Consider the following 127556-nt stretch of genomic DNA (forward strand, 5'->3'; position numbering starts at 1 on the left):
TATTAAGTAGCTAATACCCTCCTGTCTAGCTCATGCTGTTCCCAGGCACACAGTTCCAGTTGGAGTTCCAAGCAACCACATGAGCCAATATAATAATAATAATAATAATAATAATAATAATAATTATTATTATTATTATTATTATTATTATTATTATTATTATTAATTATTATTATGTCATTTACTGGAAGCTTTCAGAATTTTCAAAGATCCTACTATTTCATTCAGAGGTGGGATGACCAACAAGGTTTTAGCATTTATTAAAGCAATTAAATGAGAATCATGTCGACAGCTTGTGAGACCCAGAATGGGAATTGGCCCAGGGCACTGGGGAACCCCCTACACTTTGGAACACATGCCAATGGGACACTGGCATGTGGCAATGACTGCATTGAGCCAGAGTGTCGAGGGACAGCTCAATCTTCCCATTACTGGTGCATGCTGTGTTTTTTAAATTTTATCTAGAGGTAAGAATGCCCCCTACTGACTTACCAACTCCACTTACAACCGCAATTTGTTTCCCTGACCAATACCCACTGAGCTTCACCTATTTGGCATATGGAAATGTTACAGTGCATTTGCTGCAGAATGAAAAACCTTGGCTTTTTTGTTAGATTGATTCCCTCCTGTTCACATTTGAATTCAACAACTTGGTAAATTGCTTTGATGTTTAATGTTTATTTTGTTGTTGGCATCATGCATTATATTTACATTACACTATATTAAGGCATTGCAACTTGTTTGGATTTTGTTTTGTTTTGGCTGAATAACTTGTCTATATTTTAAAAAGATAAAACTTTGGGAATATTTATGTAGAATAGAGGTGTGCCTTAAGGGTTTGAAACCAAGCCATGACAGTCTATGCTTACTGCTTACTTACTTCCTTCCTGGAAGATTAATATTTGGCCATGTTTGTCACCCAGGGAAGAGTCCATCAGGATAACCTCGGGCACTTTAATCAATGGTGATTCATTTTTCGCACCATTCTCTGCAAACACTAGAGACTGTTGCGAGATACTCAAACCAACAATCATTCCGTGGTCAAAGTCACTTAGATCATATTTCTTCCCCATTCTGACATGTGGTCTGAAAAACAGCTGAACCTCTTCAGCACGACTGCATGCTTTTATGCATTTAGTTGCTTGATTGGCACATGATTGGTTGATTAAATATTTGCATTAACAAGTTGATATACTGGTCTGCCTTATAAAGTGCGCAGTGAGTGTATGTGTTGCAGTGAGACCGTCTTAAATTATGAGGGCAGATGCATCCATGCGACAGGCCTACAGTTGCATTTGGGTTTTTTTACAAATTGTTTTGAAACATAAAGAAATGAAGAATGAAACTAATTAAGATAATAATGCACTTCATCTGTCCTGTTGTCTTGTTGAGCCAGTACTTGCAGCTCTTATTTTGTAGGGAACACAGGGGTGTGATCTGTCCCTACTCTCAGGTGTGTTCACACCGCCCCAACAGTCACCTCGTCTTTTATTTTCCATCTATTTGTATTCTTTGCCTCAGCAAACGCCTACAGCACATATATTGGGTTCGGAGGGAGTCCCATATCTGGAAATGATGAGTGGCCCGTCTCACTTGGTGGCTAGCCAGGATGTGATGGACCATGTACACTGGGTAACACTTGATAATGTGAGGAGGAGGTGGTACTGGGGTGGGATAAACTAGGGGACTGCATACCTCCGGATAGCACTGGGGACAAATAAGCAGTTATTGCCCCTCCCCCCATAATCAGTTTCATGACAATGCGCCTCCCTTTCCAGTGTCTCAATGTCCCAAGTGACAGGGACCACAATAAGGGAGTTGGGGATGATGGGTTCAGGACATTCTCCTCTCTAGACTCGTCAATCTGATTTGAGAGGGCCTCAGGCTTATGATTGGTAGAACATGGGTGAAAAGCTTCAGTCAATTTGAATCCATTAAAAAACCAGGCATGCTGGGCCTGGGGGGGGAGTTGAGCCCCTGAATGTATGCCAGGTTTTTAGGATCAGACCACAAAGGTATGCTCAGCCCCCTCTAGCCAGTGTCAGCATTTTGCGAAAGCCGGTTTGATAGCCAGCAGCTCACGAATACTCGTGTCATAATTCTTTTCAGCAGGGCTGAAATGTCTGGAAAAGAAGGCAGTAGGATGTCATATCTGGTCTTTAGAGTGCACTGTGATGGGAGCGCCCTGAGCCCAACTTTGGAGGTATTCTCCTTGAGATTGAAGGCCTGCGGCTGGCTCCTGGAGAGTAAGTACAGGTGCAGTGGGAAAGTGGTGTTTCAGGTCCTTGAACACACTCTGTTTTAGGGGTCTGTGTGAGGAGGAAACCCCTTTTGTGAGGGCTTTCAGGGGAGCTGCCAGAGCACTAAAGTTCCTGATGGTGAAAATGGTGAAAATGGGCAAACCTCATCTTTTTTCCCAACAAAAAAATAACCCTGCACCAGCTAGAGAGGAAGGATGGACATGCCCTGCATACATCTTACATCTTTGATGTACTCTTCCATGGCAGCTATTTCTGGAGCAGATAAGGAACGGCGTCTACCCTGGGGAGGGGTGGTTCCAGGTGACAGCTCAGTCGCCCAGTCATAGGACCTGTACAGAGGCACTTCCTGATCCAGTGTCTTACTGAAAACAGACCCAAGGTCCCAGTACTCAGAGGGCACTTGGGATGGTTCTGCATCCTTCTTAAGTGCTTGAAATAAATGGGAGGCAGAAAGTAGGAGTTCATGAGCACTAGAATGAGCGATGAAACAGTTAGTTGCAAAAGTTAAATGCCCTATTACGCTCATTATGTCATTGTTTGCTAATGTGAATAAGAACCTATTTTACTATTTTGTGCCTAGACATTTGGTATAGTCATTAGATTAAACAGAAACTAGAAACACTCATTAAAACCTAATATGTGTACCATATAGGCTACCATTGTTTTAAGCCACCCACAGTCCTTTATATTGTGGCTATCCAGCTTAATCAGCAAACCAATACAAGTGGGCTTACAACTTTGTCTTGCAATCTGATTGGAGGGTCAGAACAGTAGACATACAGGATACGGAATGAGATGAAGCTGTTCCTTTCTTCCTTCTGTTTGTCTTTTCTAGGAAGAGGGCACAGTTTCTCGCAGGTGTGCAGGTGTTTACATTTCCACATGAAGGCAAGGCTTCCCAACCAACATACTTGAGGAAGATGTGGAATGCCATATCATAACAATAAAGCAAAAAAACAAAGAGTAAAGACCCACAGGAGCTTTGCCACTGCTCCACTGTGAGATTAAATTGTTTTCAACTGAGTTGTATTAAAATGTGTTTGCTCAAGAGTACATGCCTATGCAAGCCTACTGCAAAATTAAATGTACTTTGTTTTTTTAAGGGTTGATATGTTTGAATATATGAAGCAATGAAAAGCAACCATCTTCTTTCAGAATGGCACACAAAGACAAAACAAATTGTGTTTGCTCTATTGACCTAGATTTGTAGTCATCAGAATCGCCCGTTATCACTCGCTGTTAAATCTCCTTTGAGCCTTGAGTTTGTCATGGATTATCTCAGACAGTCTGGGATTTGTAGACTGTGTTCTTTCGTGTATCCTTGTCTTGCACCTGGAAGCGTTGTTTATCATCTTGTCTCTGAACAACATCAAACTTACTTATCCTTCCTGTGATGGATTAAAAAACCGGAATCCACAAATAATGTAATAGAGAGATATGGCACCCAACCCCCATTCCTGCCAGCTGCCTTCTTTTGCTCAATGGATTTTTACTGATGCCTGAGAGCCCTGGAAGAGCTGTTTCTGTGGTATAGTAGCAATAACAATGATGCTATTATAGATGATTGAGATCACTAGCACACTGTATAACATGGCAGAGATAGTCATGTTTCTCTCCATATACTTTTTATTGACATGTGAAATGTGGCTGTAGCTGCTGCTGACCCCAGTCTTTTATGTGTGTGTCAACAAATCTCTTCCCATATTTATATTTCAGGATGAGAATTACATTAGAGTCACAGTTTTGTTGAGAAGAGTATTTACCATCAACAACCATTGATAACATGCCCTAAAAAAGAGGGGTTTAATCTAACACTCATATATAACATGACATTTCCATTGCTTCTCATTACCATACTATGCAGTACAGTACCCTACTGTACGTATATCACAGTGATCACTGCACATGTATTCCCAAATACTGTAGGTTATCTGTGGCATGTAAGGGATGAGCTGGAGCTGGATGCTCTGACACCATTAAAACCTCTGAATAACAACATAAGGGATTATTTGCACTCTTGACCTTCAGCCCCGCCTTGCGGAAACAAAATGCCGAAGCAGGAGTGCTGCAGGGAAATATTTCAGCAGGGAAAGGTCTATGGCAAACCCCGACAGACTTAAACACATTCACATACACCCCATTCTATAACAAATTATCTGCGCACAATGTCATTTTTTTGCTTTCTCTGATCTGTAGTTACATGTAATTCATAATTTGCATTGCCTCTCTGTTAAGTGGTCTACACCACTCAATATAAAGTGGCATATAGCAATCTGAAAAAGTCTTCCTGGACCATTAAAAATATTCAGTGAGTGTAATTTAAATGTTATCAACATATGTTATTTTATCTTTTTATTTGGTGTTTCTTGCCATTATGTACCATTATGTAGATTTTTTTTGTATACTGTTTTTATAACTGTGTGTGTGTGCGATAACGTGTGAATGTGTACATGGATAAACCATATATACATTTAAATAAATTAACATACATAAATTAATTAATATTTAAACCTAAAAAACATTCATTCAATTTTACATTTTAAATGTGAAATAAAATGCATGTTATGGTGAAATGTAGCTATTGAAAGAAAGTTGGAATGTTTTATTCCCTCATTCAAAAGCAGAACATATGATATCCAACTCAAGCTTTATCTAATTACGTAGTAATTACATTATAATGCAGATAAGCAATTCATCCATTAAAATGATAGCCTATTTGCATTTATTATTTATGATTCTCATTTCATATGAAAATGCCATTTCACATGATGACGCTTATAATCATTGACGGGTTTGCTAGAAAGCTGTAGATTGAAATACAAATGTTATTCTGTGTTTTGATAACGTTACGTTATATAGCCTGTAGTCAGAGCAAAACATCGTTGTACCTAATAATTCGCACATGACATCATGTAATTGCATGGCATAGCACAAAACACGTTGTCCTAGCAATTGACAGCACTTTGGTCGACGTCCACTCAGAAGATGCCGTGCCGTTCGCTGCCTTTATTCTTCTAAGCGAATACGATTTGTGTTTACATATTTCATTTTTCCGCCCATGGTCCAATCAGCGTTGACATTGTATCCATTCTTGTCAACACGGAACGAAGAAACCTGGTAGAGTTAAGATGGCGGAGTGTGGGTGAGGAGGTAGCACATCAAAGCTCTGGTTTACTTTCCCCGTAGCAGAATTCTGTGAAAGCACACTGTCATAGATAACTAACATTTTAGAAATTACGAAAACATTTCATCCTCCTTCACACATATTTGTCCAATTTGGATTTGAACACATGACGTCTATTCACTTCGTGGTTCACCCGCTGCCCGGGACCGAGGACCAGCTCAATGACAGGTATTTGTTGCGGGCGGGGGAAAGAGGGTTTTAAATCAATATTAATGTGTAGGGTGTGGTACGACCCCTCTTTCCATCATGTCGCTGTTGCGATCGATCAATTGTTGTATGAATTCCAAACAAGAAAATCGAGTCTTTATTTTTTACAGAAGTGTAATGAGGCCCGGCATCTTCTAGCATAACTTGATGGCTAGCTAGATAGCTAGAGTGATTGGTGGAGGAATAGGCAAAGTTGAGGCGGACAATGCGGGTTGGGGGATGGGGAAAGAAAAAGAGAGGGAACGTCAATTGAAACAGTTTGTTTTGGAAAAGGTTTTTCGTTTAATTTGTTGTTCGTGGCTTTGTATATTGCTCTGCGTACAATTTAAAGGTTTTATAGAAACGATTATTGTCAATTATGCTCTTTATTCAAAGGGAAACGGCTTAAAAGTATAAGGCATCTATGCTTCCTACCGATAGCAAGCTAGCTAAGTTAGCAAGCCCCGTTGGCTGCCGTTGGCTTGTTTGGTAACTGAATCGGTGGAGTTGGGGGACGTTAACCAAAATTTTGCCAAATGTTATACTGTATACTAAGTTATGCAAGTTTAGCTGGCTGATATAGCTAATGCATTTGAGTCATTTCCGGTTTAGTTATTAGCTGGTGAAGAAAGTTAACTTTAATTCTTTGAGAGACAGACTAGATTAGGTGACTTAGGTTAATTAACAAGTAAAACTATTTGTTATTTTTTTGATCATGTCAAAATGTGTTTCAGCCAGCCAGCAAGACAAACAACACTGCAGTGTCCTTTTGACCGGTTATTTTGGTCGCTAATGCTACTGAGTCAATGTCGTAGCTAACGTAACGTTAACGTATCTGGACACGCAATCGATCGTCTTTCAACAGCACTAAATTTAGGTAATTTAACTGGTAAACGTTAAATCGCTAATTGTATCTATTTACATAAATATGCCAAGAATGTTTACACTTTTAATTTTATACGTTGAAATGTGAGCACAACTGCTAACGAACTGATGTTATCGTTCAACAGCGCCCAGGGTTCTTATAGTTGTAACGTACCCGACACTTCTAGTTCAAACTGTACCTTGTGGTTTCAGAAAAGGTGATATGATCTAATATGACCAGCTGGTACAAAACTTGGTGTCGTGCTGCACATCGATTGTTTTTTTCCGCTCACAAACCAGCTACATTCCTTTTTTTGCTAGTTGTTGACGAATGCATTCACACGTACCCTGTCTTGAATCACCATGTTGGCCAGCAGTTCAGCTGTTTTTAACCAAAGGTCTGAGGGGAAAACTGAGATCAAAACCGTGCGATCTACTGAGGGATTAATTACAGGCAAATTGGACTCGTACAAATGTTCAAAATCACAAAGGGTTAAGCAGAGCTTCATAAAATGAGGGGACCTCATCTCCCGCGAGCTACCATTACATCTGTGCCCTGAGGGATCTTCCGTGCTGACAATTGTAACCTGCATGCGAAATAAGGTTATTTATAATAAGCCTGTTTATATCTTCCACTGAAATTATATTAGTAATAAATGGGTTATTATTGTACTGCTGGAACCTGAACAGTGAAATTACAGAATTTAGGATATTTTTAGACCATCAATTTCTCTTTAAACATAGTTAAAACAGTAAGCCAATTGGAAATCTCCCCTCAAAGGCAAATATACGTAACTTTATGGAATTATTTGTATTCAATAGACAGTGACTAATGTTGGTAGTAGTTCAACAGCATACTACAGAAAGAAGCTATGCTTTTTAGGTGCGCAGCACTTTGACAGATACAAGTCATTCAGTGACATACGTGGGGATGGCATAGCTTCTTAAATCTACCTTTTAACATAGTCGTTAACAAATACTTCGTACAGAGCATGTCTTCTGCAATTCCCTCATGTTAACCTTCATAGGGTTGACCTGAAGCTGCTGATAATTTAGGCCAGTGTTTTTTTAATTCTCTGCAGTGTCCTGGTCACGTTAGTCAGGGTGTAGTTCAGGGAGCACACGTGCATGCTCACTCACGCTCACAGCATGGTCAACATGTGGAGCCATTTCTGACCGTTCACTGCGTTTGCATTTTGTAGGTTGTTTTAAAGGTCAAAGAAATGATTACAGCTGGAGTATGAATATAAACCACTGTCAGATAAGACCCAATGGCAAGAATGATTGGAACAGCTCAATATTACTGTCAGCAATAGATAGAAGTGTTCACCTCTTTATTTTAGGAAATAATCCAATAGGAATGGTGATGGGTTCACACTGTCTCCCACATTTTAAAGATAGGAGTATCATACTGACATGTATGTATATGAATGTTATAGTGCCGAAGATAATGACAAGTCACTGAGAGTCTGAACGAGACGCAAAATACTTATTGGACTGAACACGAGAGGAGTTTTTCCCAAACTACAGAATTGGATTTGTCAAACGTTTGCACCATTGTCAAAGCAGGGCATTGCAGTGTTATTGTCATCTGTACATCAAACGTTTTTTTTGGTGGAATCTTTAATTCCTCGCCTTTGAGTAGGCTATGTTTTGCCTGATTGTTGAAGTGTGGCACAAAGCACACCACATATGAGACCGGGTACAACTGTACATATACCCCTAGCGCCAGACGTTTTGCATGATGGAGCAACGGCATTTGCTGTTAATTATCTGTGGCAATGTTAACGTGCATAAGTCATCGGTGCCAGCGCGGTGTTTCGTTCTTTGCCGATTTGCTTGTGAGACCACACCTGGCAGAGCGAGGTGAATTGTGAGCTTAGCTCGTGTGCCGGCTTATCATGGATCGACTGGGGGAAAGCCCTGTGCCATACAGCAGAGGGGAGCCTGTCTGCATGGGGGCCAATGACAACAGTCAGCACACGGGCTTTCCATTTGTTAGATGTCATGATATACATCGGTCCTATACCCACTCCAGTTGCTGACCTTTCCCTGCAGTTTTAGTCTGGATTCCAGTCTTACGCCGCACTGATGATCCATCCCTCCTGCATAATATGCGAGAGGGCACCCAGAACAAACTGAGCCACACAATGGCACTGATCCATTTGGCTCCAGCTCTAGGCATGAGAAGCAATGGGTTCGTCCCCTGGTTTTTAGCAGACGTAGCTATGAAAGTTATTTGCTCATATTTGATTTCAGACCAGTGCAGTGCTGGAAAACATTGCTGTGCGGGAAATGGGGATTTAACAATGTCATTACCAGACCACATGCCCTGCGATGGACTGGCGACCTGTCCAGGGTGTATTCCTGCCTTTCGCCCAATGTATGCTGGGATAGGCTCCAGCCCCCCTGTGACCCTGATCGGGATAAGCAGGTTCAGATAATGGATGGATGGATGGATTACCAGACCACAAAGACATGTGACATTCAGAATAGCGTTGCTTTAATAGAATTGTCAGATGTCCTGTGACGGTGTGGTATTTTAGTTCTCACAGTTACTTGTTACCTGAAATTAATGCAGTAATTCTTAAAAAAAAATTAAAAATTAAAAAAGTTTGGTAATAATTGCATTACTACCATCACAATAAGACAGTTATATGTTAGTTTTAAGAATCAGTGTGGTAGTCTAATTGCTGTTGCATGCTTTACTCTAACATTGAGAGCTTAATTTAACTTTAAATGAAGGCTAATTGTTTTTCACTATCAGAAAGTTTTATTTTCATTGTGTATGTGAAGCATACATTTTTATCATTTTTTGCATTTCTTTATTGTGGTCCCATCTTGCCCATGTCTCCCTTTTAAAATGGGTTCTATATTGCAGTGGGATTTCCTGGTTAAATAAAGGTTAAATAAAAAATGAAATGAATAATGTATTTTTTCTGGCAATTATTCCATGTGAAGTCCATTATCTGTCCATTATCTGTTCCCTTCTGTGTTTCTGAATGCAGTTTGTTTTATTGGACCCAGTCGTTAGCTTGTAATTCCCTGATTATAGTTGTTCCCTGCCTGATTAGCTGCTATTTAATGGTCATGGTCAACTGTGGTTGCGCTTAGGATTTTTAAGAATGCCTGGCACTGCCTCTACTGTGATATTGCCTTTGAAGTAAGGACCCTCCCTCACCAGATTTTCACATGGCTGCCTCACCTGGCAGGGTCCCTGGGCACCTCTCCCCTGTGCTGTGCTACTGTTCAGTGCTCTGGCCGGCGGTTTGTCCACACCTCCAGCTGCTGAGTGTGGGCTGAGAGCTGGCATTCTTTCTGCAGAGGAACGGAGTGCTACTCTCCCCAGCCTCAGGGGAAAGCTACCGCTGAGTCCTTTTAAAACGACCTTCTGCTGAAGTCTGTTGCCATTTTCTTTAGGCCTTTTTCTTTTTTTGAGCTGTCTGCCGATAAGCACCTCTAAAAGTTCTTCTCTCCATCTGAATGTGCGCAAGTAGGCTATTTGTGGTACTGGTAAAGTGCCTAAAATGGAATTGTGCAAGTGTGTGAATTGTGTGCTTATGAGTGTCTGTCACACTTTAAAACCAAATGGACCTGGCATTGCCTTCTTTTGCCACACATCCTGTGTTTCATAAATTGTCTGTACAGTCTGTACAAGTTAAATAGGCTGTGAATATGACTTAAGTTGATAATACATTTAACAATGTGAGTACATGGGCTTTGTTTGAACAGTTGTCAAAACTCCTACTCCTACTCCTACTGCAGCAATAAAGCTACCCAGATTATGTTTGTTAGAAATGAAAAGATGCATTTCAGTGTGACTAATAATGCTAGCAAACCTGAAGCCGTGACATTTTAGGTGTAGAGTAAGCTTGCTTACTTTTGGTAGGCTAACCGCAATTTGAATGTCTGAAAGGCATACTATGCTGGATTTTCACCTTGAAAATATGAAACGGCCATGCTCAGTCATTATTATGATGCACTCTTCCGCCCTGTCCTTGCTTTTCTGCCACTAGTTGTTATCCTAAAAAGTGTTTGGGATTTTTCTGGGCATGAGCCTTTTCTTTATGGGCTGTAACTGCAAAGCAGTGTCCAATAGAAAAAGAAGAGGAGGAAATGTAGAATGTATGATTCAGTCTGCAATACGATGTTATGAAGTTGTATTGTGATATGTTATATTGCCAGAGAAAAATATCTAGTTGTTTTGTTTGTACATGAGCTTTGGTGTTGGTGGGGTTGAGAATGGAGCAGGAGACGTTTTTGATTATAAACACAGGAGCGAGGTGAGGAAAGTAATCCTGCACAGTAATGTAATGTAATGTTGGATGTGTAATGTGTAATGTGTAATGTTGGATGTGTTTCATTCGCATTTTACATACTGTCCAGTTAACAAAGTAAATATACCGTGATGTGATGGGTCTCCAAAATTAACTTTTGTTCACCTAATAGTTGGTGTTCAAGAGTTGATTTTACATTTACAGTGAGTTCTGGCATAAAGTTAATATTTGCCCTTGCCCTTGCAATAGTGGAGTTTCATTTAGTTTTTTATAATAATTCATAATCATTTAAATACAATGATCGAAATAGGTCAACTGAGAAGTCTGATTTGCATGAATGACCTTTGTGAGTGATAAGCACGGGGTCTTGAACAGTTGTGGTTTAAATGTGTAGCAACTATTGAATTTAAGCAAATTGCAGAGCTTAGATGCAGAATACAGAAGAAACTTGGTCTTGTCTCTCTGCTCGCAACTAAAGGAAATAGTGATTTGTAATTGCGATCTACAAAAGGCAGGCTCACATGGACATATGCACTTTGCTGCTGTTATCTCAACAATTTTAATATTAGTCATCAACGATCAAGACCACACAAGCTACTCTCAATTTAAGTTATCTATTGACAGCTCAAAGTCCAGCATGTCTAAATCATAGGATTTGTAGTTATGCTGAAATGAGTCTTGTTTTCGAGTAGTCTGCCAAAGTACAGTCATTTTTGTACAACCCCCGAGAGGAGGATTTCAATATGTTTAAAATGTTTTTTTCTATTTATAAATGTTAAAAAATATAGGTTAATATATGCATCAGCATCTTAATTAATTTAAACACAGTTAAAAAAACACCAAATGATTGTGCAGTGAAGAAATGTTTGTCAGCCGTTGTTATTTGTGGTTTTGTAGCCCCAGGTTTTTGCCTCCTTGTTAGTTTATGGTGAGGCATTTCAGGCATCAATATCTCCTATTCAGATTTAGCCTCTTCATATTCAAAGTGTTGTCAAAGGGAATGGAGGATTCAGTAGCAGAACTGGATGAAACCGACAGCGCTGCTCTGCTGTGTGGGCTCAATTCACCACGTTTCTTTTTCTGAAGAGCATCGGGAAAATGTCACCTAATTAAACACATTCAGCAGGCTTATTCTCACCAACAGCAGGAAACATGACTTTGAGCTGGTTCTGCAAGATCTGCTGAAGAAAAGAGACTCGCGCTGGACTGAAAGAGCTGCAGAGTACAGCCATTCATAATGTCCCGACGGTGCCTTTATCATGTCTGTGAGAACTTTCTAAACGCAGAGAACGCCAGGCTTGCAGTTTAGGTTTCCAGTACTTACATCAGGCCAAACCTGCAGTCCTCGACCCAGGCCTGTCTAAGGGTGGGAGCAGGAGGTGCGAAACGGTTTGGACATAGTACTCCTACCTGAATTTTACTATGTGAAACGATGCATCAAATTATACCTCTTCTGGGATTGATATGTTTTCATAGCTGAAGGGGTTGCGTCCCCTAGTATTAATTATTGCTCTCTGTGTTGTGATATAGGCCTAGAAAGTCATTTAGATCTGGACTTTCTTTTCTGCAGAGAATCGCAAATTGCAGTCAGAGTGGAAATGGTCTTTTCCAGATTAATTGATCCTTCAGCAGAACTACGAGCAGGACCCTTCAGGCTAAGAAGGCTGTTTGTGCTGCATGTTGCTTTATGCTGCTCTAGTTAATTCTAGATGCCATTCTATGTGTATGACTTATTTGTGCATCTTTGTGACAGTGTCTCTGTAAAACGTGCCCTGCAAATAACAGTTGTGCATGTATCCTCTCATGCTGTTGAAGTACCATTAGTATAACCGACAGTAAAGATGTTTTTTAAAGCTAGGTATGCACCGAGCCTCTTTGTGTAATGGGCTATTGCCTTCAGTACATCATTGAATTTTTCCCACTTCATTTGGGCATGCTTTTTTATCCATTTTATATAAAAATTTGGTATCTGTTGTGAGATTGTTTGTTAAATTGGCACGGTCAGGTTGGATGCTCAGGACCGTGACAGATATTTGCTGTGATGATTTGTAGAAGTCCTTTGCTCTGAACGACAGCCCTGCTCCTCTCCCCCATATTTGATGGTCTGCTCAAGGATAATGGTAGAAATGACTCCATAGTCAATTCGCTCCTTGGCAGTAAAGGAGGCCATGCTCTGGCCCAGTTAAACCAAACGCTGCCTCCTCCCTTTGACTTGATACATGACTCTCCTACTGCTCGCCCCAGTCAAAGTAAGCAAAGACGACTGCAGCTTTGGCCAGCCCGGAGAGGAAGTGACCCATTTGAAATGGGAGCCAGGCTGCATCCTGCTTGTCGCTAAATTTAATAAATCTGAGTTCTAAACTTTGAAAGTGAAAGTGTGTTTTGTTAGTGATCATATGCGGCTAGACAGTATGATGCTGCCAGGTAGGTTAATCTCCGAATTGATAAGCAGTAGTCTGTGTTCGCCATTTGTTTGATGTTTTTGCGTCAGTATTTTGGCCCATGTTGGTGAAGATTATGTAAATAAGGCACTGGATTTTGGGAAAGTCGCAGGGTTTGGGTCTGTTTAATGTTAGCCTGCTGGAACCACCTTGGCCATTGAAGTGGACGTTGTATTTTTATGCAATTTACTTAGGACTGTGACTGAATGTTGATGCTTTTGCAGCATTAGGCTCAGCCTACATAAGTGGTTGTTGAGGGAGGAAATGACACTAGGGCAGGGGTGCACAACTCCAGTCTTGGAGGGCCAGTCCGAGTACTGGTTTTTGTTCTAACCAGTTACCTTCTCTTTATAAACTATGCTGGTTCATTCCTGTACTTACAGTAAAAACTTTATGATACTGACTGTGGCTGGTGCTTGTACAAATGTCAGATCAATATATGATTGAGATAATGAAATAGTTAAGAGGAGAAGTTGGCACAAAATCCTGAAACAGATCGGCACTTGTTGTGCACCCCTGCACTAGGGTGACCCGATGAGAAAGGGGGGTTGAAGATAGCGATTGTCGACCACACATAGAGCTTATGAAAAGAAGCGGCAGCCTTGAAAAAGTGGTGTTACCCATATGAGCTATACGCACAAATCCCAGTTCTGCTCCAGCCCACATCAAGCATTGCTTACAACAGGAATGACATGCGAGTCCTTCCAACATACACCTGGGGTGCTTTTCATCTGATTTGTGAGAATGAATTACTGGTTGGAAATGCACGTTTGTTTTACACCTGTTTCTTTCAACAGATTGCGTGAGGTCTCTGAAAAACTCAACAAATACAACTGTAACAGGTAAGCGGGGGGTGGTGTTAAAGGTTTAGGGAATTAACTCCACAGGTGTTCTTTAATGCTCAACCATGGCTTTGTATATGGTTAAACCTAAAAAATACTCAGGGAAAAATACCCTGGATAATCATAACAAAGCATTTAATTGTATTTATTTGACTGCTTCCCTCTTACTGATGTTTTCTTCTCCTCCTCCAGTCACCCCCCTCTCAGTGTGTTGGAACAGGCCACGATTAAGCAATGTGTGGTTGGGCCAAACCATGCTGGCTTTCTCCTAGAGGTAACAGATTAGAACCTTTCGCATATTAATGTATATACTCTATATTTAGCCTGCATATAGAATGTCAGAAACATTATAAAGTGACGGTACATTTGTCTCAAGAGGGGGGAACTAATTTGTTTCTCCATATATGATTAAAGCAACAGCATTTTAAAATTAATTTTAGGTTTCTGTAATGACTCGGTTTCAGATGTAAAGTAGGTTTTTATTCTTGAGGGAGAAACCTGGCTGTTGAAGAGTCCTTGTAGAATAAAGCTAGCAAAGTTTTAACAAAACTAGTTTTAACATATTTCTCTTAATATTTATTTGTGTGTTTGTACCTCTACTTGAATGGAAGGCCAACAAAGCCAAAGAGCTGTCTGTCTGTAGCTGGGAGTTCATAATCCAGGGTGTCTGAAAGCTCTTGCTAAGCAGCTGGTTGTTAAAGGAATCCTCCTTTGGAAATTTCTGTGGAACGTTCACGTTCCTTTCTGTGTGTGTGAGACATGACACCCGCTCCTTTTCCCATCAGGATGGGCGGATCTGCAGGATCGGATTTGCGGTGCAGCCGGACAGACTGGAGCTGGGAAAACCGGACAGCAGTGATGGGTGAGCATCGCGTGTCCCGCCTCCTTTCAGAAAGTGCCGGAAATTAAACCCTAAATTTAATTAGGAGGAGGAAATGTGCCGTGCTTAGCCGTGGCCACGCTCATTCCTATCCCCCCTCAGTCCCTTTGTTTCTTCTGAGGCACTTGGATGTGAAAAGGGAGGAAAGTTCTAGCACAATCCCTGTCAGTTACTGCTCGGGGAAAGTTAACACTGCTTTTGATGGACGTTTAATATCATTTAAAGTCTTGAACAAGTGTTACCCGTTTTAGCTCCTTGACGCATTTCTATAAAACTGTTCTGAGTGTATTTCACACAGCATCTTAAGAGTCTGTCTTTCCTTTTTAATTGGAAATTTGCTGTTTGTCTGCTTCAATCTGAATGAGAGTACTCTTAATTCCTCTGTTCTTTGCAAGTATAGACCAATCTCCCTTTTGTAAATAACTTTTGGAAAAAGTGGCTTTTAAAAGGGTACATTTCTTTCTCGACCGAAACGGTATTTATGAGGAGTTTTTGTGTCTGGCTTTCATGCTAATCAGTATGAAACTGCTTTAGTTAAGATTGAAAAAGTCTCAGTTCTTGTCCTTCTAGTTTTCATTGTAGCTTTTAGTACAGTAAAGATTTGAATGTTGGCTTGAACTTTGGGTAGGTAACAGTACTGCTATGCAATGCACTGGTATGGTCTTTTGTTATACAGAAGATGTATTGTTGCTCTTGGGTAGATAAAATGCTGACTTTTCTTGTGGGGTGCCCAAGGATCAATACTAGGTCCCCTGCAGTTGTCATTGTGTACGTAAGCATGCTAGTTTATATATTGTCGTAGCTGTGCTAATGCCACAGTTGTAAGCCTCTCTATTACCTGAGGATGAACGCACAAATAGCAACTTTTTCCTAAGGTAAATCAAGATAAGACTGATGTCATGGCAACAGATTCAATCAAACATAATTTGCCTTGTTTAAGAGCATTTGCAATGTAATCATTTGTTTCATTTGATCACAAAATGGCCAGGACCAGGTCAGATCTGCTCATGTTTGTTACATAGTCATGTTTAAATCTACCATGGCTGAAAGATACAAATGTTTGTATTTGGATTCCATTGCTTATTCACTGTTATAATTATTTAATTTGCTACCTGTAAGCTCACAACATAATTTTACCAGCACCCAAGCGAGTGAGGTTGTTCATTTGGAGAAATATTATACACATATTAAAAACACCTTGTAGATAATTTGGTTACGTTCATCTTTCCTGTTGCAGTAGCTGCCATCATTTTCAAGAGGCACAGTATTTTTAATCTTTTTAATCTTTATCTTGCTGAATTTACATGCTGCGGCTTCCATTTCCTCCCTATGAAATGGTGTCTTGAGGGTTTCCTATTGCTGTGGTATAATGATTAGGATTATACCCGAGAACAAAGTTTGGCATTGTGTTTATCGGTTTCCACTGCATTGATTTATGCAGAATCAGTGGACCACAGCCAGAACAAACACTAGTCAGAATGTAGAGTTGTGGAGCGGTCAGTGTGTGTCATCTCCAGGAAGTCAGTGTACTGTGGCAGTCCCTTTTTACCAGGCACAAGCGTGGTTGTATGTTTTATGTGGGATGTTGGCTAAAGAGCCGATCATCATTCAGATCATCAGAACTCCACTAAATGCCTGCTGCTGTATTAATTTATTGAATTGAATACTGTGACCCAATAACATTTGGATACAAAACTACAGAGGGCTGGCTTCATTTAACCGCATATGCCCTTAAACTGCCTATGTCCATTTGATTGAGTCAAGTGCCATAATTATTGCCCAAACACTCCTCCTGAAATAAGTGGAAAAAATTATTCCTCTTGAAATAAGTGGGTTTTTTTAAGATGCTGATTTGTGCTGTGAAGGTAACCAATGTGGAATTTTGCCATCTAAAATGTATTTCACAAGATGCAGAAAGGTTAATATATGGTTGTGGTACTAGTATGCTGTTCACTGCAGTGCACTTTTCAGCTGTATCTAAAAAGTATGACCGCAGTTGGTTCAAATTATTATTATTCTTAATCGTAAAAGTAATGTGTAGCGGTTTCAGGCAGTCCAGGTTTTACTGGAAGCAGCATCGCTCACAGACCTAAAACTGCTTTTGGCTGAAAATGCTATGTTAGGAGTGCTAAAATGAAACAGTTAATCTGTATGCCAAGTATATTTGAGGTGTAGGGAAGTGGTCTGGCACTGAATATTCTGTGTTCTGTGTCAGACAGGCATAATTAGGCCGACTGTGGTGTTTATTTTAGATTATGGTACAGCCCTTGTGCCCTTGTCTTGCGTTTTGCTTGCAAAAGAATTTGGTGACACATTGGAGCATTTATTCACTCTGCTAGGAACACCAAGGTCTGCTGCTTACAAATCAAACCAGATGTCTGTGTTGATCAGTTCAAGGAAAGAAACGCATAGCAATTCATCTTGTGAGTTATGAGTCAGGCCTCATTCTGTTACGATTTAAAAAAGGGCATTGTTCTGCCCAATTCCATTTTAAAGAAAATGTTTACTTGCGTCTTTGTTTAATTTTTTTTTTATGACTTTGGAAGTTCCCTTTTTCAGTGGATTACCTCAACCTTGCATGCATAGGCCCTTTGCTGCAGTGTCCTCTCATCAGTTTGGAAGAGCTCAGATGTGCAGCAGCACGTACTGTCCCTACTTTACCCCCTGCAGTTCAGCAGCTGACGTGCACCGCCATACAACTGCACCGCCATACAACTGCACGGTCAGACAGCTGCGCGGTCAGACAACTGCGCGGTCAGACAACTGCATGGTCAGACAACTGCACGGTCAGACAGCTGCACAGTCAGACAACTGCGCGGTCAGACAGCTGCACAGTCAGACAACTGCGCGGTCAGACAGCTGCACGGTCAGACAACTGCGCGGTCATACAGCTGCACAGTCAGGTCAGACAGCTGCACTGTGTTAGGGGAAAATGCCCTTTTTAGAAAATTACCTGCGCCTTGTGTGCATACACTATTTTTCCACTTAGTACTTTTCAATTTTCTGGAGCAAATTCAACTAAAAACAGAGCAGTGTTAGAGCCCTGAATTGGCAATGGCAGGGCTGGGATTCAACACCAGACCACACACCATATCTATACACCGGGACCCAGTGTGAGCCTGCTGGAACATCATGAATTTCTCTTCATTACTGTTCTAATCTTCCTGATTTGTCTTCATCCTAATAATATTCCAAAAACTGCAGCAGTGGGTTTTCTGCAGCAATCAAAATGTGCTCTTTTAATTTTTTAGAAAGTTTATCCCGACAGTTCAGCCGAGGGTGTCAGATACGACAGCCGTTGATTGACAGCTGAGTGGGACGTCCATGTCATGGCATGCACACACATGCAGCATAAGCCGGTGGTATGGAGCCGCTCCACAATGCAGTGCATTCTGTACTCAGCTTTGTCCTGGCCTGAATTCCTTCAGCTGTTGCTAGGTTTTGTGAAGGCTGAGCACATACATTTGTGTTCATTCACTAACGCCTCATACATCCTGCCAGCAGAAGGATGAGTGGGGGTGGGCAGGGGTCACTTAAAATGAGGTGAGAGCAGTGATATAAAACTGTCTTTGTTATTGTAAACATTTAAATTGGTCTGAAAAAGATCACTGTCATGTTTTTTTCTCCTCTCAGTTTTCTGTATTTTTTATTTTTATTTTCACCGGGCAGTACAAAATAAGCAAAATTTTCCAAAAGAAAATGAGATGGTTTCAGATGTTAATGCAGTCAGCAGCATTGTGGGCAGACTGAGAGGCTTCAGGCTGGAGAACTGTGGGCTCTCAGACGGCGGAACGGGCGCTGAACATCACGGGCCGTGTGTGCCAAACCCGTCTGACTCCATCATGTTCGATTTGTCCTGAAATCTCATTTCATGCTGCGGGAAACTCATTTCGCTCGGCGGCTTTCAACAAATTCTATTTCTGTTCCGGTCACTGTGTGAAATGAACATCTCAGAATGCACGTTATTTACCTTCAAGGGGGATTTCATTCGTAAAAGCCCACGTAAAAGCAACTGCGTTAGTGTACCACTGTGTGCTGGAGTCCCTGTAAATGACCTGTATCGCTTAAGCTACTGTTTCACAAATCTTCCTCCCCTCCATTTTGTGTTATTTGGTGGCCGTAATCACATTCCCGCCTCCAGCCGGTCAGCAGAGGTTTGCAACAGACGGCTGAATCGGAGGTGCAGCGTGGTGATTGGCACAGTCGTGGGCTCTCTGATCTGACAGGGGTGTAATTTGTCATCTTTACCCCCTTTCTCCATCTGCAGTTATATCTAATGACTTTTCTCATTGTCTGAATTGAAAAGATCATTCATATCAAACTGCTGTCTCTTAGTAACGTTGTCCCTAATTACACCATTACACCGAGGGTGCAGAAATGACGCACGCTACATTATGAATTGCTGCTCATAAATGTTTTTTTTTTCTTTTTTCGGTAAAAGCACCCCAGGGAAAACATGGGGCTGCTGTGTTTTAATGGCAGTGTTATTTCGCAGTTCCTTTTATGGAGTCATTTTTCATTTGCATCATCTCGATTGGCTACTTTCGTTTTACAGTACGTGTCAAACATAAAGGAGGAAACGAGAAGTTAAAGCGAAATTGTCTTCCATTGACCTTTTTATGGTGGAAAAAATTCCGCACAGATGTTGCACTTCAACTACATTTCTTTTTGTTTTACTGTTATTGCAAGAGGTGTAGAAAAAGCTTCTGTTGTCCTCCTGTCATTGGGCAGTAATGTGGCAGTAGACTGAGGTCATGTAGTGGGTTACAAGATGCCACTGTTGTGGCCTTCAGCATTGGAGATGGCAACGTGTAGCTACTCTAGTGGAATTACACATAGTGTTGGAGATTAAGGAGAAAGGCCCTCACGCATACATTTCTCCAAGGGCTGGGAAAAAACACGTTTTGAGAGGAATGGTATGCAGCCAACTTCAGTTACCAAGGGTGTTGCCCGCTAGTCACCAGCACTTTCGTGTTTGGATATAGGACCCGGGACCTTCCGGCTGTGCCCAGTAACGTTGTGTGGGGAGAAGGATGGGTGGGGGGCTGTAGGGTTTGTAACTGATCTCCCATCTTTTGTTTCCAGTTCAAAGTTGAGCAGTGGTTCAGGGACAGGAAGGACCCCCAGGCCAGGCAGGACTAGTGATCCGCCCTGGTTCCTGTCTGGTTCTGACACACTGGGCAGACTGGCAGGCAGCACCCTTGGGTAAGTTTCGGCAGGGTCGCCAATGACGTAGACCTCAGGTAAAGGTGTCGAGTGCTTCAAAATCCACCGCTATTGTGGGAGTGGGGGTGTGCGCTTCTGTTGGGTTTGTTCAGACGGACGCACAAAGCAATGTGTGTTGCAGGGAATGGACAATCGAGCGTTAACTGTTTTCCTGGCCTCTTGGCAATGAGCTGTGGGTTGTGACTAGGGTTGGGTACCGAAAACCCGGTATCACTATGGCAGCAGTTCCAATAAGACCGTTGCGTACCGGGCCGAATCGCAATACCGATTTTGGTGCCTCACTGTTGCTCGCTAATGTGTTACATTAACGAACGATACCCGTCCCTTGCTGTGAAGTACCACAGAAAGGTGCAAAGATAAGTACACCCCCTAAGGTTGTTATGGAAACCTTTTACATTACTGCAGTGCACCGTTCTCCCTTCAACTACCACATCTCTCAACCAAAGCTTGCAGCGAAATCGGCTTCCAAATCCAGGAACCAATTCCTCTGCCAACAGAAATGTATCGGTCTCCAAAAGCGTAGCGGCTTGCTGGGCCCGGCCTTGGGAGATCTGCAGTGCACTTTGCGTCCTTCCCTCCCCTCCCACAATTCCATTAGCAGGCTTTTTTTAGAGCAGCTGAAGGTGTTCTCTGATTGGAGGGCTGGAGTTGGAGGGCTGTTGAAAGGTGCGGTCCGGGCCCGGTTCCCACCGCAGGGCCTCGTGTTGACGAGCGTGTGCCCCTCCGCACCTCCGCCCCCGCCCTGAGCCCCCGGCCTTCTGTTCCCGCAGGAGTCGCTGGAGCTCTGGAGCGAACGGAGCGGGAGGAACGGGAGGAGGAGGAGGAGGAGGAGGAGGAGGAGGTGGCGGCAGCAGCAGTGGAGGCGCCGGTGGGGCAGCAGGAGGAGGAGGAGGCAGTGGGGGTGCGGGCAGTGGAGGAGGAGGAGGCGGGAGGTCCTCCACCGCAGCGCGAGACTCCAGGAGGCAGACCAGAGTGATCCGGACGGGGAGGGAGAGGGGCACGGGGCTCCTGGGAAGCCAGCCCCAACCCGTCATCCCCGCCTCCGTCATCCCAGAGGAGCTCATCTCTCAGGTCAGCCTTGTACACTGACCTGTAATGTCCTCACACGCATGTACAGACACTCACACACACGCTTTGCATCTAAATGAGCAGTGTATACGGAGCACGTGTATTCACACTTATGCAAGTTCATCAGTACTGTCACAGTGTTGTTTCTCACAGTGAGTGGTCAATGTGTGGAATAGCTTGCCAGTACATGTAATGGAGGCAGAAACACAGGGGGTTTTCAAGACTTGATACGGTGTTTGCTGTTATTTAGCTTTTAGGCAAACTTAGGTGTAGGAAAAGGCGAGCATTGCTGGGCTGAATGGCCTGTTCTCACCATAACCTTATGTTATGTCACTCTATGCAATAAACACTCCTGAATTAGAGTGCACTTTACTCCACTAAGAGTATATATCATACCTCTTGAACTCATAAACTAGAGTAGAGAGTTAGAGTTAAATGAACACTGTTATTTTACTGTATACAAGCCAGTATGTCGTGGCTAAAGAGTTCAGATGAAGGCCGTAATCCTGCCCCTTGTCTGGGCCCCTCTCCAGGCTCAGGTGGTTCTTCAGGGGAAGTCGAGGAGCGTCATCATCCGTGAACTCCAGCGCACCAACCTGGACGTGAACCTGGCCGTCAACAACCTGCTGAGCAGGGACGACGAGGACGGGGACGACGGGGACGACACGGCCAGCGAGTCCTACCTGCCGGGAGGTGGGTGTGCCCCGGGCCCGCTCCGACCAATCAGCATCCTTCTCTGTGTGTCCCTCTGACTTTGCTCTCGCGGACAGCCTTTAGTACACTTGAGTAATGCCAGAGATTCCGTGCTGTAATTCTGTTCAGCTTCCTGTGACACGGGATGTTCCTGGATAGAGACTAGGCCACCACCAAAGCAGAAACATGAAAAGACAATTGATTAAAACTACGGTTAGAATATTAATTTGAATATTGTTTCCCTCACGAAATGGCATATTTTGGGAAGCAATAAACTCTGTCCTAGCTTTATTAGTAGACGATATGCCACAAGTAAACCAGATGCGCAGTTTCTGTGTGCCTCCATTGTTCTGTAGTTTGGCCAGTTACCAAGCACCCCCTGCCTGGTCTCATCTGCAGTTAGCGTGACACATTGCACAATAGAGTTGTTCTGACTGTTCATAAAAATATTATTTCCCCGCCAAAAATGTGTATAGCAACAAAATAAACCAAAAATAGCTTGAATGTATTCCAATACGGTGATGAAAATTGCCTTTCACTGAATGGAAATATAAACATGGAATTCTTGAGGAATTATTATATTACCACATAATTCTAACAATATCTGTGACTAAATGTGGAATGACTATACAATCCTACCATTGGTTTTACACGCAGAGATGTCTCTTTCAATATTCAATGGTCATTTATTGTCTTGAACAGTCCGCTTGACAAATAAACATGCAAATGCAAAGTGAGAGTAGGCATCAGCTATGCATAGCACCCCAGTTATATTCGCATTAGCCTTTGCTAATAATGCTAGGCATGTTTGTGTTGGGGCCCACGTAGCTGTTAGTCTATGAGCACTGTAGCATACCTTGGGCAGTCTTCACAATTGTCCTGACTCATAGTGGAATGCTTTGTTAGAATTGTTACCACTCACAATGAAGTTGAAAGTTGAAAATGTACAAGAATGAACGATTAGATATTTAGGTATGTGTGCCCAATGAATAGGCATCACGAAAGACCATTTTCATACCATTCTAAGCCTTTCTCAGATCCCTAACTGGCTCCATAATAGTGCCCTGCTGAATGCAAGAAATTGTCAGTAAGCCCATCACTTCACTAGAAAGGGACGGTGTTCCTGTTGGGATGGATTCTGGGGTAAATCATTCGCATCCGCATGTTAACTGAATGTTCATTTCTGTCTGTCACGTGCAGAGGACTTGATGTCCCTGCTGGATGCCGACATCCACTCCGCCCACCCCAGCGTTATCATCGATGCGGACGCCATGTTCTCAGAGGACATCAGCTATTTCGGATACCCCTCCTTCCGTCGCTCCTCCCTGTCCCGCCTGGGCTCCTCGCGAGGTAACTCCACGCCCTCTCCTCTGCAGTCTGCATGTGCAGGTCTTCCTGCTTCCTCCTGTGCCCTGTCCCTCCTCCCCGCACCTTCTCGAGCGACGCTCCTTTATGACATCACCAGACCTAATATTGCAGTGTTGTGTGATGTCATTCACCGGTTTAGTTTAGGGTTTAGTTGCCCAGCTTTTGAGGCAATGTAAAGGCCTGTCAAACTGGCTAGATTTACTAGCTAAACAAACAAACCACCGTTGTCTCATTTGGTATTGGCCTTCCCATCTACCATAAGCACAACATTTCCAAAACCTTTTCCAACCAACATTTCCAAACATTGCTTGTGGGTCCATGCATTGATAGTATTAGCATGTTATAAGCTAATAATTAAGGTTAATTGGATTGGGTTATAACCATCCTTCCACCACTTCACCCAGAAAGTTAAATTGAAATTAAAGTATTTGTGGGTCTTTTTGCTTTTATGTGTGGGGAGAGTGCAGACTCCATCCACAGCGATGCATTGTGGGTGTCTTTGTGTAGGTCAGTGTGGTCTCATGCAGAGAGCATACACGATCCCCGCAGTGTCTTCCACAGTCTGACTGGACGGTTTAAGTTTGCCAGACCCTGCACTGAACCTCACACCCCAAACGCTCCTTATTCCGCCAGCCTCTCCCTTCTCCTTCACGGCCTTGTGACTCGCGTTGTTGATATAGCCGCCATTCTCTAGCCGCTTTACTTTCCCCCTGCAGCTTTTGTTTTAGTTATGTGTTTAAATATTTATAAAGTACATTTTGCGCCGGGTCTTTCCCAGAGAGTGGCTTACTTTTATCCCACTGGTGTGACCCCATTGCATACCAGTTCTCCTTCTTCCCCTAGAGCGCGACTCGGAGCTGTTGCGTGAGCGCGAGTCTGTGTTGAGGTTGCGTGAGCGCCGCTGGCTCGACGGGGCCTCTTTTGACACGGAGCGCGGCTCCACCAGCAGGGACGGAGAGCCCGGCCTGGACCGCAAGACCTCCCCCACACAGAGCCCCGTCTGCCTGGGAGAGGAGCTGCAGTGGTGGCCCGATAAGGTGTGTGCGTGTGCGTGTGCGTGTGCGTGCGCGTGCGTGCGCGCGTGCGTGTGTGTGTGTGTGTGTGCATGTGTGTGTGTGCATGTATGCGTGTGTGTGCGTGTGTGCGTGTGTGCGTGTGTGCGTGTGTGCGTGTGTGCGTGTGTGCGTGTGTGCGTGTGTGAGTGTGTGAGTGTGAGTGTGTGAGTGAGTGTCTGATTGTGTGTGTGTGTGTATCTGTCTGTCTGATTGTGTGTGTGAGAGTGTGTGTGTGAGTGTGTGTGTGACTGTCTGTCTGTCTGTCTGTGTGTCTATGAGTGTGAATGTGTTTGCGAGGGGATGAGTGCGCATATGTACATGCGTATGAGTGAGACAGACAGAGAGGGATGATATTTGTTTTCAGTGTGACCGTGAACAGTGACTTTTGCTGGAAGCCGAGTCTACTGTTTGTACGTGTACCTGCAGCTTTGGGCCCGTTCACCAGGTGTACAAACAGTTCTGTATTTTTGTGGTGAATTTTGTGCACTCAAGGCTACATTCATGATGGCATGATAAATTAATCTCCCGATGAAATGACCAGTATTTGGTTTCGAGCACTTCCATTAATAGCCACACGACAGTCATCCCCTTGTGTTGTGGCTATTTATGGAAGTGTGAGCCTCACCAAACCTCATTCATCCTTTGTTAAATACATCACGTCCTTGCGAATGTGCCCGTTCAAGCAAAATGTTGCCTGGCTTGGCACTTTCACAGATGAGAAATGAAATTCTGTGTGTGTAATCAGAAAGTCTGCCAGAGTGAAAATGAGGTGTGAGTAGTCGAATCTACAGTATTAGGCTGTCTTCTGCCTTGAGTGCTTGCTGATTCAGTTTGCTCAAACTTTCGTTGAAAAACGGGGAAAATGGGAGCGACGGTTTTGGCATTTCCTCCCCTGTATCAGAGGCTGTGGCAGTATATTGGACTACGGTCTCCCACAAAGCCCTCGCAGGTAAACATAGCTAGGAGTGGGGAGCGTAGCTAACCCCTGTAGCTTAGACAGTGCAGGCTCCCGTCTTTGGTGTTGACACATGACCAGGTACCCCCAGCAGTGGGACGCAGCCAGGGGTAGGCTGGGGTTAAGGTCAACTGGGATTTCTCAGCTTATGTTTATATTATTTCCTCCTGAGAACTCAGCAGGCGCCCATAGACTACTGATGAGAGATGCTCCTTTTCCCCAAACTGGCTAGTTCTGTATGTGGCTGGTAAATGGACTGCATTTGTATATCCCTTTTTCCAGCAACTGCGGCTACATAATGAATGCCTCTCATTCACCCTTTCCCACACTGTTCGCACCTACAGCGAAAGGCTGCCGTGCAAGGCACCAACCAGCTCGTCTGGAGCAATTGGGAGTTGGGAGTCATGGGCAGAGTGTCTCGGGGACACTTCGACACACAGGGCAGGGGATCAAACCGACAGCTCTCTAACTGCCAGACAACTGCTCTTGCCTCCTGAGCTAATGTCGCCCCCGGAGTGCATTTTCTGTGGGAGAGCACACTGTGGGGGGTGGGGGGGGGCAGCAGAGCAATTCCTGGGATTTTAAAGAAGAGAAAACATTTTGGGAAGAAAAACCCAGCCTGGCACCGCACTGTACTGCATAATCACTGCAGCAATGCCGAGTAGCACTTTATGGAAGCCGCAATGATGTCTTCAGCTGGTGAGCTGCTGGTTTGTTGGCCTAAAAAGTGGCTGCCGACTTTAGGATCGTCTTGAGAATATGCCAGTCACCTTGCGTCAAAAAGGAGGAATGACAATTATGAAACGTCCTCGTGCCTGAGTTGCGTTTCTGACCTGCTGTAGTATATTCCAACTTTTTTGTATGTTCTTGGTCTTATCATGAGGTCACATTTTCCAGTTGCTGAAGTTGTTTTTTTGCTTTCCGTTTGGCTCCTGCAGGACGGCACCAAGTTTGTGAGCATTGGCGCTCTGTTCTCCGAGCTGGTGGCAGTCAGCTCCAGAGGGGAGCTCTATCAGTGGAAGTGGAATGAGCCGGAACCCTACAGAAACGCACAGGTATTGGGGTGATTATGGGTCGAAATCAGCTTGCACTAGCACACCATCGCTAGGCTGCGTGTGTCCAGGGGTTGGCGGCTGTGTGACATTAATCCAGGGTCTGGTGATGAGCGGTCTGTAATAATCCCTCTCTTCTCTCCTGCAGAACCCTACCCTTCACCACCCGCGGACCGCCTTCCTGGGACTGGCCAACGAGAAGATCACCCTCCTGTCCGCCAATAGCATCAGAGCCACCGTCGCCACGGAGACCAACAAGGTCAGTGGGTCACCACCCCCTTCCGAGACCTTCTACAGGGGGAAAGACAACAGTGGTCGCTAAACGTGCACGGGTGGACAAGGTTTACTCCTGCCTGATTCACCTCTCTCTTTGATTAGCTTTGCTCTCGTCTCGACCCACACTCTCAAGGTCTAAGCTGCTTTCAGGCGATACACCGCTTTTCTCGAACCCCAAAATGCACGTGTGTGCGCTTGTAAAGTTTTTAACGCCTCGGGCCGTCTTTCCCCCGTGCTCCTGCAGGTGGCGACGTGGGTGGACGACACCCTGAACACGGTGGCGTCGAAGCTGGAGCACGGGGCCCAGGCGTTTGCCGAGCTGCAGGGGGAGCGGGTGGTGTCCCTGCACTGCTGCGCGCTGTACACCTGCGCTCAGCTGGAGAGCGGCCTCTACTGGTGGTGAGCGGGAGGGCGGGGCAGTGCACTTCACCCCTCGAGGGGTTCTACTGCACTTCAGTTCCTGGTCTAAGCCCTTGTGTTTTTAGGTTGCTGTGCATAAGAACACCTGTTACAGTGGTCCTCACTCCTGGGGCTGGAGAGCTCGCTGGCTTTTGTTGTAACTCCGCGCTTAACTGTAATTAACTGCTTTAATTGATCGTTTTGACTCCCCTTCACCTGGTCTGAATTGGTCGCTGATATTATAACAAAAAAGCTCTCCAGAAGTGAGGACCACCGGTCTATCACATGCCTGGAATGTATTCCCATTACCCGTGGCTCAGTCACCTCAGCCAGTCGTATTGTTGTGCACTTTAGAGCAAAGTAATTTGGGTTGTAGACATCGGTGATTGACAGCTTAATATCACACACTGAATCTTTGTGAATCTAAAATTGGTGGAGCCATCATGTATCACCAATGATTCACTGATTCAAACCAATCACGTTGTCTTGGTAATGAAAGCAGAGGCACTTTGAGTCATGCTCTTCAGCAACTAGCAGTATGTAGGGGGCAGCCTGTAGCCTAGTGGCTTAGGTACATGACTGAGACCTGGAAGGTTGGTGGTTCAAGCCCCGGTGTAGCCACAATAAGATCTGTGCAGCTGTTAAGCCCTTGAGCAAGGCCCTTAAATCCACATTGCTCTAGCGGGGGATTGTCCCCTGCTTTGTCTAATCAACTGTGAGTCTTTTTGGATAAAAGCGTCAGCTAAAGAACAGGTTTATCATTATGTATTCACATTCACTCAGCCCTGTTATGGTTGTGGTGCGCTGTGAGGCGTTCAGCTGCTGAATGCAGTGCTGTGGTTCTTCAGGGGCGTGGTGCCTTTCAGTCTGCGGAAGAAGATGCTGGAGAAAGCCAGAGCCAAGAGCAAGAAGCCAAAGTCCAACGGCAGCGTCTCGTCCGTCCCCAACATCACGGTGGGGACCCAGGTGAGTCTCATGCCTTCTGCAGTAAAGTCTTCACTTTAGATGTTTATACATCATAACTTAAACATTTATAATAATAATAACTATTGCACAAGCACTCAACAGTATGAGCAATTACCTCACCTGCTATCATCTATTTATTAACATTTATTTATACAGGGTAGGGTTGACTGAGCAGGCATGCTCTTTTGCAGCAATGCTCTGTTAATGCCCACCCTAAGACATGCCCTAATCTGCAATCTTTGTATTGTGGGAGTGCCTTCTTGTTCCGAGGTGGCAGTGCTATCTGCCACCATACTACTCATAAACTCACTATTTAACTCACTTTAAGCCAAAGTACAACAGTGTGGCCACATTAACTTCTCCTTTATTTCCTGATTTTTCCAGATTAAATATTGAATAAACATTTGGTGTTGAGATTTTACATAAATTATTACATTGGCTATTCTTAGACGGGGTCAGTCTCTCAATGAGCTGGTTAAAAAAAAAAACACTGAGGGTTAAACGTTCAAGCAGATGTTCTTGGGCGCAGTCTTTCCTTAGGGGTCTGTTAGTGCCTGAGCTTCTTTACGGATATTATTTTCTTGGACGGTGGCTTCCGCTCTTCTCTTGTTATAAGTCACGTTTCCTCCCCCCCGGTCAGGTGTGCCTGAGGAACAACCCCCTGTACCACGCCGGCGCGGTGGCCTTCTCCGTCAGCGCGGGAATCCCCAAAGTGGGCACGCTCCTGGACTCTGTGTGGAACATGAACGACAGCTGCAGGTTCCAGCTGCGTTCGCTGGACAGCCTGAAGAGCCTGGACAAGAACGGCAAGACCCAGGAGATAAAGTAAGAGAGACAGGGCCCTACCGCGGAGCTGAAGTAACAGACTGAGCCCCACCACGGAGCTCTACTTTAAACAAACCCCGTGGGGGAAGGAGGGAGAACGTCACTTGAACGGACTTCTTTTCTCGCTTTGTGATTATTATTGATGTTGGTTTGACGTGTTCCCAGTAACTCAGTACTCGGACTTGCCAGACACACGTATCATGATTTCATTCTGTAAAGTCTGGTTTTCTTCTTTGCCTGTTCTCCAGAGAAGAACCGTTTTTATTTTATTGAACCCTCTATCGTAGGTGTGTAGTGTGAAAGCTCCCAGACAACAAACCATTCTGCCCAAACCTGGTGGTTCAATCCCCAGTGCAGCTGTTGTGCCCTTGAACAAGGCCCTTAATCCCACATTGGTCCAGGGGGGATTGTTTCCTGCTTAGTCTAATCAACTGTAAGTCGCTTTGGAAAAAAGCGTCAGCCAAATAACATGTAATGTAATGGTTCTTCTATGGAATTACAGGGTTCCTTTTGAGAGTGTAAGAGAAAGCTGTTTCTGTCCCACCTGTTGATGAGATTGGGCTCTCACTCATCCCCCGTGCCCTTTAGGACGGAGAGCAAGCCCGAACTTGTGAAAACTGAGATGGGGCCCCCACCCTCTCCCGCCTCCACCTGCAGCGACACGTCCTCCATCGCCAGCAGTGCCTCTCTGCCTTACAGTACGTCAGTCTGTAGCCCCAGCCGAGCCCCAGCCTCTGTGGAGCCGTGCATCTACTCAGCCGCACTATACTGATATATGCTTAAATCTCCTCTACTTACTGCCTTTTATATCGGTTAAACTGTTCATACAGCTTTTAGTAATCTCTTTAATGCACTATTATTGCATTCACAAGTATGCAAACATTGTCAAAGTAATTGTATGTCGAGCAGGTTAGCTTGTTGACAGGTTTGCTGGAGGCCACAGACGTGCAGGCGTTCTTAGACAGTTTGTGTTGAAGTGTAATGTGTGAGTGGGCTGTGTGGGGGCTGGAGAGTGAGTGTGCGGGTTGCTGCGTGGTTGAAAGTGGGCACATTGAGGATGAGTGTGCTGTTTGCTGCGTGGTTGAAAGTGGGCACATTGAGGATGAGTCTGCTGGTTGCTGCGTGGTTGAAAGTGGGCACATTGAGGATGAGTCTGCTGGTTGCTGCGTGGTTGAAAGTGGGCACATTGAGGATGAGTCTGCTGGTTGCTGCGTGATTGAAAGTGGGCACACTGAGGATGAGTTTGCGGTGGTTGGTAAAGGAGACTGTGAGCACAGTTTGTCTGAGATCGTGGTTCTGGGAATGTGTGCTGAAAGTTTAGGATGCATGTCCTACAGGGAATGCTGGGGCCACTGCTCTTCCTCATTTACCATAAATGACCTTGACATGGGCATTGAAAATAATTTAGTTAAATTTGTGGATGATTGAAAACTAGGAGATTTAGATACCAGTATGCAATCTACTAAAGTAATGCAGGAAGACTTAAACAGAACCCAGAAGTGGGTGGAAACCTGGCAAATTAAATTCACTACAACTAAATGTTCTACATGAAAATATAAGCAGGATTACTTTATGGGGGTACAAAATTGGATATAGTGCCCAAGTTGAAAAAGACTTGGGGGTCATAGTTGACCAAAGCCTTTTGGGTTCTAGTCAATGTGTGGTAGCAGTAAAAAAAGGCCAGTAGGATGCTAGGATACATAGCCAGGAGTATTGAGTAAGTTCAAGGAAGTTATACTCCCCTTATAAAATATTCTTGTTAGACCACACTTGGAGTACCGTTTGCAATTCTGGGGACCGCACTATAAGAAAGAAATAGAGGCACTGGAAAAGGTTCAGAGAAGGGCAACCAGATTGATTCCATGTATATATGGGCGACATGGCTCAGGCAGTAAGCGCAGTCGTCTGGCAGTCGGAGGGTTGCCGGTTTGATCCACCGCCCGGGCTGTGTCGAAGCCAGACACCTAACCCCTAGATGCTCCTGACAAGCTGGTCGGCACCTTGCATGGCAGCCAATCGCTGTTGGTGTGAGTGTGTGTATGAATGGGTGAATGAGAAGCATCAATAGTACAGCGCTTTGGATAAAGGCGCTATATAAATGCCAACCATAAACCATAAATGCCAACCATATAAAAGATAAGAGTTACAAGGATAGACAACAAGGATGCTTAATCTCTTTAAGCTTAGTAAACGGAGGCTTAGGGGGAATTTGATTGAGGATGAGGATGAGCTTGGTCAGCAGAAAGAGAGGGCACAAATGGATATTGGCAAAGGAGAAATTCCGTTAGGACATATTTTTTCACACAGCGAGGCAAAAACACCGGGGGCTTTCAAGACCAGCCGTTTAGGCATACTAGGCAGTTGATACACTTAGGGGTAAGAAAAGGTGGGCATTGCAGGGCTGAATGGCCTGTTCTTGCCATTACCTTATGTTATGTTATGTGTTGTGAGAGTGCTGTCTGTGTGTTGTGTGTGTGGGTGTGGGGTGTGTGTTATGGGCGTGCGTGCGTGCGTGTGTGCTTGTGAAAACGCGCGTGTGTGTATCTGAGAGCGTGCGGGTGTGTGTGCATATGACAGTGTGTGTGTGTCTGTGCGCTTGTGAAAATGCGTGGGTGTGTATTTGAGAGCGTGTGTGTGTGTGCATTTGACTGTGTGTGTGTGCGCTTGTGAAAACGCGTGGGTGTGTATTTGAGAGCGTGTGTGTGTGTGCATTTGACTGTGTGTGTGTGTGTGTGTGTGCGCTTGTGAAAACGCGTGGGTGTGTATTTGAGAGCGTGTGTGTGTGTGTGTGTGTGTGTGTGTGTGCGCTTGTGAAAACGCGTGGGTGTGTATTTGAGAGTGTGTGTGTGTGTGTGTGCATTTGACTGTGTGTGTGTGTGTGTGTGTGTGTGTGTGCGCGCTTGTGAAAGCGCGTGGGTGTGTATCTGAGAGCGCGTGTGTGTGCATTTGACTGTGTGTGTGTGTGTGTGCGCGTGTTTGTGAAAACGCGTGGGTGTGTATTTGAGAGTGTGTGTGTGTGTGTGTGTGTGTGCGCGTGCTTGTGAAAGCGCGTGGGTGCGTATCTGAGAGCGCGTGGGTGTGTGCATTTGACTGTGTGTGTGTGTGTGTGTCTGTGTGTGCGCTTGTGAAAGCGCGTGGGTGTGTATCTGAGAGCGCGTGTGTGTGTGCATTTGACTGTGTGTGTGTGTGTGTGCGCTTGTGAAAGCGCGTGGGTGTGTATCTGAGAGCGCGTGGGAGATGAATGTCCTAACAGAGGTGTGCTGTGCCGCAGAGCGTCGGCGCTCTACCCCTGCCCCCAAAGAAGAGGAGAAAGTGAATGAAGAGCAGTGGCCTCTTCGGGAAGTGGTGTTTGTGGAGGACATTAAAAATGTCCCTGTGGGAAAGGTGGGTGTGCCCACAGTCCTGGCCCAGCCCAACTCTTCTGGGAGGGTCCGGGGACTGTCCATTTAAGGCAACAATTCTAAGCGTTTGCTCTTTTTTTAACCTTATTTGACCATTTGCTAGAGCAATGTTATTGCTACTTATGTCATGACTGCCTCTGCATAGGTGTAGGGGTGGTGTTGATAGTAGTTATTAATATTTATTTATTTATTTTATTATTTGATTGAATTAATGTTAATATAATTAACGTTTTTAGTTGAGCTAAGACTATAATGTGGCTTCTAAAGTCATTTCAATAACTTCAGTTACACTTTTTTGGACACAAAATTATGTTTGTAATTAATTTTTTAAAAGCAATTAATAGCCACACACTAAGTTATGTAGAATAACTACTGTGAAGTGTCTGCCATGTCTCTGTGTTGTGTCACCGTTGTCCTCGTCTGTCGTGTCTGTGTGTGGTGCCTTTGACCAGACAGCGTTTGCAACAGCTCTCTCTTTTGAACTCAAGGTGCTAAAAGTCGATGGTGCGTATGTTGCTGTGAAATTTCCAGGGACGTCGAGCAGCGTGAGCAGCCAGAGCGCAGCTCCCTCTGACTCTGACCCGTCCTCACTGCTGCAGGACTGCAGGCTGCTCAGAATAGACGAGCTGCAGGTAGGGCCTCCCGCGTTTAACGCTAACGCTAACGCGCCGCCCGGGTAGGGCCCGGGCACTGCCTGTGCGCCAAGCCAGGCTGTACACGCCGAACCTACGGACACAGCTGCCAAGAGCGCACTTTTACACACGGAAGCTACGGAAAGGCCTGCAAAAACCCACTTTAGAGAGAGAACCTACAAACTAAATGACTAAATACCCACTTTTGCCCAGCATATCTGCAGAAAAACCATGAAAAACACACTTTAGAGAGTGAAACTATGGGCAAACCTGCTAAAAACTCACTTTGACATGACGAATCTACAAAAAAAGCATGCAAAAACACACTTTGGACAGCAACCTAGAAACTAAATGACTGAAAACACAATGACTAAAAACACTCGACAGTCGACAGTCAGCTTCTGGAAGTTAATGCTCATTCCGAAGTTTTTTTTAAATACATAATTGGATTTGATCATTTACATTTGATGTTAAATGTGCACCCGTGTTCAGAAGTTGCAGTGTTGTCTTTGCATCTGAGCTCCTCAGTAACTTGCTGCGCCTCTTCTCTTCTTTGTGCCAACAGGTTGTAAAAACAGGTGGAACTCCCAAAGTTCCCGATTGCTTCCAACGCACACCTAAAAAACTCTGTATCCCAGAAAAAGCTGAGATATTGGCTGTGAACGTTGACTCCAAAGGTACTTAGTCTCGAGTTTGTGTACACTCCTTTCCTTCCGGTCCTTTGCAGAGAGGATGGTGTTGATTGTGTACGCTCTGTCCTCTGCAGGAGTTCATGCAGTGCTTAAGACGGGAAGCTGGGTCAGGTACTGTGTCTTTGACCTGGCAGCCGGCAAAGCCGAACAGGAGAATAACTTCCCCACCAGTAGCCTGGCCTTTCTGGGCCAGAGCGAGCACAATGTGGCCATCTTCACTGCTGGACAGGTGAGTGCGCTCAGCCCACTCACAGGTTAGTAACCTGTACTAACCTGTAACACTACCAGACCTGGGTCAAATGTGTCATTGTTTTGGATTGAAATACTTTTCTGTGATCGATTGATCTTGCCTTGATCCGACCAAGAGGACCAGAAGGCAGGATTTGCACTTTTTGAGAGTATTTAAGGTTCAAATACTTTTGTGTCTTTAAGAGTTTGCACGCATGACTCTGGAAAGGAACGCACACCTTTCTCTGAAGCCGTTTGAAACTTTGTCTGGTCTTGGTTGTGTTTCCCAGGAATCCCCTGTGGTCCTACGGGATGGTAACGGGACGATATATCCAATGGCGAAAGACTGCATGGGTGGGATTAGGGACCCTGACTGGTTGGATCTGCCCCCTATCTCCAGTCTGGGCATGGGAGTGCACTCTCTCGCCAACCTGTCCAGCAGCTCCACCATCAAAAAGAAGGCTGCCGTTATCATCATGGCGGTCGAGGTAAGAACTCCTGGACGCTTATCGTGCTTTTTCATAATCCTTGACACGGCTTGTGTTAAGTTGAAATGGAAAGAATTAAAATGTTCAATGAAGAGGAGCGCGGGTTAATGTCGTGTGATGCTGAGCGGTGGTGTTGATGGTGCGTTTGATGGGTGGGCGGGGTTGCTCAGCGAGGCCGTGTCTCTCAGCAGAAGCAGACGCTCATGCAGCAGGTGCTGCGGTGTGACTACGAGGCGTGCCGGCTGCACCTGGGCGGCCTGGAGCAGGCTGTGCTGCTGGAGCAGAGCCCCCTCGCCCTCGCCGCCCTGCTGGGCCACCGCTGCGACGGCAACCGCAACATCCTGCACGCCGCCGTCTCCGTCTGCTTCCCCGTCAACAACAAGGAGACCAAGGAGGAGGAGGGTGAGCTGGGGGCAGGGCTCGCACCTCAGAGCCAGAATGGCTGCTGAATGGAGGCAATGCAGTGTGTATGAGAGAAATGGCATGTAATGCGGCGGACAGTGCAGTACAAGGTGGAGAATAGAATGCCAATTAGGGAGTCTGGAATGCAAGTTGGAGGAGAATGCAGAGTAGGGGGAATTAGACTGTATATTTTAGTAGAATATAAAGTAGGGAGAATTAAGAAATTTTTTTTGTAGAATGTAGAGTAGGGAGAATTAAGACTAGATTTGTGTAGAATGTAGAGTAGGGAGAATTAAGACTAGATTTCAGTAGAATGCAGAGTAGGGAGATTAAGACTAGATTTCAGTAGAATGCAAAGTAGGGGGAAGCAAGATGAAAATATAAAGTAGGCAGAATCGAATGTAAGTTAGAGGAGAGAAAATAATTGGAGGTAGAGTGTAGAACGGAAAGGTTACTCTTACAGTAAAGTGGAAGGTCTTGAAAGCAGAGTGTGAGGAAGATACAATGGAGAGTAGAATGCTTGAGGGAGATCGCAGAATGACAGATGAGTTTGGGGGGCCCTGCAGTCCGGTTCTGAGTGTTGTTCTTTTCCCCTGTCTTCCCGCCCGTCTTCGTCGCCGTGGTTTCACCCGCGCGTTCCAGAAGCCGAGCGGTCCGAGCGGAACACGTTTGCGGAGCGGCTGTCGGCCGTGGAGGCCATCGCCAACGCCATCTCTGTGGTCTCCAGCAACAGCTCCGGGAACAGGACGGGCTCCTCCAGTAGCCGGGGGTGCGTGTGCCTTTCACAGACTTCACTCTGACTGCGTGTCACACTGAGCCTAATCTCGCCAAAGGCTTGCAAATGTGAATCTGACGAGGTTTACTTTATTTAAAAGTTTACTGGCCCACATGCATCAGCTTTCTCTTCCTGGTATCTAAAACGCCCACAAATGACGTTCGCAATGGCCCCCCGAAACGTATATCATGTCACAAGAGAAATCGTTTTACCAACAGCTCAGAATCTGTTTTTTGAATCAGTATGGAACACAAATCAAAAGCTCCAAGATGATAGGAAAGCTCCGAAACACAAACTATCCATATGGGCCTTTGAAGTATGACATTCCTGTAATGTAGACATATTATTTAGATCTGTATTTCTTAAATATTTCTGGTAAGGTAAGGTAAGATGCTCTTCTCCAGTTACTCCAGTTTGGGGGCCCCTGTGCTAACGTTTGTGTGCTTTCCTTAGTCTCCGCCTCCGGGAAATGATGCGGCGGTCCCTCAGGGCAGCTGGCCTGGGCCGCCACGAGTCAGGCCCCGCCTCCAGTGACCACCAGGACCCCGTGTCCCCGCCCATCGCCCCGCCCAGCTGGGTGCCGGACCCCCCACCCATGGATCCAGGTAAGCGCACTCAAACGCCAAGGCCTCGGGTCGCAGTGCCTGCTACGTCTGTAAGTAACGTCACATTTCCTGCCTCTTGTTTCTGGGTAGACGGTGATATTGATTTCATCCTGGCCCCTGCTGTGGGCTCCCTCACCACTGCGTCTCCAGGGACCGGCCAGGGGCCCAGCACCTCCACCATTCCAGGTGAGCCAATAGGCACAGCTTTCACTACCAGTTGAGCCAATTGACACAGTGTTCCTTTCCATGTGAGCCAATAGGCACAGTGTTCATTACTAGGTGTTCCTGTAAGCACAGTGTTTCCATGTGAGCCAATAGGCATAGATTTCACTATGAGCTGAGCCAGTTGGCACCGCCTTCACTTCCAGGTGCGCCGATAGGCACAGCGTTCACTACGTAACTGAAATTCCAAGCCTTGACCCATTTGCTATGCGAAGTTGTGGTGGGCTGTGAAATAACGATGATGAAAGGTATTTTTCTCAGTTACATGGACTTAAGGGAGGCTCATCCGGTTAAGGCATTAGTCGATGGGGCACATGTTCCTGATTCGAATCCTGACCATGCCAGTGGCTGGTAGGCCCACAGGGCGATGCATAATTGGCAGTAGTGTTGTCCGGAGTTAGGGAACTTTCAGACTGTGGGTATCCGCATTTTGTTGCCCTCTCGTGACGCCATGTGGTCAGTTGGGTGCACCTGTTAAACTGCAGATAAAGTGTCCTCTGACTCATCTCTATGTGGGCCAGACTTGTGAGCTGGGGTGTGAGAAGAGGTGCTTGGCAACATATGCTTTGGAGGAAAGGACATGCCTGTATGCCCTCTCCCAAATAGATGGCAGAGCTTCCAGCAAGTGCTCATATATAAGATTTTTTTATGTAAGTGTAATTAGTTTAATGCATTATACTTTAATCCTTTTCTGAACTTGAAAACTGTTTAAAAGTAAACATTGGCAACCGATATCATCTGTGCTTATGAAGCCAGTCCTGGGCTCAGATGGTTTGTGAACCGCCGGTCTAGGAAACGCGTCTCCCCTCGGCTAAAGATTCGCTCCCTTCCCTCTGGTTAACCTGGTTTCCTCCTCCCCAGGCCCTTCGACTGAACCGTCGGTGGTGGAATCCAAAGACCGGAAAGCCAACGCCCACCTGATCCTGAAGCTGATGTGCGACAGCGTCATCCTCCGGCCCTACCTGCGGGAGCTGCTGTCCGCCAAGTACGCCCCCGGCCTTCTCTCCCGCCTGGTGATGTTTCTGCAGCGCTCTCTGCTGCACTGTGTGCTCTCTGCTGCGCGCTCTCTGCTCCACTACGTGCTCTCTGCTGCACTGCCTGCTCTCTGCTCCACTGCCTGCTCTCTGCTGCACTGCCTGCTCTCTGCTCCACTGCCTGCTCTCTGCTGCACTGCCTGCTCTCTGCTCCACTGCCTGCTCTCTGCTGAGCGCTCTCTGCTCCACTGTCTGCTCTCTGCTCCACTGTCTGCTCTCTGCTCCACTGTCTGCTCTCTGCTCCACTGAGCGCTCTCTGCTGCACTGTCTGCTCTCTGCTCCACTGTCTGCTCTCTGCTGCACTGCCTGCTCTCTGCTCCACTGAGCGCTCTCTGCTCCACTGTCTGCTCTCTGCTCCACTGTGTGCTCTCTGCTCCACTGTCTGCTCTCTGCTCCACTGTCTGCTCTCTGCTGCACTGTGCACTCACGCCTGCGTTCTCCTCCACAGGGACGCGCGCGGGATGACCCCCTTCATGCTGGCCGTCAGCGGGAGGGCCTACCCCGCCGCCATCACCGTGCTGGACGCCGCTCAGAAAATAGCCAAAGGTAAAAACCGTAAGCGCACCATAGCTGTTCTTCCTCCCCCCACAGAATGAGCATTGTGTTGGGTTTGCGTCTTAGACTGTTACCCGAGGAATTGGTTATTTTCTCGCATTAGGAAGTGTCTGCAAATCTGTCAGACGTTTATTCTTGGGTCGTTCAGTCTGCCCGCTTGAGTCGCGTGTTTCGGTTTAATTTCAGTTCCAATAAGCCTTATGGGCACATTAATGAACGGGTCTGTTCTTCTGAAGGCGGCTTTACTGTGGTCTTGCTGTAATTTAGGTTCCTTTTCCTGTCTCTTTACACCCCGGGCTGCTGGCTGCATAGACATGCATGTATAACTAGACAGGGACAGGAAAGCATGCCCTCTGCCACTGGAAACACCCAGAGATATGGCTGCTGAGTGCCCATTGACTTCAATGTAAAAACCAAAACCGACTTAACCAAAGAAAACCTGATTGGTCAATTTTATTCTGCAATAAGCATGAAATCCCAGATTAGAGGGCAGACATTCATGGTAAATGGCAGGCATTTATATAGCGCCTTTATCCAAAGCGCTGTACAATTGATGCTTCTCCATTCATTCATTCATACACACACTCACACACTGACGGCTGCCATGCAAGGCCCCGACCAGCTCGTCAGGAGCATTTGGGGGTTAGGTGTCTTGCTCAGGGACACTTCGACACAGCCCGGTCGGGGGATCGAACCGGCAACCCTCCGACTGCCAGACGACTGCTCTTACTGCCTGAGCCATTCTTCCAGGTGCTTCACTGCCTGGACCCTCCCACCCTCTCCTGTTGTATTGACGCTCTATGGCTGTGTGTTGCAGGGGACCCGGGCATCAGTGAGAAAGAGGGACCTGACTCCGTCTTCATGGAAATGATCTGCCCCCCGGGGACCAACCCCGACGACTCTCCCCTCTACGTCCTCTGCTGCAACGACACCTGCAGCTTCACCTGGACCGGGGCCGAGCACATCAACCAGGTCAGCCTTTCCGGAGGGTTCCGTCAGGGCCGAGGGGCGCTGCCCTGCGCGTTTGAAGCCGCTGACCGACGCTCTCGTTCCCCTTTCAGGACATCTTCGAGTGCCGGACGTGCGGCTTGCTGGAGTCGCTGTGCTGCTGCACGGAGTGCGCCCGGGTCTGCCACAAGGGTCACGACTGCAAGTACGCGATTCTGTCCGCTGTTCACCGCTTCCCTTCCAAGTCATGGGTCACGTACTGACTGGGTTGTGTTGAATACGAATGTGAATTAGTGCCGTTTACTGCTACAGCATTAAACCCGTGCGAACAGACCTTCAATCCTGTGTTGTGTGCAGGCTGAAGAGAACGTCTCCCACGGCTTACTGCGATTGCTGGGAGAAGTGCAAGTGCAAGACCCTGATCGCCGGGCAGAAGTCTGCTCGTCTGGACCTGCTCTACAGGCTGCTGACCACCACCAATCTGGTCACAACGCCCAATAGCAGGCAAGTGCGCAGAAACAGGACGCTAGAGCGGGTTCAGCGGCTTTTAAATGTGTTGCTCAGGTCTCATGCGCTGCTTCTCTCCCGCCACAGGGGGGAGCACATCCTGCTTTTTCTGGTCCAGACTGTTGCCAGGCAGAGCGTGGAGCACTGCCAGTACCGGCCACCGCGGATTCGTGAGGACAGGAACCGCAAGGCTGCTAATGCGGAAGGTGTGTGTGTGTGTGTGTGTGTGTGTGCTTGTGTGTGCTTGTGTGTGTGTGTGCGTGCTTGTGTGTGTGTGTGTGTGTGTGTGTGAGCTCTCTGTTTCTGTTTCAGTAAACTCTCAGAAAGTGGAAACTTTCCATGCTTCAGTTTATTTGTACAGTTAATCTGTTGCAGCATGTTTTGGAAGCGCAATCTGTCCAAAATCCTTGTTTTGTCTGTCTCTGTGTTACTGTTATTGCCTAATCATGCTAATAGCTGCATAGCATTCAAGTTTTTTATAATGGTGGGAAGGACAGGAAGTCCTAAAAACCTCATAATGTGTGGGGGTGAGGTTGGAGTGTGAGGCTTATTTGAGTGGGGAATACATTGGTACTAGCTGCATGACAGCGCTTTGCTGCATCAGAGTTTTTCATAATGAGGGGAAGGGACCAAAAAACCTTAGTGTTTGGGTGTGAGGTTGGAGAGTGAGGTGTATTTCAGTGGTGAAGGGCCTATCCCCCCTGCCCCACCCAGACTCGGACATGCCGGACCACGACCTGGAGCCCCCCCGTTTCGGCCAGCTGGCCCTGGAGCGCGTGCTGCAGGACTGGAACGCCCTCAGGTCCATGATCACGTTCGGCTCGCAGGAGAACAAAGACCCGTGAGTGCTTTAGAGACTGCTTTACATAAACCTCTGCTTTGGTTCCTGTCCTTCATTTCCTGATAATCTGTGAAACTGAAAAGATTTTAAAAGGCAAAAATGCAGTTTCTTGAACACCTTGTGCACAATATCTTTTGAAAAATCTGCTGCATTTGTGGTAAAAAATGCTGTGTGCTGAAATTTTTATTAATAGGGAATCATTGTCTTGGATGTTGTCCCACATATGTATATAAAATACCTGTGTCAGATGTTTTTAATTCTTTAGATGCAAGTAAAATGTAGAGCATTCATACCTCTGAGAATTTTCAATGAAACATATAATGAACACTACATATGGATGGCAGTACTTATTTCTCCTAAAATTGTCTGTAATCTCCTGGTTTCTAAATGGTAAAAATGTGTTTCATGTAAACATATGAACATATGTTTGAAGTGATTGTTTGAGCCGGTCTGGTGTGTGTGTGGGTCGCGCCTCCCGCTGGTGCAGTCAGTGACGGTGCACCTCCTGCTGGTGCAGTCAGTGACGGTGCACCTCCTGCTGGTGCAGTCAGTGACGGTGCACCTCCTGCTGGTGCAGTCAGTGACGGTGCACCTCCCGCTGGTGCAGTCAGTGACGGTGCACCTCCTGCTGGTGCAGTCAGTGACGGTGCACCTCCCGCTGGTGCAGTTAGTGACGGAGCACCTCCTCTCTGTGGCTCCCTCAGGCTGAGTGCCAGCAGCCGGACCGGGCACCTCCTCCCCGAGGAGCAGGTGTACCTCAGCCAGCAGAGCGGCGCCATCCGCCTGGACTGCTTCACCCACTGCCTCATCGTCAAGTGCGCGCCCGACATCACGGTGGGTCGCTTTCCCTAGTCGGGTTCTCTGAGGAGCAGTTTCCACAGTGGGTGAATGCAAAGGGATTAGAATGCAGAGGGCGCGTTGAGTGGAGGAGGGTGGAATGCAGGATGGAGGGGAGAGGAATGCAGGATGGAGGGGAGAGGAATGCAGGATGGAGGAGAGAGGAATGCAGGGTGGAGGAGTCTGGAGACTATACGCACTAAGGGGGGGAGGGGCAGTCTGTTGAGTTTTTGATGTGACAGTTCATTGACACACTGCTGTTGATGTGACAGTTCATTGACACACTGCTGTTGATGTGACAGTTCATTGACACACTCCTGTTGATGTGACAGTTCATTGACACACTGCTGTTGATGTGACAGTTCATTGACACACTGCTGTTGATGTGACAGTTCATTGACACACTCCTGTTGATGTGACAGTTCATTGACACACTGCTGTTGATGTGACAGTTCATTGACACACTCCTGTTGATGTGACAGTTCATTGACACACTGCTGGGGACGCTGGTGAAGGAGCTGCAGAATAAGTACACACCAGGACGGAGAGAGGAGGCCATCAACGTCACCATGAGGTTCCTCCGCTCTGTGGCCCGTGTCTTCGTCATCCTCAGTGTGGAGATGGCCTCATCCAAGAAGAAAAAGTAGGCTTGCTGAACTTGGTTTTTAGAGAAAGTACCCACGCTGAGTGAATTCTCCATGTACTGAATTCTGTGAGATGCAACCAAACACATACTGGAATGTAAAATGGTGCATATATCCAGCCAAGGTGCCAAGATTAACTTATACAAGCTAGTACTTAGTGTGACTTGATATGCTTTAAATAATAGTAAATTCTGTTGGCATATACAGCCAAAATGTTAGTGGATTGCTGGGTGAGTTTAGGTCTGAGTGTATGAGGTCTCTTGTCTGCATACAAGCACCATATGTCTCAACGTATAGCAGTGATTGTCTGTCCCTGGGGTTGTTGGTGATGAATGTCTCTGTCTGTCCCTGGGGTTGTTGGTGATGTGTGTCTCTGTCTGTTGCAGTAACTTCATCCCCCAGCCCATAGGTAAGTGCCGGCGGGTGTTCCAGGCCCTGTTGCCGTACGCGGTGGAGGAGCTGTGCAACGTGGCCGAGTCGCTCATCGTGCCCGTGCGCATGGGCGTGGCCCGCCCCACCGCCCCCTTCACGCTGGCCAGCACCAGCATCGACGCCGTGCAGGGCAGCGAGGAGCTCTTCTCCGTCGAGCCCCTGCCCCCGCGGCCCTCCCCCGACCAATCCAGCAGGTACTTCAACACCGGCCAAAGAGTCTTTACACTCACCCCATACTCAGCTCTGTATAGCTCTTTGTTTCTTTCTAAAATTTCTCCCCGCCGTTGAAGCATAAACTGGAAGCAGGTTTCCACCGTCCTATGGCTGGTCTGGTGGATTGGAACCTATGAAATGCCTATGAAATTGTCTGGTGTATTGGAACAACAAAGTGCAAAGCCTGAATTCTGGTTCTCTCGGTTGGCTCAGTTGCACCCGGCAAGATCAGTCGAGCAAAGTATTCGAATCCTGAACAATGACATATTTGAGCCAGGCCTGTTATGGAGACTTCAGTTTGACTGTGTGGCAGATGCTCGTCTCTGCGCTTGAACCTGTGGCACAGCCAGTGACATCTGTGCCGTGCCTGTGTTGCCCCGCCCAGCTCCAGCCAGTCCACCTTTTCCTACATGATGAGGAGCCCACCGCCGCGCCACAGCAGCCAGTCACAGCCCGCCCGCGGGAGGGACGAGGAGCAGGACGACATCGTCTCCGCTGACGTTGAGGAGGTCGGGAACCCTGCTTGCCTGTGCTCTCTCCCTCCAAAACCTGCGTGGTTATTCTTTTGTCTCCAATGTCATTTTGAACATTGTCTCCCTTAATGTCCAGAATTACACTCCTGAGGTGCGGCGGACTTACAGTTTTTAGCCTACAGGCTACGTGGATAGCATGACCTCTTCCTGAACTTCGTCTGGCTACCTAAGAGTGTACCCTCCAGACAAAACAATAACATGGCTTGTTGTTTATCACTCTCTTTTTGATAACAAAAAACAACCTCTAATTGTATTTACATCAGTCGTTTTGGCAACAAAAAATAGCATTTACACCAGGCAGCCGCAGGTAAAAAAAGCTGAATAGCACTCAGACATCGTAGGAGAAGGAAACCTGTAGAGGTTTCCTGTCAGACCTCACGGCTACAGAAACAATAGGATGGATAGCAATCACGTTGGACTTAGACGCTAACAGTCAGCATTTATGCCAGATGTCATTCGCCCTGTGGTCTTCAGTTTGAGGGTGAGGTCCTGGCTTAGGGTGTAGCCTTCAGTAGCCCCCTGTACTGTACTGTGCTTTGACCAGCACTGTGTCCGCCCCAGGTGGAGGTAGTGGAGGGTGTGACCGGGGAGGAGGATCACCATGACGACCACGAGGAGCCGGGAGAGGAGCACGTGGAGACGGAGGGCCAGCACGATGAGCATGATGAGGATGGTGAGACCTCCTTTACTCCCCAACTGCACGGAACCGTCACATCTGTTTGGCTACACAGTCCATTTCCATCTACAAAAAACACTTCAAAAAATAAACAGTATGGTTACTACTGTACTTTTTTAATGTTTCAGTGGAACCAACCAAAATAAAATAATAGTCAGTGATGTTTTCATTCCAGAGGTCCAGGGGCTCAGGTTAAAGGCAATGGTAAAATGGATTCCACCTCGTATCAATTTTGGCTGACAGTCTGGTTGCCTCTGCCACAAGGCTGAGACTTGGCTGCGGGTGGACTTTCCAGCAAGGCAATGACCCAAAGCATACCTGGAATTGGTTCTGTGACAGCAAAATGTTCTGCGCAAACCAATCGTAAACCTGTGGGCTGAACCGAAGAGAGCAGTTTATAAGTGCAATATTGCCATATTTATAATAGATCTGGCTTGTCTGAAGGGAACTGGTGAAAGTATCATGAAGACAATGTACTCATTTTGTTTCCCAGCAGGTTGGAAGTGCACACGCACATACCATTTTCAGTCCTGTTGATTTGTTTTCGCTACTGAATGCCACCTATTGAGTACTGCAGTCTTTAGCTGCATAAGTCATAGGGAATGGAACTTCCAGCTAAAAATAAAATTAAACCCATTTAAAAAAAAAAACCCATCAGACATTCTCCCTGTCGAGTTGCCCTTCACACACAATGACACGGCGGTTCTGGGGCTCTTGTGAAAGCGGGAGTCGTGATTGGCCCTCTCTCCCTCAGGCAGTGACATGGAGCTGGACCTGCTGGCGGCCGCTGAGACTGAGAGCGACAGCGAGAGTAACCATAGCAACCAGGACAATGCCAGCGGCCGGAGGAGCGTCGTTACTGCGGCAACCGCTGGCTCTGAAGCAGGTACACACCCTTTTTTTCCTCATTGAGGATTGAGTTGCAAATGGAAACTGTACATTTTGTTCTTCTTTTTTTTTCTTTTTTTTTTTTTAATCTTTGGAAATGTTTTAAACCCTTTAGATGCCCTTGTTCTGAACTCTTACTTGCTGAGTTTCACACATGAGAAATGCCTTTTTTTTCACCTAATAAGTTCCCAAAAGGGGAAGTAGGTTTTGCTTTAAACAAAGTACAAATTTTGTATTTAATTTTCCCCTTTACGATGAGGTCTAATTTAAGATATTTAACATGCAACTGAAGTAAAAAAACTGTTGGTGAATGAAGCCCAGTGTTTTCAAGGAAAGGGACAGTATAGTTCCACTGGATATTTCCAGGGCATTTTAGAAGTATGATTTGCGTGTGTTGTGTAATTCCTACACAGGGCGTGTTGCATTGCACAAGCCCGCTAGGGAAACCGCACAGCAGTGTTGCGAGTGCTCGGTTGCTGTTGAAATGATGATACGTGCTAGTCTCTGGCTGAAAACAGCATTTATCTCATTTGCAGGAAGTAGGGTCTCCCTGGCCTTTCCTTTGTTTGGTATGGGCTCCCCTTTATTTCCTTACGTGCACATACACCAGGACAAGGGTGAAGAGAAACTACAGCTGTAGTTCCCCGAATCTCACCTGCCCCACACGTACACTCCACTTGTGTTATTAATGTTAACTGTTCATGCTTGGACTCTAACGTTAAGTTTGGGGTTGTTTATTTATTCTTGCTTTGGTTTTCATATGCTAAATAACAAACTAAGGTGTGTCTGGCTAACCAGGGTGGCTTTATTTTGGTAATTCACTAATGCTTCTCTTTATAGGCCTCAGAAGTCGTGTCGTCATTCCCTTCAGAAATATCTATTGTTTGTTCGCATTTTCCAGACTTCCGGATCAGAAAATTGACGGTCAATGGGAGAATTCTTTTTGGAGAATGAGTTTTTCAAAATTCTGTAAAATATGTGATGAAATTTGGACGTTTGTGTATTTTCATCCAAATTTTATAGTCAACTCGTCGCACAATAGCCGCACGCTCAAGATGCTGTACCTCGCACTGTTGTATATATCACTGTAAATATCTTTTATTGTTATTTTTGGTGTTTTCGTTAGTAATTTCTGAAAAAAGTAATTTGAATGGTTGCTTAAATATTTTTGATATTTTAAATATTTATCCAGTAGCTTTGGGGTGGCCTGTAGGGTCGTGGTTAAGGTAAAGGACTGGGACCCGCAAGGTTGGGGGTTCGAATCCCAGTGTAGCCACAATAAGATCCGCACAGCCCTTGAGCAAGGCCCTTAACCCTGCATTGCTCCAGGGGAGGATTGTCTCCTGCTTAGTCTAATCAACTGTACATTGCTCTGGATAAGAGCATCTACCAAATGGCAATAATGTAATGTATGACTAGCCTGCGATCCCTGAGGTATATAAGATAGGCAGCAGTGTTAGCTTTTTGTTAGCAAAAAAAAAAACAATTTTGTTGGCATCAGAATTCAGCGCACCCAGTGCCACTTAGAAAGCAATGTGTCCAGATAAAAACATCCAAGTATTAAATTCCAGCTTTTATCCCAGACTGTGACAGACAGTTGTGTGAAACTCCCATTCATTTTTTCCATAGAAAAATTATGCTTTGATCTGGAAATCCGTATATGGACAAAGGTTTTGGGTTACGTCAGACTTCCGAGGCCTATGACTTTAATATGCAGCTCGCACGTCACGTATGAAGCCCCGCACCCAGGGTAAAGCAGACGGCGGTAGAGCTGCATAGCATGCTTTATGGCGATGCGTCCAAGCTGGCCGGTCGGGTGTGGCTTGAGTGGTGTGGTGTGGCTGGTGGTTTACACGGTGGCTGTGGCGGTGTTGGGGCTGTGTAATGGCGGCGTTGAGCACTAACGCACACTGCAGGGGGCGGGTGCTGAGGGGCGGGGGCCCGCACTGAACCCTTATTCTGTTCTGAATCCCCCCCTCCCTCCTGAAGGTGCCAGCAGTGTCCCTGCCTTCTTTTCAGAGGACGACTCCCAGTCCAACGACTCGAGCGACTCGGACAGCAGCAGCAGCCAGAGCGAGGACGTGGACCAGGAGACGGTGCTGCTGGACGAGCCCCTGGAGCGCGCCTCGGGGGCCTCCCAGGCCGGAGGGGCCGCCCAGGCCCCGCGCTCCATGCAGTGGGCCGTGCGCTCCACCCCCAGCCACAGGGCCCCTGGGGCCGCGCCCTCCAGCTCCTCCACCCCCGTGGGTGAGTGCCGCCCCGTTTCATACGCGTTTCATACAGTTAAAATGTGTAGGGCCAGTTTCACTAACACAGATTAACCCTTTCAGTCCCACATATCAAGTGGATCCACCCAAATCCTTAAGGATTTTGGCTCGTTTGAGAGAACTGAGAAAGTTTAGGAGGTTTTAATAGGGACTCTAAACAATCATTTTAATTGGTGTAAAGGCTATAAGGTTGAGAGTGCCATATGGCACTCTGCGGCTTTTAAGGTAGTTACACTTCAGTGCCATATGGCACTCTTGGGACTGAAAGGGTAAGCCTTATTCCTTCACCAAATTTTAATTCTGAATGGAGGTTCTCATATTTGACTGTGTTGTGTAACCGTTATGGTATTGCTGCACATTCGTTTCAGTTTTCATGGCGACCAACGGCTTCCCTGCGCAGCACTCAGCTGGTCACAGCTTCACTTAGTGAGGGAGGGTTTTAGTTGGTGGGATTGTGAGCCTGGTTGGGATTATGCAGCAGTGACTGCCAGTGAAACGGGCGGCTCAGCAGCTGGGTTACAGAGTGAAAACTGCAGCTGGCAGCACGTTTCCAGGGAGATGTGCTTCTCTGCGTGTTCCCGGATTGATCGAGAATGTTGGTGTGAAGAATCTGGCCTATAAATGTAAATGGACACAATACAGATGCTTGTTAATATTTGTTTAGCCCGGCAGTCAGGCCATAATGTCCTGTAGCATCCTTGTGTCAATATAAGTACGGTTTGGCTTATTTTGTTATGCTGAGTTGCTGCTGTAAGTGATTTTAAGTGGCACGCCAAAAAAAAAATACAGTCCTCCAGCGATGGCTGTGGAAGATACTGTCCTTCAGATGAAGAGAGAATAAAGTTCCTGAAAGAGAAGAGTCCAGTTCAGTCCAGTCCAGTCCAGTCCAGTTCAGTTCAGTCCAGTTCAGTTCAGTTCCTTTAGTGCAGTCAGTAGCAGAGTGCACCGCACCCAACTGATCAAGGGGAATGAGGGTCTTGACTTTTTCATTTGTAGTTCTGATGAACAGCCGCAGGAGTATGGTTCTTGTCTGCACCAGTAATTCTGAATTTAGAGGGCAGAAAAATAAAGACTAATTATTTTATATGCTTCTGTCTGTCTGTCTGTCTGTCTGTCTGTCTGTCTGTCTGTCTGTGTGTGTGTGTTCGTGTGCATGCATGCTTTCATGTGTATCTGTGTACTGTATTTGTGTGTATATGTGTGTCTATCTATGTACTGTATTTGTGTGTGTATGTACGTATGTCTACTGTATTTGTGTGTATGTTTACTGTATTTGTGTGTGTATGCATGTGTGTACTGTATTTGTGGATGTGTGTGTGTGTGCGCGTGCCTGCGTTTCCTGCATGTCTGTTGGCGTGCCCCTCTCCAGCGAGCTCCACAGGGCTGATCTACATCGACCCGTCTAACATGCGGCGCAGCGGGGCCATCAGCAGCAGTGCAGCAGCGGCGGCCGCGGCCCTGGAGGCCAGCAACTCCAGCAGCTACCTGACCTCGGCCAGCAGCCTGGCCCGCGCCTACAGCATCGTCATCCGCCAGATCTCCGACCTCATGGGCCTCATCCCCAAATACAACCACCTGGTGTACTCCCAGTACCCCGCCGCTGTCAAGCTCAGCTACCAGGACGCCGTCAACCTGCAGGTGAGGAGCCTTCTGCTCGCTGGCGTGGAGCAGTGCTGTTGTGTGTGTGTGTGTGTGTGTGTGTGTGTGTGTGTGTGTGTGTGTGTGTGTGTGTGTGTGTGTGTGTGTTAAAGCCAGGCTGTGGTCCAGTGAGTGCTGCTCGATTGAAATGGCAGAATTGTTATCTTTTGCTTAAAAATTTATAAAAGTATTAACGCACTCCAGTCGACCCAGAGTATAACCCAGATGACGATCCATTTCACATCGTCACTCGCATTGATGCTCTGTAGCTGGAGTCTAAACTGCCATTATGGAATAGGGCTGCATGATATTACTGCCAACATGGGGAGGTCCTGATTGGCTGTCTTATCAACCCCAGTAAATATCTGTGATGTCTTACTACAGCACCAGGTACGATTAAAGAAAAAGACGACCCATAGCAGTGATTAACACTTATTATGACTTGATATATTGTGTAGCGTTAGTAAGGAAGGAGCAGTAGGTGTCTGTTTGTGAGTGTGAAAGGTTGAGAGGTTGAGAGGTTGAGAGGTTGAGAGGTTGAGAGTGTGTGAGTGTGTGAGTGTGTGAGTGTGTGAGAGTGTGAGAGTGTGAGAGTGTGAGAGTGTGAGAGTGTGAGAGTGTGTGAGGATCAGATTGTATGTGTGTGTGTGTGTGTGTGTGTGTGTGTGTGTGTGTGTGAGAGGAGATCAGATGCATTAAGTGTGTGTGTGTGTGTGTGTGTGTTTTCAGAACTTTGTTGAGGAGAAGCTGATCCCCACCTGGAACTGGATGGTGTCCATCATGGACTCCACCGAGGCCCAGCTGCGGTACGGCTCGGCCCTGTCCTCCGCCGGAGACCCGGGGCACCCCAGCCACCCGCTCCACGCCTCACAGCACTCGGGCCGGAGAGAGCGCGTCCCCGCCCGGGAGGAGGCCAGCCTGCGCAACCTGGAGGGGCGAAGGTAAGGCTGAGAGAACCGCTGAGGGCACCCTCGGCCCCCATGAGTACATAGTCCTCACTTTCCTGTGATTAAACCAGCATCAGTGCATTCCTGTGATTTATGAAACTTTCCCGCCTTGTCTATAATCAGTTACTTAGTGCCATGCTAAATGTGGTCTACGTGTGTATTTTCATTTACACAGGACGATATGGGGACTCTCCCTACCTACACGTCCCCATAAGGCACCAGCTTCTGAAATATGGTGGATTTACACACTCACACACCTAGTTTTGCTTCATTTCTGATGTTCCGTAGCTAGTGCGTGCATGTCAGAGAAGATTGTGTGTTTCACTGTAAGTAGTGTGTGTTTGTGTGTGTGTGTGTGTGTGTATGTGTGCGTGCAACAGAGTAAGAAGCGTGTGTGTGTGTGTGTGTGTCAGTGTAAGTGTGTGTGCCTCAAAGTAAGAAGCGCGCGTGTGTGTGTGTGTGTGTGTGCCTCAGAGTAAGAAGCGTGTGGGCGTTTGGGAGTAAGAAGTGCGTTTGTGTGTGTGTGTGTGTGTGTGTGTTTCAGGCGTGCCGCCACGTTGCTGAGCGCGCGGCAGGGAATGCTGTCGGCCCGCGGGGACTTCCTGAACTACGCCCTCTCGCTGATGCGCTCTCACAACGACGAGCACTCGGACGTGCTGCCCGTGCTGGACGTGTGCTCGCTCAAACACGTGGCCTACGTCTTCCAGGCCCTCATCTACTGGATCAAGGCCATGAACCAGCAGACCACCCTGGAGACGCCGCAGCTGGACAGGAAGAGGTGCCGTGCACTCGCGCCCTCCCAGTTACTCACAGCACCTTTAGGCATTTCCCAGGGTGCACTATGCTAATCCAAACTGAACATCCATTACAATGAGAAGTTATCCATACACCGTTTCGGTAGAAGAATGAGAAATGAGTAATTCCCTGAATGTCATTTGAGAAATAATGGGCGAATCCTCACTTGCGCATGTTCACACTCGCTCAAGTGTCTCCGGTTAATGCACAATTAGCTAGTTCATTTGTTAAAGGGTTCCAGTTTCAAAAGCAAAAAAGAAAGAAGATTTATATGCAAGAAAATGAAGACGAAGCCGATTAATGCATTGAAAAGCGGCTCCGTTGCAGTGGCTCACGCTTGCTTTGGGGTGTGAGGAACAGCAGGGAGGCGTAGTGAAGGGTGAGGGATGACTGCTGCCACGCTCGCCTTGCATCCTGTAACCTTCTCGCTCTCTTCCTCTTTCCTGCTCTCTCTCTCCCTCCCCCGCTCTCAGACCTCGGGAGATTCTGGACCTCGGTCTGGACAACAACGAAGATTCTGAGCATGAGAACGACGAGGACACCAATCAGAGTGAGTCAGGCTTCTGCCGAACTAGCAGCTGTAGTGGATTACGGCCCTTTAAAACACAGCTTTGTGTGACTGTGCTGCTCTGAGCAGTCTGACTGTGCTGCTGTGTGCGGTTTGACTGTGCTGCTGTGTGCGGTTTGACTGTGCTGCTGTGTGCGGTTTGACTGTGCGGTTGTATGCGGTTTGACTGTGCGGTTGTGCTAACGATGCGTCTGTGTGATGACCTGTGACGCACCGCTAGGCTCTCTGGAAGGCAGAATCAGGAGGAGAGGATTTAGGCAGAAATGTGGCAGGAAGAAGAGGGAGTTTCATAAAGGTACAGTTCAGATCAGAGTGCTGTTCTTCAGGTCCATGTTAGTGCTAATACAGCATAGAAATAATAGTGCAAACACAGTGAGGTTTGCTAATGTTGTTCCATCTTGCCAGTAAGCTGTTATTGAGCAATGGCTTGGACATTTAATTAAACCCACTATGGAAATGTGGTGCTTCATTTTAAAAAGTATGCGGTTCTTGATTTGATCTATTTGATCACAGGTATATGAATTTCATTACACACAGGCTATTTTTAAAAGGAGAACAGACATTTTTGTAATTAATGAAATTATTCGTAGTTCATGTAGCTTTACATTCCATTAATCTTGGCAGACGCTCTTACCCAGATGCGCATGCAGAATCTTGTCCAGGTCGACATGGAGTAGTCGAGTATGTCAATGTTACCCTCAGGAATATATGGATCAAAATTGTAAATACTTTTGGGCCTTGGGGAACAGTAGATTTTAGGGCTTTAGACCAGGGCCTTGGGGAACAGTAGATTTTAGGGCTTTAGACCAGGGCCTTGGGGAACAGTAGATTTTAGGGCTTGAGACCAGGGCCTTGGGGAACAGTAGATTTCAGGGCTTTAGACCAGGGCCTTGGGGAACAGTAGATTTTAGGGCTTTAGACCAGGGCCTTGGGGAACAGTAGATTTTAGGGCTTGAGACCAGGGCCTTGGGGAACAGTAGATTTCAGGGCTTTAGACCAGGGCCTTGGGGAACAGTAGATTTTAGGGCTTTAGACCAGGGCCTTGGGGAACAGTAGATTTTAGGACTTTCGACTGGGGCCTTGGGGAGCAGTGGAAGAGGACAGTGCTTGTTGAATGGAAGAGGCTAAACAGCGAGCATAGTCTGGTTGAAGGTCTTGTCTGACACGGTTCTTCTCCCCCTCAGGCTCCACTCTCCAGGACAAGGACGAGGAGCCCATGTCTGCAGAGGCAGGGCAGAACCATCCCTTCTTCCGCCGCTCCGACTCCATGACCTTCCTGGGCTGCATCCCCCCAAACCCCTTCGAGGTGCCCCTCGCTGAGGCCATCCCCCTGGCTGACCAGCCACACCTGTTACAGGTGAATATACTCCAGCCTCTGCCTGCACTTTGATTTAGGGTGCCTGAGGTTTTCAGTTTTTATTAAACCAGTGGTTATTCCAATTGTTCTGTGCTCAGCGAGATACAAATAGTGCTGGTCATGAGCTGACTAGGTACAAAAAAGGAAGTCGTATGACATAAATACAAGACATACAACAAAAATTGTTTCACTGTCCCAACACTTTTGCATTGAACTGTGGCTGATTTTTCTTTCCTGGACATGTTTCCAGATATTTACATAAAATTTTATGGACAACTGTTTGCAGTGTGACTGAAAGGTGATCTACTAAACCTGCACGGTGTAACTTAAACTAACTGTAACTGTAAACTAAACTTGTAAATGTCTTCTGTAAAAGTAATTTACAAGCAATATTTCTTTTGCAGCCAAATGCGAGGAAGGAGGATCTGTTTGGAAGGCCCAGTCAGGGCCTGTACTCATCTACGTTCACCGCCAGCAAAGGCCTGACTGAGGTGACTGTGGACAGGAACTGCCTGGAGGTAACCATGGATACCAATCTGCTACAGAGCATCACCAATCTGATCTTTCATTCTGCCCTGCTGGGGGACTCATTATAGTGTGTGGATGGGATCCACAGTCTGGTACATGTAAATGGTCTCATGATTAAAAATTGTATTGTAAATTAGCAGATTAATCTACAATACAGTATTTTTCTGGCCTGAATAGCTACAGTGCCCTCCCAAATTATTCACACATTTGCGAAAGATGACGAAAGAAGGCTGTAAAAAGGCTAGTCAAATTTGAAAATCATCCTCTTAAATTTGTAATGTTGGTTGCTCAGACAAAGATTGAGATTCATGTTTTTCCCCCAAAAGTCACAATTACTCACACCTGTAATATGTCTTTGAAATGAACTCTAACCAAAGTCTGACATTAACTTGCTACTTCAATTAAATGTCTGCTTTAGTTTACTTTATTGTGGCCTCCCTGGGCTATAAAGAAATGAAGTCAGGAGACTGTTCCAAATACATAAATAAGAAGTAGATAAGGCTCTTTCCCCTATTAGTTCAGTAATTAAGAAGATGAAACCACTGCAACAGTGGTAAACCTGCCTGGTGGATGATGTGACTGTATCTTGTCCCGAAACATAGTGAGCCAGTTTGGGAGGCAAATAAAAATGGCAGCGGTTGGAGAGCTATCAATCTTGGTTACACTATATGGTTGTTTGGGGACATAACGTCTCCACATCTACCGTCAGATACCTCTGCCTTTTTGGAAGGGTTGCCAGAAAAAACTGTTGGGGAAAATCAATAAAAAATAAGCATCTGGAATTGCTTCTGGAGAGTGCCAAATGGCATTAGAATTTTGTTTTGGCATTACAACAACTCAAACCAGGTGTTATTTTTAAATGAGTCAACACTGAGTGTGTTAGTTACTCAAATCAGAAAGCAGGTTTTGGCATTGGAAGAAGGGTGCATGTGCTAAAAAAACTAAAAATGGCATACCTTCATTGTTATATAGTGTAATAGGCTGTAATCTTTAATGTTAAGGTCAATGGAAACAGGAACTCCATCTCAAATATCTCGCATGACAAGACCTTTTGGTCAAAGTGCTAGTTCTCTTTGCCAGGAGGCTCGAACTTGAACTCTCGTTCAACGAGCCCATGATCCCAATCCCATACTTCAAAAGCAACCACGAAATGGTGAACTGCCCATGAATGACTAGTGTCGTCCTTGCCAAGAGCGTGAATTGTGAATATCCTGGAGGATTAAGATGAAGGTGTTGGTGGACAGTAAAGTTCACCGTGTACTTTGTGACCCTCCTGCTGGCTCAGATCCTGCCCACCAAGATGTCATTCTCGGCCAACATGAGGAACGTGATGAGCGTGCGGTCGCGGAGCGCCGGGGAGGATGAGGCCGTAGCCGAGCCGGAGCCTGAGGTGCCCCGGGCCCCGCCCTCCGCCCACGACCTGGCGGCCCAGCTGAAGAGCAGCCTGCTGGCCGAGATCGGGCTGGCTGAGAGCGAGGGGCCCCCGCTCCCCACCTTCAGGTGCCCGCTCCTGTCCTCCCTTTTACCTCCTTTTTAAAGCTCCCTGTCCCGCTGCACATTAATAACAACGATAATGAGAATAATTCCTTGCGTTTATATCATGCTTTTCTCGTACTCAGAGCGCTTTACAGTGACCACCACTAATGTGTAGCCCCCATCTGGGTGATGCAATGGCAGCATTCCTCTCCCTGATGCTTGTGCCTGTGAGCCACTAAAGTTGTCCTTTATTTTACTGCAAAGCCAGGTAGTTCACTGCAAGTGAATTAACACTGATTGGACATCGCGAGTTCCAAAGTGTGGCATTATGTGGCTAACTGGGTCCCACCACATTGGGCAGCCTGTAGCGTAGTGGTTAAGGTAAATGACTGGGACCCGCAAGGTCGGTGGTTCTAATCCCGGTGTAGCCACAATAAGATCTGCACAGCCGTTGGGCCCTTGAGCAAAGCCCTTAACCCTGCATTGCTCCAGGGGAGGATTGTCTCCTGCTTAGTCTAATCAACTGTGCGTCGCTATGGATAAGAGCGTCTGCCAAATGTCAATAATGTAATGTAATGCAATAATGCATAGCCTAGTCTAGGACTCGCCCTGTACTTGTAGTGATTGTGTTTAGTGACCAAGCCACTCCCAAACCTCCATCACTTCTCCATTTCTTTTCTGTTTTTCCCTCTGCTGAAACCAGCTTGTTGTGCAACAGTGCGTGTAGGAGCATAGTTGTCTGTCCGTAGACGGTGACATGGTTTCCACCCCTCCTCTCCCTCTCTTGGTACAGGCCTCACTGCAGTTTCATGGGCATGGTGATCTCCCACGACATGCTGCTGGGGCGCTGGCGCCTCTCTCTGGAGCTGTTCGGACGCGTGTTCATGGAGGACGTGGGGGCTGAGCCGGGATCTGTGAGTACACTAATGTTAGGTCTGAAAGGAACATACCCCTCACACTAGAGGAGGGGTGCCAGTCGCTTTCCATGGAGGACCGAGAGTAGGCAGGTTTTCATTCCAGCCAATCACTACGCCAGCTAATTTCCCCAATTAGTCCCCCCCCCCCCCTCTGGTTGAAAGTGTGTTAATTAGTGAAATCAGTGGTCTAGTGATAGTTGTGATAGAATGAAAACCTGCATACACTTGACCCTCATTGGCACTTGATTGGGCACCCCTGCACTAGGGCCAATGGACAATGGAGGTTCAAAGGAATGGCATGATACAGAAACTGACATTTTTGTATATAATAGTAAAAATGCTGTAAAATGACTGTTTGTCCCTGTTCCTTGCGCTCCGGCCAGATCCTGACGGAGCTGGGCGGCTTCGAGGTGAAGGAGTCCAAGTTCCGGCGGGAGATGGAGAAGCTGCGTAACCAGCAGTCGCGGGACCTGGCCCTAGAGGTGGAGCGGGAGCGGGAGCAGCTGGTCCAGCAGACCATGCGGCAGCTCAACGCGCACTTCGGCCGCCGCTGCGCCACCACGCCCATGGCCGTGCACCGCGTCAAGGTCACCTTCAAGGACGAGCCGGGAGAGGGCAGCGGCGTGGCCCGCAGCTTCTACACCGCCATCGCCCAGGCCTTCCTCTCCGGCGACAAGCTGCCCAACCTGGACTGTGTGCAGAGTGCCACCAAGGGCATGCAGGCCAGCAGTACGTACCCACGCCCAGAGAACACGGCAGGCATGCGTTCAAGCTGGCTAACATTAGCTAATGTTCACCAACATATTATTGTTGTTTTATTTTTTTCTGTTCACCACATACATTAGCTCACAGCTTGAAGGTAGTGTGCAGCAAACAAAAATGTCAGAAGTTGACGATTATTTGACTGCTATAAATACACATTAATCGATGTAATATTTGTTCTTACCTTAAAAATAAATCACAGGTAAGCAATGAATCAGCTAGCTGGCCTTGTTTGCCTTAAGTCGCATCCATTTGTATTAAAAATGCATTGGTGGCAAACTAAATGAAAATAATTTAAAATCGTTCAACAGTAATCATTTGCTGCAAACATAGTTCATAAATATGTTGATAGGTAATTCTAACTACATTCACAGTGTACTTCTCGGGTGTCTGTCATTTTGATCTGTGTCGGATGTGAGAGCTTTGAAGCTTAATATCTGAAAACTACTAATTGTGCGCCATCATCACGCCTTTCATGAAGCTGTTGAATGGCAGTGATTTTAGTGAATGTGGTGTGATGAAAGCTGATTGGCTCTTTCCTGCGTGCAGATCTGATGCAGCGCCTGAGGAACAGAGACCGGGAGAGAGAGCGGAGGAGCGGAGGCCTGAGGGCGGGGTCTCGGAGAGACAGGGACAGGTGAGCCAATCGCACGCCGCCAACACCGCCCGGCGTCCTTTCGACCAACCGGCCTGCTGGCCTTGGAGACAGAAGCTGCCCTTCTCACCCCACTGTGTGCATCTGTCTTAGGGATTCGAGGAGACAGCTGTCCGTCGACACCCGGCCCTTCAGGCCCGCCTCGGAGGGGAACCCCAGCGAGGAGCCGGACCCCCTGCCGGCGCACAGGCAGGCCCTGGGAGAGAGGCTGTACCCCCGGGTTCACGCCATGCAGCCGGTACCAGCCCACCGCTCCGCTCCACACAGCACTGTTTGAGCTCAATGCAGAATGAGAGTGGATCTGTTTATGAAGTATCATTTATATCGGGCCCTTGTGTGTGCCGCTTTTCATTCCAACTGCAGTTGCAGTTCTTGAAGCATGTTCTTAATTATATACTTAATTATATTGTTTTTAATTATACACTCACTGTTTAATGAGGGGTGACAGTGCCTGCCTCTTATTTCAGAAACAAATGCTTGTGTTACAAATTATATTTACTCAGGCAACTATAGCTTCAATTTCTCGATTTATGCACGTACCGAAATCAATTCTGAAAGTGTGGACACCCGCTCAGTGAAACAAAACCATTTGTGGAAAATTGAAGCATTCAGAGGGAACACAACTGGCTACGAGCCAAACCTGCATTGTGTCCAAATCTGTTTAAGCACATAATTGTTGAATCATTTAAATTTGTTTTTGGTAAGCTTTAACTGCTTGAGAGATTAGTTGGCTGGGAACCCCCTGATTTATATGATCCGGCTCACATTATGTACAAAGTGTGTCACAGTTAATATGCTACTTGGCACATATAGTGCATAGCTTAAAGAAATGCTGGAAAATGTGGCCGTAGGGAAAATACAGAACCTGAATATCAGCGTTAATGTGCGTCTGAGCGTTGCTGTGTGTCTGAGCGTTGCTGTGTGTCTGAGTGTTGCTGTGTGTCTGAGCGTTGCTGTGTGTCTGAGCGTTGCTGTGTGTCTGAGCGTTGCTGTGTGTCTGAGCGTTGCTGTGCGTCTGAGCGTTGCTGTGTGTCTGAGCGTTGCTCTGCGTCTGAGCGTTGCTGTGCGTCTGAGCGTTGCTCTGCGTCTCAGCGTTGCTCTGCGTCTGAGCGTTGCTGTGCGTTGCTGTGCGTCTGAGCGTTGCTCTGTGTCTGAGCGTTGCTGTGCGTGTCTGAGCGTTGCTGTGTGTCTGCATCCTCAGGCCTTTGCCAGTAAGATCACAGGGATGCTGCTGGAGCTGTCCCCCGCCCAGCTGCTGCTGCTCCTGGCCAGCGAGGACTCCCTGAGGGCCCGGGTGGAGGAGGCCATGGAGCTCATCATCGCACACGGAAGGTGGAGCACCCTGCACTCTGTACACTGCACTCTGTACACTCACGCCCTGCACCTTATGTTTGATACAGTGCTGGATAATCTCTAGGCATGGGGGAAAATGACAAATGACATGGCCCTTCCTGTCATTAACACACTAATGTTCTGATGTCCATTTCTCTTTCCAGGGAAAATGGGGCAAATAGTATACTAGACCTTGGCTTGCTGGACTCTTCTGATAAATCGCAGGTGAGCAAACATTCATTTCACAGCATCTGAGTGATGTGTGTTTGTGTGTCTGTGTGTGTGCATGAGCGATTGCGCATGTCCGTGCGTTTGTGTGTGCGTGCGTGCATATGTACGTACGTATGGGTAAATGTTTGTTCATGTATGTGAGTCCCTGTGCATGTTCGGTACCTGTGTTGGGGTATGTGTGTGCCTGTGTGTGTTGGGTATGTGTGTGTATGCCTGTGTGTGTGTGGGTGTGTGTGTGTGTGTGTGCACACTGCGTGTATGACACCGTGCGCGCTGTCTCAGCAGCAGGAGAACCGTAAGCGTCACGGCTCCACCCGCAGCGTGGTGGACATGGAGCTGGACGACCCCGACGACGGAGACGACAACGCCCCGCTCTTCTACCAGCCGGGCAAGAGGGGCTTCTACTCCCCCCGCCCCGGCAAAAACACAGAGGCCCGGCTCAACTGCTTCCGCAACATCGGCAGGTACTGCCACCTCGTCTCTTTAGCCATACTTACAAACTCAAACCCTCAGTGAAAAGCAGCGAATAAAAATGCATGGATGTTCCTCTTCACAGGATACTGGGGTTATGCCTGCTTCAGAATGAACTGTGTCCCATAACCTTGAACAGACACGTAATCAAGGTTCTACTCGGAAGAAAGGTAAGAATACCTTCATGAAAAAAATTACTTTCTGTCCCCCCCCTCTCCCTCCCTCTGTCTCTCACTTTCTCACTCCCTCTCTCTTTCATAGCACCAGTGATCACTAAAAGTATTAATAATCTCAATTTTTCAAAGGGTGTTGCTTTTGAGAAATAAGATCACTGTTGGGTCTGCTAAATCTGTGACAGTCACCAAGATGGCAACACTGCTCGTCACAGCTTAAAATCTGATATGTCAGACTTATGTTTGATTTTATGCCTACTGGCATGACAGCAACTGCAACTGATAGGCTAGCTGGGCCGACATAATCAGATCTTGGTTCGCTCCCACCATAAAATTGAAAATGATCAGAAAATGCTCACTGCAGTGCTGTGGGCTATAAGAGCCAATACAGGAGCATGTACATTTTGGGAAACAATTTTTAGCTAAGCATGTGTTTTGAGGTGCGAGTATGGCCCATATTAGACCTGGCAGTATTAAAAAGTGTGTTTGTGTTTGTGTATGGGTTTGTGTGTCACTGACATTGTCTTTGTGCGCAGGTTAACTGGCACGACTTTGCCTTCTTTGACCCGGTGACGTACGAGAGTCTGCGGCAGCTTTTCCGCCACGCCCAGACCGGCGAGGCCGAGGCGGTCTTCGCCCAGATGGAGCTGGCCTTCGCCATCGACCTCTGTAAAGAGGAGGGCTCCGGGCAGGTGAGAGGGCCCTCGTCACAGTCCGCTTGAGAGCTACATGGCATGGAAAGTCAAACATGTTTATTTTTGGCGATTTATATCTAGGAAAGGCTTCTAGTCAAGCTACTCAACTTGAAAAGCAAAATGGATGTCCCTTCAAAAAAAAAAACAAGACAGAAAAGATTTGCCATCAAGGAGCAGGAAACTCACCCCACACTTTAATCTTCAGTGTAGCCCAGCCTAGTAATAATAATAATAATAAACTTTATAGAACTTTTCATACATGGAATGCAGCACAAATTGCGTCACATTGTAGCATTGAATTAAAAAGCAGAGATAGATGTAGGATTCGTATCAAGTTTTTCACTGGAAATCTAATAAAAGTCGGGTGGAGTTTTTCAGCTCTGTAATATTTTGTGTTTGTGACAGGTGGAGCTCTTGTCTGGTGGTGTGAATATGCCAGTGACGCCTCTGAATGTATACGAGTATGTGAGGAAGTATGCAGAGCACCGCATGCTGGTAGTTGCCGAACAGCCTCTGCACGTAAGTGTACTTAACAGGGTTCAGCTTCTAGTGCTTAGTGTAATCTCACAGGGGTGCTTGTCTAATCTACTTAAAAAAACTAAGGATTTAAAGCCAGCAATGATTGACTGAGCTGAGAAGAACACGTGAAGGGACATTTACATTGCTGATTTTCTGTGCACTTTGTGATGTCAGTCATGTTACTGTTACATTGTGTTGATTAGGTAGATATACAAAACAGTGCATATGTGCATTGAATAAAAAGCGAACTATAGTGGAAAAAAGATTGGTAACACTACAGTAGATAGCTCAACATAGTTCTTGAGTTGCTTTATCTTCTTTCATGGTAATCGTAGTCAACTGTCAGGATAAACAACATGTTACCATGTTTGTTTTATGTACTGGCAAAATAAAATTTGGGAAAGTGTGTGTGCTGGTGCACAGTGCTGAAGATGTCTCCTCGTTAGGCCATGAGGAAGGGTCTATTGGATGTGCTTCCCAAGAATTCTCTAGAGGACCTGACAGCAGAGGACTTCAGGCTGCTGGTCAATGGCTGTGGAGAGGTCAATGTGCAGATGCTCATCAGCTTTACCTCCTTCAATGACGAATCAGGTACAGGATTTGCTTGCTGATGTTTGCTCTGGGGGCCACTGTAACTCACTCACAGTAGTTCTGTATGGGGGGAAAATAAAAATAGAATTTATTAAAGATGGCTTGTTCACCTGCTGCATGTGTGCCTTTTCCATCGGATCTCTTCAGGGGAAAACGCAGAGAAGCTGCTTCAGTTCAAGCGCTGGTTCTGGTCCATCGTCGAGAAGATGAGCATGACTGAGAGACAAGATCTGGTAAGAGCATCTCCAAACACGCTCTATTCGCTTCCCATAAGAGACAGACTTGCTAAGTGTCTTATTGGAGCATTCTGGAAGTCAGCTTGTTCCTCAGTTTACGGGACCTCTCTTTCATTTCCCCCGCAGGTCTACTTCTGGACTTCCAGCCCGTCTTTGCCAGCCAGTGAGGAGGGCTTCCAGCCCATGCCCTCCATTACTATTCGGCCTCCGGACGACCAGCACCTCCCCACCGCCAACACCTGCATCTCCCGCCTCTACGTGCCACTCTACTCTTCCAAACAGATTCTCAAGCAGAAACTCTTACTAGCCATTAAGACCAAGAACTTTGGTTTTGTGTAGAGGTTGACGGGGAGGGGGGGGAAACCAACGTGTTTACTGTTGTGTAATATTGCTAGTTCCATTTTTTTGTAGATTTATTTTTTGTCTATACAGTTTTATTAAATTAAAAAAATGCTTTGTTATCCCTGGTGGTAATTTGTGTCTGCGTTGTAAATGCAGGCAATTTGTTCTAATTTTATTTTCTGTTTTCTGAGGAGAGATACATTCCTACATTGGGTTTGTAATGTTGAACCCCCACAGCTCTGAGCTTGAACTGTAACTTCCCAGGAATTTGGCTAGACGGTAAACTGTCAGCCAAACCCCAGCCAAAGATGACAGCAGAGATAACAGTAATAAATTGCTACACTGTGAGTATGTTTTTTTTGTTTTGTTTTGTTTTTTTTGCCCAAAAACAGAATACTTAATATCACCGAAAGTTCACTGCTGCCTTTGTGGAAAGTCATTTTTCTTGAATGGGGGGTAGGGGGGTAATTTCAAAAATAAACTTGGATGCAAAATATGAATTTGGGCTCTTTGGTCTCTTGTAGTTGAAAATGCAAAGGATGAAGGACTTTGCATTTTTAACCATAATTCTGATGTGGAAATTTGTTTTCTAATTCTAATTCTAAAAGTGAACCCTTAAAGGGAACAGAGGTGTGTGGAAATGTCCAGGTTGCTGGTTTGGATGAAAATGTGTATTTTGTACTCTTAGTATACAGTTCGAAATAAATGCACATATTTGTGTATTTGGCTGCCAACTTCTTTTCAAATACTCCCTCTTCCAAGTTAAATCCAGATGATTTTTATAGCACTTAAATGTGTAAATCCAAATGATTTAAATGCAGTTCAATATACACTCAGTGAGCACTTTATTAGGTCTTTTGCTGCTGTAGCCTATCCACTTAGAGGTTTGTGTTTGTGTTCAGAGATGCTCTTCTGCATACCACTGTTGTAATGTGTGGTTATTTGTGTTACTGTCACCTTCCTGTCAGCTTTCACCAGTGTGGCCCATCTATTCTGACCTCTCTCATTAACAAGGTGATTGTGCCCACAGAACTGCTGCTCACTGGATGTTTTTAGTTTTTCGCACCATTCTGAGTAAACTCTAGAGACTAAGAGAATCATTCCACATTCTCTTAGTCACTTAGGTCACATTTCTTCCCCATCTGTTGAAGTGAACATTAACTGAAGCTCCTGACCTGTATCTGCATGGTTTTGGTGTTCCTAATAAAGTGCTCAGTGAGTGTATGTTCTCACAAAAATATCAGATGACTGGATTTTTCAAATTTTATTTGAAAGTCATCTTGGACTTGCATTAGATAGGTGTTTTTCACCCACCTAGTGCAAGTCTAGTGGTTTGATATAAATCATGGTCTTAAAATAGGACATTATGAAACCTCCATAAGAAATTAAGAAAACGTTTGAGTGCAGTTTTGCCTCTGTCACGGTTTACTCATTTTCTGCATAAATACATCAGTAGGCTATATTGATTCAATGAATAGATACAGGATCGTCACCAAAGGCTTGCTCCTCGGCTATATGAGGTGATCAACTGCCTGGCAGACCTAAGTGAGAGAGTGTATCTGTAAATATGTATGAGCCAGATTATAATATAGTACACTGCATCTCAGAATTAATTGGGGGAAAAAAATATTCAGGGGTGGGTTTCATAACTATTGTCCACAACTAACACACCTGTCACCAAATGGTAGTTTTCAACAAAATATTATGCCGAATTTGATAAACACTGCCTTTTCTACCAGTTCTGAAAGCAGGTAGTTGGTGTGCCACTGGCACACACTACAGCAGTGGAACCCAAGGGATGTCTGGTCTGATGGCTCACAATTAGTTTCAGCTTTCATTTCCAGGGTAGGATCCCTATCTGTAAGGTAGGATGACTATATATTGGATTTCAAAAAAAGGGGACAGGCAGGGCTGGTCTTCCGAACATAATACCTAGGCGATTTGTTTTTGTGGCCTATGGAAAAGGCAAAACCCAACTGGGCACATTTGAGAATTTGGAAACCTGCCTGGAATGATACTTTCGGTCCCAAAAAGTAGTCAGGTCAGCCTAAGTAAGGAAAATTAAAATATATATATACTTTCAGGCACTGGAGACACCTTTTTTTCCAAATGTCAGTTTAGAACATTTCCCAGTCCCTTATGCCATATACTACACTTTAGCAACATATTTGAAGCAAAATATTGCGAAAGGGGAGAGTCTAAAGAGGAGTCTGAGGGGGAAATGTATCAATAATATGAAACCAAGATTTTATTACAAGGGAATCACAAGCGTTTGCTAATGCATTTCTTGAGACCAAAAAGGACTCTGAGGGGAAAAGTTATCACTGAACCCAGGCCCATAATTTCAATTGAGGACACTGAGGTCATGACCTCAGTATTTTAATAATATATTTTTCATATAAGCAAATCTTTCCATTTTCACTTCAGAGAATGCCAGATTGATGCATTTCAAAAATCTTCTGGGGGACCATTCCCCCGAACTCCCGTAGAGGGGGAGTTAAGTCTGCTCACTGCCCTGACTGAACGAAATGACGATAAACTAAACCATAAATGTCATTATTTCAACCAACTACTCTACATCCTCTTCTCAGTCCAAACAGCAGAACAATACCAACCATATGTGTTGAATTGAAAGAAACGTGGATGAGATGGTAAAAGTGACAGTTAACATTAGCTAACACGATATGACCTGTGGTAGTTAGTGTTTATAGCGTTCAGATTAGACCATAGCTTTTAGCCCACTATTCACCTCATTGCCCTTGTGAGCCTGTTTTTAAACGTATTGACTCCGTCGATAAATGTGGAAAGGGAACCACCCCTTTAAAATAAATAAATAAATAAATAAAAAACTTGGTTTGATTAACATTACAGCTGCTGTTACAAACAACACATTTAAGTTATAACGTAGCATTTAAGTTATAAAGTAGCTATACAAATAATTGCCCGTACTGATGATTATTTGGTATAGTATGTATGGCCTGTTCAGCTGGGTAACATTAATGTAACGTTTCTACCAACCAAGATATCTTGCTTGTGCGCGTTTAGCTAGCCTAGTATCAAGCTCGCAACAGTATCAACCTAACGTTACATCCCATTTTAATGGTGACGTTGCACTAATCTTCAAGCAGACGTCTTTCGGTTTGCAGGTATTTCGATTCGCTGTTCTTGTTGCGTGAGGTTAATGTCGACGAGGATTCTATCTTTGTCTTCATACATTTAGATTTTCTGGGTACCTAATATTACAGAACAACTTTTGAAAAACGTTTGAAAGAGAGAATATCGGCGGCATTCATGGAAAGTACTAATTTAGCTTCCTAGCTATATCCAAGGTTTGAATTTCGTAGCCTGTGAGCTAGCCATAGCTAGCTAGCTGCGGTATTTATTCCCTTGTTGTAGAAGATGATACTGTCAATTTGAACCACCTCCGCTGGGTTCCTTCTAACGTTACTAAGGTGCTAGGCTGTAACGTTAGCTGTGTGTTCACTAGTGGCTCAGTGTAAAGATGGCAGCGGACTGGCAGGACGTAGCAACTCAACAGGCCGAATTACTATCGGGTCGTCTGAGGGAGCTGCTGTCTACCGGCCTAGGCCTGCTCCGCTCCGAGCTTGGGGTGGATATTGGTCTGAAGCCCGAGCTTTACCCGACATGGGTTATCCTCTCAACGGCCTTCCTTGGGCTGCTTGTCATCGTGGTGTTTTCGGCCGCGGTCTGCGCTGGGATATTCGGTGGAAAGAAGCAAGCGGTCAGAACTACTGAGGAGAGCAATGGAAGCACGAAGGCCTCTACGACCAAAGCTGTCAAAACCGAAGAACAGAAGAAAAAGAACAAAAAGAAACCCGCGGAGAAGGTGAATGTCTGACTTTAGCAAGCTTACTAACTAATTTGGCTATTCGGGTAGCTAACGTGCCAAATACATAAGACGAGTTGCTTTTCATTTAGCTAACAGTTTGCAAATGTAAGTTGGATAGTCGGTTAGTGCTATATAACTAGCTCATTTCGACCGCTCACGAATTAATATTTAGTTTTTCAACTTAAGAAATACTGAAGTAGCTTATTATCCATAAACTTTCACTGTCGCAATTAAGTTTTCATTTACAAGTAACTTTGCTAATGTAATGGCTTAATAGAGCGAGTTGCGAGAATTGCGAGTTGGGAAAGCCCGATGACTAGATCGCTATCGCTAGCTGGAACCATCGATATGAGACCGAATTTGTTATTTAGATAAATTTGCCAGCATAACAGGAACAAACGGTAACGTGGCGGGGGGGGGGGAGGGGGGGTTGCTAACGTTAGGTAGACTACCTATACTTACTAATCATATGAGTAACTTACTATGTGTCAAGATAAAAACGATGGTAGTGTAACGTTAGATTGCTGTGACATAAATAATATTTATGAGGTTATGACTTACATTTTACTGCCTGCAGATGAAAGGGTAGCTCTACGTGTGCTTAGCTAGATAACTTGGCATGCTCTTGGATAACTTGGTAATCCTAGTAAACTCGAACGTTAACAAAATATTACAAATAATGTTACAAAAGAGCTAACATTAGTTAAGTTAACGTAAGCTACTGCTAACTATGTTGATAAAGTTGCATGACCGAATCGGTATACATCTGACGTGGTTACAAGAGGCTGCACGACTTTTGCGTAAACCTTCGTAGCTATATTCGTGGCTATAGTAGCTAGCTATATTTGGGTAAATCTTCAGCTATGATGTAGGCTAGGTGCTATCATTTACTTGGATAACTAGCTAAGCCTAAATGGTAGTAATGCCGGTGGAAGTTAGGGGGGCTAACTTGGCATTAGTTCTAAGCTGAACCTTTCACGGGTGCGTGAACCAACTAACCAACTAAATTTACTCACTATAATTCGATACGTTGGTTTCGCTGGTGTCGTTGGAACATAGCCTAATCATTAAATCATGGCATGTTACATAGTAAGGGCAATTCAGTATGCTCCTTCTTGAATGATGGAAGTCTATATTTTGAAATTACGTAAATATTTCTGTCCATTATTTTACATTTTGTCCTTTCAAATACACCAGAGGTACTTATGGCTGCAGTAGTAATCCATGGTAATAAATGTTGTATTGTAATTTCATCCAAACCTTCTTCAATCGTCCAACAGAAAGCACAACCTAACGGCCGCACTGTGGTGGACCTGCAGGAAGACAACAAGGTTACCGAAGAAAATCTGAAACCATTTACAGCTGATGTCAAGACTGAAAAGGTTTGAGTTCTACACAGTTGAAGACCAGTACTAACCAGGTGGTGCTAGCCGTGTAGGTTATTCCTCAGTGAATTTTATATTTTATTTCACTCTGGGAGAGCTTGGAGACTATGACCCGTAGTGATAACTCCATCCCACAATTCCCCTGAAGGGACAGTGATTTGGAAGGGCCAGCTGGCAGTGTCAGGTTGCCATCCAGGCATGCAGATCAGCCAGTCCAGGCCCCACGCTGCCACCGTGAAGGGGGTTCCCTGCTTGGACTAGTGTCTGCTGTGGTTTCCCCTCTGCATTTAGTGCCAACTTCCCCAGTCCAAATTTACTTTTGGCACTGGCACCACTATAATAACCATGATTCCACATTTAACTACGAGTTGCGAAGCCCCAGTTTCTGGGTGATGTTATACATGGAGCTGTGTATTCTCATATAGCACATTAAGTGTTTTCTTAGTTTTTATGTCAGGGCCTTGAACAGTCATTAGGGAATACACAATGATTTCTTGGCATTTCAAATAAGTAGTGTACATCGGAAATGAAGCTTTGTGTTTTAACGCAAACTGTCTCCCCAGACCAAAAAGAACAAGAAGAAACCCAAAGCAGAGGTGAAGCCAGCAAAGACTGTCGCCTCTTCTGATGGCAAAGAGCCCGATGAAGGTACTATATCAGCTTTAAACGCATTGCAGAATTTTATTTTGTTCATGGCATTTAGCTCACCTTTTACAATGCCAAAGTTCTTTACTGGCTTAATCACCATTGTGTATCATCTTGGTGCTGCATGGCATGGCATGACATTTCTGGACCAGTCTTGCTGACCTTCATTGCTTACGTGTGCCACGGTCTGTTGTCGAACTGTAAAACATGCGGCCGGTTGTCCCATCTAATCCCCCATGTTGTATCTCAGGCACCTGGGAAACAAAGATCAGCAACCGGGAGAAGCGGCAGCAGCGAAAGAAGGACAAGCAGGATGATTCGGGGAGCCAAGGAGGTGGGGACCCCCCCGCCAGCGCCCCTGTGGAGCAGTCCAGGCCCACAGCTGCCATGCCGACGGGACCGAGGAAGAGCAAAGGTAAGGGTGTCATAGGGTCCGCTTCGAAAGTCAATGTCATTAGAAGTATCTCAAACATTTGGTTACTAGCATTTGACCGCCTCTTACACATGCACACACACGCATGTGCTTTAGTGCTGGGCCATGGGAGTGGGCAGTGTGTTCAGGTTACACGCTGAAGTGCAGTTGATGGGTAATGGCAGTTCTTTTGATGGAGGTCACTGGCTGACTATACATGGCTATACGTGTACTCTGGCAGACGTGCTTGGCTGAGGCCTCTGAAATGAATGTATAGCACTCAGCCTTGGAATGGGCCAGAAAAAATGATTGGGCATTCCAAATTTGCAGTAACGTACAATAAGCAGTAAATGTATTTGTGAAACAAATAAGTAAAAATTGATATCATGAGCGTTTCAAAGTCATACATGCCGAGGCATTCTTTGAGTGATCTGACACATCTCAGCGTGTGCTGGACTGTCACTGTCGCCGGTTGTGGAGACTCTCGTAAGCGTGGGTACTCGAGTTTCAGGGAAGAGCGCTCTGTGACCATGCCAGCCTCGTGCTTCTCCCAGTGCTCCCACTGTTTGCTCAAACTGCCGCCCTCGTGCTTCGGCTCATCGCCATGGCAGCGGAGCCAGAACACCCTGTTCCAGCTGATTATCCCTTTCTCTTCTCGTTAAGGTTTATGTTTGCATTCATATTTGCCACACTGTCCCGTTCGCCCATAACGGGAGAGCAGATTGCTAATTTGGCACAAAGCAGTAGAGTGCTCTCCAGAAGGTGCGCTCCCAGTCCCTCTTGTTGTCTGGCTGCTATAAATACTAGCACCTGAGACCATGTGACCTTGGCAGGGCGGTCCTGTTGCCATACACAACTCAATCCCTGGGGTAACCCTGCCAGGCTCTGCTAGCTACTGAGAAGCTGAAATGGCTAGTGATAAAAATGCCCTTTAATGCGCTAAAATACTGCATTAAACACTTAATAAAAAGTAAAAATGAAACCCAGATCATCTACTTTCATTTCCACAGGGGGCTTCATGAAGGTTGGCTTTGTGTGCTTGTGTTGCACTTCCTGTTTTTCTCCATTATGCTCTAATTGTGTACAGTGTTTTAGCGCTGCTCACATTTGAGCTTAGATAGAACCATCTGGACATGCAACAACTGTAGACTGCTTCTGCTTACTGGTTTCATTCATCCCTATGGGAGCTGCTCAATGGCGCATGAAGCCGGTTCATGGAGACTGCCATGAACAGTGTGATATGTTTGGCTTTTTTGGCCTATGCACACTGGGTGCCTAAACGTGATGGGATGAATAGGAATGGGAAGAAATCTTTTCTTCTGTGTGGTGCAATGATAAAAACCTCCATTCCCTGGAGAGTAATTGGTTCAGTGTGGAGAAATTTTGAAATGTTAAAGTACTGTTTATTTCGGCATGGTAAATTCATTAGGTTTGAATGGACTTCAGTGGGGGAATTTACTAGAGGCTTAATAAGCTGCCGTCCCTCAGTAACCACTGGAGCTGGCAAGCCCTGCTGGTTCCCAGGTCCCATGGATGGATGTGTAATTGTTACTGTATGTGCGGCGCATTCTTTAATTCTTGATTTTGTTTGGTAATTCTTGAGTTCTCTTGTGTAGCCCAGCCCAGTGCAGTGGTTTTGAGTCGTGACAAAAGTGGGGAAAGTTCCAAAAGACCAGGCCTATTCTCATAAATAGTCCCAAATAGGAGTTGTGATCGAGAATCAGGTTTCCCCTCCCACATATTAACCTCAGCCATTGTGAGATAACATGTGAAACTGATCCAAGATCAACACTTACTGTAATTTACTTGCTTATAAGGATATTTAGATCCTTTGTCAGTGTGGTCCCAGGAGTATTAAACTGCACCTGTGCTGTTTCTCTTACTGTTTCGCTCTCTCTCCCATCTCCCCCCAGGAGAAGGCCAGCGCGCTAAAGCCGGGAAGGGGGAAGCCGTCATATCCCAAGGTAACATTCCTCAGAAACACCAGAGATGAAGCGTGGTGTTTAAATGCAAGGTGTTCAATGGAAAATAACCAGTGACTTTGGGTTCCATTTCAATTCAGTGATTCAGTGATCAATTCAGAAAATGTACAATGAATCATTTGAACAGTCTTTCAGCTTTATTGACACTGTTTAAGTGCAGTCGACACCAAGAACTGTAGTGATAATGAACTATATAACTATAAATATATCATTTTAAAAAACTGAAATGAATGGCGAGGTCCACACCACAACTATAATGGCAACGGCACTGACAGTGTCAAACTATATAGTCTGGATAGTTTTTCTCCAGCTGCACAAACAATGAAACGCTGACAGCCAATCAAAGTCGTTCCGAATTTACAGGCCGGCACATTGAAAATGGCAGTCAGTGCGGATGCTCAGGTCTTTGTTATAGCTATAGCTATAGCTGTAGCTGTAGTTGTAGTTGGAGGTGTGGGCAGGGCGTTGCGGAAGCAGCGGGTGAAGCGTTCTGTGTGTTGAAGCCTGGGGAAGCCTGTGACGCGGGCCGTGTGCTTGTGTTGTCCCGCCGGGTCTCCCTCAGTGTCGGCCAGCTGGAGCGAGTCTTCGGCGCTGAACGGCGGAGGCTGGAACGACATGGCCATGAAGCTGCCGGCCCAGACGCTGCTGCCCGACGCGGAGAGCTGGAGCGCCAACCACCGGAGCCCCGAGACCCCCGCCTGGGGCCAGGAGACCGACGGTACGGCAGCCATTCTGGCTCTGCCCGGACTCGCACTGTTCCTTATGACTGATTTAGGAAACAATGTTGCGATGGTTTAACCAACCGTTCCTCTCCAACCCTGGTCCTGGGCGGCCTGTACGTAGTGGTTAAGGTACATGACCGGGACCCGCAAGGTCAGTGGTTCGATCCCCAGTGTAGCCACCGTAAGATCCACACAGCCGTTGGGCCCTTGAGCAAGGCCCTTAACCCTGCATTGCTCCAGGGGAGGATTCTCTCCTGCTTAGTCAAATCAACTGTCTGCCTAATGCCATTAATGTAATGTAATGTAATAGAAGGGTAAAAAAAGAGCAGTTGATTACAGTTAACTTACCTCGTGTCAAAAGAGTGTTGATTTTAAGGTGAAAACAAAAACCACCAGACCCAGTCGCTCTCCAGGACCAGGGCTGGAGACCGCTGCTTTAACCCTTTCAGTCCCTGGCCCAGTATGGCTCCTCCCAAATCCCAAGGGGTTTTGGCATTGGATGAGAAAGTTGAGGAAAATGTAGTAGGGTTTAAATAGGGGCTGAAAGCAATACTATAGCATTCATTTTGATTGGTTGAAAAGGTGTAAGGTTGAGAAAAGGCTTAATGCATGTTAGTTTGAGTTTCCATACTGATTCTGATGGCAGTGTAGTCAGAAGCCCAACCTGTAACAGAAGGCCTTCCTTTTGTCTTCCGCCATACGGTCTGTGACTAATGCGTTCCCCGAGCAGTCGATACAGCAGAGTGTTGGCAGGGAGCCCAGACGCAAACCCGCAGCCCGTGCTCGTTTCCAATTGCAGCTCCGCACAGATGCGTGTCGCTGAAATATCTGCCGGCCAGGGGGCGGGAACAATGCTAACATCAGCAGTCAAAATGGCAGCTGCTGCCTTTTTAGCTAGTGGTGTTTCGCCGTGGGGGCGCCATGGTAACGGGGTTGATCTGTGTTAGGGTCGTGGAGTGGGGGAGACAGGAGGATGAAGACTGACCTGAAGCCGACCTCCTTCACCCGGCTGGGGTTAAACACCACAGGTAAATTCTGTTTCTTTCATCTCAGCATTTACACAGGTGATTAAATCTTCGATTTTAAAAATAGCTTGGGAGGGTGCTTGCTGAAATACTGGTTGGTTAACCAAGATGATAGTCAAAAGACAGCCAAGGTTGCCAAGGTTATATTGTGGCACCGGCATTGTTCGCTTGTACAAGTTGCCGAACTTGAATTGCCTGAGCAAATAAGCAGCCAAGTGGAAAACAGTCAATACTGAATGTGGGCATTTGCTTAGCAACCGAGTGTTGTCGATTTGAGATTTGTAGTGTTGCTTCTCACCACAAGAGGGCAATGTTTAACCAGAATGAAAAACAGCCTGACTGAATGTCTTTGAGTGGATGTTTAAAAATTTTTAAATCTTGGATGCCTGGAGAGTGTTAAATGATTAGTATTTTGGTAAATACGCCACTTTTGACAGTGCGTTGCCCAAGTCTAATTTGGTGCTCTGTTGAGAATTGGGATGTGTGTTTTGGTTCAGGAGAGCAGCAGCCTGTATCTGACCTGCAGCGGGACAGTCTGCCCCAGGTGGATGACGTATGGTCTGGCCTGAGTAAGACTTTTACCCATATACCCATATACCCATATAGATATCAAACCCCTTTGTTCTAACCCTGGAACTGACTGTTGGTTGGGTCCTTGCGACTGCTGAATCCCGCCAATAGGGGGCAGCGTTTATGATGAACTGTGCTCTTGTAGATGGGATGCCGGCGGACCCTGGCTGTGACTGGAACGCCCCCTCGGAGGAGTGGGGGAACTTCACAGAGCCCAAGCCAGAGCACCCCTCCCCACCTGAGGACCCTGCTCCCGAGGCCAAGGTCAGTCACTCTACACCGGGGATCTGTTTCTGTTTCAGCCAGACTTCTGCTCTTAATCATTTAATTAGTCCATGCATGGCATGTCATTTCTAGCCACATATCGTGATATAAACAGCAGCTGATATATGGTCTTTTCTTTTAGCGTTTTATTGCGGTCTAATTTGAGTGAATCGGTCACAGTGCATAATACTAATTAGCTGATTGAGCCGGGTAACTGGTGGCAGCAAAATCCTGCATAAACAACCAGGACTGGAGTTGGCCGTCCTTGCTCTAGACGATGGGCACGGCCATCAGTTCATCACTGACCTTCAGGGATTTAAACTTGTGTTTCAATCGTTATGCTCCTGGGGCCGGTTGTACCAGTTGGACGCAAAAAAAAAAAGTGAACTTAAGTCAGTTGTAGCTGTTTTTGACGTGGTGTTCAATATTGTGTAATATGTCGCAAAACGGGTTTACTGGCTGGATAATTTTATATTTTTTTAATTTTTTTTGTAATATGTACTGAAGTAAAAAAGGCTACTCTGTGAACTTAAACAGAGAACTCCGTAATCCTGCTTTGTGATATACTCTGACCCCAGTTGGAGACGTGCTCTCGTTGATGAATTCAAATAGCTCAACCCTGCTGAAGCAAAAGCATTGAATTAACTCACTATCAGCATACATGTTGAGTGGATTTGTGCGGGCTCTTAACATTCCCTCACGCCAGAAAGCACTCTGGTTGTGCAATCTATAAATGAGAGGCGCCATATTCAGAAGTGGTTTTCTTTAATTTAGCTAAGAGCGGCATGCCCAAACAGTCAGTGTGGTGGCAATTGCAATTGTGAGTGCGGTTTCAGTCAAGCCGCCTCTAACAACGCAGTCCCTCAATGTCTGCATCACCTGGAGAACTTTCTCAAAGTAGTATTTGGATATCTTATCCTTTCGAACACGGCGGATGCGGTTCGAGTGCGGTTCTGGGTGTGTGTGGTCAGCACTGCGGTGCTTCTGTGGGACTGGGTCACAGGGGAGGTGCGGTTTTGGTCTGACGGGTTGTGACCGCTCTTCAGGGGTCTGAGGACGAGAAGGAGAAGGGTGACGGTGGAGCAGGGGGGAAACCCAAGAAGAAGAAAAAGAAGAAGAAGAAGCAAGATGACCCCAGCACCGGTCCCCAAGTAAGAACACCCCCTGTGAACTGATCTCAGACCTGCAGCTCTACCCTTGCATGTTAACAGCACAGAACCGCTGTAGTAAACACACACTCCTATGAACTGATCTCAGATCAGCGCAATCATGTTAAGCTACGTGGACGTTGCAGAACTGCTTGCAGACCAACCCTGCAAGATCTTTCAAAAGGGTAGAACTTATACTTTCAGTTACTGATTTACTCCCATCATAAGCAATTTGCTATGCAGAGCACATACTTTTTATTGATCCTTACGAGTCAATGTTATGAGTGCACAGTAGCTCTACTCCTTTTGAAGTTCATGAAGCCTTTCCAGGGGTGGACAGACTGGCTATCCAACCTTGCTTTGGACAAGATGGTGGGGCATGCCTTTTAATGTGGGGTGTCTTTGTGGTAATGGTTATAACTTTGTTGGCATGCTGAGATTATCTCCTGGCAAAGCTAGTTGGCATGCTGAGAGAAGCTGCCAGGATACATCTAGATAGATGCATCTAAATAGTACCCAGTGCTTCGCTCCCGCCTACCAGTATTACGGAATAAGGAACGGAAGTTCACCTTACAGAATTCACTTGTCTCCGATCCAATTTGCATCCCTGTGCAAACTGCACAGGGCCAGTCGACTTTACATGCTTTCCCCCGGGCTTTGTGGAATGTAGCAGCCTGGGGCAGAAGGGTAACCCCAGCACTCTGGGCAGCCCAGCTCTGTGTCCCATCCGCTCCGTGTCCCATCCGCTCCGTGTCCCATCCGCTCCGTGTCCCATCCGCTCCGTGTCCCATCCGCTCTGTCCTGAGCCCAGCATGGCGTGACTGCAGTATGTGCTGCTGCCTCCCCCCTAACACTCCCTCTGCCCTGCTCTTACTGAAGGACACTGGGGAGCCGGAGAAGGAGCCTTTGGCTCGGGCTGAGGAGCCCAGTCCACCGCTGAAGGAGAAGGCCCGGTCTGTCCAGGCTGGAGCTCCCTCTGCCGAGGTCAGTGCGGTCGGCTGATACCCCGTCCCCCCCCAACCCACCTGTGCGTATTGTCCCTCTGTGCTACCCGTAGCCGTAGGGTCACAGTTGAGACTGCACCATGCATCAAATTGTGGGTGTTTTTGTTTTTGTTTCTCAAATGTAATGAGAATGACTGCCACTCTGGGGCGTATAGGTGATCTTTTGTCTTTTTTTTTTTCTGTAAGCATAGCTGATGGAGTAGTAAATGGCCTACTGGCCATGTGTAACATTTATACATCCATGATTTCTACTGGCTGTAGATATCGTGATCGTGTGATCATCGTAATCATGTGATCCAGTGCAGTAGGAGATTGACAGAGATTGCTTTTGCGCAGGCGAAGCCGGAGCGACCGACTGGGGCACCGGACACCATATCCCAGAAGCCCCACACACAAGTGCCACAGAGGCTAGCGGAGCCAGAGATGACTGCCAAGCAGAACAGCGCGCCCGCCCCTGCACAGAGTGAGTAACGCAGCACAAAGATGTGTAGCCATAGGCCATAACCATGGCTACACTCTACCCCCCCCCCCTTCTCCCTCCAAACGGGGAAACCAGGCAGATGTTTACTTTTGTGTCTGCAGTGTACGTTGTAAACTCTGAGAATTGCTCTTCTGAGAGGCCTGAATGGGAAATATCCTTTTCAAGAGCACTTCTGCCAACAGTTGTAGTCCGCTTTCAATCCCCCTTCTTTTCTGCTGTGCGATTGGCTAGTGAACAGCCACTCCTACAGCCCTGTTGGCCAGTGTCCTAGCCCTTCCTGCAGTGTGATTGGCCAGCGTTGTGAGTGAATTGGAGGGCCTTGACTCTATTCATGAACTTGTTCCACATACCAGTTGTCTTCGGGCAGTGGGCTGTGTTTTAATGATTTATCAGAGGAAGATGTGGCTGCAATCCCAGTGATCATTTCCACATATGGGCTCTGGCGCTGTCATCAGTGAGCGCTGTAATGGATCCAGCACACTTCCCTGCCCTGTCCCCTATTCTATAAACATCTTCTCTTGTGCTGCTTCACGCCTGGATAAATGGTATCACATTTTCATGGTCATCATCATAGTGCTTAACTGGAAGGCAGATGGTTGTGGAAAAAAAAATAAGTTCAGTTATTATTTATTCAATTTGCATCTTCGTTATGTAACTAGCTGGCTATAAAACTAAGATATGATAGTCTACCACAAACGATGCACCTGTAACTTACAGTTTGAGAGAAATCGAGGTTTAGCTAAACACAGATGATTGAGCACGTAAAGAGGTAAAAGGAACGTGTAGCTTCCCAAATTTCACTCCAGACAAGCGATCACTGAAACTCTGTATACTATTGCTTATCTAGTTAGAAAACAGTACCAGTTTGCTATCAGTAACAAGCAAATTACTAGTTAGCTTCCCGAATGTACAAATATCCACCTGAACAACAATGCTTGTGCAATCGCTACTATGTTTGTATTGCCTATATTTGATCGTATTCTTCCTCAGGCTGACTATAGCCAATTTGCTTGTTCCTACCGATAACAAACTGGTATTGTTTTATAACTTGATATGTAGTTATCCCTTGGATAAATAATTAATTTCAGTGATTGCTTGCCTGGAGTGCAATTTCGGAATAAGAATAAGCCCCCACACCATTGACTGTGGCAGTTGGAGCCTTTTTCAATGATAGGAAGGGATTTAGAATGGACTTGGACATGGACATGGTTTAACAGAAATATCTTACCTATCGTACCTTCAAAGTTCATTTTTGCTTCTTCTGGTTGTGTTGTGTTGTGTTATCGACGTTCTCTTTGTTTTCACTATAGTTTAGTTAGATTTTTAGTTAGACCGAAAGGCAGCTTTTCCTGAGACTCTTACTTATAAGATGGTTTTCTTGGAGTCTCTTTCTCTATTACTAAACAGTCTGAACCATATGTCTGGTTTCCTTTTAGAAAAATCTGAGGACAACTGGGAGTCTCCAAAACAAGTCAAAAAGAAGAAGGCAAGGAGAGAAACATGAGTTTGACCTGGGGTCCAGATGAATTATATGCAAAAGGATTTTCAAGAAAAATTCGTGTTTATGCAATAATTTGAGTGTACAGAATTTTATACAAATTATGACCGTACTTTTTTAACATTGAAAAAGCAGAAATAAAAAGCCCTAGAGTCTGACCTGTGTTCCAGTGGGAGTAGGTCAGGTTCCCCAGATGGCACTGATCGATGTGCACTGTACGCCTCGCTACGCTCCACATTTCAAACTCGTATGAAGACCGGCACAAGATTCTAAATTATTATTAATATTATTGATATTTTTGTTTGATTTTTCTTATTCCAATGAAAATGGTTTGTTTGCTAACCGAATGTGGTGAATTTAATTGTATGGATAGTGTGAGATTTAAAACCACAAGGCTGAGCCAGCTCATGTGTGGCAGCTTGGGACCCTTTTGCATTTTTGGGTGACTGGCTAGTTACCGAAAATGCTGTGATTGGGAAATGTCTCATTTTAGAGATTTGTTTTCATAAATCACACCTTCCCCTCTCCCTTTGAGTATTCCCGCCCGCCCCCACCCCCCCTTCTGGATATATTTTTATTACTGTATTACTATATGACTTGACCTTTTTTGATGTTAACATTTCTAGCTGGTTCTGTCCTGGTACTCTCGTTGGATGACTTACAGCTTTTCTTTGATGTAACCTCTTCGTAATAGAAAAAGCCAAGCCATATGTAAAGAAATAAAGGCCTTTTCTCTGTCTGAAGTTTTCTGAGTGCACTGTGCTGCAGGTCATGATTTCCGTCCCGCTGAACTTCAGACCGATTCATTCCTGGTTTATTCCTCGTTGCCGACAGTCAAGAAACCAATGACTTAAGTGCAATATATGGCGGGTAGTAGGCGTCTAAACAGCTTTAAAACATGTCTGAGTCATTAATACTATCAGGAATGAAATTCTATTGCCTTAACCTGTAGTATGTGCGGTGTGCTTTAGATGTATTTGTACGTTGGGATGAGTGCATTTCTCTCTGAAGTCTTTTCAGGGCAAAGGGAGGGAGACCTTTACAGTCTGAGCTTAATGTCAGACCGTTTATATTGCTGATACAACTCGTTACTGAACCTGGTAGACATGATTTGCACTGTCATGAAACAAAGTCGGTGGGCAGGTCGTTTTTATTTTTAACTTAATTTGTAGGCCTTCGTGGCGTGAGGCCTACGGCGCACTGTAAATACACGAGTGTGAACCGGACCGCAGACAATGATGGGAGCGGGGATAAAAACCCTCACAAGACCTCGTTGGAGGAAGGCCTAATGCGTCTTTCACAATCTGGATCTGCCGCGACCTGTCGCAGTTATTCCAGTACATCCATGTGTATATCTTCAATATGGGTCTGCCTTACCGGATAACACCCTTTGCTTCCTTTCCCCCGTCCAACAGCAATGGCTATATTTCCAATCCATGTATTTTTTTATTTTTTATTTTCTGGAATGTGCAACGCAAGAATGATCATGGGTTTTAAAAGGATTGTTAAATGCAATGATGTTGGTTAGTTTGTTTAAATAAATTGAAATTAAATTAATCTGCAAATTGTTTTTCTTTTTCTGTAAAAAGCAAGGCTGCATGGCAGACTTGGTAATGTTTGTACATTAAGAGGTGATTTGAGAGAAAATAAAATTGAAGTGCATTTGGTCTCGGTGTCGTGCATGCCAAAGCTTATTCCACTTACTTCATGCAGAATGTCATGTCCAAGAAAAGGTGATGCAAGACATTCAAACAAATACACAATTCTCAAGTCAGATAAGTACACAATTCCTCCTGACATGCATCCATGTGGAACTAATCCAAATGTTAATTGTTTGATAATACCATTCACAGCTATTATTATAAAATCTCATTTGGGCCCAGGGGAAAGTGCCAGTCCTGGCTGTATGGTTGACCTTGTATGCGATTCTTAACCCTTTCCATCATGTATACATTCTCATTGAGTTCCTCTGGCAACTAATCTGTTTATCCTGTGTTGCACTGGATCAGATTTTGCCTTATTAATCCCTTATTGAATCTGATTCTGTCATGGAATAGATTAGCCCAGGGGTCTGCTCTCATGGAATAGATTAGCCCAGGGGTCTGCTGTCATGGAATGGATTAGCCCAGGGGTCTGCTGTCATGGTGCCGGAGAGACGCAGACTCTTTTGTTGTTACTCTTCATATTGTTAATCGATTGGAGCACTTGATTACAGTTAACTCGCATCACCAGATAACTGAATTCAATGCAGATTTTAAGGTAAAAGACAAAACCCAGCCAAGCTTCTGGCTCTTCAGCGCTCTCCAGGATAGGGTTGCAGACCCCTAGGGCTGTATATATCAAGCCACTCAAAGTAAGAAATTAGTTTTAAGTGTAACAAGTGTCAGAATTGTTGACTTTTATTCCTACGCATATTTAAGAATATAAGAATATTTAAGATTCATCAAATTTCTCTGACTTAAAAAAAAAAAAAACTCTTAACCAGACAGGTACTTTAGAGAGCTGGTCAAGGAGCAGGGTCTCAATGCTCGCTGTTGGAGAGGCAATGCCAGATGGGCCTTGAAGCAGTGGTGTTGAGTTCCTCTACAGGCAGATCAACATGAAGGGACTATATAGTCTTGTCTGCCTTATCTGCATTGCTGGAAAGCCTACATTTGTTAAGTTTGTTTTTGGGATTATGCAGCAATAAAATAATTTTTTTTTTAAAGATATTTTTTAGGCCTTTTTCAGCTTTATTGGACAGTATATAGTATAGAGAGACAGGAAGAATGGGAGCGAGAGAGAGGGGAAGACATGCAACAAATGTCGGACGGTCGGATTCGAACCACCGACGTTGCGGCTCGCAATGAGCATGCGGTCAGTGCGCTACAGGCTGCGCCACCGAGACACCCCAGCCATAAAATAATTTTGTATTGAGTAAATACTCAACAATTTCGAGTGAGCTTTTTTGGCATAATTATTTTATAATTGAATATGAACGTTAATATGATCTACAGTTTGAGTAATTCAGTGTCCTGAAAGTCACCAACTCCACTGATTGTGGCATAGTTTTCTCCCAGGATGGATGTGGAGCACTACCTCTGCCACCGCCCTTCGAGTTGTAGACGCAGAACTTCCATCTGAATATAAAGTATAACTGCTGTCTTTTGCCAGGCGTCATGTTTCATTGAAGATTTGTCAGTAATTTCTCTCCCACCCAAGCTTTTCAGAGCTTTCCCCAGTGATTCCTCAGTATCCACAACACTGCTGAAGTATTTCTCTGTTTATATTACTCTCTGTTCAGACCTGAGACTAACTGCATAATTTGTAGCCATCTTCTCAAATAGGGCTTAAAACATTTGCATTCAATATACATTTTTGAGAGGTAATACTCTGTGTGGGTGCATATTCAGTTGGCTTATCTATAACAGCATCTGTTTGTTTGCTGCCATAGTGACTTGCAAGGCTTACTTTTTTCACCTTGAGGATTTATAGGTCTCAATAAGCCTAATCATTTTATGGCAGATGTGTTATCACACATCCTCGTTACTAGGCATGAAGGAAAGACCTAGCTTTGGCAGTAGTCTAGCAACAGCTGGGATATATATTATATGCTCTGACTGCTCACAGTTCCAATTCTGAAATATCGCGCTGCTCCAGGCATTATGAACGAGGCCTGTTATGTTTATTTTTCATTATAGCGACAGGGGTCAAGGGGTCTCAAAGTTCTGTGCTTGGAAATTGGGCAGTTGGCTACCAAATACAGTTTGCTTGTTACGTCAGTAGGGCAAGGTATCCAACACAAGGTTTCAGGGCTCTGTCTGTGCTGGCTGCAGCTGAAAACTCTCCTGCCTTACTTCCCTTCACGTCTACAGAACAGGGACAGTGCCTGTCACTCGCTACCTGCCGTAATCTTTTCGGGGGGTTTCCCCTCGGGTCCACCAGATGGCGCCCAGGTCATTGTGATTGTCTTTGGTGTGCAGCCGTCTGGCTTAATTACCCGGGATACTGGAATTTGTTTCCGTTTGCTCTGTGCTCAGGGCTTGGCTGTCACACTCTGACGCATTAAGCCGGTAAAGACATAGTCATAGTCTTTAGGGTTAGAGCGAGGCGTTTTTGTTTTTTTCCTAGCCCTGCCTTATTTTCCTTTCCCTCGTCTGAACTCTTACTCTGAGACACTGCTGGGCTGCAGTCTGTTTCTGTCTCATCTCTCCACTTAACTCCTCCTGTTATTGGAGGTTCTCAGAGGTTGAGAGTCTTTGCTTTATTTCTTCCCTCCGTGTCTCGAATTTCAGCATGTTGTCCCTATTGGGACAGCTGCCCACCTGTTTTTATTGCTCCTCTTCCTTTCCTGTTGCCACTCTGGTTCATTAATGAGGCTGTGTTTCTCTGAAATTCTTATTCTCTTTTTCAGGGAGAGAACTGTTTTGAGTCGGTAGGCCTCATTGCCCCCTTTTATTGGGTTTATTTTTGGTTGGCAAGTTTAGGCAGGGAGTGCTCTCCCTTTTTCTTTTCTCCCCTCCTTACTAGTGGTTTTACCATGGTCCGTAGGTGACTTATTGAACCAGTCCCTATTACCCTGAAACCATTGTTTTGCATTAATGTGCGTCGACATACACACGGGAAGAAGTAGAGCAGTTCCTTTGAATTAAAGTGCTTTGCGGTGAATCAGTGGACATGGGAAAGCTCACTGGGGGAAAAGGGTGTGTGCATGTGCTTTTGTGTGTATGCCTGTGTATGTGTAATGTGCCAGGAATGGTATACTATTTCCCTTGAAATAAAGCATCAATCGCGCCCTTAACTTTCCATGCTGTACATAAAAACTGGAAACCCCACCCACCTGTTCACAAATAATAATGCACAATCCACGCACACAGGCACACACACATGACCTGACAAGCATACCCAAACTGACATAGGTACTCTTACATCCGCATTTTATGCACAAACATTCACACACACTGACTTAACCATTTGTCTGGGGGACTGAAATACTTCCACTGGAATGTGGAACTTTCCATTGGCTTATGAGAAATGTTTTGACTTGCGAAAGGAATCCTTTCCTCCTCCCTTGTCCTCTCTTGCACCCCTGTCAGTCATCACCTGCCACTCAAGAAGTGACTGTTTTGGACTGTTACACCACAGTTTTTAGATATTTTAGCATTTATTTTCCCTGAATAGACACACACACACATTCACCTTCATAGTATTAAGAATGGCCAGCACAGCCTGTAAAATCCTGGCACAGACTATCCAGCACCTGGATTTCAGCAGTAGGAATGTACCCTCTTCCACCAGAAAATCAATTATTTCACACTTGGCTGGGTTCATATCTGGTTACTAATAAGGACATTACACATAGAGAACGTCAGTCTGATATGACATGATAGGATGGACATGGACAGATTCAGAAATAGCAGAAATGCCAGGCATTAGTCTAGAATAGAAAAATCCCCCCTCCACCTCAATATCCCTGCACTTACTCTGGTAAGGTTATTTGAATCATTTGGACACAATAAAAAAAAGACAGATATTTGATAGAAATACACACCCTCTGGTACATGATGACATAAAAACTTGCAAAATCACATTTTCCAGGAAGTGGACGGAAATAATACAGTTAATGAAAATACAGACAACAGGTGAAGCAGTGCTTCAATAACACATTTATTAAATGTTAAATGATCATAACAATGTCTGTTACCTTTGTGATTTTGCCTGTTTTTCACAAGGGGTGATGGTGGGGTTGCTTCACCAAACATTCTGGCCAGCAGCCGCCACTGGGCTACACATATATCCTTATAAAAGGATTTGAACTTAGGCTATATAAGGATAGCTTGAACTTAAATCAATTTGCCAACACCGTTCAATAGGCTAGCTGTAAACTTTAATTTCCCGGCTTCGGCTGACTGGATTTTACTCGTTCTCGAAACGAGGAATTACATCACAGGCTCACTGATCCCTTCTGAAATCCTGCTCCGGTCACATGGTACAGAGATGTTTGTCAATTAGGACCGAGTTAGATCAATGTTGCGTCGACGAGGACACCGCATGCTAACACATCAAAACATTAGGACAGCTCCAGCCGAATACCGAACTACAGGGACGATAACTCAATCAATTCGCTGTGATAGCTTTTGCTTTTATCATTTAGAACCATACATGCAATAGCTATATCACCTCGGACGGAAAGATGATTTCCCCGTGGGACCGATGGTATTCGACGAGTTGCTGCCTCTGCTGTCATGTTCGGACGGGTACCATTATACTGGGGATTTGGTATATGGTGAGCTCAACTGTTTTATTAAAAAATTGTGTTATTTTCGCCAATTATGCTACTGTTTTTTGTATATGAATTTAGTTATCCTAACCCAAGTTTCAGTGATGAACAATTTGTTAGTTGCTTATTTAGCGAAATGTATTTTCCGACATTCACGACTTTCACGGTGTTTGTTTTCTTTACTTTGTTGGTTAGTCCGTAGGTTGTTTTTTATCATTTATACATTTTTATTATAGCGAATTTGTCTGTCGTGGTTAAATGGCAGTTTATTTTGTGTTCAGGTTTTGATGTGATGTTTAAATTAGCCTAATCACTGCAGATAAAATGTTCATCTCCCCCCTTTAATTAAGATTTTTTATTTGACAAGTTATAACCAAATGAATGATCTCACAGGTGGTAACCGTAGGGTAATGATATGGACGCTGTTATAGTATATGCTGTTTTATTTAAAGTGCCAAAACATAGGAAAACAATTAGCCTTGATAATGTCACTGTTAGGACCTTTGAAATAGAATGTCCGTGTTTAAGAGCAAAACAGGGGCCCCATTGGAAACCACAATGTCAAGAAGCTTAGAAATCAATCTACAATTGCGCGTGCTTGAATGAGATGGTATTGGCAAAGGCCTTTATGAAGATAAATTACCATTTTGATAGTGTAATAAGATCAATATATTTAAAATCTGCTTACACTCACGTTATAGAGGACGTCCGATTATTATCTCTTCAGTTATGTGCATGTGCAAATTTAATTTGAGCAGTTTATACTCGTCTAAAAAATACTATAACATCAGCGATTCGTTTTTTCATTGCCTGAAAAAGCAGGTTTTGCAAGGGAACTGAAATTTGAATGTTCTAAATGACTCTCGGTACATAGCCAAACTATATATTTTGGTGGAATGCCAATTTTCATATGATTGGTAGATGATTGTGTAACTCCGACGGAAAGAAAATACTATACATGGCCCATTATTAATTTAAAATGCATTATGAATGCAGCATCTCACATGGAGACGCAGTATAATACCGAAATCTGATCTGAATGTTGACGTGGTTGCCTAAAGACAATGAAAGGTTTTCTATTACAAGCCCTGGAACTCCACTACTCTGCGTGTTCTATGCACTTGGCTACTGTAATTGAGCTGTCCGACAGTTCAGCTACATACACCGCAGTTGAAACCTTTCCACTCTTTTTGGAGTAGCCTTTTTTCAGTCGACGTCAATACCTGCACAATCTCGTTTCAGGAACATACAGGATTAAATAATACATTTGGTTTCAGTTTTAAAGCTGAATACAGTGCCATGAAATAGTGAATATTTGTAAATTCGTCGAGCTAACTGTCTTATTTGCTTGTTGCTACCAATAGCGAACTGATATCGTTCTATAACTAGATATGTAGTCTGCGCTTGGTGAATAAGCAATAGTATACAGAGTTTCAGGAATAGCTTGTCGAGTACAATTTGGGCAGCTACACATGAACAATTTGAATAAGCCCCCACGGCTGTGGCAATTAAAACCATTTTTCAACCAATGAGCTTGAATTATTGTACAGCTGTGCAATGTTTTGGTATAGAGTGACTGCCTGTGAACTGTATCTTTTGAAACGAGAATTTAAGGACTATAAACACAGGCAGAGGGAGAGTCAACATGTTCGGGAGAGTGAGCCTTTTTCAACAATAGGGAGGGATTAAAAATGGTCTTGTAATAATGTTTTAACACAAAAATCTTACCTATTTACGGGGAGGGAACCAAGCAATCCCCTGCACACCGTGCAGGTAGTTTTGTTTCTTTCTTTGTTACCAGGTATGACTCTTAAGACTTTGCCATTTGGTTTGTATTATAATACTTTTATTTATATTTTATTTGGAACTGACGGCGGGTAGCACTGCCGCCTCACAGCAAGGAGGTCCTGGGTTAGAATCCCCGTCGGCCAGGGCCTCCCCGTGTTTGCATGAGTTTCCTCCAGGTACTCCAGTTTCCTCCCACAGTCCAAATACATGCAGGTTAGGCTGATTGGAGAGTCTAAATTGCCCATAGGTATGAGTGTGTGAGTGAATGGTGTGTGTGCCCTGCGATGGACTGGCGACCTGTCCAGGGTGTATTCCTGCCCAGTGTATGCTGGGATAGGCTCCAGCCCCCCTGCGACCCCTCCCTGTTCAGGATAAGCGGGTTAGGATAATTAATGAATTCATGAATTTGGAATTGAAATGTGATTAACTAAGTGGCCTAGCTGGTAAAATAAATAGTTAAAACTTGATCTGTGTGGTTTCACTTACTGAACACTCAGTTACACAGGGAATGGGTTACCCCCCTTGAGTTGGTCTAGGGAGGATGCAAATTCACGATTAATGTCTCAAGGCATATAGCAACCGTGGACCTCTGGCAGTAAATCAATCTCCTCCGCCTGTCAGTTCATTCATGTCAATAACAGTCACAGCTAAGCATAGCAGTCAGTAACATTTAAGTTAGCTCTACTAACTTTCTTTCAGCAAACCAGAAGGACAAGCACGCAGATACCTTTGCCCTCACCATGATTAGCCTTATACTGTGGGAGCAATAATTATTTGATCCCTTGCTGATTTTGTAGGTTTGCCCACTTATAAAGAATGGAACTGTGTAGAATTTTAATCATAGGTACATTTTAACATTGAGAGACAGAATATCACAAAATAATCCTATCATCATATACATTTTATTAATTTATTATCGTATTTTTGCATGAAATAAGTATTTGATCCCCTCCCAATCAGCAATAATTCTGGCTCCCACAGACCAGTTAGTTTTCCATTAAGAAGCACTCCTAATCTCAACTCATTACCCAAAACACCTGTGTCAACTCGTTACATCTTTATGTAGCTGTATAAAAGACACCTGTCCACACAATCAATCAGATTCCAACGTTTCCACCATGGCCAAGACAAAGGAGCTGTCTAAGGACAGCCTTGTGATTGGTTATCATGCTTTTAGGAGGGAGATCTTTTGTTCTGTGAATTTTCCCCTACAAAACGTCTGACCTCTGTGCTTGCCAACAAACGTTTCTCCACCAAGTATTAAGTCCTATTATTCTATGGATCAAATACTTATTTCATGTGAAAATATGATATTAAATTCATCAAATTTAAATGATGTTGTTATTGTGGATTATTTTGTGATATTCTGTCTCTCAATGTTAAAATGTACCTATGATTAAAATTCTACACAGTTCCATTCTTTGTAAGTGGGCAAACCTACAAAATCAGCAAGGGATCAAATAATTATTGCTCCCACTGTATATGCCATAGACTGTAATGGCACTTATGTATAGATTGTATAGATATTGTTACTTGTATAGATATTGTTTTTTTGTTTTTTTGTATTAGCTATTGTATTGTTGTTCTCAGGGTATTCTAGCTGCCAACTGTGGTATGCTAGTTCAAGGATTCTGATTATCTGTATGTTTACACTAGGACTCGGAACTGTACTGTCCTCTCAGGTTCTCTTTGCACTTGTTTGATCTGCACTTCGTTGTACGTCGCTCTGGATAAGAGCGTCTGCTAAATGCCATGTAATGTAATGTAATGTAATTTAATGTAATGTAATGTAATGTAAATTATGTTGTTGGGTTAGCGCGGGGCTTACAGTACCAACAATATCATGACACTTTAATGTATTACTTCAGGGGAACATGCTAAGTAGGCTGACAGCTATACTTTCTTTTGTCGTGCAGGCTTGACTTTTGTGTATTGCTTATGAAAAGTTAGCACACCAGTTAGCACACTATGGAATTTTATATGTGGAAAATTGGGTCTTTACATGTGATCTGTGATAAGAATAAACATAAACATTTTAATAATTGATTTTAGCTTTGGACAGAAACAGTGTAGTGTATCACTATAATCGAATGTCAGACTTTTTTCTTTTACCAAGGACATAGTTATATGATCTATTTCCATAAAATATATTGGTTATGGTTATGTATCCACAAGTGGCTTATGCTCTTGATTATTTATGACCCACTGAGATTCTGGGCGACGAATGTAGCCTGCCTAGACTTGGTTGCCTTACACTGCTTTAGAAGGAGCTTTAACTTTGTTTGTAGTTGGCAGAAAGCCCTGAACTGTATATATATATTTTTTTCAATAGTACATTTTCCCTCTGTGTGCACATAATGTATATTATATGAATGTATACGGTCTTTTAATGCACAATCTGTATTATGTTTATGCATAACATTTAGTTTTTTCTGTTTTTCACAGCCTCCAGGTGTCTTGTTTTGGATAAATAATGGCCTTCCTCTTAATTCCCTCTAACTGCCTTGTCTGTTCTTCCCCATAGCTCATCAATGCGGTGGTGCTTCTGATTCTGCTCACCGCTCTCAGTGATCCTGAAAAGTATCACCTGACCAGTGCTGAGCTGGCCAATGACCTCGATATGATGGACGATGCCAGTAAGTCAGCGACGGAAGGAACCGAACAGACGCTCAGACAATCGTATGCTGAAATGTTAACAGTGTCAATCAAGTGCCCTGATCATGCCACACTGTGTTTGTCTTCCCTGCATTGGTGTGAAATCATCATCTGGTAAACATTCAGCTCTACACTCATGAGCACTTTATTAGGAACATTCTTACTTTATTACACCTACTTATTCATGTGATTATCTAATCAGCCAATTGTGTGGCAGCAGTGCTATGCATACAGTCATGTAGATACGTGTCAGGAGCTTCAGTTAATGTTCGCATCAACCTTCAGAATGGGGAAAAAATGTGATCTAAGTGACTTTGACCATTGAATGATTGTTGGTGGCAGACAGGGTGGTTTGAGTATCTCAGAAACTGCTTATCTCCTGGGATTTTCATGTACACTAGTCTCTAGTGTTTGCAAAGAATGGTGCAAAAAATGGTTCTGCAGTCAGAAACATAACCACACATTACAGCAGTGGTATGCAGAAGAGCATATCTGAACACACAACACATCATAACTCTGAGTGGATAGGCTACAGCAGTACAAAATAAGTCTAATAAATACCTGAGTGCTCTCTGAGAGCATATGTGAAATATATGTGAATTTAAGAATGACTTCTCCATCAACAATCCATTTTAAATCAACATAAAGTTTGTAATCTCTAGTAAATAATTGTACAAAATTGTAGTTATAATGATGCTGCAAAAACATAATAGTATGCATCTTCTGTTAAAAATGATTGTGGTAAAACATCTGACTAAAAGGGGAATCTGCTAGTTGTATGTCTGCTCCCAGCACCGTTGACTGTGATTAGAACTGACTGCACTGTCCCAGTTCCAGGGGATTACCACTAGCCAGCCCTCTTGATTCTCTTCCCTGCTATTGGCTGAGTCTTCCTTGTGTTGGGCCCCGGCTGCAGCCACTCATGTTAAGGCATGGGCTCTTGTTTAGTAATATGGGGGCTGTCAGGGCATGTAGAGCGCCGTGTCCCATCACGCAGATGGAGGGGATTACAAAGGTTGCATCATCCGTGCTCCATGGGGCTAAAGCCAGAGTCATCACGGCAAGGGGCAGGGAGTGCGGATGGGGGAGGGCCAGAGCCCTCTGCCACCACTGACTGAACAGACTACTGAACTGGGAGGTGCCCTCTGCCACCACTGACTAACAGACTACTGAACTGGGAGGTGCCCTCTGCCACCACTGACTAACAGACTACTGAACTGGGAGGTGCCCTCTGCCACCACTGACTAACAGACTACTGAACTGGGAGGTGCCCTCTGCCACCACTGACTAACAGACTACTGAACTGGGAGGTGCCCTCTGCCACCACTGACTGAACAGACTACTGAACTGGGAGGTGCCCTCTGCCACCACTGACTGAACAGACTACTGAACTGGGAGGTGCCCTCTGCCACCACTGACTGAACAGACTACTGAACTGGGAGGTGCCCTCTGCCACCACTGACTGAACAGACTACTGAACTGGGAGGTGCCCTCTGCCACCACTGACTGAACAGACTACTGAACTGGGAGGTGCCCTCTGCCACCACTGACTGAACAGACTACTGAACTGGGAGTGGCCCTCTGCCACCACTGACTGAACAGACTACTGAACTGGGAGTGGCCCTCTGCCACCACTGACTGAACAGACTACTGAACTGGGAGTGGCCCTCTGCCACCACTGACTGAACAGACTACTGAACTGGGAGTGGCCCTCTGCCACCACTGACTGAACAGACTACTGAACTGGGAGGTGCCCTCTGCCACCACTGACTGAACAGACTACTGAACTGGGAGGTGCCCTCTGCCACCACTGACTGAACAGACTACTGAACTGGGAGTGGCCCTCTGCCACCACTGACTGAACAGACTACTGAACTGGGAGGTGCCCTCTGCCACCACTGACTGAACAGACTACTGAACTGGGAGGTGCCCTCTGCCACCACTGACTGAACAGACTACTGAACTGGGAGGTGCCCTCTGCCACCACTGACTAACAGACTACTGAACTGGGAGGTGCCCTCTGCCACCACTGACTAACAGACTACTGAACTGGGAGGTGCCCTCTGGCACCACTGACTAACAGACTACTGAACTGGGAGGTGCCCTCTGCCACCACTGACTGAACAGTCTACTGAACTGGGAGGTGCCCTCTGCCACCACTGACTAACAGACTACTGAACTGGGAGGTGCCCTCTGCCACCACTGACTAACAGACTACTGAACTGGGAGGTGCCCTCTGGCACCACTGACTAACAGACTACTGAACTGGGAGGTGCCCTCTGGCACCACTGACTAACAGACTACTGAACTGGAAGGGCAGCTCAGATCTGTTTTGAGGGCATCAGTGATTGGCACATTATGCAAAGTAATCACATGCAAAGATCAGGACTTTGTGCCTGGTTTACAGGCTTAGAGGCTTCACATGCAATAACATTTGTTGGGTGCAGCAGTGGCTGTTTCTGAAACTACTGAGGCAATGATTTTGTCTTTTTGGAGTGGTCACATTATTATTCAAATTAATAACCGCCTGTCCTGTTCAGTTGAATAGGTTGGATTAGCTAATGAGCTCTAATCGGAATATGAGAAATTTAAATGTTTTTAGACTGTGATCAAGGCCTCTTGTGAGGTATATGAGCGATTAACTGAGGAACAAGGCCAACTAATTTAAATACACACAGTTAAATGTCCAGATTTGAATATGATATATCTATGAACAACACATGAACACACATACTTTTATATAAAAATCAATGTATGTTTTTTCAACTTGGTCATCACTACGTTGGTGAGTGTTGGGTTGCTCTTAGCTTTGGCTGTGCAGCCATTCAGCCTGTAGCATAAGTTCACAGCTTTAGTTTGCTGTATTTAAATAGCTAAGGTCACCAGTCACAGTGCAGCACTCTGCAGCAGCATGCCAGAGGCCAGACTCCCCATGGCTGGATGATTCTGCAGGGTCAATCCGAAGCAACAGCAAGGATACAGTGCACACTGTGCGCTCTTGTAATCATCACATTGTATAACCATTACCAAGACATTTCTGTTGCATCCCCAGGTTTTGCCGATTCTAGATGGTGTTACACACCTAAAGTCAAAGGACAGCAACAGTGCCCGTTTAAATTGTTTACTGGCAGTGGTAATGTATCCGTACGTACTATTCACTGCGAAACATAATCATCCTTGCAGTCTGGCTTGATGGGTAACATCTGCTGCCATCTGCAGCAGCTCAGTATAGCTCTCGTTGTCAGAGTTTGGGTGAGATCTCACATCTCCAAGGTCACAGAAGACCTGACGTTTGTGTCAGATGAACTGAATGAAATTCATTAAAATAACTCAATCTGCACTTAGTGATAATTGGGAAGGTTCTTGTTTGTTCAGGAAGTCTTGCATGATTATATTGTGATTATAATTCCTAACCTAGTTCTTTTGTTTTGCAGATATGTGCATTGCCACTGCAATGTCCCTACTTATGATACTAATATGTGGAATGGCAACATATGGTGCTTATAAGGTAAATGAACGTTTCATTTAAATGAGATGCTTAACATCCATGTTCATTTTATATCATTATAGAGGCCATCACCCTGAGTGTGCTATTATTCATTCATTCTTTCATTCATTCATTCATTCATTCAATTTTAGCTATAAATCCAAATAATTTATTATAAGCTCAGCAAAGTGGCTGGTCTAATAGTTAAGTTTGGATAACTTATATATAAATGGATAGTTAAGTTTGGTCACTTTTGCTTTGTTGTTTGTTTATTTGTTTGTTTAAAAAAAATTAAAATAAAAAATAATAATAATAATTCAAATAGGCCCTGGTCCTTATCTTTGTTGTACTGGTAGCAGTTGAAATTGTACTTCCCCTAGGGTCTTTCAGCGCACTTATCCCTGGTTATGGGTATGCACTTTGTTGTACGTCGCTCTGGATAAGAGCGTCTGCCAAATGCCATTAATGTAATATAATGGTCTGTAGAGGGCTATAATACTTCAGGGACACAACATTAGTTGGCCTTATCCATTGTGTTATAACAGTCATTTTGTCTGAAGCACTTTCAGTTTGTTTAAACTTATAAAAAACATACAGCGATCGGTACCGGCATAAACAAGTATACACTGATGTACCTCCTCCTGATGAACAGTAACGTAAGGTACATGTCTGCAATGTTGTGTAACACCTCCTAGACCAAATATCATATCAATATTCAGTTTTTCTGATGGATTATTGACATTATTAAAAAAAACATAATAAAATGATATGGTAATTTTAAGCGAATCAATGTATGCTGTTTGTGACCAGTATGCAAATAAGGCCAGAAAATTATTTCCCAAATTTCAGGATCATGCTAATAAGTATTTAATGTTTTACTACCTTGTACTACATTTATAAGCCTTGTATTACTTTTGTTGTAAGCTGCAAAGTAACTGGGCGCAATTTTTCTCCAGTTTTAATGAAAATTGTCTCATCACAAACTGAGACTTAATGGTCCCTCTGTGATAATCCCACAAATCTCCCCACCACAATCAGACTTGTGATTATGATTGGTAAATGGGTCTACCTCATTATGCCTATATATCACACTAGGTTTCCCCATCCTTTTAAGAAGCCAGTGGGATTCTCCTGCTCGCAACAGCTTTTTCTTGTGGCTGCTGAGTAATGCAGTAAATCACCCCACAGGCCAGTACTGTGCCAAATCCAGAGTATGCCTGTACTGACATACCCATGATTCAGTACAATGATAACCCGTTTCTGAATCCTGACTGTACCAGTACTGAATCCTGACTGTGCACTGGCAGCACTGCAGGATGGTACATGATTGGCTGTAGGTTCTCTCAGAGGGGAAGGGTATTTGTGGGCAGGTTTGTCTGTGCTTCATCACACACCAGCAATCTCCTCATGTCAATCAATTGCACCACATGCTTCAGAAGATTGTCTGCTTTTCCTTGCATTAATGGCGGATGTTACAGCGATGAAATGGGCCTGAGAATGTGACTGAGCATTAACCTTGGTTAAAAATAATAACTATCTTTTTGCCATTTCAGCAACAAGCTGCCTGGATCATTCCGTTCTTCTGCTACCAACTCTTTGACTTTGCACTTAACACCCTGTTTGCAGTTAGCGTTGTGGTCTACCCCAACACCATCCAAGATTATCTTCATCAGCTGGTGAGTGGGACCCCAGTGCCCTGTGAATTTGGAAATAATTGAGCCCCCTGACACAAATATGTGCCTCTGACTCTGCATGTTGCTGTTACACAGCCTGGGTACTTCCCTTACAAGGAGGATATCATATCCATGAACAGTGTGTGCCTCCTCTTCATCGTGCTCCTCTTCATCGGCTGCATTCTGGCCTGCAAGGTAACGGCTCAGTTCATGCCATCCTGTTTTTTGAAAGTATCATTGCACTTTACCATTTACCACTTGTGTGCGCAAGGAGGTGTGAAAAGTGGTTTTCTTACTGCTCAGTAAGATTTTGAGTAGGATCTGTAACAAACCAGGTACTGGCCTGGATTCTCTCTCATACGTTTGTCTTTAACTTTGGGTTCCAAATGAAAACCATTTCAGATTGCAAGATCTGCAATCCCAAAATTAGTTGATCAAATTGGTGGTAAAAAAATTAACATTTGCATATCATATCCATATTTAATGTGCTTCTTTGCTTAAATTCCTTCCATGTTCTTGACTGTGGAGAGGTAAATAAAATGAATAAGACCTGTATTTTGGGCTAACTCAGGTATACATCAGTACTCATGCCAGTGCTATAAACAGCTTCACTTCACTGAGAGAACACTGGGACTGTATTATTTACCACTCAAGCAAAGTGTTCCTCCAGCTGCAAACCCTCAAGTCGTGTGTTTTCTCTGGGTGAGGGATCAAGGCTGTGTGTGGTTAGTCGTTTTGGTCCTCCTGATTCTTTATCACCGCCATGCCTGTGAGTAGGATAATTATTTGCATGATACTTTTCAGCTCCATCACTTGCATTCAGAACTTGTGCAATGCGTTGTGTAATGATTTGTTTGAAGTCAAAGCCAGTCCTCCCTGATCAAAATAAAACAGTCCTCTCAATTCTGTGGTGGTATACATGCTCAAAAAATGGGAAAACTCAGCTTGGTAGAAATAACTTCCCCTCATGGGACATGCCTAACTGATGTTAAAATACAGTAACAACAATTAAAATCTATTGGAACTTCAAATTTACATGTTTGCTCTTGTTCTGGTTTTTAAATATATTTATTGGAGCTCTAAGAGTAATAAATATACTCATGAATAAATATTCAAGTAAAAATGTCAAAAGCAGCCTTATATTTAGTTTTCTATGTATAGAGTTGATGTATGTATATATACTTTTATAGATATAGGTTTCTATATACATGTAGTAATTCAAGTTATTCAAGACTGTATTCAAAGTGTTCAATACTGGTACTGTTAGACTTATTATACACATAATATTTTAATGATGTGTTAATAATAATAAGCATGATTTATTCACGCCAGCATTTTTATTAGATATAATCATGGATTTATTGGATGTAATTATGTGGGTTTTCTTTACAGGCTTATCTGATCAGCTGTGTATGGAACTGCTACAGATATGTGAGTGGAAGCGAGCCCACAGGGGTCTTGTTGTACGTCACCACTAATGACACCGCAGTAAGTAACAAAAACCACAACTTTCACGATACATTGTAATGATACAGTAGTCAAACCTTGCAGACACAAATATTCCTTACGTTGTAGGAATTCTGGTTGGGCCTGTTTCTTCAGTACATATTGTACATACCCTTTCACACCCAGTTAACCGGAACCCAGTCTGAATGTTGTTGATCAAAACTCGATTGTGAACCATGAAGGCGTGTTGGGAGAGGGAGGAAGCATGAAGTAACAAAACTGTACAATGGTCTTTGAGGGGGTGGCTTCTCACCGGAAAATCTATTAGACTAACAGACTTTACTCCTAAGCCTTTCCTCCCCCGACTGGGCAGTCTCGGGCCCTGTATTACTCATTTGCAGTCTGCCGTCCTACACCCTGTGAGTCTGTGGAGCCCCTGGAGTCCACAACAGACCCCTCACTGCTGCCAGCACATTACCACTGCATTTCCAGCACATTACCACTGCATTACCACTGCATTACCAGCACATTACCACTGCATTTCCAACACATTACCACTGCATTACCAGCACATTACCACTGCATTTCCAACACATTACCACTGCATTACCACTGCATTTTCAACACATTACCACTGCATTTCCAACACATTACCACTGCATTTCCAACACATTACCACTGCATTTCCAAAACATTTCCACTGCTTTTCCAACACATTTCCACTGCATTTCCAACACATTACCACTGCATTGCCAACACATTTCCACTGCATTTCCAACACATTACCACTGCATTTCCAGCACATTACTACATTACTACAGTAATGCAGTATTACGGGAATCGAGGGTGCGGGGAGCAGACTGTGCTACGGATTGGCTGACGTCACTCTGAAGATCTGTTCCTCGCTAATGGAATTACAGCTTTCTGACTCGCACGCGGTGGTTTTTTTTAGGACCACGTGTGAATTCAATTAAAAGTGTCCCTAGCAATTCCAAGGTGATATCCATTGGCTTTTTTCCTGAAGTTTCTGGAAAAATCTGATGAAATGTATTCATTTCATTCACTCTGATTCATGACCAGTTGGATTTATCTGTTGAATTACATTGCTGCATGGCCATTCTTCGAAATATACTGACAGTTAACTACAAACTACGACATTATCTGTCAGTCATTTCACTGTTCAAGTAAGTTCATGTAAGTGCTAGACATTTGGATCAATGTATAAGCTCTTCTCCTGGTCTGTGGAATATTGAGGTTGAAATACACATATCCGCCAGTGCTTATTCAGTATGCCTTGTCTTCTGCTTTGAATATCATTCACACTTCTGGGATGCAGCATGGATGCATTACCTTTCAAAAATGTTTACTTGCTCAATTCTCTGTGAATGCTGCAATTCAACTTCTATGTTCAAGGATCCTGTGGTAAGATGCCTGAGGATGGTGTAGGAGTGAGGGAGCCATGTCCAGCGTAGCGTTTATTTGTATAACATATGTCACAAGGCAGGCTATGTCTATTGATATACTCTAATAGTGTGACACTCCTCACCTGAGTCCACAACCTCCCAAGGAACCTGCAGCCGGCCATGTTTATGTTTCATACAGAAACATAAACAAAAATACGAATAATTTTAACATAAGCAATAAATTATATGAACTATTATACATCACCATATCACACAGTCACTTTTTGCTGGCAAATCTTTACTTTTGCTGGTATCTTTACCTTAAACGATTGCATTTTCTCAACCCGGGAGACTTTTATAGTTAACAATGCGGCGCACAAAACTAACAGGTCCGGCTGCGAGCTTTGCCGATTCTGCCTCACATGTAACCAAACACAAAAACATTACAACTCCACAATAAATCATATACATTAAATTCGCCATTGCACCCTGTAGTTGGGAGATTAACAGGTTCACAGATGAGATGTAAATTGTGCGCACTTCCTGATTCCATTCAATGACAGCACGGCTACGCCGTGTCTCAAATTACTGGACAATTTAAGAACGCTGTTCTCACTGTTGAAACATAATGGCTGATCAGGCATACCCAGGGAAACCCATGTATTTTTAAGGATGGGCCCTTAAAATAGATGTTTAAGAAAATGCATTTTAAGCCATCTGCTATTTTTTCATTTTTTAAAATTCCTCCACCATCTGCTATTACCATCAACGTTTTTCACAGTAACAGTGAAATGTCGATCTGATAAAGCAAATGCATCAGTGAACGTTTGGCAGCCAGCAGTCACCCTTTTGCCACTAAAACCTCTTCACTTAATTGCGCCGTTGGACTCCATCCAGCTTGCAGTATGTCCTCCAGCAGCAGTGCTCAGAGGCAGCTCAGCATTATGCGGGGGATTAGTATGGATGAGCAGCAGCCCCTCCTTCACGTGCTGATAGGCTGATCCTCCTTGCCCTCTCATTGCCAGCCTATGCCAAGGTGACCCTGTCCCTGACAGATTGGCTCTGTCAGGTGTAGTGCTGAAATGTGTATTGTTGAATTATCTGGCTTGTAACTCCTAGATTGCAGGTTTGGATCTCAGGTCATTGTATCGTAGCAATCTAAAATAATTTACCTAGATAGCTTCAGTGAAATGTCCAAACATGTTCTGTAATTTTTTTTTTTCCTAAAATGTGTTTTACATCTTGCCATTTCACCTCTGGGCTGACTGTAGTCTAATGTTTTCTTGTTTATGATATCAATACTAATAGACTATATAAAGAAATTAAACACTAATTCAAACTAAAATAATTGCACAACGGAATAATTAAAATATCAAATGAAACTAAATTGAACAGCTTGTGTATTTCTGTGTAGATATTATGTTTGTATTTAGATATTTACAAAATAATAGTACAGTACGAAATAATCTTAGTATCTCCTAGATTCTGTTAAATTAGAATTTGAATAAGACAGTTTGAAATATGGTAGCCAAATTAACTTGGCCAGAAGTGACCTTTCTACCTATCAGATTTAGCGAGGAGCCTCTCCAAGATGGTAAATTATGGTTTTAAATATGCATTACATTACATTATTGGCATTTGGCAGATGCTCTTATCCAGAGTGACATACAGTTGATTGGACTAAGCAGGAGACAATCTTCCCCTGGAGCAATGCAGGTTTAAGGGCCTTGCTCAAGGGCCCAACGGCTGCGCGGATCTTATTGTGGCTACACCGGGATTAGAACCACCGACCTTGTGGTCCCAGTCATTTACCTTAACCACTACGCTACAGGCTGCCCCTAAAATATAATTTTTAGATTGTGGAAACTTATTTTGTTCTTTAATGTAAGTCCCTATAGAAAAAGGTATAAATACCATGTGACCCTATTTACATATCGTTGGAAACTCATGGTTTCAAACTGAAAATGCTGCTACACCACAACAGTACAGCATTATAAACAATTGCAATAACATTTTGTGCTATCTGGGTTAAAAATGTTTTTCAGACATGAGTGATTTGTGATCAACCTGTAGGGTGACTAACACGGACCAAATCTAAAGAGCTTTTTGGATAATTTCTCCATTTGATTTTCAGCTTTGCAGACAGCTTTGCATTATGGCTGACTAATGCAATATTGTCAGAACAGATGGGAAAGTTTTTATTTATTCTATTTATTTGTATTTGATCTATGTGTCCAAAGCCCTTTCATTTCTTATTCAAGTGTTTCTGAGGAAAACGGTAGTTTTAGAAGGATTGCACAATGATTATTCAGATATCCAGAAGCTCTTCTATCTAGAGATGTCTTTCTGGATATAACCCCTCTCTTTATTTTGGCGTATAATGCAGTATAAGTAAGCCTGAAAGAATGTAAACTGGGATATTGTTCTGTTTTGGCTTCTTGTTGGCTGTAGTGCAAGAGTCTATAATATAGAAAACACATGTGGTACTGAGGGAGGTTAGGTCACTTTTTACACATTGAAAACCTTCAGTCATAAGCACAACAAAACTTACTTACCTCTAATTGCTTAGATAATTAAATACATTACAAAGTAGTCCATGGAAATGAATAGATTGTGATTTCAGTCCATCTTAAAAGTAAGTTTGCTGCCTCCAATTCCAGCTGTAAGCAGCAAGCAACAAAGTTTTTACACTGACAAGGATGGTACAAGAATGTACACTCAATGAGCACTTTATTAGGTAGACCTGTACACCAGCTTGTTAATGCAAATATTTAATCAGCCAATCATGTGGTAGCAACTAAATGCATAAAAGTGGAGATGGAGTTCCTCTGTCTAGCCACTCTACCATAAAGGCCTGATTGATGGAGTGCTGCTGAGATGGTCGTCCTTCCGGTATGTTCTCTCATCTCTGCAGAGGACTTCTGAAGCTCTGTTAAAGTGGCCGTTGGGTTCTTGGTGACCTCTCTGATCAAGGCCCTTCTTGCCCGATTACTCAGTTTGGCCAGACAGCCAACTCTAGGTTGGGTCCTGGTGGTTCCAATCTTCTTCCATTTTACCATTATTGTGGCCACTGTTCTCCTGGGAACATTGAAAGCTTTAGAAATGTTTTATACCCTTGCCTTGATCTATGCCTTGCCACGATTTTATCGGTCTACAGGGAGTTCCTTGGACTTCATGGTTTTTGTCAGTTCAATTCACTGGTGGACTCCAATCAATTTATCGACACATCTCAAGGATAGTTGAAGCAAACAGGATGCACCTGACCACAATTTGGAGTGCCACAGCAAAGGGTCTGAGCACTTATGTAAATTAAAAATTTTTTATGTTTAATAAATTTGCACAAATTTCTAAAAACATCTTCCCTTTTCATTATGAGTTATTGAGTGTAGATTGATGGGCAAAAATGTATAATACAATAAAGTGTGCAAAAAGTGAAGGGGTCTAAATGCTTTCTGAAGCCACTGTATATTCATAAATATATACTAGCCTATATATTGACTTCTCTCCCTTGAGTTACCTGAGACTACACAGGTTTCCTACACTGAAGGGCAAAAGGTGAAACGGACAGCGATACTTCAGGCTGCAGTTACCCATGGACAGTCTGAATGTATGGTGGTGTCAGTAGGAAATGTGGGTGGATTGTATCTGACAGGCTTTAACAGACAGCAATCTCATTTCCCAGCAACAGCATCTGAGCAGAAGGGCATTGTTGCAGATGTTGGCTGTCATGTCACAGACACAGCTTGTAATGTCAACTAAGGCTATTTGTAGCATAGTCTGCATCCATGAACCGAATGGTTCGGAATCAACAAACTGGCATGGGTCGCTACCTGCCGTGGTCTCTTCTGGGTGTTTCCGCTCGGGTCCACCAGATAGCGCCATTATGATTATCTCCCATGTGCAGCCATCTGGCTTAATTACCCGGGATTAATTACAGATATTTGCTACCCTTTTTAAGTTCCGTTTGCTCTGTGCCGGAGCTTGGTTGTCGCATTCTGACATGGTAACAAGCTGGTAAAGATGTAGTCTGAAGGCTGTTTTCTATTCTGAAAAGACAGCAGGGACTTTTGGTATTTAAGATTGGAGTGAGAGGTTGGTTTCTTTCCTAGCCCTGCCTTGTCTGACCTCTCACTGAGACATGCAGTCCTGTCTCCAGGCTGCAGTCTGTTTCTGTCTCATCTCTCCACTAAACCCCTCCTGGTTTTGGAGGTTCTCTGAGGTTGAGAGTCTTTTGCTTTATTTCTTCCCTCCGTGTCTTGAAGTTTGGAGTCTTGTGTTGTCCCTATTGGGACAGCCGCCCACCTGTTCTTATTGCTCCTTTGCCTCTCCTGTTGGTTCGGAGGCGTGAGGCTGAGTTTCTCTGGAAAGTTTAGACAGGGAGTGCTCTCCCTTTTTCTTTTCTCCCCTCCTTACTAGTGGTTTTCCTATAATCATGGGTCACTTATTGAACCACTTCACCCTCTGACCCTGCCCCATTAAACAAACATCAGGCAGATGTTGTAAATATCAATGCCAACACTAAATATAAATGCAAAGCTTTAAGCTATTTTGACATGTAGCTCTCTCTTTTCAAGCACATTTACATTACAATCTCTTAATGGCTTTAAATCCTTCAATTGGCATGTTGCATTTGACTGGAAAGACAAATATAGTATTTTTTCTGAGGATTAGTTTTAATGCATGTACATTCCTTCATAAATTACAGAATACATCATACCATATACTTCTATATTTCTAATGTAAGCACGCTATTACAACATCTAATAGTATGCATACATTGAAAATAACATGTATTATGAATTTTTGATTATATTATATTAGAAAATATATAATTATATTGTAAGGTTGCATTTTTCTTTTTCAGTTTCCTTGCTTAATATGCAACTCGATAATATTATACTCTCAATATCAGGAAAGGTTAGGATGTATAACAATATAATATATTAAAATAACAGGAGAAAAACATTGCATTCAATATGTCTTCTAAACAACTTCAACGCACATAACAATTTACAATTTACAATTCACAAATACAAATATTTATATGAAGGTTGCCTTAAACCATAAAACATACCTTGTTTCATCCTTAAAGCTTAATTTGTTTCATATCCTTAAAACTTTTTTCTTTTTTTTCACTTTTTCACAACTGCGGTCTGGAAAGGGAAAGAAAAACTCTGCCTTTTGGAGTTCCATCAATTTTTTTTCTAGTTTGAAACACATCTGTTCCTGGCTCACATGTAAAAAAAAGTGTACTCATTAAATAGTATTAACAGGTCAAGGAGCATAAACCTTTTGAGTGACATAATCAAACCAAGTTTATTTGTTCTTTCTCCAGGTGCTGTTGCCCCAGTATGATGACACCATGGCCATTCCATCCAAACATGCCCCACCCCCGTATACCACAGCATGAAAGGGGGTCCCCATCCCGTCTACCCCCTACTGATAGGACCTTGCCGTTGCTGTAGCTTCACTTTAATTCCACATACTGTGCCCCCTCCACTTATCTCTCACACAACACGGTCACACTTTTATTCCTGACCTCTTCTGAAAGCAGCACTGTACCTTTCCAGATCTCCGGGCCCGACAGAGACTGTAGCAAGGCGCTGCCTTTTATTTCCCTTGTGTGCTACCGGGTCTACAGTGTGCACCAAACTTGTGTTCACTGTTATAGAGAAACCCATTACACAGTTTATGAAGGAAAAATATCTCAATTAAAGTGCAGCAAGGAAGGCATTTATGAAGTTGATGATTTCCTACACTGAATGTAATATCTTCTGTATTTTTCTAAATAAAATAAACAAAAAAAAATCTCTGCACCACATAATACACATTATTTCAGTTATTTCAGCTTGTACATTACTGCAAATGTATAGGTTCATATGTGTTTGTCCAATGAACACACACATACACACCCACACACACACTACAGTCTAGATCTGTTATTGGCATTATTCTGTTATCTAGTATTGTGATAAAATGACCAGAGTAGATCAGATCAGTAACAGTGTACATATAAACGTGTATACATATAGTGCGTATTTTATCCAGTCCCAGCCGGGATTGGATTGCCTTGACTTGTGACATTCCTTTCTGTTTGGGTGCGCTTTAAAGTTGAGGTACGAAGTGTTTCCAAGAGTGGACGGTTTCCAAAGATTTTGCACCTGCCTATAATCCCAGTCCATTTAAGAACAACAGAAATTATATTAGAAAACCACCCATGCTTAAATATTAGTGGTAGAAATACTATGTGTAACATGTTGTAATGTCATCTGTGATCTTGCCTGCGTATCCAATGATGAATGGGAAGTCAAATGTTGCCGGATGTTTTTCAGATTAAGCCAAAATCACTCCGTGTAAACAGAATAGTGTGTTCTGCCAGATGTAGACTTTGGCACATTGCTTCAAAAACTGAAAATATCCTTGGAACACATTGTAGAGAGTATACATACACAGCAACTGTTCTACAAAAGATAATATTTGTTTTCTCCTGGCAATAAGGAAAGATTAGAGCATCCATCATGTAGTATTTTCTGACATTATTTCTGTTGTGGTTAATATCTTGCATGTGTTATAGCTATATCCATAACAAGGAGTGTATTGGTTGCCACAGCATTTGAGCAGCATGGACCCTGGCTCTGCAATTAACAAACAAATGTGGTGTGTTTCATAGCACTGTACTTATATATGTAGGTTTGGGGGGAGACAGGAAAACATATCACCCCAATACTTTCATATGGTCCCCATCCCTAGACTAGCTAGTATGCTTGTGAGACTTGATGTTTGACTCCACAAGATGTCCAGTCTCTCCCAAAGCTGAAATAAAACCTGTGACTGTACTGGCTTCTTGCAACCTCAATCCTTTGTCACTGTCACCTTATGTATTACTTGGAACTAATGTGCACTTATGTAAGGACCCACCAAATATTCTTGTCCTATCCACATGAAGACAGTAGATGAGACTATTTAAGAGTGAATGTGGGAAAAAAAACAAAATCTCTTGACACTTTATAGACAACTGTAAGTCACATTTATATGATAGAATTTATGCTTTAAAATGTTTGCTGAAAACATGCATACTGAACAAATGTGCTGAACAGGAAAATGCTTATAAGCCACAAGATCATATAGGTGGTGTTTTGAGCATTTTATTAGCAGGAATATTTGGATTGGGATGACGAGGTTAAAATTGGGAGTTTTGGAAGAAGGTAAGATTACTGATACATTCAATTTTCTCAACTGTATATTTATATATTTTAGTAATTTCATTTGATTTCATGTTCCGAGTTGCACTGGTTTGTGTTTTATTTTGAAATAATAAAGACATCATAAGTTACAGTAAGTCTGTAGTTCTTTTTTGGGTTAACAAGATGGTAAAGTATGATTTTAACAGCTGCCATGTGAATGGAAGACACCTTTTAAGCAAATGTCACAGCATTGTCCCCCCAGGTTTAAATCCTGTGTGATGTGTAATATGATATGGTAGGTGTGTAAAAACGTCTAACGACTCCATCATTGAATATTACCCACAGAGTTTGATTAATTCATTATCAATAAATGTTACGGCGGGGAGGGACAGAGGAACCAGAAGCAGACACAGGGGTATGGAAAATGGCAAGTCTACTCACAGGTGATGGGGCAGACAGAGCGTAGTCAAAAAACAAGCCAAGGTCAAAATCCAGGGGGTCAGTCCAAACAGGCAGAGGTACAGAAATCCACAAAACACAAAGAATAGTCCAGGGAAGCAGGCAGGGGTCAAAACAGGAAAACCAGATAAGCAGATAACCAAGGGCAAGGACGCAAGGGCAAGGGCAAGGGCAAGGGCAAGGAAACAAGGAGGCTAGAACTTGGGGAAGGAATCAAGGGCTCGGGAACAGAAACAAGACAAGACGAACTAGCCGCATGCAACTGAAAAGGACAGGTATAAATACACAGGGGAATGAGACAAACTAGGCGGGGCATGGGAGTGAGGGCGGTCTAACAAATAAACATCAGGTGAGAACATGAAAGGGTAATGGGACAATAACGAGGGGGAAACAAAAACGCGGATTGGAATCACAAAGACACACATGTAATACAAACAGCTCCAGACTAGGGAGTAGACAACTTGCATAGATTGAAGACGTAGTGATAGTTGAGACAGGTGCGAACACGTCGCTGAAACAAGAGTAATAAGGGATAGCATAGGAAGGCGGAGTTATAGAACAGCGCAGAAATGCTAAGAGATGCATTAGTGAGTTAGTAACGTGAATATTTCTAAACTACCCAATAAAAGTGATTGTTAGTTAGACAGACAGTAAGTGTATTAATCGGATTAGTACTGTACATAACCTAGATTAGTAGTGGTTAGTAAGAATAGTGCTTTACAACATTTAACCATCAAGAAAAAGCAGGAAGTAAGAATCGCGAGTTTAGAAACAATGTTGAACCCCGAAAACTACCGTAACCACCCGAATAGTGGGGCACGCAGACAGGGGAGTGACTCGACTGGAAAACATTCAGACGCAGACATAACAGGGGAGGACGAGTGCAAAGACTAATGAAAATAAACAGAACCAGACATGAAATAAGAAATAGTAAATTACAAGAATAAATAATACTAAACAATGATACACTAACACACAGAACACAGGAACATAACAGTACCCCCCCTCCTAAGAAACGCCACTTGGCGTTTCATCAGATACCCATGGGGAGGAGGAGCAGGGAGGGTGGGAGGAACACGAGAAAAACAGAGAGCACAGGAATGGGAATGAGGGCAGCACTGAGGGGAACTGGGTAGGGTCTTGGACGGAAACGGGGGTCTCGGAAGGGAGCTTGGGTCTCGGATGGAAACGGGGGTCTCGGAAGGGAGCTTGGGTCTCGGACTGCAACGGGGGTCTCGGACGGAAACCGGGATCTAGGAAGGCAACGGGGTTCTCAGAGGGAACAAGGGGTCTCAGACGGACAAGGGCCCGGGGTGTCTCACTTCTTGACCTGGAGGGGTCTGGAGCCCAAGTCAGCGCATGGGCAGAGGCCCGAGCCTGGAACTGGGCCAGACATGGCGCAGGGGCCAGACGAAGGTCCTGGAGCGGCAGCAGCTCAGGGGCCCGAGACGGGGCTTCTCCAGGCAGACGGGGCTCGGAACCCGCAGATCGGCAGTCCCCGGGCAGACGGGGCTCGGAACCCGCAGACGGGCAGTCCCCGGGCAGACGGGGCTCGGAACCCGCAGACGGGCAGTCCCCGGGCAGACGGGGCTCGGAACCCGCAGACGGGCAGTCCTCGGGCAGTACTGGGGTCGAAGGGGAAGCTGGGACTGGTGTGGTTCTGGATGCCGGGTCAGGAGTGGAGTGGGAGAGTGGATAAGGGATGGGAAAGGGAGTTGGATATGGCGTGGTCCAAGGAGCTTGGCCTGGATCGCATGGATCGCTGCGAGCTGTGCAGTGATCTGCTCCAGTCTCCACATGCGGGCCAAGTGGACAGATGTGTCATACGCCATATCCCAGGGGGTGGGGTCCGCTGGTTCCATGCATGGCTAGTTCGTTCTGTTACGGCGGGGAGGGACAGAGGAACCAGAAGCAGACACAGGGGTATGGAAAATGGCAAGTTTACTCACAGGTGATGGGGCAGACAGAGCGTAGTCAAAAAACAAGCCAAGGTCAAAATCCAGGGGGTCAGTCCAAACAGGCAGAGGTACAGAAATCCACAAAACACGAATAGTCCAGGGAAGCAGGCAGGGGTCAAAACCAGATAAGCAGATAGGGCAAGGGCAAGGGCAAGGGCAAGGGCGCTAGAACTTGGGGAAGGAATCAAGGGCTCGGGAACAGAAACGGGACTAGACGAACTAGCCGCGTGCAACTGAAAAGGACAGGTATAAATACACAGGGGAATGAGACAAACTAGGCGGGGCATGGGAGTGAGGGCGGTCTAACAAATAAACATCAGGTGAGAACATGAAAGGGTAATGGGACAATAACGAGGGGGAAACAAAAACGCGGACTGGAATCACAAAGACACACATGTAATACAAACGGCTCCGGACTAGGGAGTAGACAACTTGCATAGATTGAAGACGTAGTGATAGTTAAGAGACAGGTGCGAACACTTCGCTGAAACAAACGAGTAATAAGGGATAGCATAGGAAGGCGGAGTTATAGAACAGCGCAGAAATGCTAAGAGATGCGTTAGTGAGTTAGTAACGTGAATATTTCTAAACTACCCAATACAAGTGATTGTTAGTTGGTTAGACAGACAGTAAGTGTATTAATCGGATTAGTACTGTACATAACCTAGATTAGTAGTGGTTAGTAAGAATAGTGCTTTACAACATTTAACTATCAAGAAAAAGCAGGAAGTAAGAATCGCGAGTTTAGAAAAAATGTTGAACCCCGAAAACTACCGTAACCACCCGAATAGTGGGGCACGCAGACAGGGGAGTGACTCGACTGGAAAACATTCAGACGCAGACATAACAGGGGAGGACGAGTGCAAAGACTAATGAAAATAAACAGAACCAGACATGAAATAAGAAAAATAGTAAATTACAAGAATAAATAATACTAAACAATGATACACTAACACACAGAACACAGGAACATAACAATAAAGGCAGAAGGAGAATGATTATTAAAGTTCATGTCATAAATAAGCTTGTTGTTTTTGTTACAGCAAATACTCTTTCCTTTCAGGCACACAAGCCTTTGCACTCAAATGCTTAATTTCCTTTAAATGAACAGAGCATTTATAGACTGGTTTATTTACATTTATTAAAATTTTACACCGTTCAGTGGAAACATGCACATAAGTATTTTTCTTTTTAATTTGTTTCCTGAGTTGTAATGTATGTGCACTGTTTATTCTCAAAAGAATTGGGAATTCAGAAATTCAAACTTCTGTAGTGGTCCATCATCTTAGCTGAATAAATAATCAGTATTGAAAAATGAAGAAGGAAACGTTGTTTATTTTGGCCATAGAGTTTCATTACCTCTTTCCTTCTTACATAAATAACATCTAATGGTCTTGCTGGAAACATTTAACTTTGACTGTAGTTATTGTGGCCCGTAATATCCTCATTTCAAGTATTTGCTGGATGATTTATGTTGTGGGCTCAACAGTGGCTCTAGCACAAAGAGAACTGCAGCTGGACTGTTACCTTTAGTACAGCCTGGAGAGAGCATCCTGACCACTCTCCTCACACTAAAGATATATCCCTTTCCGGCTGGACCATTGGATTTTGAGTATTGTGCTGTGCATCAAACAATTAATAAATTATATATTTTGTATGTCATTTTACATTTGGTGAGTACTGGAAAACTTTATATCTTTGTATGTGCAAAGTTCAAATGTGCGTTTGCTATTTTTGATATGATTTGCTTAGTTAGCTCATTGGCTCATTTGTCACAGCTGAACATCATTGATTTACAATTATTTTTTCCCAGCTACAGGCAAATTAACATAATTACATTTTAGATCGTGAAATGACTCGCTACAGACTTCACTGTTCTTGTATTTGGGGCAACAGAGTTCAGAAACAGTACTGAATTTAGGGATGTGAGTATGCTGCACGGGTCAAACGGGGGGGGGGGGGGGGGGAAAGCATTACATTCAAAGTGTAGTGTAGCTCGAGAGGTTCCGTTAGAAGACGTATTTCGGAGAGAGATCTTTTGACAGACGGCCGATGTAAAGATACATTTTTTTGCTCAGGTAAATTCTTAATTCTACAGTTCTAATACAAGTTCTAATACAATACTAATACATCTGTACAATGCACTATCGGTAATACTGTAGATTTGCATAGACACACTCTTAAAACATTTATTTAAAATGTGCATTTAAACACGTGTCGCTGGCGCTGCCTGTGTTTATGAGGAGGAAACTCTCTTGGCAGTGGCTGGCGTTTTCCTACTTGAGCATCAGGTTGAAAATCCATTCATCGCTGTTCATCACAACACGTGCCTCTACAATACAGTAACACTGGTGTTATATCAATACGACATGGAAGGACTTTGTTCAAAATCAAGATGCAGTCTTTTTTGGTGTTTTCCTAAAACCCACACTTTAAAAAGACTTCAGTTAAGTATGGGGAAGAAACTGAAGAATTGAGGAAGAATGTGGAAAATCGTTGGATTTGCAAAGTAGTTGACGTGTAGTTTTAACATTTCAGAGAATTATTGTATACCCTGCTGTAAAATTCAGCTTTGCCAGCTTGACCAGCTTGAAAATTGAGCTGGTCAAGCTAGTCTAGCTGTATGAGCTGCATAACCAGCCGTTTCAAAACTTTTTTTTCAGCAAGGTATTAGCTTTGTTTACAATTTGAATTTTAGAGACAAACTCATTTGCGAGTGAATTTATGTGCCTTTTAGTTGCTTGGATTGCGGGTTGCAGTTGTGACTGTAAGACAGGAAGGGTAGAGCTTTTGACCTCCGCAGATTTTCTAAATTATCATTTAGTGCACAGCTGTTATCCTGTGTCTCTATATACACTCACCAAGCACTTTATTTTATGACACCTACCTATTCATGCAATTATCTGAGACAGGAAAAGTCTCATTTATCTTTCTCTGTGTGTTAATAGCAGACCATGTTATATATATATTATGTTGAATATACATGTACACCGGCGTACTGCTGGATCCATGGCAATGCAACCCTGCTCTTTTAATGGTGAGGAGAGAATATGAGAAGTGGGACAAGTTGCTGTTTACTCCGCTCACTTCCCCAGAAACGACACCTTTTTGTGACACTGGGAGAGTGATTCTAGGGACCTATAGTTGCAGGATCACCTTCCCAGATCAGGGGAGACCCACACTCACTTGACCTGAGGAGGCCCTGAGGTTAATCACTGGGTTCATACCAATTATCACGTCAGGCAGAACCGTGTGAGACCTTGTGCTGAGTACCACTGAGCTGTCAATCAGCAAGGTTGTCCCAGGCGTCCTTGATCAATATTAATTGCTCATCTTTAACAATTTTGCTATGATTGGCAGTCAAAACTGGGCATTCAGTTTGATCTTAATTGTGCTCGTAGATATCCCAAATTGTGAATGACATGGTGGGCATGCTGTGCTTGTGGGTCTAATGGCATGACAAGCATCCTGGGTCACAGAGAGGTGAGATCAGACGTATTCTGTAACAGGCCACATGGACATGAAATAGTAGTTCTATTTTTGAAACTGCAGTCAGCAGTTGAGGGTCAGACCCCCATGTTGTTTGGGATTTTAAAGACTACACACCTGTCCTGTTGGATTCCAGGTTGTTTTCTCTGTGGGGTTTGCAGGAGTGGCTGAGCATTTGGACCTCTCCTTCACTGACTCTGTCTCCCTGTTTTTGTCTGTGTGAAAGTGCATCTGGTCGTGCTCGCCTGTCTGTGTGAAAGTGCATCTAGCTGAGCTTTACCTGCTATTGGTAATGAGAGCCCTCGCCATCGGCCTCTTCTCCCTCCTCTGCTGTGGCTCAACGCTCGGTGATGTCCGAAACCGACCGACAGGGCCCAGGAGGCATAATGACACAGCCCTGCAAACCAACCTGCTGGGTAAGAACAGAGATTTGTGATGAACAGAGGTGACAATGGAGAGATGGTCCATGAAGGGATCACTGCTGCTGTTGCTGCACCACTAAGTTGTCTTCATGTATGATTCATAGTCATTTTGTCTTGCTTGATTGCATTTCTTATAAGGTGAAGGGCCATTGGAGCATACCATTACTCATACTCAATCTAGTTATCTTTATCTTTATCTGGTTATTCTTTGAAATGAGCATTTTAGCATTAGCAATATCAATTTCACATGCTAATGAATAATTGGATGATGTGTACTTTGTTGCACACCTTATATGCTTTATATATTTAGTTGTGTGGTTTATTTTTGAGTGTCTCCTGTTTTATTGTAGTGTTGTTAGGTTGATCTAGTTGCTCTGGTTGTGTTTCTGTTCTTGATGTTACTTACTACAATTAATAAATTTCTGCTTCACAAAAACAAACAAATAGCCACATTTTGTAATGTTGATGTTTTCAGAGAGTCCATGCAAGGGGAAGCCCCTAGACTTTGTGCTGGTCATCGACAGCTCCCGTAGCGTACGTCCCCACGACTACGAGAAGGTTAAGACCTTCATCATCAACGTCTTGAGGTTCCTGGACGTGGGGCCAAATGCAACGCGCGTGGGCGTGGTTCAGTACGGCAGCGTGGTGCAGAAGGAGTTCTCCCTCAAGACCTTCCACAGGAAGGCGGACATGGAGCGTGCCGTGCGGGGCATGATCCACCTGGCCACCGGCACCATGACGGGGCTGGCCCTGGAGTACACCATGAACGTGGCCTTCTCTGAGGCCGAGGGCGCCAGGCCCCTGCATGAGCACATCCCCCGCATCGCCATGGTCGTGACCGATGGCCGGCCCCAGGACACGGTGACCGATGTGGCTATCCGGGCCCGGAGGGCTGGGATCCAGATCTTCGCCATCGGTGTGGGACGGGTGGACATGAGCACCCTTCGAGCCATCGGAAGCGAGCCTCACTTCGAGCATGTCTACCTGGTGGCCAATTTCAGTCAGATTCAGACCCTCACCTCCATCTTCCAGTCCAAGCTGTGTGGAGGTGAGGGCCTTGTTCCCAGCATGCAAGATTATTTTCATTAAACTTACCTTACTCCTTACCGCACTAAACTCCAAGCACATCAGTTGCATCTCCTACTTCAGGTCTAGCGTGTACAAAATAAGTTATTGACTTTGTGATTTATATTAGACATTGCATGTGAGCCTAATTGTTTTGCAAATGACCTTATATAACAGTATCAGCTGTCTGTGCACATGTTTTAAAGTCACAAATGACTGTTATTCATGTATTCAGTTGTAAAGCTAGTGTATAGACTAGACCAGGAACAGATCAAACAGACATGGAGTCGGACAGAAGAGATTCTAATCTGCTGGGCCCTTCTGACCAACTCCCACTGTCATCATGTTACCCAAAACCCCTAAAACTTGGCCCTTTGGGGTTCCCCTGGTGCTCAGTGTCCAAGGCTGTTGCCTGCCTTGCCTGCTCATAAGATTTGCCTCTGGGGTCAGAAAGGTTCTCTTCAGGCCTCCAACCAAATCTGGCCTCAGGATGAAAAAGTACACTGCATGTGTCACAGGTCGGAGTTGATAAGATCATGTGAGAAAAATGCTTAGCTAATCTGCCCAGATGACAGACAGCCAAAGACAATGCAGACACTATGAGATGAGAGCATCTACTGTTCTCACATCTTAAGTCTGCAAGTTCATCAAGTAAGATCATATTCTTGAAATAAATCCATCCAAATAATGCCAAAAGGGCCCAAACAGCCATTTGTGTGTGCATGGTATTCTTTCTTTGTTTCAGGCCTTAAGCTTTTTTGTACACAGATGGCATACAATTGTGAAGAATTGGCATATTTATCTTTGATGAATCACTGCTGGAAATATCCAACACTGGGTTAAATGCCAGGAAATATATCTGTCATTTCTCTTCGCATTATATTATTTATTTTATTAGCAGCAATTAAGACCTCACAGTTTGTTTGCTGTTTGAATGTGTCTAGTGGAGAATTGCTAAAGAAATGAAGGATTGAATTGAAACAAAGACACAAACAGTGTTGTAAAGTGTCATAGTTTATAGCTTTCATTCTGTCTTTAGTCACCCTGTAGAATGAATTGTTTGCCCTTGTTGCTGTTCTGCCACAGTAAAAAGCATGGGGTTCTAACCAAAGAATCCCATTACCATAGCTAATGGGACACTGGTACCAAACCCCCTTTTTAGGGTCCTGTTTACAGCTAACTGAACTGTGAACCTTTTAAACCCTGCGTGTCTAAGATGGCAGCCTGTGCGCCGAGGTGGACCACCGCTGTGAGCACATCTGCGTCAGCACCCCCACGTCCTACTTCTGCAGGTGCAGGAAGGGCTACGTCCTCAACCCTGATGGCAAGACCTGCCGCGGTGAGTCTGCTGCCCCCCATCACACCCCCCTGCCCACTAGCCCCGGATTCTGCCGCGGCCGCAGCCAAGGAGGCTGTGGCCCTCCACATCGTTAAAAAAGGTGGGAAAATGAAATTCCTGTTTGCTTTGGAGGTGGAAATGGTTTCTTTCTGTGTGGTCTTAACTTAATTACTCTGAGGCCAGAGGAGTGATGGGATAGGTCCGAAACTAGCTGACCTTACAAAATGATCACAGAAATAGTGATTATTTCTGGAAAATACTAATCTTTTTCTCGTTCTTTCTCTGCGTGGTGACGTAATGTAATTTCCATGGGCTCCAAGTACTACATTGTATCTCCCAGAGCAACAGTGTGCTGAATTCACAAGCAATGGCTTCCTTTGGTCTGAATATGCCACAAATGTAAGGAAAGCATCTTAATCATTGTAGAGAGCCTTCTGCATGAAGCTGCAGGACAGATGGGACTGGAAGATGAATCCTGGATTCTATGAGCTATCTGCCCTTCAGGTCATCTGGTGTTATGGATGTAAATGGGGGGAAAGAATGCAAAGCTGTCCTCTGTGTCTTGGTTGGGATGGATTTTCCCTGATTCCAGGTGCCAAGCGCCTACTCTCTCTCCACACGGAATCTCGGTCATCCCATTAGGATCCCTTTATGACTTCTCCGTCCACATTCAGGTTTGGCTCGATTCACTGGCGGAAATCGAGAGTGCGGTCAGCAGGTTTCCAGAAGGCCATGCGCTTTTGCCATCACTCCCTCTGCTGTGTAAACACACGTGGGGTGAGGTGTGGGGTGGGAGAACATAGAGCCTCACTTTATGTAAAGAGCTGCTCTGGTTTAGTACTCCACCAATCAGCTGAGGGATTACACCCCACTGGCTTCTTGCGCAAGATGACCTATCCAATTGCACTGAAGTGTCCAAAGATTTAGCCATAGAGCATAACGTCTCTTAGGAGTGCCTCTCAGCATAACGTCTCTTATGAGTGCCTCTCAGCATAACATCTCTTATGAGTGCCTCTCAGCATAACATCTCTTATGAGTGCCTCTCAGCATAACATCTCTTAGGAGTTCCTCCATGAAGTCTCTTCCTCTCAGAACCTGTAGTCGTGTCCACAGCCCTTCCTGAGCATTACACTCATGACCATGAGTGACTGGAGAAAGAGTCCACCTCTCAGTGTAGGGGGCTCTGCAGTCCCCATGTGTGTGGCACGCCCTGTGGGCTCTCAATTTCAGGCAGCCCCCACATATTACGTTTTACGGATTTCCAGAAAACCTTCTTTTAATAAAAGAATCCAGAATGGCCTGACAAAACTGATTTTGCCAGTGTTTTAGGTCCTGGGAGATACTGTTTTTGGAAAGTCCTGTGAAAACTTTAATGCTACTATCCAACTTTAACTCTGGGGTTCATCCTCAGTGTTTGATTGGACTGTGTATTTTGTTTATCTTTTTCCCACTGTGTTGTCTCCCTGGGTGACCACTATGGCAATGTTTGCATCAGTCCAGACTAAGGGGTGTACCACTGCACTCTCCTTATTTCCTGTGTAAATAGCCTCAAGTTCACCTGGCTGTGTCCATTTTAAGAGGACAGGATATGGTCTTTTCATGGCATGTCTACACACTGTGCCCTGAAAGGAAATCCAGTATGACGTATCCAGTCTGGAAGTGCTACTCCAGTGGAAAATGAAACCCACACCCGATCCGTCCTTATGCTTCCCCTTAGTCTCCCTCTAGGTGGCACTGCTGAGCACAAGCAAAATGTGCCTGCAGCAAAGCAGCAATATCCCATAAAGCACATTCATTTTTCTCAACCATGCCTGTTACTGGTACAAGGAAATAATAGGTCTTCACTTCAAATGGCAGGGCTATTCACTACCATGCGCCATGATACATGATACCCCCTGATACTGAAGCTATATGTCTCATTGGAACATGGCACCTGTTTGGCATTGTGAAGATTTGTGTTAATGTACAGCAATAACCATTTACCCCCATTATCCTTGACCAGCCTAGATGCATGATTTATGGAGTGAAGCCAAGAGAGTCAGGGTTTCAGGAAGAGAAGAAGCTGTGAAATAAATGCTAAAAGGAATGACAAAACTCTATGACATTTTTAACAGGAACCAAGGGTCTGATATTATTGTAAGAGATTCCTGGTTTAATACGTGGTGCAATCATCCCTGGCAAAGATGACAGCTATGAGTCTTTTCCTATTATTTGTGATAAGAGTAGAGAACACATTTGGAGGGATTTTTGACCGTTCCATTTTTATTAAAGGAGCCAGTAATTCACTGTATACTACGGTGAAATGCTGTGAAGTTCTTGTATAATTTTATATGTGGGTCTATTTACAGTATTAACTGGAACAGTTTAGTAGAAAGACTGCACAATTTCAGCTTCCCTTTTATCAAATGGTGCACATTATACACATCCTTACAGAGCCACCCATTGGTGTTCCTGCCACCCCTGTACCTCATCTCTGCTTGGAATTTTTAATTCGGATTGGACATTTATGTACTTTTATTGATCTGTTTGTATTTAAAACTATTCGTTCAACAAACCAGCAGCAGATGGGTTCCCCTACTGAGTCAGGTTCTCAAAGTTTCTTCCTGTTGCCAGGGAGTTTTTCTGTGCCACTGTTGCCCTTGGCATACTCTTGGGGACCGGTTTCTCTGTAAAGCTGCTTTGTGACAAAGCCCCTTTGTCAAAAGTGCTATACAAATAAAAATTGATTGATTGATTACACAAAACCACATGTGATTTGATATCCAGTGAACTGGATCTTCTGATGACTGAAATGCAGTGCATAATGTATAGACATGGCATGTATTCCATATGCTGTGTATTGATGGATTAGATAAACATTTCAGTGATAAGTTCAGTGGTAAGAGATCAATGGTGGGGGTACCCAAATACAGGTTACTATTATCAAGTACAGTATGTTACATGTATCCATCTGGTTCAGTGATATTCGGTCTGCATGCGGCTCCACAGAGGGCTGTAAAGGTACATCCATCCTCGTCATCATAAACCTTGAAATGTTCCATGGCCTCTATTAGTGCGTTTTATGGGACCCTTTTTTGCAGTGAGTTATGAAATTATCACCCTACTGTTGTCAGCTCACATTCCACCACTGCAGACTGATGTAACTCTGGGCTGAATTAATAGCACCGTGGACACTAATGTACTCAGTACCTCACACATGCTTAATAAATGTGAATAAACACGCGATTCATTTCACACAGTTACTAGATCATTTCTAATTTATGTTCCAATTAGGCTACAAATCCTGAAAGATATTTAACGGTAACTTTTCAAATGAGAATATATTCTTTTTTGTTTTGCGTATTAGAACAACATATTACACCGTGCTCTTTTACAATAACTTTGACAGATGCTGTAAAATTTGTACTATCCCTGTTGTTCTCTGTTCCCTCCTTTCTATCTGTGGGGACTGGTGGATCTCAGGAATCGACCGTTGTGCTCTGGGCACCCATGGTTGTGAACACGAGTGTGTCAACACTGAGGACTCATTTGTGTGTCGGTGTCGGAAAGGCTACATGCTGAATCCGGATGGCAAAACCTGCAAGAGTAAGTTTTCTATATCCCTGTTGTCATGTACCTACCTTTAACAGGTACCTTTATGTTACATTACATTATTGGCATTTGGCACATGCTCTTATCCAGAGCAACTTACAGTTGTTTAGACAATCAGGAGCAGGAGACAACCCTCCCCTGGAGCAATGCAGGGTTCAAGGCCCAATGGCGGTGCGGATCTTATTGTGGCTACCACCGACCTTGTGTGTCCCAGTCATTTACCTTAACCACTACGCTACGCTATGCTACTATGCTACGTGTCCTCCAAAGCAACTCTATGTTTCTCAATACAAAATATTGTACACATACCACAGGCTCAATAGACAGCTGGAGTACCTTATGCAACAAACTTTTTTCAAGGCTTTAGTAACTCTTTTCTCAGATATTAGCCTGTATTTTTTCAGTTATAGGCCAATAGCTATGCCGACAATGCTATGCACTTTTTATTACATAAACATTCTTTTGTTTTGCACTGTCCTTCTCACTGGTCACTAACTTTGCTTACGGCAGAAACTGACCAGTGCGCTCTGGGTATCCACGGCTGTGAACATGAGTGTGTCAAAACGGAAGACTCCTTTGTGTGTCGATGTCATAAGGGCTACACACGTAATCCTGATGGCAAGACCTGCAAAAGTAAGTTTTATTTGCCATGTTCTAATCGATCCGCTTTTCCTCAATGCTAGAAATAAATGCAAATATGTACTATACCATATGCCACCCTATCTCATAAACATTTTGGCCTCTTCTGCTTTCATTTGCATAACATGGATACTTTACAGTAACAGGAGCACTGTTACAGTAATACTGAAGTTTCATGGCTTAACTTTAGCGTCAAAATGTAAAAATACATTAATCTTCCCAGATGTGTTGAATTTTGAAATTCCATTGGTGTTTCTACTTGTTTTTTAGGTATGATTTTCTTTTGTTTAGCCAGTGTTTTGAGTTCATTTAGTTTCTGCAGTAAATAGAAATTACTCTGCTCTGAGGGCTGTCAAGTTTGTATCTATACACAGTATAGTGCGCTGAGCAGAATTAATAAAGTAGTGCAGGTTTGTCCAAAAGAATGGCCTTGTGATTACAGTGTCAGGGCTGCCATAGACCCTGTATCGCTCTCATTGATCTCTGTCTGGTCTGTGTCTGGATCTCAGTTATGACAGGTTTAGTTTTGGAACTGAGATCAACACAATATTTAACCACTTTGACCTGCCTCAATGGTCGTAATTACCCTTTCACATACGATTGAAATGTATGATGTCAAAATCATGGTAAAAAAGTGAAGAAAGTAAAAGTATATTTGACCTTGTTTTGGTCTGGAAAATATTCTTACTTGCTTATTTTGTTTCTCTGAAAGTACTAGCACAATATTTATATTCTTAAATTGCATTGGGGAGTCAATTGAAGGCAAAGCTTCAGAGAGAGAGGTTTGAGAGAAAACAAGGCATTTGATTGGATTGTGCTGACTCACTCTGACTCACTCTGCCATCCCATAATTGACAGCTTCTAATAGTATCTCCATTATGGATATGATCGACTAAGCGCTGAGTCACACCAAAAACCAACAGATTCTGCAGCTTTCCTTGCATGGGCTGCAGACCCCTTGGAAGGGATGTTAGCAGCCTGTTTGTGGCCTCCTCCCTCTGTCAGCTACATGTGTCTGACTGAAAACTGGAATATGAATTTAGAATAATAGAATAACAGAATTTAGAATAATACAGGAAATGAGACCGGGGAAGTGCATAGGACTACCTCGTTTTTTCTTTGTATTTGCACATCACACTCTGGCCAGGGAAAGTACTTGAGCTGCCATTATGGCTCCTGTCACGACAGTTCAAGCCACAGTTTCAGGGGAAAGTCACACTCATGTTGAGGTGGCATTAAGGGTAATTGGCTGCTTTTGGCAGAGAATGTAAAAAGTAGAAGCTACGACAACATTATGCCAACCACTTTCTCCACAATCCGCCCTCAATCTGTGTATACACGGTGTACACAGTGAACACAGAGTACCTTTTCGTAGACTTATAGTGCTTCCGTTGATGCAGTCTTAATGCTAAAACACTGTCTCCTTGCCTAATACAGCCATTTGTTCAAATACACTGATTTTGCAGTAATGCACATTATGCCACGCACTGAGCTTAATATATAGTGGCATCCATCTGGTCCACAACAAGTAAACCTGTCTTGACTACTCTTCATGGTTTCTTACATCTCTTAGTTTATAAACCTTAAATCAGATGCATCAAATAGGGTGTATTCCTCTCTTCTTTGTTCCCTTGCATGAAGCCTTTTTGAGAATCTGTTATTTCATTTTTGCTGCAGCTGTAAGCAAAACTTTAAAGCAGCAAATCTTTTAATACAGATGATGTCATTTGCAGCAGGGTGTGGGTGTCTTTGCCAGCTACGGTCTTGGACTTACAGAGAGAGGACAGCTTTTTCTCAACATGTCATGTCTGACGACACCCTGAGAAATTAATCCACACTGAAGGGTTTTTCACCCTTGTACAGTGTCCCTTTGTTACATAATGTGAACATGTCTGAGGTCACCATAAACCCCCTGTAGCAACAGAGCTTTGTTGCTTGTACTGGGGGAGAAATCACAGACATATTGTTCATACAAACATACAAACATACAAATTCTCCTACTTTCAGTAAATTCAACAATCCAGTTATACTATACAGAAGGACATTCCCTGAAGTAATTCAGGTTAGGCGCCTTGTATAAGAGTACAAGGGTCCCTCACCATTATGCTACACTGCTGCCCCTGGTATAATACTGCCCTATGTAGAGATGATTTGCCTTAGAATGGTCACAAGTGAAATTATGAAGATAAACAGAAGGCCAGTGAGCAACAAGCAATGGAGAGTTGGCACCAATTGAAGGAGTGTATAATATTTCCCTGGCAACAATAATATCATGTGGGTGCTTAGTGCTTTGTTAACAACTGTTGGTCAGGCGATTTTAATTTAAAAATGGGACATTTCTTGTGAAAATGTGTGCTGCGTAATCCTGTGTAACAGCGTGATGTGATGACCCTGCTGGTCTCAGGTATAGACTTCTGCAGCACGGTCAGCCATGGCTGTGAGCATGTGTGTGTCAGCACACCGGACTCTTACATCTGCAAATGCCACGAGGGATACACACTGGCTGAGGACGGCAAGAGCTGCAGGAGTAAGTGCTCCCCTTTCTGACAAAAGCAAAAATTTACATAAAAAATTTAATGAATAAAAAGACAACAATAATATTCAACAATATTGAAAAAGTGCTTCTGACATTAAAAGTATCCGAAAGCTAAGTTTTTTTTGTAAGTCAGGAAAATATAAGAAGGTGAACAATTGAAAAATATGTATCACGTGTCCAGAAAAGGTCAACCTGAAATATCCATTTGAGACATCTAATTGGCTGATCATCTGAAACCAAATGTTAACATACTTTTATTTTATGGGAAAGAACATGAATACAGACAACCGAGACATTGCAGCTAGCATGGTCACCTCACAATTTGGTTTTAATACAATCATGTTTATTCCCCTTTCTCCAGTCAAGTTAAAAAGTAATCAAGGGAAATCTGACCTTTTAGTGAGTCTCTCTCACACGTACACAAACCCCCCTTTCCTGGAAAGAATCTGGTGTCTGTTAGTCCAAAGCATTAACTTTCACTGTGAACTGTGAATACTCATCCTTTCACAGTCTGCATATGTAGCATCTGAAGGTTCTGAGACCTATACATCAGAAGGGTTAATCATCATTAGTCTACAGTACAGTACATCCTTTCATTTTACATAAGCAATTAATCCAGCATAAGAGGGATTAGTCTCGCTGCAGAGTTTAGAATCATCCCTGTCATGTCACATTTATGTAGGGATCATATCCAGAACATACAGAAAACAGGAGGACTGATGCAGCTGGAAACACTTTTAAAAAATGTGAACTTCAGCTAAACACTGAATGTTGAAAAAAGTTAATGATTTCAGTGTTTTGTGTGGCCTTAAACGTATTTGACAGCTTTACCGGGGGAAAGAGGACTTATGGAGTCCCATCTCATCACACAAGAGGGTCTCTCCTGCCTGCACCCACTGCAGCCTCTGACAAAAGGTCTGCGCAGCTCAGTGGGTGGACAGCAGGCAGAAAAGAGGCACCCGTCCGAAAAATGCAGAATTGCAGTTGTAGCTTAAACAAGTGATAAGTAACTAGAAGACCTTAAATATGAGAGAAAATCAGGGATGCTATAAACCAGGGATCATCAAATCACGGTCCCCGAGGTCCAAGAACTGCTGGTTTTCCACCCTCCCTTTACCTGGGAGTTGAGTGTGAAGGCAGCCTGGACAAACCATTCAGCAAATTACCTGAGCGAAAAGAGGTCTCGAGGTCCAGATTTGATGCTACAAGTCAGTGTTGGTGAGGAGAGTGAAACCCTTCTGTCATGGTTCATAGAGGTGTCTGTAAAGCCTGCTCTCCTTCGCTGACTCTGACCCTGCAGAGCTGGAGTGCAGGGACGGACCGCTGGACTTGGTGTTTGTGATCGACGGCTCCAAGAGCCTGGGCCTGGCCAACTTCCAGCTGGTGAAGCAGTTTGTGACAGGCATCGTCGACGGGCTGAACGTGTCAGCTGGGGGCACGCGGGTGGGGCTGCTGCAGTACTCCACCAAGGTGCGCACCGAGTTCACCCTAGGCCAGTTCTCCTCCGGCCAGGAGGTCCGGGAGGCCATCTCCCGCATGCAGTACATGGGCCGGGGGTCCATGACCGGCTCCGCCCTGCGTCACATGTTCCAGTTCAGCTTCTCCGCCAAGGAGGGGGCTCGGCAAAACACCAGCCGCATCTGCATAGTGTTCACCGACGGACGGTCCCAGGACGACGTCTCCAAGTGGGCCGCAGCGGCGCAGGAGTCCGGTAACGTACTGCTTCAGTGGGGAGTTCTCATACCACAGGACGCATGATTAGCTGCAGTGTTTTTAATATAGGTATGAAACATTTACAATAAAGCCCCCATACTATATAGTGACCACATTGACTGGATGTGTAACGAATCAGAGATTTGCCTTGGTGGGATTTGAATCCAAGCCTCTCACTCGAAATTGCCTCAAGCCAAGGGCAACGACGTTCTTTTGAATTTGAGGGTTACGTCATCAGGGAGCGTTGTCGCGGTTGTCGCTCTCCTGCACTTCACTGCGCTTACTATCGAACTAGCCAAGCTAACCCTGCTACAGATACACAGGAAGAATGTAAAATGATGCTGTGTTTCAAGGGGCTATTCAACAGCATGCCAAAGGTGCATGATTAGTTGCCATTGCCTCATGTTTCCTGTTAATTATTTATAAAGATCTGAACTGAATAACTATGTTGAATAGAGAATGAGTTTCTCAGGAAGATACTGTAAGGGGCAGACTACAGGGTAGAACACGCCATGATTGTGTCTCACTTAACTTCCCAGGTATCACAGTCTATGCGGTTGGTGTTGGAAAAGCCATAGAGGAAGAACTTAGGGAAATCGCCTCAGAACCAGATGACAAGCACTTGCTTTACGTTGAAGATTTTAGCCGCATGGGTCAAATTACGGAAAAACTGAAGTCACGGATTTGTAAAGGTACCCCCATAATCCCCCCCACGGTCTCCTGATCAAAGAAAACCAGGGTGCCTGGTCATTTCTTGCTTTACAGTACAAATGTCATACATTTTCATGTCATACAAAATGTGTGTGCTGTGCAAACGGATGCAATACGCTTTGATGTTTTTTTTTTTATTAATATTGATTATAGTTCCTCTTGGTTCTGAACAATGTGAGTCGAAAAGCACAGCAATTTCTGTCATCTTGAGTATTGATTAACAGTGTTAACAGGCTCATGCTTTTGACATTAGCACATCAAGTGTACTAATTAACCTACTGAAAATATGCGATCTGTGCATAAACCTGCACCTCTTTCATAAGTTTGCTGTGTTCTCAGAATATTGAACTCCCCGTATTTTCAATAAGCTAAATTTAAAAGTAATACTTCTCTGCCACCTGCTGGTGACTTGCATGAATAACAGCTAAATAACAGAGCTCAGGCTCATTCCCAATTCATATTTTTACCAATGAATCATGAATGATCCCAGCAATTTCCTTTCTCACAAATCTTACTGGAAACCATGCATCTATACCTCCTTTTAAAAAGCACCTGTGGGTTTATCTCATTAATAGCACCTTCCTTTCTCATAATGACAGCATCTCAGCCATTTGCATATTTTCATTTCCTCACAGAACTGCCCTCCATTAAAGAGCTGTGCAAATGTGAAAATATGGTAAGCTTCCAGAGCAAGGCCACTGAAGAGCTGCAGAAACTGACCCAGAGACATATCCTTTAAGGCTTCAGAAGGCAGGTACTGTATATACAAAATGGATGAATCACAATTAATAAGCAGTCCCTTATCTCAGGGATGTACATCTTGGTCTGGGAGGAGCACTGTCACTCATTTTCTCATATTAAATAGATTTCATTATTGTATTAATGTAGCTCCATTTGAAGACCAATAGTTTTATCAGACATCGGTCACAGTGGAAACATTTGATTTGTGAAATCTCAATTTGTTATTTCCTTAATCTTTAAACACTGGAATCTGTGACGAAGAGGTTGGAAATACTCGAGAACCGCCTGGGACATAACCGAATCCTCCGAGATATCTAAGCCATATGTAATATTCAAAAGAAAAAAGAATTCAAGGCATTTTATAATTGTTATGAACCAGGGCTGCTTTACATCAAATTCAGTTTCAAACATTGAGACAAAAGTTAAGCTTTTTTTTTTTTTTTTTTTTTTGTTTAAGGTATTTATATACATTGCCATGTTTTGTGTTAATGCAAAGTTGAGCACCTGTTCGCCACCTGCTGGTATTAGGCAGACCTTTACTTACACTGCTGTGTATCAAGAGGACATGCATAATATGCATACATAATTAAACTTCATTTAGAGAACCTCTGTTTATACTGTCATGAAAGGAGTCACAATTCATTTTTCAATTGTGAAATAAACAGTTTTAGTAATCTGTGCCACCTGTGGTCTTTTCCCAAGTTTGGCTTGATCCTTTTCTGTACCTTGTACTCTTAACTTGGCTTTCCCTACAATACCTGCTGACTGTTACTGTAACCTTCCCCTAGCCTTCCGTTACCATGGTTCATGGTGTCAGAAGTTGGTACCGAAACATGCTTCCCTGCAACATTTAATCCCTTAGTTTTAACATTTGTACAAACCATACAAGCGGATAAAGCTTGTTCTTACTGAGACAAGGTGCTGTTGACCTTGCACTTTGAATTTAATGTGAAAATTATCTATACAGTACACAGCTACATATGCGCGCGCACACTCACACACTCTTTGTTTATCGACTACAAGATTGTGTGCCGTCGTGAAGAAACCATGGAAGAGAGATGCGCTAAATGTTAACACTGTCCTTCATATTTGTTCACTAAAGGACAGCGTCTCCAAAATTACTGATATTAGCTGAAACGTAAGTGCACGGGAAATGCAGACAGCAGCTGCAGTGTCTGGGTGAAAGAGGCACAGCGGTAACTCCAGATGTGCCATTTCCCTGTGGAGATTCTGCTTACAAGTGTTGTGGAAGTGATAGTTTGACAAGCAGAGAGTGTTGGTTCTGCTTTTATACACAGAGGACCTGACACACAACTATTACCAGAGCAAAGGAGGCATTTCCCTTTTGAAGTTCCTATCAGTGGAGAGTAGCTGAAGGGCATAAACTGTTCCGGCGCAAAAATAGCCTTTGCACCACTACTTGGCACAAAAAGCCCCTCCCTAAATCTGCAGTGAAGTGGTCCTCAACAACTAACAGTGCCCAAATGCTAAAATGCCATTATATTCCTTAGACTTGGTGCATGTTCGCTACATATTAGCACAACAAGACTAAAGTCCCACACAAATATCCAGACATTTGTTCAGCAGATTTATTTATAAAAAAGAGAAAGACTTCACTTTTCGGCCTGCTGCTGGTCTGGCATGCTCCTGATGATGTCAGAATCACCTGCAGGGTGAGAGCATGTCAATACAGCATGGCAAACAGTCACAAAAGAAAATTCTAAAATCCCTTTTTCACTGGGTCGAGGAAAAATTCAATGACATTCTTTGCACCGATGCACAGTACAGTGCTTTCTCTGAAGCAAAGCGGCAAGCTCTCCAATATACACTCCGTGAGCACTTTATTTGGTATTTTACTTTTTTACATTTTATTTCTACTGCTGTAGCCTATCCACTTAAGAGTTATGATGCGTTTTGTGTTCAGAGATGCTCTTCTGCATACCACTTTTGTAATGTCCGGTTATTTGCGTTACGGTCACCTTCCTGTCAGGTTTGACCAGTCTGGCCATTCTCCTCTGATGTCTCATTAACAAGCCGTTTCTGTCTGAAGAAACTGCTGCTCACTGGATTTTTAAAAGTTTTTTTTGCACCATTCTTTGCAAACTGTAGAGACTAGTGTGCATGAAAATCCCAGGAGATGCCAGGAGATCAGCAGCCACCCGGTCTGCCACCAACAATCATTCCACGGTCAAAGTCACTTAGACCACATTCTTTCCCCCATTCTGATGGTTGATGTGAACATTAACTGAAGCTCCTGACCCATATCTACATGATTGTATGCATTGCAGCCACACAACTGGCTGATTAAACAATCGCATGAATAAGTAGGCGTAATAAAGTAAAACAATTTCCTAATGAAGTGCTCTGAGTGTATACACTCTGTTTTAGGTCAAAACTATACACTTGGCACATTCTACATTTTTTCAACTTCATCGGACTGCTAACAAAGAAACAGACACAGGCACACAGGATTACTTATGCCCTAACTGTACACAGTGTACAAAATTGATGTAGTCAGGGTTCAAGTGAGAACTTCTAGCCCTGCTTAGATCACAGATTGATCAAACAGGCGAGAATTATTCATTAGAATGCACAAGAATAAAAGACTGATTTCAGAAGGAGCTGCAACACAGAAACTCACCAGGGTCAACGATGGCCAGGGTGCATACTCTGAAGTATTTACCACAGGCTGTGCCAAGCTCAATGTTATTCCCACTGTAATGGTGAACACCAGTCTTGGCCAGCATAGCGTAGTACTCAACTTCAGATTTCCTGATAGAACAAAACGTTCAGTTATGGACTGCCAGGCATGCAGAAATCAAATCAAATTTGCAGTGAATTTTTAAGTTGTTCCCAATGGGAAATTAGTCGCAACACTACTATGGTTATTTGGTAACAATATTCACAAAGCAAGTGAAGTTGTTGGAAATAATTCAAAGGCATAGCTTACCTCAGCGCAGGGCAGTTATTGGCCAGGATAATCAGCTTGGCTTTGCCCTGTGTGATCATCTTCACCGCCTGTTTGTAGCCCAACACGTATTTACCGCTCTTCATCACCAGCTGGAGCCGGGAGTTAATCGACTCCAGGGACTTTTTCTGCGCAAATGAAGACATTAAATGTATGTCACATCTTTATTGAGACACGTCGAGTTACCATAAACTCGAATGTTTGCTGTGCAAAAACTACAGGCCGTGCCCGAAGCGCAGCATATCATAGGACAGAACAAGCTGCCATTTGACAAACTGCGGGTTCCCAGGTGTTGGAATGAACACGCCTTTAGCAGCCAATTTACCAAAAGCACACATTTGAGAAACTTAAAATCTGCGTAATTTCCGCGAGTGCAGATAATGCTCATGTACGTTGGATACAGGTGACAGTGTAGCAGGTTGGATAGTTACCCCGAATTCTTTCAAAATAACATTGGGTCTTTGGGAACGTTAGCTATCCAGCTATAATAGTAGGCACCCATGCTAACTAACCCGTGTCACCTAATGCATATGATAGTTAGCTAATTTGTTAGAAGACAAAACGTTAAGGCATCATAACACTAAACGCAGTTCGCCAAATTGACTAAAATATACAATGCGGTTACTTCCTACGTACAAAACATAACTATTCTTAATAGAAGCTCCACGTGAAGTTAACACCGCAAGCTGACAAAATCAACCAACTTTTTCCCAGCCATCACGCCGTCCACGCAGTAGCCGACTGCTTCCATCTGTGCACTCACCGTTTTCTTTGTGGACACCATGTTTGCGGTTTGGTCCCTTGTGACCCACCTAAATTAAATAAATGAGATAAGATTCGGACATATAACTTCAAAAACGGCTATAATTAGCACATATTTATCGTAAAATACAGAGGTTCGCTTACCGGCTTGCAACTCAAACTATGGCCTCGAGAGAAAGGAGGAACTACCCAACATGCATCGCTATTCTAAGAACCATTATCGCGAGAGTGAATATAGTTTTAGTGCAGTAACTTGAATTTCCCGATGGGTGGCGACTATGAGCAACCAAAACTGAATAGTGCAACTGGAAATTGCACGTTTTCATATTAGACGCAACAAAATGAGACTGTGGAGCATGTATTTTTTTCTGCCTGCAGAATGCAACAGAAAAGCAAATGTTATAAGAAGAACTAGAATGTAAAGGAATGAAGATGTTAAAAAAAAAATCCACATAACTCCTGCAGTGTTATATTTGGCACTGTTCTCTCACTCTGTCTTTTTTAACTGTTCAGCTAGTTGTGAATGGGTACATCAATATAGTAGCTAAGCAGCTGCAGCAATGGACACTCGAACTGAATGTGCACTCAGAAAATATTTGGGTACGTATTGTGTATTTCTCAAACATTGAATTTGTTTCAAAAACTATACTAAAAACTTACATCTTCAATCACTCTAGACAAATCCCCCCTCAGCTTACATAGGGATATATAAAATACATACAGTGCAGTCTGTAAGTATTTGGACTGTGGTACAATTTCTGTTCTTTTCGCTCTGTAGTGCAGCACATTAGATTTGAAATGAAACAATGAACATGACGTTAAAGTGCAGACTGTCCCCTTTAATCTGAGAGTATTTACATCCATATCAGGTGATCCATTCAGGAAATGTTCAATTAACCTTTTTTTATACGTAGTCCCCACATTTTAGGAGACCATTAGTGATTAGGACTATTAGGATTCCTTAGTACATGTATGAAGCATTCAGTAGCAAGTCATGATTCTGGGCTTTCGATTGGCTTTGGAGTCTGTTGTTGGTATTTAAATGGTAAATGGCAGGCATTTATATAGCGCCTTTATCCAAAACGCTGTACAATTGATGCTTCTCCATTCACCCATTCATACACACACTCACACACCGACGGCAATTGGCTGCCATGCAAGGCCCCGACCAGCTCGTCAGGAGCATTTGGGGGTTAGGTGTCTTGCTCAGGGACACTTGGACACAGCCCGGGCGGGGGATCGAACCGGCAACCCTCCGACTGCCAGACGACTGCTCTTACTGCCTGAGCCATGTCACCCCATTTGTCAATGTATTTGTCAACATGTGGACAAGATTTGTGCCAATGAAAGTCAGGGAAGCCATTATGAGGTTGAGCGATGAGAAGAAAAAAGACAGTGACATTGGCCAAACAATGGGATTACCAAAAACAAAAACATCATTAAGCAATGTTCCAATGTGTTGGAGTACTTGCATACTGCACTGTATTATATAAAATATCATCATACAAAATAAAGATTAGATTAAGTGTTAAATGCAACAATCACAATCTCTTCCTATGGAGTTGTCATAAGCTATTTTGGTTTGGTAAAAAGTGCTGCATTTACTACTTTGTTACATTACATTACATTACATTATTGGCATTTAGCAGACACTCTTATCCAGAGCGACGTACAACAAAGTGCATACCCATAACCAGGGATAAGTTTGCTGAAAGACCCTCTAGGGTTACTTGTACAACAAAGATAAGGACGAGGGCCTTTTTTTTTTTTTGAGAACAAATAAACAAACAAACAGAGCAAAAGTGAACTATCCAAACACTGCTTACCTAGCCAACTAAAAATACCGATACACAAAGCACATCACAGAGACAACAATTAAGGTTCACAGGGAGGTAGGGAGGGACAGGGAGAGGTGCTGCTTGAAGAGGTGCGTCTTCAGCTTGCGCTTGAAGGTGGGGAGAGATTCTACAGTTCTGACCTCAACAGGGAGTTCGTTCCACCACCGTGGAGCCAGAACAGACAGTAGTCGTGAGCGTGAGGTGGAGGTTCGGAGAGGGGGAGGTGCCAAGCGGCCTGTGGAGGCTGAACGAAGAGGTCTGGCAGGGGTGTAGGGTCTGATGATTTTTTGTAGATAAGCTGGGGAAGACCCTTTAACTGCTTGGAAGGCTAGCACCAATGTTTTGAATTTGATGCGAGCCATGACAGGCAGCCAGTGGAGGGAAGTAAGCAGGGGGGTGACGTGTGAGTATTTGGGAAGGTTGAAGACCAGACGAGCTGCTGCATTCTGGATGAGTTGGAGGGGTCTGATGGCGGACGCTGGGAGGCCAGCCAAGAGGGAATTGCAGTAGTCCAAGCGGGACAGAACCATCGCTTGGACCAGGAGCTGGGTCGAGTAGGGGGTGAGAAAGGGGCGGATCCTCCGTATGTTGTATAGGAAGAACCTGCAAGACCGGGTCACCGTTGCAATGTTCTCGGAAAGGGACAGTCTGCTGTCCATCACCACACCGAGGTTCCTTGCACTGGGTGACGGCGTGAGTGTGTTATCCCTGAGGGAAATGGAGAGATCCAGATGGGGAGAGGATTTAGCAGGGATGAATATCATTTCAGTCTTGCCTGGGTTGAGCTTTAGCTGGTGGTTGTCCATCCAGCTCTGGATGTCCCTCAGGCAAGCAGAGATACGGGCTGAAACCTGCGTATCAGACGGCGGGAACGAGACGAAGAGTTGGGTATCGTCCGCATAGCAGTGGTAGGATAGCCCATGTGCAGTTATCACAGGGCCAAGGGAGCGAGTGTAAACAGAAAATGATTGTTGTTATGATGGTTATGTCACAAGTAAACAGGTATATCAAGTCCTAACTGGCCACAGAAGAAAGCAGTACTACTGTTTGAATTAGTCCCTGGTCCCCTTCATCATCCAAACCAAATGTACGGCTTTGGCCTTTGGCCCGGAGAAGCCTATGTTATCTCTGTAGCTCTATTGGTTCATAGTCTGACTCTCTCCTTCACTGGTTCCTTCTTGCAGAGTGGTGTATGTTTAAGTCTTCACCATAGTTATGTTTGATATTTTGTATACCACTTGATTCATTGTATATTTTCCAGAATCCCATAAGTTAATATGTCACTAAGCTTGAAATCATGAAATAATTTCATGCAATGACTTGGTGTACATTGTTGTTTCCGCAAATATTGGTTGCATTTAGACACACTGCGAAAGCTGGACATAATGTATGTGACACATTTATAGAACAGTACTGCATGTAGTTGCAGATTGCAAGGATAGTTACTCAAAGTGCTAATGTTAGTGAACAATGTTAATGGTCTTTTTCCAGTTGGTATTGCTTTTGGTTTGTTTTTTGTTTTTTTTACTTTTACAGAAACATCCATCTTAGTCCAGCAGAGAGCACTGTTGTA

General features: G+C 44.4%; 5 protein-coding genes across 22 annotated transcripts; 4 read left to right on the forward strand and 1 right to left on the reverse strand.

The window, feature by feature from the left end:
- Nucleotides 1–5374: 5374 nt before the first annotated feature.
- LOC133109790 (E3 ubiquitin-protein ligase UBR5-like) lies at nt 5375–61593 on the forward strand. 16 transcript variants are annotated; one of them, XM_061219389.1, is made up of 60 exons: nt 5375–5613; nt 14011–14055; nt 14248–14329; nt 14841–14917; nt 20021–20140; nt 20932–21232; nt 21763–21922; nt 23123–23272; nt 24116–24327; nt 26239–26355; nt 26501–26611; nt 26873–27027; nt 27876–27993; nt 28634–28818; nt 29407–29516; nt 32090–32202; nt 32708–32851; nt 33417–33528; nt 33618–33772; nt 34062–34259; nt 34430–34661; nt 35304–35430; nt 35890–36041; nt 36132–36227; nt 37125–37248; nt 37746–37843; nt 38670–38824; nt 38914–39005; nt 39158–39304; nt 39395–39513; nt 40022–40148; nt 40853–40982; nt 41468–41628; nt 42016–42255; nt 42660–42783; nt 43369–43480; nt 44238–44369; nt 44908–44940; nt 46361–46618; nt 48008–48276; nt 49006–49217; nt 49399–49458; nt 49768–50001; nt 50492–50568; nt 51771–51943; nt 52348–52461; nt 53757–53971; nt 54741–54861; nt 55248–55593; nt 56176–56263; nt 56375–56519; nt 57483–57613; nt 57778–57838; nt 58127–58308; nt 58401–58485; nt 59025–59180; nt 59589–59702; nt 60149–60293; nt 60441–60526; nt 60656–61593. In XM_061219389.1, exons 1-60 carry the CDS (start codon nt 5552–5554, stop codon nt 60866–60868), a joined length of 8613 nt encoding a protein of 2870 aa, XP_061075373.1. In that variant the 5' UTR covers nt 5375–5551; the 3' UTR covers nt 60869–61593. The 16 variants fall into 16 exon arrangements, with proteins under 16 accessions (XP_061075373.1, XP_061075380.1, XP_061075417.1 ...); XM_061219396.1 differs by having other exon boundaries at nt 58130–58308; XM_061219433.1 differs by having other exon boundaries at nt 52348–52434.
- A 2337-nt stretch (nt 61594–63930) lies between these two features.
- Nucleotides 63931–77524, forward strand: LOC133140571 (protein LYRIC-like). Its single transcript, XM_061260594.1, has 13 exons — nt 63931–64718; nt 66002–66103; nt 66670–66754; nt 67002–67166; nt 69077–69127; nt 69708–69863; nt 70815–70895; nt 71390–71461; nt 71608–71726; nt 72773–72877; nt 73754–73858; nt 74215–74341; nt 75796–77524. The coding sequence occupies exons 1-13, from the start codon at nt 64374–64376 to the stop codon at nt 75861–75863; spliced, it is 1581 nt and encodes a 526-aa protein (XP_061116578.1). The 5' UTR covers nt 63931–64373; the 3' UTR covers nt 75864–77524.
- Nucleotides 77525–81805: 4281 nt separating this feature from the next.
- On the forward strand, nt 81806–101404 carry LOC133133359 (lysosomal-associated transmembrane protein 4B-like). The gene is made up of 7 exons (XM_061249462.1): nt 81806–82122; nt 86429–86540; nt 89994–90067; nt 91600–91722; nt 91816–91914; nt 93112–93207; nt 99904–101404. Exons 1-7 carry the CDS (start codon nt 82030–82032, stop codon nt 99976–99978), a joined length of 672 nt encoding a protein of 223 aa, XP_061105446.1. The 5' UTR covers nt 81806–82029; the 3' UTR covers nt 99979–101404.
- A 4376-nt stretch (nt 101405–105780) lies between these two features.
- LOC133131694 (matrilin-2-like) lies at nt 105781–121089 on the forward strand. Of its 3 annotated transcripts, XM_061247108.1 has the most exons (12): nt 106150–106247; nt 107571–107652; nt 107885–108074; nt 108556–109128; nt 110362–110484; nt 113947–114069; nt 114586–114708; nt 117119–117241; nt 118551–118961; nt 119503–119655; nt 120310–120400; nt 120658–121089. In XM_061247108.1, exons 2-12 carry the CDS (start codon nt 107587–107589, stop codon nt 120731–120733), a joined length of 2052 nt encoding a protein of 683 aa, XP_061103092.1. In that variant the 5' UTR covers nt 106150–106247; nt 107571–107586; the 3' UTR covers nt 120734–121089. The 3 variants fall into 3 exon arrangements, with proteins under 3 accessions (XP_061103100.1, XP_061103092.1, XP_061103107.1); XM_061247116.1 differs by lacking the exons at nt 106150–106247; nt 107571–107652 and adding an exon at nt 105781–105842; XM_061247123.1 differs by lacking the exon at nt 107571–107652 and having other exon boundaries at nt 106187–106247.
- A 901-nt stretch (nt 121090–121990) lies between these two features.
- Nucleotides 121991–124384, reverse strand: LOC133131714 (large ribosomal subunit protein eL30-like). Its single transcript, XM_061247135.1, has 5 exons — nt 124290–124384; nt 124147–124195; nt 123366–123511; nt 123057–123187; nt 121991–122081 (listed from the first exon to the last, which is right to left on the reverse strand). Exons 2-5 carry the CDS (start codon nt 124165–124167, stop codon nt 122029–122031), a joined length of 351 nt encoding a protein of 116 aa, XP_061103119.1. The 5' UTR covers nt 124168–124195; nt 124290–124384; the 3' UTR covers nt 121991–122028.
- Nucleotides 124385–127556: the final 3172 nt, after the last annotated feature.

The sequence above is a fragment of the Conger conger genome, chromosome 1 (genome assembly GCF_963514075.1).
Source record: "Conger conger chromosome 1, fConCon1.1, whole genome shotgun sequence".
NCBI classification, from domain to species: Eukaryota; Metazoa; Chordata; class Actinopteri; order Anguilliformes; family Congridae; genus Conger; species Conger conger.

Excerpts from the sequence above, each read along its gene's own strand:
- LOC133109790 (XM_061219389.1), top strand. The coding sequence starts at position 5,552 with ATGACGTCTATTCACTTCGTGGTTCACCCGCTGCCCGGGACCGAGGAC. Across the intron at positions 42,784-43,368 it reads TCTCCGCTGACGTTGAGGAG|GTGGAGGTAGTGGAGGGTGT; the intron begins GTCGGGAACCCT and ends TGTCCGCCCCAG. Across the intron at positions 53,972-54,740 it reads CCCCCGCTCCCCACCTTCAG|GCCTCACTGCAGTTTCATGG; the intron begins GTGCCCGCTCCT and ends CTCTTGGTACAG.
- LOC133140571 (XM_061260594.1), top strand. The coding sequence starts at position 64,374 with ATGGCAGCGGACTGGCAGGACGTAGCAACTCAACAGGCCGAATTACTA. Across the intron at positions 66,104-66,669 it reads CTGATGTCAAGACTGAAAAG|ACCAAAAAGAACAAGAAGAA; the intron begins GTTTGAGTTCTA and ends CTGTCTCCCCAG. Across the intron at positions 66,755-67,001 it reads TGGCAAAGAGCCCGATGAAG|GCACCTGGGAAACAAAGATC; the intron begins GTACTATATCAG and ends GTTGTATCTCAG.
- LOC133133359 (XM_061249462.1), top strand. The coding sequence starts at position 82,030 with ATGATTTCCCCGTGGGACCGATGGTATTCGACGAGTTGCTGCCTCTGC. Across the intron at positions 90,068-91,599 it reads CAACATATGGTGCTTATAAG|CAACAAGCTGCCTGGATCAT; the intron begins GTAAATGAACGT and ends TTGCCATTTCAG. Across the intron at positions 93,208-99,903 it reads TCACCACTAATGACACCGCA|GTGCTGTTGCCCCAGTATGA; the intron begins GTAAGTAACAAA and ends TTCTTTCTCCAG.
- LOC133131694 (XM_061247108.1), top strand. The coding sequence starts at position 107,587 with ATGACATGGTGGGCATGCTGTGCTTGTGGGTCTAATGGCATGACAAGC. Across the intron at positions 109,129-110,361 it reads CCAGTCCAAGCTGTGTGGAG|ATGGCAGCCTGTGCGCCGAG; the intron begins GTGAGGGCCTTG and ends TGCGTGTCTAAG. Across the intron at positions 118,962-119,502 it reads CGCAGCGGCGCAGGAGTCCG|GTATCACAGTCTATGCGGTT; the intron begins GTAACGTACTGC and ends TTAACTTCCCAG.
- LOC133131714 (XM_061247135.1), bottom strand. The coding sequence starts at position 124,167 with ATGGTGTCCACAAAGAAAACG. Across the intron at positions 123,512-124,146 it reads TGGTGTCCACAAAGAAAACG|AAAAAGTCCCTGGAGTCGAT; the intron begins GTGAGTGCACAG and ends TCATTTGCGCAG. Across the intron at positions 123,188-123,365 it reads AATAACTGCCCTGCGCTGAG|GAAATCTGAAGTTGAGTACT; the intron begins GTAAGCTATGCC and ends TTGTTCTATCAG.